This window comes from Schistocerca cancellata, chromosome 6 (genome assembly GCF_023864275.1).
Source record: "Schistocerca cancellata isolate TAMUIC-IGC-003103 chromosome 6, iqSchCanc2.1, whole genome shotgun sequence".
NCBI classification, from domain to species: domain Eukaryota; kingdom Metazoa; phylum Arthropoda; class Insecta; order Orthoptera; family Acrididae; genus Schistocerca; species Schistocerca cancellata.
In genome coordinates, this window is record NC_064631.1 from 306,047,389 (window position 1) to 306,191,567 (window position 144,179).

The 144,179-nt window shown below is 40.4% G+C and overlaps 1 protein-coding gene across 1 annotated transcript; it reads right to left on the reverse strand.

Annotated features, from left to right (window-relative positions):
• Positions 1 to 10,191: 10,191 nt before the first annotated feature.
• Positions 10,192 to 82,018, reverse strand: LOC126190731 (fumarylacetoacetase). The gene is made up of 9 exons (XM_049931218.1): positions 81,689 to 82,018; positions 41,864 to 41,974; positions 38,669 to 38,790; positions 28,762 to 28,902; positions 16,193 to 16,446; positions 15,868 to 16,074; positions 15,638 to 15,783; positions 10,495 to 10,612; positions 10,192 to 10,334 (listed from the first exon to the last, which is right to left on the reverse strand). Exons 1-9 carry the CDS (start codon positions 81,770 to 81,772, stop codon positions 10,255 to 10,257), a joined length of 1,263 nt encoding a protein of 420 aa, XP_049787175.1. The 5' UTR covers positions 81,773 to 82,018; the 3' UTR covers positions 10,192 to 10,254.
• Between the last annotated feature and the right edge of the window lie 62,161 nt (positions 82,019 to 144,179).

Sequence of the window (144,179 nt, forward strand, 5' to 3'; positions counted from 1 at the left end):
TCGACAATGAGGAAATTTCCACAAACGGGCACTTATCTGAATGTGCGCTTCTTCTGGTCTCTGCTCCGAAAGGTCATGACGCCCAATCAGTCACTTTTGCACCCTGCCACATTCGGACTGTGCTCAGCTGCTGTACACATCCACTTTTCACATGAACTGCATAGCTTTTCACCTCTCAGAGTTACCCTCCAAACAACAACGGTTTGATTATACTGACAGTACTTCCCTGCAACTGCATGGCTTTCTGGTCCAGTCTGACCTATTCTTTGTGGAAAGATGTTTCATATATTAACACAGGAACGGGTTTAAAAATGCCTTACTCGGTGCACGTAGCTGTCATGTTTATTCGATAACATTAAATCAGTCATCTTTGGTTTGCGATGGCTCTAGAGTTAACAAATTGTGTGGTATCTTTCTGGAGTTTCTCTGAAAACTGAGTTTTTAAATTTCCTTGCTGCAGTTATGCCCTGAAAATAGCAAGGTGTGCTCCTGTTGAAATATCAGCAGTTGTCAACGACATCACGCGGCTGCATTCCCATAAGTTATTTGAACATTCAATACAGCAGGAGAAGCTCACGTCTAACATTTAATAAGTTTTACACATACGAAAATAAACAGTAACTTTTCACCTGTAGGTGATTAATTGATGGTTTTTATTTTGGATGGAGTCAGGGTCATGGTAAATTTTTTGAATAATGCTGCCACCATTTGATTGTAACAATTTTTATTCCATCAATACACAATCCAGATGTGGGCCATAGACCATTTTCAAGCACAAAACTTATTTGTATGTCAAAAGACATCAGACTGGTAGGAAATACAAGTCATTGTCAGAAAAGCATATCTGGTTATATAGGCCAGATCTGTCATTAATAAAAGTGAGAAATGTCTAAAATGCCTAAATACATTGCAGACCTTCATTTCTGGACCATCTAACACAGTTATATGAAACTCGCACTATTGTGTCTACAACAATAGTGTTTATTGGTTAGCAGTTTCACGTAACACCTGTGCTATAGGATCTATAAATGAAATGCTGCAATATATTTAGGCGTTTTGGACATTTCTCACTTTTACCAATGAGAAATCTGGCCAATGTGATCAGATACACTTTTCTGACAATGACTTGTTTTTCATACCAGTCTGGTGTCTTTTGACATATAAATAAGTTTTCTACTTGAAAATTGCCTAAGACCAACATCTGGATTGTGTAACAATGGAATAAATACTGTTACAGTCAAATGGCAGTAGCATAATTCAACAAAAAAAGGGGGGGGGGGGGTGAGTAACTGATGATGCATACTCACATTTAGCAGATCAGGATCACACTAGCACTCCCATGGCTCTGAAAATTTGGGTGGTCTTATGATCTCTAAAATGGATGTGAAAGGGCAGCTGCCATCCTCCCTTTGAAAAGGTATTGATTAAATATCAAAATTAATTGGCCAACTAAAGATTGTCAGAGCAGCAAGTCATCCCAGTAAAATCTCCTCCATTCCTACTACTGTTAAATGTACTGCAACATTGATAGCATATTTATTTGAGTAAGGAGGTATGTTGCCAATGTTGGCCGTTGGTTGGGAGGAGTCTCTACAGTACTGACATCCTGGCGTTAAGGGCAATGAACACAATGTACCTCTGCTATTTCAGCATCGTGTAACATTTACAGCAAATCACTATCAATCCAAATGTTATTTTGTACAGTAGGTAGCAAGCCTTACTGTTGAGGGAATCTTTTGTGAGGTGGAAGTACACTAGTGGTAAATTAATGAGTCAAAATGTGCCAAGAGACAGCATACTCAGTTCCTATTGACCGAAAAGACCAGGCCCTTATTCGATAGCACTGTATTACCTGGCCCAAACAGTCAAAAGTTTGAGGCAGAAACCCCTGTGTCGTCGCTGGGGAGAGTCAGTTGGCGGCAGCCACAGTATGTGTCACGATTCTAAGGTCATTGTAGAAAAGTTTGCTAAAGGTGTTAATTATTTCATTCAGAGTGTTAATTGAATCATGAGGGAGCATTACTGAAATTGAGTGACTACAGCCAAAGTGAAAACTCATGTACGAGATGATTCTACATGATTGTTAAGAAATGTTATATTATTAGGTCGAGTTCGGTCATATTAAAATACAGTAAATTATTATAAGCATTCTGAAGCTCCATTGCATTTGTGTGGCAACAAATTACAATCACTGTAATCATTTTGTGTGGAAACGGTGCTGTGGCAAGGCTTACAGCCCATGATTTAAAAAAGGCAGCCCTTGAATAACATTGCAGTTCTCTTTACTGTACAGTAGGTCCTCATTCTCCATTAGCCTTAACGTAGCAGTGCCACATTATAAAGAATCAGTGGCAGGGTGCTATCAAAAAAAGTTTTGCATCACCCTGGTTCCCAGAACTCCTGAAGATAGACATTGACTGTGGATATTGTATCACAAACACAGTCCCTCTAAAGAGGACATTGATATCTTTCATTTTTGGAAGATGCCAGGTGAGAACAGAATTATTGCTATGTGTATCTGATGATGTACACCTGCTACTACAGCCCTCATGTGTACAGTCAGTCTGTTGCAAGCAGCTTCTAGGTTCATGTCCTAATGGAGGAGTTTGTAACACCATAGCTCTAATGATCTACTGATTTATTTTGCTTTTGTTTCATTTAATATTACATCGTTAAGCTCCTGTAAATGTTTTTGATTGAATAGATAACACAAAATTGTATACTCTTTTCTTTGTTAAAACTTTGATGTCATGGTTTGTTTCAATGCAAAGTAATGTATCTTTCATTTAAACTCTTTGTCCCATTTGGAGGGAACAAAACTTACTGTATATCATTGTAATTTTGTGTTAATAATTTTTTTGTAGAGATGTCAATATGTGTAAATGTTTTGTTTTATTTAATGCATTTGGTTGCTGTTATGTAAATTGCTGATCCTCACTTAGGGTTCTTAGTTAGTTTGTGTGTAAATGGTGTAGTGGTTCCCCTTGGGAACGGAACTGTGTAGCGCGCACAAATTGTGGTTGGCCTATGTAGAAAAGGTGGAACTGACAGTCAGTCGGGGACGAGCTATGAGTCTGTGCACTGCCATGTAAAAGATGCATATTGTGCTGGTTCCGAGAGAGGCTTTTCCTGCCGCTTTCCAATGCCTCGGAAGAATGGTTAAATAGCTGGAAATATTCTGGGATCGGTATCGATCATCGCCACCAAGAAATGACAGAGTCCAGCAATTCTACCTGCAATTCCACCTAACAACATGCAGTTGCCACCACATTGCGCAATCATTACATCGGAATACTACAATGATGTACAGTGAAGGATCAGCTTAATGGATGTGTTAGTGTGCTCAAATATAAGGTAATTTATATCTGAATTTATGTACCTACCCTGATTTTTCTCCTCATCATAACACCTCTCAGGTTCCTCACCGTTTGAGCTAAAGTGATATCCGAGTGTCCTTACTAAAAGAACATTAAAGTCCAATATTTTGCTCATTAATGCCTCTTCAACATAGTAAAAAGAAAGTTAAAGTTAAGGTGGCAAGAGAGTGAGTTAAAGTAAATGTTGTTTGCTGAAAATATTCCTATTAAAACTACTTATTAAAGTGCTGTTGTTAACTTCAAAATTAAAAGTTCTTAAGACTGAGGCTTATAAAGTAAATGATCACATTGTTGTCTGTAGTAGATTCTAAAAGGTGAGTCAGTTTCTTGCAATTTTGTCAACATTGTGTTTCGCTGTAGTAAAAGTGAGAAAGCTGCAGTTGTGAAACATTATATACTCATGTTTGCTAAGTGTTTGTCTCTCTTGTGTATTAGAAGTGCATATTAATAGTAATGTTATAAAGACCATTCACTTTGTGTAAGCCCTGAAAGTAATAGTGTGTTACGGTATCTGTTATAATTTTGCAAATTGTTTCTACTGCTCTGTTAGTTTCAATCTTACCGTAAACATATGTATGTGTCAGAGTTCACTACACTCGCGTGTGACAAAGTATAGGTTGCGTTGATCCGTTATAGTTACTTATACCTACTTTCTTAAACGAGAACGTTAATCTTTCTCTTGCCTAATTAGGCTGGCGACCGTTTTCCTTATTCTATAAACAGTATAGCTAGGCAAAATTTTGTTTGTTACTGTTCAAATATTTACGTAATTCTGACTTTCACTTCTGATAAGCCACCTCCGTTAGGTACAACACGGTCAACATAACAAAATTCCTCTCAGGGGGTAACACTGCTCTGTTGCTTTATACCATTATTACTCTAACAAAATAATTCTGTTTTGCAAACTGCCTCCAGTTTCGAGGTTATGGTATAGCAGTAGCAGTTAGGGAGTGTTATAAGTTGTAACTACATACACAGCCATGTTTTGCCAACTGTAGAGATCCTCACCATTGGCTTAGACTAGGGAAGAGTTGCAGGCAATTCTTTCAGCTCACCCTCACTCATGTTGTCACTGGAGCCAGGTGGTGGAGGCCTGACCCAGTGGAAATTTGAAAGGTGAGTCTATAAAGCATTCTTTCAAGTGAGATCGGACCTGTTACACATAGAAAATGTAAAAATACTGTACATGGTTCTGGTAGTACAACTATGTACTCTTTGCTAAACTTTGTAATAAATTTCTGATACTTGTTTTTAATGACATTTATCATATTATTGTACTCAGTAATGATGGTAGGAAGGAGTTACCTTACACCTTGCCAAATATTGTCATTATAAAAATAATTACAGGACACAAACCTCTCCTGCAAGTAGGAAAAGAAATTCACAATATTTGTGCAAGGAATGAATTATTTAATCATATATGTTGATTGTGAATTAATTTCACTTGTATGCCTTCTCCAGGTACTAGTCAGCAAATTGAACTGATGGTTCATGTTGAGATGTTACAATTGAGATAAACACAAAGTTTATTGTGAAATGACAAAATTCTTTGCAGATTTTTGTGATGTGTTAGGGTTCTTCATGTATTATGATGACTATATTGACGACTGTGATGGTGTATTGAGGCAGACTGAGAGTTAGTACGGCTAGTATTGAAGAACTGTGAGAATATGATGTAGAAGCATTACCAGCCATGACATGTAGTGGATGATACTCATTGAGTCATGTGGAAAGTAATTGCACAGAAGTACAAGTAACTTACACAAATGACTGCAAATTTGGTCACTGGCAACATGAAATATGATGTGGCATATCTACACACATCAAAAAAAAGTTTTGCATCACCCTGGTTCCCAGAATTCCTGAAGATAGACATTGACTGTGGATATTGTATCACAGAGTCCCTCTGACTGTTCACAGATGTCACTAAACCTGCTCAAAGATGTAAACAACCACGCAGCTCCTATTAGACGGAGGAGGTCTGGCAGCCGATCAGTTCCAGTCATTCCATGCAGGAAGGAGGTACACGGCTCGTGTTGTCTGTAGTTCAACCATGCCTAGACAGTCAATATCACAGTTCGATGATGTCTGCATTGTTACTTTGTGCCAGGAAGGGCTCTCGACAACAGAACTGTCCAGGCATCTTGGAGTGAACAAAAGCGATGTTGTTCAGACATCCAGGAGAGATAGAGAGACAGGAACTGTCAATGACATGCCTCACTCAGGCCACCCAAGGGTTACACAGTTGATGACTGATACCTATGGATTATAGCTCAGAAAAGCCCTGACAGCAACACCACCATGTTGAATAATGCTTTTCCTGCAGCCACAGGACTTTGTGTTACAACTCAAACTGTGCACAATAGGCTGCATGATGCACGATTACACACCTGACGTATATGGCAAGGTCCATATTTGCAACCAGAACATCATGCAGCATGGTACAAATGGGCCCAACAACATGCCGAATGGACCGCTGATGACTTGTATCATGTTCTCTTCACCAATGAGTGTCGCATATGCCTTCAACCAGACAATCGTTTGGAGGCAGCCTGGACGGGCTGAACGCCTTAGACGCACTGTCCAGCAAGTGCAGCAATGTGGAGGTTCCCTGCTGTTTTGAGGTGGCATAATGTTGGGTTGACGTATGTTGCTGGGGTCGTGGAAGGTGCCGCAACGGCTGTATGATGCGTGAATGCCATCCTCCGACCAATAGTGCAACCATATCAGCAGCATATTGGCGAGGCATTTGTCTTCACGGACAACAATTCGCGACATCATCGTGCACATCTCGTGAATGACTTCCATCAGGATAACGACATCGGTCGACTAGAATGGCCAGCATGTTCTCCAGACATGTTCCCTGTCGAACATGCCTTGGATAGATTGAAAAGGGCTGTTTATGGATGACGTGACCCACCAACCATCTGAGGGATCTACGCCAAATTGCCATTGAGGAGTGGACAATCTGGACCAGCAGTGCATTGATGAACTTGTGGATTATATGCCACAATGAATACAGGCATGCATCAATGATAGAGGACATGCTACTGGGTATTAGAGATACCGGTGTGTATAGCAATCTGGACCACCAACTCTGAAGGTATCGTTGTATTGTGGTACAACATGTATAACATGCAATGTGTGGTTTTCATGAGCAATAAAAAGGGTGGAAATGATATTTATGTTGATCTCTATTCCAATTTTCAGTACAAGTTCTGAAACTCTTGGAACTGAAGTGATGCAAAACTTTTTGATGTGTTAGATTTGTTGGTTTTGTGAATGAGAAACATTTGTAATACATGCTTTAGACTGGTAACTTAATAATAATTGCAAGTGTATACAGTTATAAATTAATGATGATTAATTAAATGAATAATTAATGAAGAAATGTTGTTGCTTTCTATATTGATTACTATCTGAAAGTAATGTAGAAACAGGTGCTGCCAGGCTAATAAGTTAACTGTAATGGGAAATTAAGTAAAGGGTTTGATGGGTCAGTACCACTGAAGCAATATGGAAAACTTTTATTTTCACAGAATTTGTGTGTAATGTGTCCAATTTTGTTAATTAGCATTCTTGTAAAGCATTAATTATGTATTTACGTACCATTTCTAGAGTCTTCTTTTTTTAACATAAAAATGATTCACTTGTATGGGGTCCCCATTGACATTGTCGGTGGCCCTCTTCCTCCAAGCCATTCATGATACCATCAATTCTGAGCGCCAAAGCATACGAATAGCCTCGTGCAGCAAATGGAAGCTGTGCATCACAAACCTGCTCGCCATTGCCCTTGTTGTTATGGTGCACACACCATCCAAACCCGCACAGTAACTGCTCCTTTTTTATACACTACTTAGCAAATATCCACTATCACAATCGTCTTTAGGTAGTACAAATATTCATTGTGTATCTAGGTACTTGATCAAATGCCCTGTTACACTACAACAATTGAGTTGTCAGTCACCTCTGTAATTAAGGAAAATGATTTTTTAACACTTTATCTTGCAGCACTGATATGTTGATACAAAACTATATTATTCTAGGAATGTACAAAACATATGAACGGAAGAAAGAATGTAAATTATGAAGTAATGATGTATTAGACGAACACGGATTCCCGAACATTAAAAGCCTGAAAATTGTAGCATTTCAATATGTAAAACATTATCATACAACAAGAGAAGGTATTGTTTTATATCTATGAAAAATTGTTAGCTGAGTTTGTTGAGTATCTAGATGGTGGAAGAATCTCACCCACAACACGTTATGTGTGGAATCCTGGAGCTGTATCGTAATATCTTTAAGGTGTGGGGGTTCAGTCTCTTCATTTTATGTCATGGTGCAGTATGAACAAGTTAAATTTAACATTCTCACACTGAAAATTAAGACAAATCATTAGAAATTTATTTTTGGAGTCATAATTACATAAATAATGATTATGTGTGAGATCCTGTCACATCCAAAAACCAGCTTTAGTGATTTTTTTTTACCTTTTCTAATTAGAGTATAGAATAAAAACATTTCAGAAGAGTCATTTCATTCCAGAAAATCAATTTTTATAATTTCAAATTATTGTACGAAATATGTATGAAAACTTTACAAACAGAAGTTACACTGATGTAAAAAACCTTAAGGATGAAAGTAACTTCCATATGATGTGTCACTGCCAAGTAACCATATACAGAAAAAAATTGCTCCACTTTAGTACAGAACGCAACTGAAAGGGATACACAGTGAGATGAACAGAAATGACACCTCAATTTATTGTGGTCTGTTGACCATTACAAAAGGTGAGACATGTACAGTCTGACCACAAACAGCAATGCATGCTCTGCAATGTGCTCCCATGCTCCCACAAGATGGTAAGAAGTTCTTGAGGTGCGGCTTGCCATTTCTCCAGCAGTGTGGTTGACAACTGCTGGAAGGACATTGGTGCTTGTGGGAATGCTACAATACATTTCCCCAACGCATGTCATACATGCTTGATGGGCTTTAAGCTGGGGAAATTCCAAAGACTCTTCCATCTGTGCTGTTCAGGGTGACCGTGAACTGTCATCCACAAAAATTAAGTCAGGGTCAAATGCACCCATGAAAAGATGCACATGGTCAAGGTGTTACATTGTCACAGTAACATTGAGGGGAAACATGTGAAACAATGCTGAGAGCAGTAAGAAACTCATTATGCTTCCCCTTGTGAAATCATCCAGATGATGTCTCCATAACAGGTATGAATAACAGCATCACAGTGCACTGTAACAAATCACTATTGACACACACTATCTTTTCCCATTCCTTCAACGGCCTCAGGTTGCTGGGCCAGCCCAATTTGGCACTATAAACATGTTGGCCTTACACCTTGTGACATCCAGCTTTCTGTCCACATCTGGAAACTTCTGACAACATGCTGCCACACTTTCATTCATTCCCCCTGAGTTGTTAATATGTTATTTTATCTATCTCATCCTTAGGTTGTATAGAGTATTATACGAGGTGATTTTTTCCACTGTGTACTAACTCTATGAATTTATCAATGAGAGGATACGGAACAAAACAGGTCTAAAGAACTTATGTCTGGAAATGCATGGTTTCCATGCTAGATACTATTTATTCAATCATACTTTGGCACGGAGGCTACAGTGTAATACAAACTGCAACATGCAGCCAGTTACAGTACGCATGGTTTCCTCTGAGAGGATGGTACTATTCCTTATATGTCAAATCCTAGCACCCTCTCCTGCCGGTAAATGTTAATGTTGAGTCTGCTTCATTTCTCATGCTGAGTCTCCTTGTAGTGGATGTGATACAGCATTGTACACAACGGTTCTGTATTTGAATCGAGAGCTTGCCAACATGATTTTCACTTATGGAAAGGCAAATGGCAATGGGTGGCGGTCTGGAAGGTTGTATCAGGAGGACTTTCCCTGCCGACAACAACCATAGCATTCCATATTTGCAACAGTGTTTTGCCATTTGTCTGAGGCAAGATCATTTCAGGAAGCAGGAAATCATGAATGACGTACCTGAAATGTTCGGACACCAGACACGTGTCACCTACAGTGTGTGCAGGGCTTACTAATGAGAGACTTTCCACATCAGGAGCAGTTTTGTCACTAGTTTCTTCACCAGGCAACCTCAATTCTGGAATTTGTGTCATCAATCCTATTCACAGATGAGGCCATCTTTATGTGGAGTGGTATCTTCAACTTTTTTGTTCTGTATCCTCTCATCAATCAATCCCTAGAGTTTATACACAGTGGAAAAAAATCACCCTATATTACAGTAGCTCAAATAAATCTCTGTATTGCATTTTCTATGTACGGAAGAATGTGACTTTGACTTTCTTTATACTGAAGGTTTTTGTGCAAGATATTGTTGAACCCAGTTGTGTGATGAGAGGCAGTGAGTACAGTTTTAGTGTGGCTAGCAATGCATGAATTTTTGGCTGAGCAAACAAAGTTGAAAGGTGTATTTATAATGTTGTGTGAACAAGAAAATCTGAATAAATTGAGGAATTTGGCTGTTGAAATTTGTTCAAAAATCACCAGCATTACATCTCGCACCCAACGTAATAAAAATCTAAGTGAAGGACCATCAACAATCATCAAGAGCATCAAACTGAAAAGTAAGTATAAAGTATGTTTTTTTCAGCTCTTGAACAGTTTTAAATACATTGCAACAAATCTTATTGTGGAGTAAACTGTAAAATACACATAAATTCTGTATAAATTCAGTAATTGACAATAACAAGAGTCAGATCATTAGACATGATATGTATCTGAAAAGATAAAGCGCAAGATGAAAAGAAACGATCTTATCAAAAGTTCAAAAAAACTGTATTTACAGCTTCAGTTATAAAGGTTTTTGTACATCTTAGTTATTGTAAATCCAAGGCTGGCAGGAGTTTTCCAGTGCAAGAGCCAAATCCAACTCTGTACCCTTTACCTTCACAGTGTCCTGCAACACACAGAGCAAGGGACAAAAAATCAAAAGAAAATCCTAGTTTTTATATGTAAGAAATGCTTTGAGTCATGGAAGTGTAAGTGTAATGGATAAGGTACATCACAAAACAGTATACAATCAATAAGGAAACCTGGAGGAAACTTGTGAAAGTTACCTTTCAATGTAACTTCATCCCCGTCCACCAGAAACTTTCGATAGGTTCCACCAGGCAACTCCACAGGATTAGTACCCTTCCAACTAAGTTCAAGCAATGATCCATAAGAATTGGCAACCTGAGAACAAATTTATTCTACTAATGAAACAATAATGACACTTACACTATCACCAATACAAGTTTTTGCGTAGGTCTTTTTATAATTCACAGCACTGCCAAAATAAATAAGAGGACACTTGAGGCAGAAAACTTGTCATAAAGAGAAAGGGAAAAGAAAAGAGCTGTGAATGAAGAGAGACATTACTTGTTTGCAATATAAAATTTAATGTCCACTTCATAATGCATTTTTGATAAGTATTTAATGTGGGTAAGTCATAATCTTAATTGTCCTTTTGGCTTACCAAATACTGTTTCTGCAACTGCTTCCTAGTCTAAGGGGAATGAAACAAAAGAAATGCATTGGCAATCTTAACACTGAAGGTAGTGTAAGGGAAGATGAGGGCCTGAAGCAATGCATCTGACAAGGCATTCAGAATAGTGTTACATTAAAAACTGTGTTCCCATTATATAAGTTTATAGGCTTCCACAGTCAGTATCATTCTGAATAAAACAGTTTTTGAGTATTAGACATGCCATTATAAAACACTAAATCAACTAACTGCCAATGTTTCTACTGACTTTGAAGTGGTCCTATTCAGGGCGGTTAAGTGGTGGATACTAGTGAATGTCTTCCCCTATATACTTCTACTTCAATTATCCAGAGGCTACCGACATCACATATCTGGGATGTAACTGGACAATTTGAAGAGAGGCTGTATGGAAGCAGATGGCTGTATGGTAGACTATTTCCTGTGCTACTCTGGAAGGTGATTGGAAGGCTATTCTAGTAAGTGATTAGTGTGCAACAGTCTACCACACAGCCATCCACCTCCATACCAGCCTCTCTTCAAATTGTCCAATACATCCCAGACACATGACTTTGGTAGCCATCTGATAACCAAAATAAACAGTATATAAGGGATGACTTTCACCAGTATCCAACTGCCCGAAGAGAACCATTGCAAAGTTGGTCAAAACCTCAACTGTTAGTTGCTTTAGCACTTTATAATGATATAGCCTAATACCCAATATTACTTTATTCAAAAGATGCTTTCCTTTGTTCTTAAAACAATATAACAAAATAAGCAAGGAGTTAAGAGCAGGCAATCACAAGAGACACACTTCGCAAACAGCCTTGTGATGTGTAGTGGAGTGGAGCTCTTGTACCATTAGCATTTCCACTCTTTTCTGTTACACTTGCGAACAGTGCACAGGAGGACTATAGTCAAACATAATATGATATGCTATTTCACTTTAGTTAGTGAAGTTACAATCTGATTCCACTCTTTAAATAAAAACAGTGTCAAAGACAACTCTGCCATGAGGGGTCAGCTGTGGTTGATGTGCAAACCAAGTTAAATACACCAACTAAAAGACACATGGAATCACAAATAACATGAATGTGAAGTTTGGGAGAGCAGTAAATGTGACTAATGAGCAACTGAACAAGGAAAACTCAGAAATGAGTTACATAATTTGTAATGTGCTATTAACTATGGCTTCAGAGCAAGTGACATGAACATCTGTGTCGCTCTCTGTCACGTAAATATCGGAGCTGTCAATGTAGCTGCATGCTATATAACCATCAATATTCCTTGAGGTCCAGCTGCAAAACATGCCATGTGAGCTGTTCTCTAAACCCTCACAGATGAAGGCTTTGGTGTCCTGGCTTCCATGCCAAGAAATGGTGATTGTTCATTCATAACAATGACATATTTTACATGTTTTGAATAGTATGATGTCATAGTGATCTAACTGTTAATATAAACTGGTTATCAAAAAGTAGAGGGAACTTTTTTTCCTTTAGGAATCTCTATTTATTCATTGACTTCAACTATGTCCCCTTTGAAGTAATCCCCCTCAGATATAACACACTTGTGATAGCACTTTTTCCAACCTTGGAAGCACCTCTGGAAATCACTTTTTGTTATGGTGTTCTGCTTCTTGAGCAATTCTGTTTTTATCTCATCAATGTTGGCAAAACAATGTCCTTTCATGGTTCTCTTTGGCCTTGGGAATACAAAGAAGTCACAGGGGGCCATGTCATGCTTATTTTGAAGCAACATAGTAGTTTTTCTTTCTTTCTTTCTTTCTTTTGCCAAAAAATCATGAACAAGCATTGAGGTGTGAAAGGGAGCATCAGTTTGAGTGGTTCTGCCACAGTTCTGGTCATTGTCTTTCGACTGCTTCATACAAACAGCAAATAACTTCCAGGTAGTATCCCTTATGACTGTACAATCACAAAGCAGGAGGTCATGATGCACTCTCTCATTGTAATTGAAGAAAACGGTGAGAACAACCTTCACTTGTGATAGAGCTTCTCATATTTTTGGGTCTTGGTGCTTCAGGCAATTTTCATTGGGATGACTGGGCCTCAGTTTCAATGTCATGCCTGTATATCTATATTCTGTCACCTGTTATAACCTTCTTTACAAGTTCTGGATCGCTGTAAATTTTATTCAGCAATTCCTGAGCGATATCTGCTCAAAGTCATTTCTGATCAAAATTCAGCAATTTCAGAAAACTTTGCTGCTACACATTTAATGCCTAAAACATCAAAAAAAATTTGCTTGTCATGAACCAAAGGATATGCCAACATCATCAGCAACCCCTCTGATGGTGATTCACTGATTTTCCAGAACCATTTTCTTTACTTCTTCCACACTGTCATCAGTAATTGATGTCCATGGCAGTTGTCATCTTCAACATCCTCTTGATCCTCTTTGAAATGGTTACACCAGAAGTAAACTCTTGCCTTACTCATAGTAGATTTGCCAAAAGCCACAGTTAACATTTCAAATGGGGTTCTGCACTTTATTCCATTTTTCCAGCCAAAATTTAATGCAAATTCTTTGATCCATATTTTTCAAAAGTAAAAAATTTGCCAAGTGCTTGAAAACAGGTATAATTTTTCCAACCTTCAACAGCAAACTAAATATTCAAAGCAGCTGAAAATGCAAACCTACATCTGGAACATGTGTACCACAAAGATAAAAAAATTTGAAAATCGGATAGACACAGCCCACAAAATTAAATGATTCCCATTACTTTTTTATCATACCATGTGTGTGTGTGTGTGTGTGTGTGTGTGTGTGTGTGTGTGTGTGTGTGTGTGTGTGTGTCCACTACTTCACTCTCCCATTTTAGGAACCGTTAAACCTCTCTTATGCATGGACTGGTGCTGCGTATAAAAACAATGGGAAGAACTTACAACTTTGAAATAAGTTGCACTGTATACAAACATGACAAGGCAAAGTACATTTATGGATGGCTGGTTGTCTCATTCTCAAAGCGCACTTTCCATGCACTGAAGACGAAAACAACCCACAGAGAACAGTAAGTAAAATAAGGACTGGAGGAGACCTTGCAGCAGGAATAACAGTAGTGCAGTAGAACAGGAAACAATTCCTTTTATGATGAAGGCTGTTGGTCTTTTGGAAATTTTAGTATTACTGTATTATTATTATTATTATTATTAACAATACAGTAATACTACAATTTCCAAAAGATCAACACCCTTCATTATAAAAGGAAGTCTTTCCTGTTCCGTAGCACTATTGCTATTCCCATTGCATGGTCTCCTCTAGTCCTTATTTTTCTTACTGTTCTCTGTGGGCTGGTTTGGTCTCCACCTCAAGGAAATTGGGCTATGGGACCCAGGAGACAATCAGCCGTCTCTAAATATGTCAATGTACTTCATCTTATCATCTATGTGTTCATGTGTCTTCTTTCAAAGTTCTAAATTCTTCCCATTGCTTTTAGATATAGCACCGGTGCATGTTTTTTGTTGTTCATAAAAGAGCTTAAACAGTTCATGAAATAGACCTGTGAGAGTGATTATATAAACAAAGACGATGTAACTTACCAAACGAAAGCGCTGGCATGTTGATATACACACAAACAAACACAAACATACACACAAAACTCAAGCTTTCGCAACCAATGGTTGCTTCATCAGGAAAGAGGGAAGGAGAGGGAAAGATGTACAGTTATAGCTTGATGCATGGAAGGAAATAATGAAAAGGTATGGATTAAAAATAAATAGGTAAGAGTGAAGTAATGGTATTTGGAAGAGAGAAAGGGATCAACGGAAATATTACCTTGAATGGAGAACCCCTCACAGTGGTAGAAAGTTTCACTTATTTAGGGAGTGAAATATCTAGGGATAGAAGAATAACTAACAAAATTAATAGGAGGTTATAGAAGGGAGGCAATTTCTACCAAACAATAAAACACCTGATTTGGAATAAGGAAGTTTCAGAAAAAGCAAAACTCCTTATGTTTAAGAATTATTACTTCCCTATTGTCACCTATGGTGGGGAAACATGGACAATGACAGAAAGGGACTGGAGCAGACTGCAATCAGGAGAAATGAAATTTCTCAGAGCAGTTAAGGGAAAAACAAGAATGGACAGAATAAGGAATGTAGAGATTAGAAAGGACCTTAAACAAGAAAGTATGAGAGAAGAAATTGAAAAGAAGAGATTAAGATGGTATGGGCATGTTAAGAGGATGCATGGGCAGAGACTCCCCAAAATTATGGAAGAACTAATAAAGGTGGATGGGAAAAGACCTAGAGGGCGCCCAAGAACACGGAGGAAAATGGGAATGAGAATATCTGTAGAAAGGAGAGGTATGACCTGGCACCAAGTGGAGGAAGAAAAGGGGTGGGAGGACCGAGCCAAATGGAGAGGACTCATCAGCACCCAGGCCCGGCAATAGCTGGAGTGGGATTCGGATATAGATAGATAGAGAAAGCTATGATTTAACTACACAAAAAGAAAAAAAAGAACATTCATTGACAGCTATTTTATATAAAAAGAATAGAAAGAACATAAACAACTCTCAAAAGAGAGAGAGAGAGAGAGAGAGAGAGAGAGAGAGAGAGAGAGAGAGAGAGAGAGAGAGAAACTGGTTAAATAATTTGATAAATTAATAAGAAAGAAAATACTGAAAAAGAAGAGAAAAACAAAATAAAATTCACACACATAATGTATATTCTATTTTTGGAGTAGATTTTACTATTGAGATTCTAGATTCTTACTTTCCCACTAATTGTGCCAGATGCCATAAGGTCGCCTGGGTTAACATTACAGCCAGTAATTGTGTGATGTGCCAGTTGTTGTTTTGCAGTCCAGTACATTTCCTTGTAGTTTGTCTGACTTATTTTGTGAGGAGTAGCACCTTCAGCTGAAGCAAAAAGATTTTGTGTTACTTCAAATGTAAACCTAATAATAAGACTGCAATATATATTAAGTAATATGTATAACTTACGAGTAATGAATATTTCCAGTTTAATATCAAAATTAAACTTATCATTGTGCTGAAGATACGGGAAAGGTTTGGGATCCTGCGGTAAATTATCAACTTTAAATGGCTCCAGTGCCAGTAGAGTTACAACCCATGGACTGATAGTCGTTCCTAAATTCTTTGCTAGGAAAGGCCCAAGGGGCTGATATTCCCACTTCTGAATATCTCGAGCTGTCAATATGTAAGAAAAACCGTAAGATTACAGAAAGTTTTAATGTCCACTGCATAACATGATTTTCAAATATTGTGCAGATTATGAGTTCACACAATGAACAACTGTTCAACATACCACTCCAATCATTCATGAGTACCATTCCAAAGATGTGGTCCTCTGCTTCATTAACTGGAATTGGCTCCCCAAGTTTGGTGGGAGGCCCTCCCACAAAGAAAGCCATCTCTAGCTCAAAATCCATGAGCCGGCAGGGGCCAAACACTGGGGCTGCTCCTTCAACAGGACATGTTTGTCCATTTGGGCGACGAATTGGTGTTCCTGATATTACAATTGATGAAGCACGGCCATGATAGCCAACTGGCAAATGTTTCCTACAACAAAACATGCATAAACAGAACAAGCTTCATTTTTATTATCATTATTATTTAATGCCTTATAAAACACCACATTTATCTCACAAATCTGTATACGAGATTGTCATTACAAGGGATTTTTGGAAAGTAAGGTCCAATTGATTGTGAAATGGAAAACACAATGAAAATCCAATGAATACTTGCACAGATGCATGGGACAGTGTCTCTAGTATGCTCATTGATTGTGTCACGTCACACTTTTCAGTTCTAAGTGGACAGTGAGCACATCACAATGCCTAGAAAATAGTGTCTCCCACCAAATATGAGTGCCTGTGAGAACTTTTCCCTATTTTCATGCCGCTCACATAACATAACTGCCACACATTTCTTTTCTCATGACAATTCTTGGCCCCATACTGCCAAGGGCAGTGACGATGCTCCTGCAGCATTGTCAATAGGAAATGTTAGGTCACCCACCATACAGTCCAGACTTGGCTCCCTCCGATTTTCATCTCTGCTCACATGAACAACTGGCTATGAAGACAACATCCTGGTACAGACAAAGATCAATGTACAAAAGTGGCAGAAAGCACAGGAAACTAACTTCTCTGACAAGGGTACTGGAAATTTGGTACAATGCTATGAGAAATGTCCCAATCAGAGATGCAACTATGTAGAAACATAGCTGGATGATGTAGCTAACTGTTGCAAATAAAATATTTGTTTATTTTCTCTGTGGTTTCCATTTTGCAGCTGATTGGACCTTAATTTCTGAATAGCACTCTTACATTCATACTCTCATGAGTCTGTAACCCATCATTCTGTAAAAATGAGTACATGATGAAGCACTTTTAACTTCTTAACAGCTCCTGCTAACAGGCACTGGTTCCCCTACAGAAAGTTACTGCATTTCCACTTGCCACATGAAATTTGACACATTCATTGTGCTCAGTACATATAGTTTCCATAGTTTAAAATGTTTTAAAGTTTTACATAAACTATTGACACATCACTTAGTATTCTCTTCTTGCTTCTCTGTCTAAGAGCACTTGTCACAAGTTATCTTAAGAGCATAGGTCACTGTTCATACTGATGTAAATCATGTTTAGACTCTTGTCCACTAAATTTTATTCATATCAATAAGTTTTTAAAGACAGATTCATATTTGGTTGTAGGCTGGAGACACTGAGGGGTCATCAGCCTCAAGTGGATATGGTTTTTTTCTTAACACACAATGGCCCTTTTCAGTGCAGTCTACGAGAGTTGTGTCTTAAGTGTATCTGTTGAGTGTAGGTGGATATAATAGATGTGTAAATATAATGTGTTGTCAGGTTTGTGCAAAATTATGATGAAAGGTGGGGGGCGGGGGGGGGGGGGGGGGGAGTAAAACCAGTATTAGCATACAGCACACAGCTCTCAAATAGCACCAGGGGACTGCCAGGCTTGACATCCCCATGCTGCCATTGGATAAGTGGTATATACAGATTGATGAGACATACTATTGATACACCACATTATACCTAAGTAAGGCGGGTTCACTGCAAGCAGTGAGCAGCATAGTATTTCTGACTGACAGGCCACTTGAACCTGTCAACTCACCAATTTAAGGCCAATTGGCTGCAGGTCCATTCTGGCTTCTGCAATACCTAATGTGTTTCTGTCCTCAGCTGACTGAATTACTGACTTTAACTCTGTGGATATCCTTTGGATTGATCATGTTATTTGCTCATTACAATTGGGCTTGCTTGGGATATGCATACAGTGACGTCAGCCTACCACTATTAACTTCTACTTTGGTGAATTGTGATACTGTGTTGGCCAAGTGATTTATTTTAGCCATAACTATGAGTGGTTCCCACCACAATAATTAAAGCTGTGTTAATTTCAGTTGTTTTCATTTGTAGCCCTGGAAAATTCCCAAGATCTGTAATTTTTATGATCCTTGAGTCATTTAGTTTGTGTTTCAATGTATTCAATAAAGTATTAATAAATTACTTTTGTCATCTAAACTGGGAACTGCAAACTGGCAATGAAACGGGTTCCAGTTCAGTTACATAACATAGCTACATGATAGCAAATTTTTCTGACTTGTGGCTACACCAGCTCAATCAATATCAGGAGTTGGTGAAATATTCGACCAGCTCAGCTCAAGCAGCAGCTGCAATCCCTGCCAGCCATTCTGGCTTTCCAGCCATTTAACAGTGTACAATAGGACAGATATTTGTTTGGATGCTTTTGCTATCTACCACTCACCAGTTATATATATTACGTTGTGCAGAAATTGACCCCACTGTCAGGACACTCAGTGTCACCTCTTTTGGTCACTTATGCTTAATTGACACAGCATTTTCCTACAAAAACACATGTGGCTGTGGCCCAATTAAATGTTTGCAACACCATACAACAGACTCAGAACGCAACGCTTGATTGAACACAGATATCCAAGGATTGAAAAGAAAGTGTAAATTTGTGTGCATTTGAGGGCTTATCATACACAAAAATTTAATTAGGGAGTCATGATTTGTCTTGCCACTGATAAAGATATCTGCAAACACTCCTTATGTTAGTTAGAGCTTCATGGCGGATGGAAGTATTGATGATGACTCTGCACAACATTGGTTATATTTGGATTTTCTTTGGAACAATTGTTTATTTGTTCATGGCTAATAGGGCCACTTGGCAACACTGTAAAGTGACATCTGATTACCACTGATAAATCCTACTGTGGTGGAACTGTAATACCTTTTGGGCGAAGTGATTGATTTCTGCCTCATCTATAAGTTGTTCACACCACTATAATTCAAGCTGTGTAGTTTCCATTTATAGTCCTGTAAAATGCACAGGATCAGTTACACTTTGAATCTTGCACAATTTGTTCTGTATTTCAGTTTATTCAATAGTTTTATTAAATGGTTTTGTGATCTTTATTGAGACTACAAAAATCACCATCAACAGTATCATATGTCCTTACCTCTTGAACTTTATGCCACCACTTCATCTTCTGTTGTTGGCCTGATACTGGTGGTCCAAATTTCTTACATAGACAGTATTCAAAGCAGCTGCCTCCAAGACAAGCATCACTCACACAGACATTCATTAGTGACCTCAACTATGGAGGCAGGTACAACAGTCCAATGACTTTTCAGAATGGGGTTTCACAAACGAGTTCCAATGTCATATGGTGACTAAATGCACAATTCACAATTACAGGATACTTCTGTAAGAGGAACTTAACAGGTTTCTGACAGTGACCGGAGAAATAGTTTAGCAAATATAACTTTCTACACAGCACACAGAAATCAAAAAATGGCTCTATCATACCTAGACATTATGGAAATTACACAAATGCAACAGCCTATTTCATAAGGGCAGTGGTTCCCAAGCTTTTGGGAACAATAACCCCTATGTGCAATCAGGTATTTCCTAGTCTCCCCCTCCCCCTCTCCTCTACCATCATCAACATTTGAACCTAACTAAATTTTATATGAAAAAGAATTTTCTTCTAAGACTTATTTTTAAAATGACAAAACATAAATAATATTTAGTTTTTGTACATGTTTTATTAGACAATGAACTAATGGTAAGCGAGATAACTGGTACTACTTATGTCTAATGACCTTTTTTTTACAGAACAATGAAGAAATTCTAAATGCATCACAAGTTCCACATACAACTCTTTCTCAGGAAAGAAAACTAACTATCCACACTGAGGGCAGACGTTTGTACAAAGCATACTTTCTCTTCACCACTCCTTTCACCCACACTCTGCACACTCATTTAAAATCCACAAAGTTAAAATGTGTACACTGTATTTACTGCTCATAGATCAGTTGATTGGTGGATTGCTATAATAATAATAAAATAATAATAAAGCTATAAATACTTATGCTATACCAATATTGACCTACTCATTTGGAGTAGTGAAATGGAGTAACACAGACCTAGAAGCACTCAATACACTTACACGACCACAATTCCACAAATATAGAATACATCACATACATTCAGCAACAGAAAGATTCACATTAAGCAGAAAGGAAGGAGGAAGAGGATTTATCGACATAAAAAACCTACATTCTGGACAGGTAGACAATTTAAGAAAATTCTTTCTAGAACGAGCAGAAACTAGCAAAATACACAAAGCAATCACTCATATAAATACATCGGCTACACCACTGCAATTTCATAACCACTTTTACAACCCTTTAGATCGCATAACATCAACAGATACGAAGAAAGTAAATTGGAAAAAGAAAACACTACATGGCAAGCACCCGTATCATCTAACACAGCCACACATTGATCAAGACGCATCCAACACATGAGACGGAAGGATTCATGATTGCAATACAGGATCAAACAATAAACACCAGATATTACAGCAAGCATATTATTAAAGATCCCAATACCAGAACAGATAAATGCAGACTTTGCAAACAACAAATAGAAACAGTAGATCACATCACAAGCGGATGTACAATACTAGCAAATACAGAATACCCCAGAAGACATAACAATGTAGCAAAAATAATACATCAACAGTTTGCCTTACAACATAAACTTATAAAACAACACATCCCACATACAAGTATGCACCACAAAATGTACTGGAGAATGATGAATACAAATTATACTGGAACAGAACCATTATAACAGATAAAACAACACCACATTACAAATCTGTCATCATACTCACCAATGAAAAGAAGAAATTAACACAACTAATCGAAATATCCATACCCAATACAACAAATATACAAAAGAAAACAGGAGAAAAAAATTGAAAAATACATCCAACTGCATGAGGAAGTCAAGGACATGTGGCATCAGGATAAAGTTGACATTATACCAATTATACTATCAACTACAGGAGTCATACCACACAATATCCACCGGTACATCAACGCAATACAGCTACATCCAAACTTATATATACAACTACAGAAATCCGTAATTATTGACACATGTTCAATTACCTGAAAGTTCCAAAATGCAATATAACATACACCATACAGTTAAAAGGAAGTCACGCTTAATCAAGGTCCGCGTCACTTTCCATTTTTGACCAGACATAACGTCTGAGAAAAGAAAGAAATAATAATAATATAGTGTAGATCCTACTGCAGTGTAGTAGCCATTACATAGTTACTGATGTGTTGTGCTGCAAAACAGTTTGTTTATCTGTTGCAAAGTGAATAATGAAGTGATTTCTGATCCATTGTGGGAACTACATACATCCTGGAGAAGGTATTTTGGTGATATATATATATGCCTCAACTTTACTGTCATAGATGTCTGGTACAGAGTATGTTTGTAGTGGATGGACTATGCAAGGGAGAGAACGTTCATACATCCCTTTCACAAACAGTACCACTCACCACATTATGTACTTGAAAAACTGTAATTATTGGTAACTTACGTAATCAATCTTACAAAAAATGGCAACAGCGATAATCTTACAAAAGTAATTTAGTTTAGTGACCCAAAAAGAATGGAGTCCTTTTCTTGTTTTTTTTTTTTTTTTACTCCTCTGTGGGTAATTACACTCAGATTGGGAACCACTACACTAGGGGAAAGGTAGATATCACCAACAGCAAAATTAAAGAGGTCTTTGGGTAACAGAGAAGCAGCTGTATGAATATCAAGAGCTGAGATGGAAAACGAGTCCTAAACAAACAAGGGAAAGCTGAAAGGTGGAAGAAGTATCTAGAGGGTCTATACAAGGAAGATAAAACTGAAGGCAACATTATAGAAAGGGAACTGGATGTAGATGAAAATGACATGGGAAATACGATACTGTGACAAGAATCTGACAGAGCTCTGAAAGGTCTAAGTTGAAACAAGGCCCTTGGAGTAGACAATATTCTGTCAGTAATACTGATAACCTTGGGAGAGCCAGCCACGACAAAACTCTTCCATCTGGTGTGAAAGATGTAGGAGTCAGGCAAAATACCCTCAGAATTCAAGAAGAATGTAATAATCCCAATTCCGAAGAAAATAGTTGCTGACTGGTGCGAAAATTATTGAACTGTCAGTTTAATAAGTCATGGTTGCAAACTACTAACATGAGTTCTTTTCAGAAGAATGGAAAAAATGGGACAAGTCAATCAGTTTAGACTCCAGAGAAATGTAGGAACATGCAAGTCAATACGGACACTGTGACTTATCTTAGAAGATAGGACAAGGAAACACAAACCTACACTTATAGCTTTTGTAGACTTAGAGAAAGTTTTTGACAATGTTGGCTGGAATACTCTATTTGAAATTCTGATGGTAGCAGGGATAAAATACATGGAGTGAATGGCTATTTACAACTTGTACAGAAACCAGGTGGCAGTTATAAGAGTCAAGGGACACGAAATGGAAGCAGTGGTTGAGAAGGGAATGAAAAAGTGATGTAGCTGATCCCTGATGTTATTCAATCTGTACATTGAACAAGCACAAAGAAACTGAGTAGTTTATGGAGAAGGAATAAACACTTTGGGGTTTGCTGATGACTTTGTAATTCTGTAAAAGACAGCAATGGACTTGGAAGAGCAGTTGGACAGTGTCTTGAAAGGAGGATTTCAGATAAACATCAACAAACAGAAATCAAGTATAATAGAATGTAGCCAAATTAAATCAGGTGATTCTTAGGGAATTAGACTAGGAAATGATACACTACAGTAGTAGATGAATTTTGCTATTTGGGTAGCAAAATAACTGATGGTGGCTGAAGTAGAGAGAATACAAGACTTAGGCTGGCAATGGCAATAAAAGCATTTCTGAAGAAGAGAATTTTTTGTTAAAATAGAATATAGATTTAAGTGTTAGGAAGTCTTTTCTAAAGGTATTTGTCTGGAGTGCAGCCATGTATGGAAGTGAAACATGGACAATAAACAATATAGACAAAAAGATAATAGAAGGTTTCAAACTGTGGTGCTACAGAAGAATGTTGAAGATTAGATATCATGTGAAGATTAAGTGAGTAGGTAACATAACTAATGAGAAGGTACTGAATAGAATTGGGGAGACAAAAATATTTGCAGCACAACTTGTCCAAAAGAAGGGATTAGTTGATACGACACATTCTGAGACATCATGGGATCATCTATTTAGTGTTGGAAGGAAGTGTGAGGGATAAAAATCTTCGGAGACCAAGAGATGAATACAGAAAGCAGCTTCAGAAGGATGTAGTTTGCAGTAGTTATTTGGACATGAAGAGGTTTGCATAGGATACAGTACCATGGAGAGCTGCATCAAACCATTCTTTGGACTGAAGACCATGACAACAACAACAGCAACAGTGAAGAAGGAATGTTAATGATGAAGCAACACGTTTTGTCAATGTGAGAGTGAACAGGCACATCTGAGGTACGGGGAATTGTATCCTTTGCAGGATTTGTCAATTTCAATTGAAGTATTGTGTACTATGCAGCCTCATAGTAGAAGGTATACAGACTTCTACAGTACATATCTATAAATGCTGTATAATTGATATCAAATAAGCTACTGCAACACACACAAGTCATGTAAGTAAAATACAACATATGTAACAAACAGTATTTCTGACTGCTGTGACTGTGAAACTGTTGTTGTTGTTGTTGTTGTTGTGGTCTTCACTCATGAGACTGGTTTGATGCAGCTCTCCATGCTACTCTATCCTGTGCAAGATTCTTCATCTCCCAGTACCTAATGCAACCTACATCCTTCTGAATCTGCTTGGTGTATTCATCTCTTGGTCTCCCTCTACGATTTTACCCTCCACGCTGCCCTCCAATGCTAAATTTGTGATCCCTTCATGCCTCAGAACATGTCCTACCAACCGGTCCCTTCTTCTTGTCAAGCTGCGCCACAAACTCTTCTCCTCCCCAGTTCTATTCAATACCTCCTCATTAGTTATGTGATCTACCCATCTAATCTTCAGCATTCTTCTGTAGCACCACATTTCGAAGGCTTCTATTCTCTTCTTGTCCAAACTAGTTATCGTCCATGTTTCACTTCCATACATGGCTACACTCCATACAAATACTTTCAGAAACAACTTCCTGACACTTAAATCTATACTCGATGTTAACAAATTTCTCTTCTTCAGAAACACTTTCCTTGCCATTGCCAGTCTACATTTGATATCCTCTCTACTTCGACCATCATCAGTTATTTTGCTCCCCAGATAGCAAAACTTTAACCCATTAGCACCGAAACTAATTTTTTCGTAAATTAAAAAAAAAATTGCGTTATTATGTCTGTAAAAGGCATAAATTACACAACAGATTTGTTTCGACGAAAGTCATTACCGCCATTAGCGAGATATTTGATGTTGCCATATGGCAATGCTAGGTGCTTTCACTACCTAAATTTATATGGGTTACAAATTCAAGTAAAATAAGTAGGTTATTGAAATTTCTTATTACATATACAAGTTTTGTGCAACTTTATTATTCAGTCTTCATCGTATAATTGATACTTTATAACACAGTACAATTAATAATCAAAAATCAACCCTTGAACTCAGCATTATTATTACATGAAATGGAATAAAACAGTCAATACACAATCCCACATTACACTTTGAATACATTGTTCTCACAACAGATTTACAGTCCTTGTGTGCACACCTTTTCTTCTTCTTTCCTCCTGTGTGCTGGACGAGGTGGTCAGTCTTATCATACCTAACTGAATCTGATATGCGGCTGTCTAAACATGCCCTTGATGCAGGTCTCCCGGCTCCTTTTGGTAAACCGTGGTGTCTTTGCAAGTACACTGTTGCTACTTCTCTCTTGAAACCAAGCTGATAAATAGTTTGGTTTCTTGCTTTATTATACAAAATCCAACTGTTTTGTATGACGACATCTAACATCCATGTAAAGAAACACCAGTACCATTTCTTGCTTCTTATTGCAATGCGATAGCATGCTAGATTCTGATCCATCTGATCAGTACCTCCCATTATGTACTATATTTGGCTACCAGTTTTGGTCTGGGAATCATTATATTTTGCTTTTTTAGTTCCGAGAATCTCTTGACTTGGCCAACTTCTTGTACACCACATGAAGAAGAGATCATTGTGACAACTAAGTTGTCCAGCCACCACACATACAATAATCCATCATTCTTCTCTATTCGGATCTGGGGGCTCAGGGGCTCAACAAACACATCACCTTCAATATAGTCATTATAAAGAATCTCCAGTGCCTCAGCAAGCAAGAAACCTCTTCTAAAACAAAAAAGAGAAAATTCATCCTTTTACTGAGTACAAGTGCCTAGCATTGCCATATGGCAACACCAACATTCAAACGGCCTAAATGAACGTAATTTATTTCACAGCAAGCAGTAAACTCCAAAGAATATGTATTTGAATATTTAAAGCACAACCATACTATAAAACCAAATTACATATTGTAAGTTACTGTGTAAAACATACTTACTCAAAGTAAGATACTGGCAGAAGTAAAGCTGTGAGGACCGGGCATGAGTCGTGTTTCGGTAGCTCAGATAGTAGAACACTTGCCCGCGAAAGGCAAAGGTCCCGAGTTTGAGTCTCGATCGGGCACACAGTTTTAATCTGCGAGGAAGTTTCATACTTACTCAAACTTATACTCCATTTTTCTTCGTCATTCAGCAAACAATGACTTCCAATACTGCTTACGTTGCAGAATTTAAATGTATTGTTAAAACTGTTGCATTGTAGTGATCTTTACAGTCTTGCGGAACGGAATCCAGTGCTGCCAACACTCTCGCTTCGTTGATGTTGTGGAATCAACGATTTTAAAAAAGTGTTACTAACGTTGCCATATGGCAACGCATGGCGCTAATGGGTTAAGTGACTCATTTCCTAATCTAATTCCCTCAGCATCACCCGACTTAATTCGACTACATTCCATTATTCTCGTTTTGCTTTTGTTGATGGTCATCTTATACCCTCCTTTCATGACACTGTCCATTCCGTTCAACTGCTCTTCCAAGTAATTTGCTGTCTCTGACAGAATTACAATGTCATCGGCGAACCTCAAAGTTTTTATTTCTTCTCCATAGATTTTAATACCTACTCCAAATTTTTCTTTTGTTTCCTTCACTGCTTGCTCAATACACAGATTGAATAACATCGGGGATAGGCCTCAATCCTGTCTCACTTCCTCCCCAACCACTGCTTCCCTTTCATGCCCCTCGACTCTTATAACTGCCATCTGGTTTCTGTACAAATTGTAAATAGCCTTTCGCTCCCTGTATTTTACCTCTGCCAACTTCAGAATTTGAAAGAGAGTATTCCAGTCAACATTGTCAAAAGCTTTCTCTAAGTCTACAAATGCTAGAAACGTAGGTTTGCCTTTCCTTAATCTAGCTTCTAAGATAATACTTACACAATGTCAGCTTTCACAAGAAAGCCTACCATACACCAAGATCACAGTTGTACAATTAGGAATAGAACTTACAAAACATATAGGAAAAAATCTCAATTTTTGGAAAATTACAGTTTTCTTTCCAGAAATTCAGTAACACTAGAGAAAAATTTGTTTCATTTTGTACCTTATTTTGCGTGGACATTTAGATGATTTGATGTCTGCGGGGACATTATTGTATGTTTTTATTGCTATCAAAAGGAAAATTGCCAAAGAAAACTATATAATTATGACAATTTCTGGTCAGTGCCTACCTTCCTAATCTATCAGCAATATTAACATTTCTCCTAAAAGTGTTTTTATTCCTACACATTTAATACCACTTGTGTGCAGTTTTCTGTTGTGTTTCATAATTTGTAATTGCATTTTGTTTCTAATGTCATGGGGGTGGAAATCTCTTTTTTTGTTTACAGATTCTAAGTGTTGTAGTGTAAAATATGTTACATCTATTACCACAATGCAATGGCAATGGCATGATTTATAATTTTTGGGTTTACAGTGTTCATCTTTTCTCTTAGATAACATTATCGTCAGTTCTAATTTATGTAATGAAAATTTTGTGGGGCTCATAAGTATTTTGCCAGAAGATCAAGCCATGAGTAATGAGCGACTCCCATAGTTCATAGTAGGAAAGCTTTGTATCTGTACATTAACAGTACCTCTAATGACCTCTATAAGAATCAGATTTAAATGAACTGCTTTGCTAATACCTCTGAACATGTTACATCAAGGTAGGACTACAGATTCAATATCTGAAGAATCAGAAAGGAGGGGCAACCTGAGCACTTGTACCAAAGCTTTTTGATTTTCTCTGTCTGATTAAAAATATTCATAATATTATGTCAATACACACTGCTACAGATTGTGTGTACATCAGTTACAAATGATGAGAGAGGCTCTGCTCCTCCATACTTATGGTGGCACTCATTTTGGTTTGTAAATTACTCACACATCTGGATAAGATCACCTGGTTTTAATACACAGATAATGCACACTAATATACATTTCAACCAGATAATGACCATGTGGCTAAACCTAGCAAGTTGTGAAAAATAAAGCAATAGTTTATTTCAAGAGCAAAGACTGAAGTTGAGCATCTGGCCGTATTCTCTGTAAAGTTCATAATGGGTACAGAACCTAACAAGAAGAGAATGAAGGAAGAACACTTTTTTTTTTATTTCTCACACGATTGGTGAATGTCTGACAATAATTTATAATAACCCTTTAAGTAGATTAGAGTATAATTCACTACTCATATACACACTGGGGGCACTGGTAACGGAGAAAAGGCAGGTGAGCAGTATACAGGGTTGCAAGATGGAGTTCCAAAGGAGCAGGATAGTACTAAATAATATGGACACAGTAAGGAATGAGATATTGAGAAGAATCGTGAAAGAGAAGCCCATACAAGAGACCAAACATGGTATGGACATGTTAAAAGAATGTCTGTTTGCAGTGTACCCCAACAGGTTCATGAAATTACAGTAGGAGGCAAGAGACCTAGAGAAAGTACAAGAGACAAATGGACTGTTGGAGTGATGGAATGCATGATGACAAGAGGAGAAGGCTGGGGAAGAATGGAGTGGGGAAAATGTTTGGAGGACAGCAAAAAATGGAGAGGCTGGTGTTCCAAGCAGTTCCAGCTGCAAATTATGATGATTATGATGATGATAGAAATCACAGTATCAGTAACAATGTTATAGCACCATATAAACAATACACTAAAAGGAATTAGGCTTCTAAGCATCCCACCACTTGAACAAAATGTTTCACTGTGTTTTGTTATTAACAAATAGTACATCCATATCAAATAAACTGTAATCGTACACTTCATAAATTCTCTCAGGCTTATAACCCTGCAAAAGTTCACAAATGTAATTAAATTCCATATGTGGGTACAGCCATGAATGTCTAAAGTAAAAAAAAAAAAAAAAAAAAAAAAGTTTATTCTCACCAGTTTGGTAGTAATGCATTCTCTCGCCCACGGAACATTATGCCCACATTTGTGGCATGATTTATCGATGAATAAAAATCAGTATAATCTCCAATAATTGCTGGAAGATGCATTTCAGCATCTGACTGTGGCACCAATGCTCTGTAAAAAGATTTAACAGTTCGCTAAGAGTAAATAAATATGTTATTAAAGCAAATACATTAATCAATGCTGAGGGACTTTTTTTGGAATTGGGTGTGAATTTTTGCATGCAAACATGTGCATATGTAAAAATCTGAGATATTCATAAATGAATTTGATCATTATATTATTTGCAAACCAATCTCTATTGTTACATGTGTAGGTAATTATTACTTTTTGATAAATATCAGTGTGGGTACTTAAATAGTGTGCCAGCAATAGAAGGTAAATAGTAGCTAGATAATATAACTGAATAAACAGCAGGTCTCTCTCTCTCTCTCTCTCCCCCCCCTCCCTCCCTCCCTCCCTCCCCCACCCTCCCTTCCCCACCCTCCCCCCTCCACCATCCAAAGTACCACCAGCTTACCTGGTAATTCTTTTTGTTAAAATTTTGGTTATGTAATCTCACTGTAGTAATAGCTTATTGTTAATGCAGGCTTATAAAAGCTGCTTCTGTTTTGTTTATGTATATCTTTACTGACTGATTCACTCATTCATTCACAGACTGTTCTGCAAATTTCATCACAGAGGAGAATGTTGAATAAGTCAAGTTACACATTAACAGGCAGAAGCAATGACTGCTGTTTACTTCTGAAAAGTATACTAACATACAATTATCACTAGTGCTAATCTACTCAAACTGATAGTTATGGCAATTACTTCTAGATCACTTTGCCTATGTATGTTAGAAGAAAAACAACTATTTTGAAAAAAGCCACTACACCTCAGCTACCGTTTTTATCTGATATTCCAAACAAAAGTATTTTTGTAGTTTTACACACACTGTTATCAGTTGCCTCTACATTGGCAAAGTCAGGATCTATCTAATACAAATATTAGTGTTACACAGAATTTACATTCTTGATTGAGTTATTCTGATAAATTGTAGAATGAATGGTTAATGAGGCAGGCCTGCTCTTTTGCTTTACTTTCAAGTATTTGGGACCTTCAAGTTCCCGCCTGATATTTAATGGTAAACTGTTATAGACACTTCCAGCAGAACATGAACGCCATTCCAAACACGAGAGAGGAACACACAGTCTATGTTGATATTATTTCTACTTCTAGTATAATGAATCTGAACTGCTGTGTTTTCCCTAAATTTTCTTCTGTTATTAACCACAAATAGCATTACAGAGTAAATGTATTGGCATTTAAGGTTTATTTTTTATCTATCTATTTATTCATTTTTTAGTTCCATGAACCCTTGATGCAAGTGCAGCGCTAGGATGTAGATGTGATAGATTATTATGGTAATAACCATATGTAAATTGTCATGAGGCTTACAATCTAGATCATATGTAAACAGATACATGATAAACGAGGTCCAAGTTTTCAGACAATAAATCATAATAGCAGTAATAATCATCACACAAACAAATTTTAAGGCTTGCACACAAATTCACATAAAATGCTTTCTGTCAATTAGCGATACAAAGTGTTAGATGGTAACTGCACATAGTAATGCTTAAAATAAAACACAGTTCACAAAGTATTGCATAAACAGCTATCCAAAAGATAAATTTTAGCTGTTCTTTCTAAATTTTGTCATCTGCCCAATGACTAATTAGACTTTAACTGGAAGTTTATCTAATACTTTTATGCTTGAGTAATGTATTCATCCTTATACATGCTGAATTTTTTTATATCTTTGTGAAGATCATGTTTACTTCCTGTACCATATATTATGATATGCCTTGCTTATTTTGTAAATTGTATGATTCTTGTTGACAAAGCACATAAGTGAAGCAATGTATCAGTATTGCATGGTGAGGATCCCCAGCTGTTTGAATAAAATTCTGTAAAGGCATCTAGAGTGAACTCTACTGATTTGATTTGATTTGATTTATTATTGGTCCTGTAGATCATACAATTTGTACAGCAAAGCACACATGACCATCTTCTGTGCAATTAAGGCTTTATTTGCTTGTGACTGGTTTCACCAGAATATTGTGCCATATGTCGTGAATGGAAAAAGTCTAAGTATGCCTATTTGATTGCCTCCAAATCAAAGACAGATGCTATTAAATGAATAGGAAATGCTGCCGAATTCAGTCTTGTACACAGGTCTAGGATCTGAACTGACCAGTTTAGTTTGCATTAATACATTATCCCAAGAATCTGGAACACTCAATTCATAAGAATCCCTACATTCCTGAAGATAATTCTTTAAGTTTTTCTGTTATTGTACTGTGTCTTCTAATATGAGGTACAGAACATGATGGATGGATGGATGGATGGGTGGGTGGGTGGAATGAAAGGCGTAGTTCAAATTTCCATCCTATCCGATGGAGATTCAGAAAGGCAAAAGCAAGTGTTCCAGTGCAAAATGCATTGGCACAAGCTGCACTGAATGGGTATCTGTACTCCCATAAGTCAGAACAATATGGTCAGGAGCAATTAGATCCATAGAGTAACTCTGACAGAACAATTGTTAATTATCAGGTTATATCGACTTACACTTTTTGGGAAAAAAAATTATTTCAAATTTAAAAAAAAAAGTAGATTGTAAACTGCATGTAATTTTAAATATATTATGTACGTGTATATGAGACTTTTTTTATAACCTTCATTCTACAGTAAACCTGGGAAATAATACAAACAAATAACATGTTTCTTGTGGTGGCTGTTTTGCAACAGCAATGTACATTTTATCTTCATTTATAACAGAAGGTCTTTTCTTGTGCTGTGTTAGAGATATTTATCTCCCCATGCTGTCTCTTAATTTCTCCAATCAGAAATGCCTGGCACTGGTTGTAGTGGGCTTAACTATACCACAGCTCACAAAAAGGCAGATTGTTTATTATAGCTGGAAGGAAATTCAAAATGCCATACTTAGCAGACAGTCACTAATTTTTGACATATATTCCCTATAAATGAACACGTAACAAACTGTATATCAAAAGGACAATCGTCTGAGGAGCCAAATATGAAAATTTCAATGCAAACCATGCCTTCAGTAAGTATTCAAAGAATAAAATCATGCTAGTTTCTTTTTAAATTGTAGATTCAAGCACATATAAAAACAATGGTCCAATCATTCTCAGTGTTCTCGTGAAATAATGACATGATGTGTGACCCTATTTTCATAAAATTGAATATGTCAAATTGTTCAAGAAAGTTTCAGCGTTCATGTTTTTTATACAGCTTTGTAATAGGAATCTAAGAGCAAAATAAAATTTAATTGCCTTACAAATACAGGATTTTCTTTTAATTTATAAAATGTTTTCACATTATTTTTGAGCATTTCTGGAACAAACTATATTTCATGTGCAATTTTTAATATATACATCAAAAAAGTTTTGCACCTCGTTTCCGAGAGTTCCAGAACCTGTACAGAAAATTGGAATAGTGATCAACAGAAACATCATTTCCACCCTTTTTATTGATCATGAAAACCACACATTGCATGTTGTACCGCCATACAGCGAGACCTTCAGAGATGGTGGTCCAGATTGCTGTGCACACCGGTACCTCTCATACCCAGTAGCACGTCCTCTTGCATTGATGCATGCCTGTATTCATTACAGCATACTATCCACAAGTTCATCAAGGCACTGTTGGTCCAGATTGTCCCATTCTTCAACGGCGATTCGGTGTAGGTCCCTCAGAGTGAGTCATGTCATCCATAAACAGCACTTTTCAATCTATCCCAGGCATGTTCAATAGGGTTCATGCCCAGAGAACATGCTGGCCACTCTAGTCGTGTGATGTTATTCTGAAGAAAGTCATTCACAAGATGTACATGATGGGGTCATGAATTGTTGTCCATGAAGACGAATGCCTTGCGAATATGCTGCTGAGATGGTTGCACTATCGCTCGGAGGATGGCATTCACGTATCGTACAGCTGTTACGGCACTTTCCACAACAACCAGCAGCATATGTCGGCCTCAAATAATGCCACCCCAAAATAGCAGGGAACCTCCTCTTTGCTGCACTCACTGGACAGTGTGTCTAAGGCATTCAGCTTGTCCGGGTTGCCTCCAAACACATTTCCGACGATTGTCTGGTTGAAGGCATTTGCGACACTCATTGGTGAAGAGAACATGATGCCAATCCTGAGCGGTCCATACGGCATGTTGTTGGGCCCATGTGTATGGTGTTGTGGTTGCAAAGATGGAACTCGCCATGGACGTTGTAAGTGAAGTTTCACATCACGCAGCCTGTTGCACACAGTTTGAGCCAGAACATGATGATGGTGGCATTGCTGTCAGGGCTACTCCGAGCCATAATCCGTAGGTAGCAGTCACCAACTGCAGTAGTAGCCCTTGGGCGGCCTGAGCGATGCATGTTATTGACAATTCCTGTCTCTCTATATCTCCTCCATGTCTGAACAACATCGCTTTGGTTCAGTCCGAGATGCCTGGACACTTCCGTTGTTGAGAGCCCTTCCTGGCACACAGTAAGAATGCAGACATGATCGAACTGCAGTATTGACCATCTAGGCATGGCCCTCCGTCTAATAGGCACTGCTCATGCATGGTTGTTTACATCTTTGGGTGGGTTTAGCAACATCTCTGAACAGTCAAAGGGACTGTGTCTGTGATACAATATCCACAGTCAACGTCTATCTTCAGGAGTTCTGGGAACTGGGGTGACTCAAAACGTTTTTTGATGTGTGTATTTCCAAAACATTTTAGTTCTAGCTTTTAATAAAATCAGTCAAGAGATTTAATTTTTATTTCATTTTAAATATTGTTTGAAGTTCTAAAAATACATTCAAAGACAAAAAGAAACACACCACAAAGAAATTATTTGAATGGGACAGAAATTGGTAGATGTGATGTACACGTACAGACAAAGAAATTATTACCATTTCAGAAAAAAATAGATGATTATTCAAAAGAAACTGCTTTACAAACTGCACAAATCAATAATGTGTTGGTCCATCTCTGGCCCTTATGCAAGCAGTTATTCAGCTTGGCATCGATACAGTTGTTGGATGTCCTCCTGGGGGATGTCATACCAAAAAAGGCAATAAACAACATGTTAACAACTACAGAGGAAATTCTTTGCAACCATTGCATTTAACATATTTTCCAAAATTATGCTAAACAGAGTAGAAACAGTGCTGGAGAGTAATTCAGGCGAATATCGAAGTGGTTTTAGGAAGGGCAGATGTTCTGGATAAATATTTAATTTGGAGTCAATCATTTGACACAGATTACTGGATTCAAAATATGTTTGTTGATTTCCAAAAGGCCGTTGATTCTGCTGACAGAAGCTATTGACAAAATAGAACTACATGAGTGGGAGCAACTTGATACCCCTTTCAAGTACCTGGAATATTTTGCCTGAGTGAGCCATAGCAAAAGATATAATGCTCTCTAAAGATTTAAAAGTAGATTAAGAGGGAGTTTTTGGTACTGGATCACATAACACAATAACCCATTGCTTAGATACATTGGCTGTCAGTTTGTCAACTCAGGTTCAAATCTCATTGCTACCATTTTTTTCCATTTTATTTTATTCCTCACATGTTAAACATTTATTATAAAATTTAAATATAATAAAACAGTTCAATTTATTTATGTAAAATTAATATATTCAATATAGTTACAATTACTACATTTGCAAGTTGAAAGGCTATTAGCCAGCACTTCGTAAAACATAGTTAAAATTTTGCACGAGCTACCAGTGGTATGACAGCAAAGGAATTTAGTGTTATCTTGTATAATGACTTTAAATAAAAATACTTAGAAGTATGGCCTATTTTTGTGAAGCAAAAAGGAAAAAAGATATCATATAAAACTACACACAATAAATACTCATTACTGGTCTTTTGTTGATTCTAAATCTAAATACCAATAAAGTCATTGTAAATGTATTATGCGTGTAAATAATGAAATTTATTTTTTGAAATGACTGACATGTCTGCTTGTGTCTGCTTGTGTCTGTGTATATGGGGATGGATATGTGTGTGTGTGCGCGAGTGTATACCTGTCCTTTTTTCCCCCTAAGGTAAGTCTTTCCGCTCCCGGGATTGGAATGACTCCTTACCCTCTCCCTTAAAACCCATATCCTTTTGTCTTTCCTTCTCCTTCCCTCTTTCCTGACGAGGCAACCGTTGGTTGCGAAAGCTAGAATTTTGTGTGTATGTTTGTGTTTGTTTGTGTGTCTATCGACCTGCCAGCGCTTTTGTTTGGTAAGTCTCATCATCTTTCTTTTTAAATATATTTTTCCCACGTGGAATGTTTCCCTCTATTATATATATATAAGCAGCAAGAGTACACAATGACAGACACAAGCAGACATATTGATATTGACTGCTAAATATTAATTTCTCAAACTAAACAAAGATTTCAACACCTATGTGAGCTTAGTAATATATTCTAAGTGTTACAACCGTTATCATTTCCATATGAAATAACAAAAAAGAAAGCAGGAAAATTGACTGCTAAATACAGTAAAGACATATCATTTGATGTATATGAACAATTAATTTTTTTGAAAAATGTGCTTAAAAACTAAAATTCAGAAAATCAATTCCATTAATAAACTCATAGATTTATTACTGATTAAATTCAGTAGCCTTACATCCAGTTTTCTGGAGGTAATAACAGCATGTTTCCTATTTTTGACCCATCCTGTAACAATGGCTGAAAGAAGTTTTTCAAAATTATAACTATCTTAGGACTTCTGTGAGCCAAGAACGGCTTTCAGACTTGTCAGTGCCATCTATACTGGCAGAACATCTTGAGAAACTAAAATCATTTTCAGCTATGGATGTTCTATTAAGTAAGTTTGCTGAAAAATGGCGAAAAAAGTATATATCTGAATTGTTTGGGTAACTAGGCTCCTAGGAGCATTAATTGTAAATAATTACTTACCTATGTAACATACACTTAACCAATACATATTTATTTCATTCAAAATGACAGTTTTTGTTTCTTTGGAGAAAAATCTTTACCCTCCATTTGATCTTCGCCACAGTCGGGTAAAAGGGCCCCACAACAAATTTTGATACTGGGCCCATCTAAGGCAAGCTAAGCCACTGAAGTTACAGTTCAAAATAACAACATAATTAATTGTTTTCCTAACAAAAGCTGATAAAGGAAAGAGTAACCATGAAGAACCACTTCGACATGAAACTACATAAAATTTAATATCCAACTGATCCTGTTTGAAGGTGAGGCTATTGCCCAAATTTGTCGTTGAGTACAGTTAGTAATCTCATGTTTGACACTCACTTCTTTCTGTGAACACTTGTCATGCACAGCTCACATAACCTGTTTTCACTCTTTGTAGAACAAAGCAACAGTTTTACTGTACATAGAGTACTAAAGGATTTTTGGTTGTGCGTCCTCTTGTCCACCCTTCCCCCCAACCCCCCACCCCCTCCCCCCTATTATGGACACCTATGTCACCCATTATCAAATTCATTGGTGCCGGTGCAGCAGCAATTTATATTTATATTGCAATTTAATACATGTGTAATATTTTAAATTTCTGTTGGTGATTCATTTCAGTGAGTTCAAACAAAAAATTCCCTGGGAGACGCCGGAATGGAGCTCTGTCATGAGCTATGAATACATTAATCTAGACATATTACTGACTGGTCCTAAGGTTCTGCTTCATTTAATTCATTTGTTAGTGATCACTTTCAAGATGAACATTATGATGTGAAAAATGGGTGAGTTAGACCTTTGTAGAAAAAGACAGACTGCTACTTGCCATAAAGAAGACACTTTAAGTTTCAGATAGGCACAATTAAAACACACTTACATTGTGCCTCTCTACAACTTAACATGTCTCATTTACGGTAAGTAGCAATCTCTCTTTTCCTATATTGTTAATATCCCTGACCTGGAATTTCCATTCTTTAAGTTAGATCTTTCTTTACTGAATGATGAAAGCTATTAAAAATAGTTTTATTTATAATCTATAACAATAATGGAAATGCCTAGATAGTAAATTACATAAAATAAGGGGAATGCAACCACTTACCTATAGGGGACTGGTGTGTGGCACATAGAAACAAATAATAGGAAATAGTTAACATTAGCTTTTGTGCTCTTGCTTTTTTTCTAGTAGAAGTACACATGCCCACACCCAAGAGCACATGCGCATGCATGAGGCACGGATGGAGTAGCACGGTAATGCAAGGCATATCTTTTGCCAGATGGTTCAGCAGCTGAACAAGATTGAAGGAGTTCAGACGACAGAGTAATAAGGGATGGAGAGAAGGAAAGGTGGAGGAAGAATCGACAGGATGGCGATAGTGAAGAGGGAGACAGGTAGGGGAGAAAATAAGGGAGAGGGGTGAGAAAAAGGGGCAGAGAGAGAGAGAGAGAGAGAGAGAGAGAGAGAGAGAGAGAGAGAGAGAGAGAGAGTGAGTGGGGGGGGCACATTGGGGGAGGGGGAAGAGGGGTGGAACAAGGCAGTAGATGACCTGGTTAGGGAGGAGTGGTGTGGACAGAAGAGAGAATGGAAAGATAATGTGATGCAGTGGGAAACAAGTTAGTGGAGGCTTGGGACAGGGAGATTGTGAGAGCACTGGATATGCCAGGGACACAATTACCCTCTGCTGGAACTGGCCTGTGTAGTGAAGCAGCAGTTGAAGACATTAGTGTTTGTGGCGTGCACGATGTACGTAGCTGGGTGGTCAAGTTTGTCACAATTTGGCAGTGGCTGTACGTGCAAGTGGACAGTTGGTTACTTGTCATGCCCACATACAATACTGTATACTAATTGCAGTGTAGCAACTATATAACACAGCTGCTTTCACATATGACCCTGTCTTTTACTGGGTAGGAGATGCCTGTGACTGGGCTGCAATATGATGTGGTGGGTGGGTGTATGGGACAGGTCTTGCACCTGGATCAGCCACAAGATGACCCATGGGGTGCAGAACTGGGAAAGGATTGGAGTAGGAATGGACAAGAATATTCTGTAGGTTGGGTGGGTGACTGAACATTACTTTGGGTGATGTGGGTTGGATTTTGGGTAGGATATCCCTCATCCCAGGGTATGATGAGAGGTAGCCAAAAGCCTTGATTGAGCTTTTCAAAGTCAAGGTGATAATGAGTGATTAGAGGAGTGCTGATCAGTGGCTGTTTAAGAGTGTTACTGGTGTTGGGGGAGATGTCACAGAAGATCTGTTTATGAGTGATAAAGGCTCGGTAAGTTTATCAGTATATTTCAACAGTTCCTGCCTTCCACTGCAAATGTGGTGTCTTCAGGTTGTGAGGCTGCATGAAAGACTTTTTGACACAGAAAAAGGCTCACAAATAAGTTGGCACAGGAAGGTGCCACACAAGTACTCATGGCAGTATCATGGATTTGTTTATAGGTTTGAGCCTTGAAAGTGAAATAATTGTGGGTCAGGTTGCAGTTGGCTAGGAGGATTAGAAAAGATGTGGTGGGTTTGCTATCAGGAGGATATCTCGCTGCTACCATGAGTGTGAACGTTTAGTTGTCTGTGAGATTGTGGTCTCTCTCTCTCTCTCTCTCTCTCTCTCTCTCTCTCTCTTTTCAGTAGAAAATGTAACCAAGTAATCAGTAACCAATGTCTGGGAAAGAACCACAAGAAGCTGCCAAGAAGACAAACTGGACTGGAAACCAACCTCTTCAGATCTTGCATAGGTAAAAAGATGTTATATATGAAATTAATCTTCAATCATGGGAAACATGCAAAAAGTGATGTTATATGTAAGAAATAAAAATTATTGAAATTTAGTTATGAACACAAGAAGGCGTGAAGTATATTAAAACCAGCTAGTTACCTATTCCTCAATTCAGCATCATCTTGTAGAACTCTATTTTCAGAGGATAAAAGTGTTTGTATTGCATCACGTGCTTCTTTCCATGCTGCTGGTGACAGTCCCATAAATCTGTTGAGAACAGGCTGGAACAAAAAAATTTAATTAGTTACCCAAATAAGGAAATATCTAATATGATTAAATCTACAGTTGCTACATTTAATCAAATTCTCAGAGGAATTATTATTCCTTCCTCAAGTGGCAAACAGATCACATTATTATGAGTAGCTGAATTCATCAATTCATTTTTTTTAGTTAATGGAGCTACTTCTCCATCAGCTGAAATCTGAATTTGCAAATTTAGGTAGTTTCATAGAATATACCGTAAGCAGATTGGGGCAGCAGTAAGAATTTGGACTGACAATGGAGGCACGCCAGGGTAATGTATGCAGTTGTGCAAACTACTGTGCCAAGATGGCTTAGTAGCGAATGCACCTGCCTAGTACACAGGAGACCTGTCTGATTCCCAGCCTTGGTACAAATTTTTCTCTCACCGCTGCAGTATATATACATAGAGAAAAAAATCGCAATACCAAGAATAAGTTCAGTGACAAACAAAAGTTGGTAGGCGAGTTTCTATAGCTGAAAGATGATGTCTCAAAATCTGATGCCAGTTGGATTGATGCTAATAATGTCACTATGAGGACGCAAATCAGGTTTGCTTTAAATACAAGCTATAATGGTCATGAGTTACCTTTGAAATTGGACATACTGAGTTGCTGTTAGTCAAGAATGCCTTTAAGGTGACAAAGACACCGTTATCAACACCTCACTGAGTCTGAATGAGGTCATGTAATAGGGCTATGAGAATCGTGATGTTCCTTCTGCAATACTGCAGAAAGACTTGGCAGGAATGTAGTCACCTGTACAAGACCGCTGGCAACGGTGGTCACGAGAGTATACGGTCGCTAGAAGACTTGGCTCCAAACGGCCACATGCCACTCCTGAGAGAGAGAAGACCATCGTGTTCAGTGTATAGCCTGGTACATCGTACCGCATCACAATTTGAGCAGCAGTTGGCATGACAGTGATGCAAGGAACTGTTACAAATCAGTTACTTCACAGACTGCTCTGAGTCAGACACACAGTAGAGTGTGTTCCACTGACCACTAACCCCAAAACCACCGCCATCTCTTTCTTCAGTGGTGTCAAGTGAAGGTTCATAAGAGGGCAGGGTGGAAGCTAGTTGTGTTTTCTGATGAAAGCTGGCTCTGCCTCGGTGCCAGTGATGGCCTTGTGTTTCTTAGGAGGAGGCCAGTTGAGGACCTGCAACCTACCTGGCTGCATGCTACACACACTGAAGCCACACCTGGAGTTACAGTCTAAGATTCAATTTCGTATGACAGCAGGAGCACTCTCATGGTTATCCCACGCACCCTGACTGCAAATTTGTATATCAATCTGGTGATTTAATCTGTTGTGCTCCCATTTATGAACAGCATTCCAGGGGGTGTTTTCCAGAAGGATAACAGTTGCCCAGATATTGCTGCTGCAACCCAAAATCCTCCACATAGCGTCAAAATGTTGCTTTGGGCTCCTTGATCAACAGATCTGCCTCCAATTGAGCACATATGGGAAATCATTGGATTAGAACTTCAGTATCACCAACAACTGGCATTCGCCATCCCTGCACTGACCGACCAAGTGCAACAGGCATGGAACTCCATCCCACAAGCAAATCTGGCACCTGTACAACATAATGCATGTATGTTTGCATTCAACACTCCTACGGTTACATCAGTTGTTATTGTACCAGCATTTCACATTTGCAATGGCTTATCTTATGCTTACATTAGCCTGTGATCTTGCAAATGTCAACCACTTAAATATGTTACCAAGACAAATCAATTCTCGAAATTTCATACTCTTATGTTATTTTTTGGTGTTGCAATTTTTTTCTCTATCAATGCATTTTAGCAAATTAATGGAATTTTCCTCATATCAATATTGGAATACAAAAAGATAAAAGGACATCAACAAATATGTTACATTCATTTGAACATCAGATGAAAATCATTGGAAGGAACCATTACATTTAAATGAATAAAAGCTAATATTTTACTGTTGTAGATGCAGTGAATATCAAATTTAGACTGAGTAAGCAAGTGTAGTTGACAACTGGTAAATGATAGTTCATAATCAATGCAACTTCCTGGCACATTAAAACTATGTGCTGGAGCAAGACACACACCTGGAACGTTTGTCTTTAACAGGCAAGTGCTCTACCAGCTGCACTATCCAAGCACAACTCATGACCCACCCTCTCATTTGTACTCCTACCTTCAGAGTAGTTCTCCTACATACCTTGCAGGACTAAAATTCTTGGAAAAAAGGAAATTGTGGAGAAACGGCATAGCCACAGCCTGTGAGCTTGTTTCCAGAATGAATTTTCACTCTGCACGAGAGTGCATGCAGGTATGAAACTTCCTGGCAGATTAAAACTCTGTGCTGAACTGTACTACAAACCCGGGACCTTTACCTTTTGTTCACAAGTACTCTATCCACTGAGCTATCCAGAGTGCAGAGTGAAAGTGCTTCTCCATTTGGCTCAACAAAAATAATTGAACTATCGGCAAAGAGAACTAACTCTGGGTCTTTGATCAGACGGAAGGCAGTTCACTAGAACAGAACATGAAAAGCAAATGGATTGATGATCAAACCCTACAAAATGCCTATTGCAATTCCTCCCCATATAAACGATGTGAAAAATCACTTGAACAGTCTGATGTAATTGAACCCTGTTTCTTTAACAGCAGCTAAACACATCCTGTTTCTTAAATAGTGGCTAAACCTGGCATCCTCCAACAAGTGATTCTGTAGTATTATGGATATTGTTAGATGCAGCAAGTAACTTGGGAACAATGTTACCGTGCTTGGGTAGCTGGTGAAAGTTCTTTCATGGAGTTGTGGAAAATATTCCCACTATCAGCAAGAGCACAGCTGCTGGGGAATTTTTTTTTTTTTTTTTTGGGTGGGGGGGGTCATTTTTCCTAATATCATTCACAATGTTCCATTACATTCAGATCAGAAGCTTGTACAGGTAGCTTTTATGTAATGAACACCTTAAAATTGAAGTTTTAAGAACTGCATATTTATACAAAGGAAAACTAGCTTCAGTAAGAAACAATGGATTGTTTGATAAACTTATAATAGTCATACCTCCTCAAAGACATGTTGCTTGTCCTTCAGATGAGGTCCTGTGAAGAGATGGCGTACGGCCTTGAGATCCAGTATCTGATCTCCAATAGCCACTCCAATGCGATGACTTGGCTGAAATGACATGATGTAATCAGATGTGTCATTCATGGCAACTTCACCTTGTTACATTTTACAAAGTGAATAAAACTGGTTTTATATTTAGTGTGTTTTATTTGTATTACAGTGACATTTATGAAATAACCAAAAATATTATATTTAAGATTTTATGTGAAGGTATTATTGAATGGAATAGAAGAAACTGCCTAATAGAAAGTTATTTACTTCAGTTTGTAGCTCCACCACAGTATCTACATGACATTTACTACACTCTGACAGGTCACTGAATACATGTGTACCCATGTGTCTTGACTCATTTCTGTATCAATGTTAACCCTGTGAATTTTTTGTAGAGATTATTTTTGGTACTAATGTTATGAACTTAGCAGGATGTTGTAGCATTAACACAAAATATAATTTTAATAACATATTTCTGTTGTGTGAAAATACAGTATCTGCAAGATGGTTTCCCCAAAAAGTGACTCTACAGTCCATTAATGAATTAAATGGAAATATGCAAAATAAACTAGTTTCTTCATTTTTTACATCACCTATAGCAGTTATCATGCATAGTGCAAACATATAAAAACGAAAATAATCAATTTTTGATAATATAACGTAACTGTATACAAAGAAAACTGTCTACTCACCAAGCAGTGCCAGAAGAACACACACAAAAAGAGACGTTTATACTTATTCAAGCTTTTGGAGCCAGTGGCTCCTTTTTCCGGTAGAAGGGCTGCAGGGGCAGGAAGAGTCATGAAGGAAAATGACTGGAGAGATTTAGGAAAAGACATAGATTTCAGACAAGTTACCCAAAACCATGGGTCAGGGGAGGCTTCTCATCCTGTCTGGTAAATCTCACCTGACCTGTGATACTGGGTGACTTTTCCAAAATCTACCCCTTTTCCTAAAATTTTCCAGTCCTTTTCCTTCGCCCCTCTTCCTTCTCCTTCAACCCTTCTGCCAAAAGGACGACTCGCTGGCTCTGAAAGCTTGCATAAGTATAATATACTTTTTTAACTGTGTGTTCTCCTGCTGTTGCTTGGTCAGTAGACTTTTTTCCATCTATCTAGTTACATTATGGTGCAAACATAGTTGAACTTAGGTGTTCATTACTTCTAAGCACCAGGCTTTTCAGTTAATGTTGTATTCTATCTGCAGTCACAAAAATTTAACACTTTCTACATTTCTTGTATTTCATTCTTTGGGTACATTGTTTTTAAAGCTTGTGGAGTTCTATGAGAAGTACTCGTACTGAACTGTGTCTACTGAGTTTTGTCAAAATTCAATAATAATCTATTTGCCTCGAACCATTCGCTGATTTTTTTGGATACTGTATTAGTTGATATGTTAAGTTTGGTTTGGTTTTGTTTTGCTTTAGGGTGCAAAAAAGAACTGGGGTCATATGTGCCCAAGTCAAAACTATAGAACACAAAGACAGAGAGGAGTTAAAAAACTACTATATGTCAGTCCCAACTGACATAAGAGAAGACAGCTAAAAACAGGCATACGGAGAAAGGGCTAAAAAAAAAGACACCATACAGAAATGGAGCTCCAAAACTAAAAATTAAATGGCCTTTGCCACATTGCTTTGGCGGATAAAAGTAACACACGTCGACAGCCCACATGTCATTTGCTAAAGCGGCCGATAACTCAGACGGCGAACCCAAGAGGGAACGTAAACAGTTAAAAAAATGGGCATTCTGTCAGGAAGTGGCAGACAGTTAAAACTTGTGCACAATGTGTACAAAGTAGTGGGGTAGCGCCACTTATCAAATTACGATGGCTAAAAAGGCAGTGCCCACTATGCAGCCTAGTTAAAATGACCTCCTCCCAGTGGGAGGGCTGAGACGTCGTCAGCCAAGCCACTGGGAGAGGCTTAAAAAGCCAGAGCTTATTCCCTTGAAGGGAGGACCACTGGTGATGCCAAAGTGACACCATCTCCTGACAGACAGCAACATAGAGATCATCAGAGGGAATATAGGAACTAGCAGGCTGAGGTACAAGGACTGCAGCCTTGGCAGCAGCGTCAGCAGCCACGTACTGCCAGATGTGCTCTGTGGCCTGACACAGGGCAAAGAGCTCAGCTGTAAATACGGAGCAGTGTGCTGGAAGCTGATATCGAAAGACAAGGGTGCCAACGTCGAAGGCACACCCAACCCCACTGTCAGTCCAAGAGACATCAATGTATACAAAGGTACTATCGCGAAGTTCCATGCGAAGGTCATGAAACTGAAGGTATAGAGCGAGGCTGGAGTAGCGACTTTAGGAAGTGAATGAAGTCCAAGGTTAACACGGGGCCACGTCACGAAGCCAAGGCTGTGAAGGGTTCACACCCACTGGGAAAGTTGCAGGTAGAGTGAAGTTAAGCTGCCGTAGCAAGTGCCGAAAGTGGACTCCTGGAGGTAACAGAGAAGACGGATGTGCCCCATGCTGGCAGTCAAAGGAATCATCAAAGAAGGAGGTATAGAATGGGTGGCCACACATGGCAGACAAAGGGTGGGACAGTGGTATTTCAGCAGCTTCAGCATACCAACTCTCAACCAGTGGCCAAACGGATGCCACGATGGTGAGTAATGTTGAGACGGCGTAAGAGGGTTGGACATGCAGACACATAAACAAGGCACCTGTAGTCGAGGTTCGAACGCACAAGGGGCTGGTACAAACGGAGGAAGGTGGTTCATTTGGCACCCCAGGAAGTACCATTGAGGACACATAGGACATTGAGGAACCGCATACAGCAGGCTGCCAGGTAAGAAACATGGGAGGAACAAGAGTGTTTCCTATCGAGCATGAACCCCAGGAATTTCGTAGTTTCAATGAACGGAAGAGCAACAGGTTCAATATGTAAAGATGGTGGGAGAAACCAATTGCATCGCCAGAAATTCATACAGACTGGTTTGGAAGTGGAAAAGCGAAAGCCATTGTCGATGCTCCAGGAGTAAAGACGATCAAGACATCGCTGAAGGCGCCGCACAGTGAGACAGGTCCGTGGAGAACTGCAATAGATGGCAAAATCGTCAACAGAAAGGGGGCCGGAGATGCCTGGTGGGAGACAGGCCATTATAGGGTTAGTGGCGGTAGCAAAGAGGACGACGCTCAGGACGGAACCCTGAGGCACACCGTTTTCCTGGATAAAGGTGTCCGACAAGGCAGAACCCACACGCACCTTGAAAACTCGATCTTGTAAAAATGCCTGAAGGAAACTGGACAGGCGACCACGGAAGCCCCACGTGTAAAGAGTATGGAGGATACCAGTTCTCCAGCAGGCGTCGTAGGCTTTCTCCAAATCGTAAAACACGGCCACAGACTAGGATTTCGGCAGAAAACCATTCATGACATGGATGGACAAAGTAAAAAAAAAAACTACAGAATGCCGCACTCGAAATCCACACTGTGCAATCATCATTAAACTGCGAGGCTCGAGTCACCATACCGGCCGGGCATGAATAATATGTTCCATTCCCTTGCAAATGCAGCTGATGAGAGATGGGTCGGTAGCTAGAAGGAAGGTTTTTGTCCTTACCTGGCTTAGGTACGAGTATGACAGTGGCTTCACGCCAACGTCCTGGAAATGTGCTATGTGCTCTCTGCTCAAATGCGGTTGTATGTAAAAGTGCTTGCCCGGAAGAGAAAGATGCTGCAACATCTGAATGTGGTAATGCCGTCTTGTCCTGGGGCGGGGGATTGGGATGAACTGTGAGCGTGATCTAGCTCCCTCATAGTGCAGGTGGCATTGTAGCACTCACAATTCGGAGAAGAGAAGGGTATCTTCCGAGCGTCCTCCGCTCGTTTCCGATGGAGGAAGGCAGGGTGATAGTGGGAAGAGCTCGAAATGTCTGCAAAATGGCGGCCCAAGGTAGCAATAGGATCCACGATGACATCATCTGCTATTGTCAGGCCTGAAATGGGGCAATGGATGTTGGTCCCAGAGAGCCGTCGGAGGTTGGCCCACGTGACAGAGGGAGGGTTGGAACTGTTAAAAGAACTACTGAATGAAATCTAACCAGCTCTTTTGCTATTCTGACGAACGCAACGGTATTTTGCAAGAATCTGTTTATAATGAGTGCAGTTTTCCATCGTAGGATGCCACTTAAAAACGCGGAGAGCACGTCTCTGTGCATGAATTGCGTCGCTGCATGCCTCAGTCCACCAAGGGACTGGGACACGACGTCGTAAAGAGGAAGTGCGAGGAATGGAACGTTTTGCAGCAGGATAACGTTTGTGAGATGTTCCATCTGGTCATCACAACTGGGGAAATCTTGTTCTTTGAAGGTCGCCAGGGAGCAGTAAAGCTGCCAGTCAGCCTTAGTAATCTGCCAGTAGGGTGTGCACGCAGATGGGGTAGGAGTCAGCAAACTGATAGCACACGGGAAATGGACGATCGAGTAGGTGACAGAGAGAACAGACCGCTCAAGATGATGGGCAAGCTGGGCAATGCAGAAAGATACGTTCAAGTGAGAGAGCAGGTGTGAGAGGAGTCGGAAAGGAAAGTGGGTGCTCCAGTGTTAAGGCAGAACAGGTTAAGTTGGTTAAGAACGTCAGAAAAGAGGGCAAAAAAAATGGTTCAAATGGCTCTGAGCACTATGGGACTTAACATCTGTGGTCATCAGTCCCCTAGAACTTAGAACTACTTAAACCTAACTAACCTAAGGACATCACACACATCCATGCCCGAGGCAGGATTCGAACCTGCGACCGTAGCAGTTCCGCGGTTCCGGACTGCGCGCCTAGAACCGCTAGACCACCGCGGCCGGCAAAAGAGGGCACCTCTCTGACAGGTCCTAGAAGAACCCCAAAGGGGGTAATGCACATTAAAGTCACCGAGCAGCAAAAATGGGGGAGGTAGCTGCCCAATAAGCTGAAAGAAGTCTACCCTAGTGACATCGAATGATGGAGGGACATAAATGGTACAGAGGGAAAAAGTCAGGTGGGGAAGGAAAAGGCGAACTGCAACAATTTGAAGATGGGTAGTCAGGGAGATGGACTGACTATGAATGTCATCCCGTATGAGCAGCATGACACCCCCATGAGATGGAATTCCAACCTCAAAGGGGAGGTCAAAACGATCCAGGAAGAAACATGAAAGCTCAAAGTGGTCGTGAGGGCGCAATGTCGGTTCCTGAAGGCAGAGTACAAGGGGACACTGCAATGCTAAAAGTAGCCCTAATCCTCTTGGTGGGACCCAAGGCCGCGAACGTTCCATTGGAGGAGAGTCATGATTAGGAACAGATGTAGGGGTGTCACCTCGGCAGCTGTGGGCCTGTGAAGAGTCGCTACTAGAGGGCACAGAAGCAGGAGGATCCTGCTCCATGGGGTCCACAGAAGCATTGGCTTGCTTGTGCTGTCAGTCGGTGGAGTCCAGCGCTGAAAAACGGTTGGTGGTGCGCACTAGCGACAGAGGCCAACTGGGCTAAGGTATCACGTGGTGACACCATCGAAGAGGATCTTCAAGTCGGCAAAGGAGAAGACCATTTGCCTTTGGTGGACTTCTTCAAGCCTTTCCGGTTAGAGGAAGACTCAGGTGTTGGCTGGCTGGAGGGACATAGGAAGTCTTCATGGAAGTACTCCTTCTGTCCTGTCCGGCTTACCGGTTGTATAGCTGGTGGCTTCGCCCCTTGAGGCGAGAATTTGATGGCTTGTTGCACAGCTGGACAGGGGGACGGCGATGCTACCTTGACACTGGGCGATTTCAGAACCTCAGATCTGAACTGGAGGTCGCATGCCTGTGTGGCCATGTCCTTCATGGAGCGAGGGGTAACATGAACAGAACTACAGGTGTCAGAATGATGGGTCTGTGACTAGCCAATAACTTGCAAGCGGTGGGGTAAGGCACTTTTTCCTTTATCCGGATCTATTGGACAGTAGGGAGTAGGAGGCAGACAATCGCCCTCATGCGCATCCCTGCCACAGGTTACACATTTGGCTGGGTGTCAACAAGATGTTCTAGTGTGTTGAAACGATGACAATGGTTGCAGCGCATTGGGCTTAGAATGTACAGCCGGAATGTGATAATTTCATAGCCTGTTTTGGACAGAAGCATCACTCTATCAAATGTGAGAAAAAGAGTACGAGTGGGCACTAAGAAGGAATGTACCTTTTTCATTACACGATGGACGGCAATGAGACCCTGATCAGAGAGGTAAGACTGGATTTTTGCCTCAGTTAGACCGTCGAGCAGCCTAGTGTAAATGACACCACGGAAAGAATCCAAAATTCTGTGGGCCTCAACACGAGCAGGGTAGCTATGGAGAAGTGAGGCGGCAAACAGTTGTTGTGCTTGAGAATCAGAAGTAGTCTTCAAAAGCAAAGTGCCATTCTGTAAACGAGAGCAGGAATACACAGGGCCAGCAATCGCATCAGTGCCTTTCTGAATAATAAACGGATTTAAGGCGGCGAAGGGCTGACCGTCTTCAGTATGTGAGACCATGAGGAACCATGGTGCAGCAGGGAGGGTCTTTGAATCATTAGCCTCACTACGCTTACGTTCACAGACGTTGATTGTGAGGGTGATTGAATCATTGTGACAAAATCCCCCATGATTGCCAGTGTCTCCGATTGTGCACTGCTTCCAACTGGGGGCCCCCTTCAGAAGAGGGCGCACCCGCCTTAGGTGATCGTTCACACCTCAGGTCACACCTCCAAAACAACTGATGGAGGGACCAATCGGCAATTTGGGAAGGTTGCAGCTCGGGCAGTCACCCCTCCCTGGGCCTGGCCTGTACCAGGGGGTACGTGCGAACCCTACCTGTCGAGCTGGGGCTGGGAATTACACATTACCCAGTCACCCATTAAGTGTCAGACGCATGGACTGACCTTCAGGAGGGCACAGGAAAGAAGAAGAAGAAGAAGAAGAAAGAGAGGAATCTCAAACGCCGAAGCGGAGGAACGAAAGAAGGGAGGGAAATAAAGGAAAAGAGAGCAAAAAAAATGGTGAGACTGTTCTTACGTCAGTGACAGATAATGCAGAACATTTCCAATAGCACCCCAGACAGGTTCCCCACGGGAGGGGAAAAAGAATACCAAGAGGATAGACATGCAGCAGGGAAGGGAAAAAATGCTGCAAAGCTGGGGTCCCAAGGTGGCCAAGCTCGAACCTGCCAAAGAGTGGCGAGCTCCCTGGGGGGGGGGGGGGTGTCTGGAGAGTTTGGTGGCCATCAGAAGTGTTTAAACTCAGAAGAGTGTTCCCGGAGCCACTCTGTAGCAATTCTGGATGTGTGGGATGTGGCACAGTCCTGCTGGAATTGGCCAAGTCCATCAGAATGGAAAATGGACGTGACTGGATGCAGGTGATCAGACAGGATGCTTACGTAATGTGTCACTTGCCAGAGTCGTATCTAGATGTATCAGGGTCTCATATCAGTCCAACTTCACACGACCCACATCATTACAGAGCTTCCACCAGCTTGAAGAGTCCCCTTCTGACATGCAGGGTCCATGGATTCTTGAGGTTGTCTCCATACCCGTACACGTCCATCCACTCGATATAATGTGAAACTAGACTCGTCCAGCAAGGCAACATGTTTCCAGTCATCAACAGTCCAGTGTCAGTGCTGACATGCCCAGGCGAGGCGTAAAGCTTTGTGTTGTGCAGTTATCAAGGGATGATGTTTCGTTGAACGGTTCGCACGATGAAACTTGTTGATGGCCCAGCACTGAAATCTGCAGCAATTTGCGGAAGGGTGCACTTCTGTCACGTTGAACGATTCTCTTCAGTCGTCAGTGGTCCCATTCTTGCAGGATCTTTTTCCGCCTGTAGCGATGTCGGACATTTGATGTTTTATCGGTTTCCTGATATTCACGGTGCACTCGTGAAAAGGTCGTACGGGAAAATCCCCACTTCATCACTACCTCGGAAATGCCGTGTCCCATCGTTCGTGCACCGACTATAACACCACGTTCAAACTCACCTAAATCTTTATAACCTGCAATCGTAGCAGCAGTAACTGATCCAACAACTGCGCCAGACGCTTGTCTTGTATAGGCGTTGCCGACCTCAGCGCCGTATTCTGCCTGTTTATATATCTCTATATTTGACAAAATGGAGAATTTATTCAAGGGCTACTTCAAAAAGTATTCGTCCATTCATTTTATTTTAATTTACAATCCGAAAATATGATTTCAATTACAAAAATTAATATTTAGTGGCTTTTATTTTGCAGCTATTACTGCTTGTAGTCGTCTGGGCATCGACTTGACCAAGGTTGCCGTCAGAGAGGCTGGAATTCTGTCCCATTCGTCTTGAAGTGCTTCTTTTAGGTATCTATTGTTAGAAATGTGTCTTCTTCTGATACTATCTTCCAGTACTTTCCAAAGGCGTTCAATAGGATTAATGTCTGGTCTCTGAGAAAGGGTGTTGAAAAATGTAATTTTCTTGCAGACCTGGCCGGCCGCGGTGGTCTAGCGGTTCTGGCGCTGCAGTCCGGAACCGCGGGACTGCTACGGTCGCAGGTTCGAATCCTGCCTCGGGCATGGGTGTGTGTGATGTCCTTAGGTTAGTTAGGTTTAAGTAGTTCTAAGTTCTAGGGGACTTATGACCTAAGATGTTGAGTCCCATAGTGCTCAGAGCCATTTGAACCATTTTTTTCTTGCAGACCTAATTTTTCGGCGCTAGGATTCAGACTTTCCTTTAAAATGTTGATATACGTCCATTGTACCTTCTATGAAATGTAATTTTCCAACACCTGCAGCACTCATACATCCCCACACCATCAGGGAGCCGCCACTGTGTTCAACCGTTGGCACAAGACTGCGTGGCAACATCTCCGCATTCTTCTTACGCTACACCACTCACCTGCCACCCGACCCGAATACGTTATATTTACTCTCATCAGAAAATGTTACTCTATTCCAGAAGTCTTCCTTTTTGAATCTATGTTCGATCGCAAAATGATGATGTTTCTTTCGATTCTTTTCACTGACCCAAAATTGTTTGCGCGCTACGCGGTCGTGATACCCGTACCTTTTGAAGGTATTTCTGATTGTGTTGTCACATACCTTCTTTCCCCTAGACTCTAACTCCCCAGCCAACTTAGGAGCGCTGATTTTAGGTTTCTTCTTCATTTCTCTCGTGATAAATCTCACGTCTGCATCAGTGAGAGTGTACGGTACCTGGTTGGTTTCATCGACTGAACCGTCGATCTAGGTCTACCGACTACGTTAGCAATCTCGTAAGAAGGTTTGCACTCATTACGTAAGAGCAGAATAAGTTTCCTTTCGATCAGCGTATACTCACTATCATTACGGCCCGTGGTTCTAATTGCACTGTATCGGCGCCGTTCAAACCACAACAGGCGATAGAGTGGGGCCGCGTACGGTTGACTGCAGTGTGTGCCGTGGGTCAGCGTCCTGCGCGCAGAATTTCGGCATGTTCAGATGGTGGACGAATACTTTATGAACTAGCTCTTGTATTACATATTCTATTTTGTTAACCTCGCTGTCGATTTGGATGTACTTTCTTTCCTTGCTTTTCAACAAAAATGACTTACCGAGATACTTTTTCATGACTGGCTCTTTAGATTTTGTATACATTTCTTTTCATGTTGCACAGATTTCGTTTTCTAAAAGATATGCACCTAGACGAATACTTTTTGGACTCACTGTATGTAAGTGGTGAGGAGGAAGAAATAAAGTAACTATCCAATATGAGATGTTACACCCATTGTAGACAAAATAGATACAAGATTTCTGCATGTAGTATGCGCCATACACATGTTTGTAAAGATTGTGGTCTGGGTTACGACATTTGCTATCTGGGGACGAGAGAGATCATGAAGCGACAGTACCCCTTGTCACATGATTCCACAGCGGTGGTTCTCGATGGACATGCCGCATCATACACAATCTCCGATGGATATCTATCGGTGCAGTTCCTTCGGCAACCAAGAACAGAATTTGATAACGTCGCCATAGTTCATGTTTACGCATTTATCGCACGCAACTTCGGAAAGACACGAATGCCACACTAATCCCTCGTCCACATGTCGGTGCTTATATACTCGCATCGGATTCGCGCTTTGTTGCATATACACTGCAGCAACGCCCTTAAACTGTAACTTTTTGATCGCCCATTACAAAAAGCGTTCGTTCGTATTTCTGATAAATACACGTTGAAGAGGAGTATTCTGGGGCCCTTGATGTGCCGAAGCCGTCCTGCTTGCTTTACGAGCCGTTTTGATTCACACCCATTTGTGTCGACGAGAGCAAATAAAAGAAATTGTGATTACGACTGAAATAGTTGCTCGCACTGTTAACGCCGATGATATTTCACTGACATATATATAAACGGTTATATGTTATCCCGTCAGTGCTTCCTTTCCATATACCTCTACGCCGGCGGGGTGGCCGAGCGGTTCTAGGCGCTTCAGTCTGGAACCGCGTGACCGCTACGGTCGCTGGTTCGAATCCTGTCTCGGGCATGGATGTGTGTGATGTCCTTAGGTTAGTTAGGTTTAAGTATTTCTAAGTTCTAGGAGACTGATGACCTCAGATGTTAAGTCCCATAGTGCTCAGAGTCATTTGAAACTTTTTTTTTTTTGTTAAGTCCCATAGTGCTTAGAGCCATTTTTTATACTTCATTGTTGCATGTTCAGAAATAAACACATTTTCACATGTTGTTGGACTGTTTACTGTAGACGTTAAGAATGAAATAAGTGTTTCATTTTCCAGAGAAAGAAACATTAGGTGGTCATCGATCTAGCTTATTGTAGTTTTCCAAGAATTTCAGCAGAGCCTGCAATACTTCGGTGATGACGTTAGCTTTCGATTTAGGAGAAATCTTCAACTGGAACTACCAAATTGGGTAATCGTCCCAAGCACCAAGAATTCAAAGTGTCCGAACTAACATTTTCACTACTGATATAGCATCTCTGTACTTCGCATTTTTCGTCGGTATCAGTGGCCCAGCAGAACGAAGTATTACTCAGAAATAACGAGTGCAGTTATAGTCATCTAGTCTCTTCCACCCGGATCACACTTGCATTACGCAAAAAGTATTAATTAATCCAGTACTTGCCCTTCTTTCGACGATTTCGGCTTTATCTCAAAATAAAGGCCGGCCTGTGTGGCCGTGCGGTTCTAGGCGCTTCAGTCTGGAACCGCGTGACCGCTACGGTCGCTGGTTCGAATCCTGTCTCGGGCATGGATGTGTGTGATGTCCTTAGGTTAGTTCGGTTTAATTAGTTCCAAGTTCTAGGCGACTGATGACCTCAGAAGTTAAGTCGCATAGTGCTCAGAGCCATTTGAACCAATCAAAATATACCACCTGCAGCGACAGTTGCTGCTGGCAAAGCAGGCATCTCGAACAGTGGAACAGCATGCGTGCTTCAGTCTAGGAGCTTGTGGAGTCACGCATCCCCACATATCGAGAAAGTGGCGTGCACTTACAGGCGTACATTTTCCTGCGTATGAAGAAAATACAGCCGCACGGCGATGGGAAGCAAATACAGCCGCTTGGCGACTAGGCGCGAGGTGCATAGGTGTAATCGCATCTGAACGTGGCTTGTGGAGTATAAGTGTAGATACATGGCGAACCAGAACTCCAGCGTAAAACTACTTTCAGAGGTGGTAGTACGGATCAAAACAAGAAGAAATGTCTAGTAAACATGGGCTCTTTAACGATACCTTACATCGAGGTAAACTATTGACAACAGTCAACATGGATTCAGAAAGCAGCACTCTTGAGAAACGCAGGTATGTCTTTATTCACAAGAAACAATGAGTGCCATCGACAAGGTATCTCAAATTGATTCCATATTTCTAAATTTCTAGGGGGCTTTTGATACCGTTCCTCGCTAGCGACTTCTAATACAACTGCGTGCCTGGACCCTATGGAGTTTTCGTTTCAGTTGTGCGACTGGATACGTGATTTCCTGTCACAAAGGTCACAGTGCGTGGTAATTAAAGAAAAGTCATCGAGTAAAACAGAAGAGATGTCTGGCGTTCCTCAGGAAGTGTTACAGGCCATCTGCTGTTCCTAATCTTGAGTATATAAACGATTTAGGAGACAATCTGTGCAGCCCTCTTAGATTGTTTGCAGATGAGACTGTCGTTTACCGTCTAGTTAAGCCATCAGAAGATCAAGAATTGCACAATGATTTACACAACATATGTGTAAGGTGCTAAATGTAGCAGTTGACTAAGTAAAGAAAAGCGTGGGACTATCTACACGAGTACTAAAAAGAATCTGTTAAATTTCGGTTACACGATAAATCACAAAAATCTAAAAACTGCCAGTTCAACTAAATACTTAGAGATTACAATCACGAACAACTTAGACTGCAACGATCACATAGATAATGTTGTGGGGTAACCTAACCAAGGACTGCGCTTTACAGGTAAAACACTTTGAACATGCAACAGGCCTACTAAAGAGACCGCCTATACTACGCTTGTCCATCCTCTTCTGGAGTACTGCTGCGCGATATGGGATCCGTACCAGATAGGATTGACGGACGACATCGAAAAAGTTCGAAGTAGAGCAGCTCGTTTTGAATTATCGCGAAATGGGGGAGAGAGTGTCAGTATCGTTATATGTGAGTTGGAGTATCAGTCACTAAAACAAAAGCGTTTTTCGTCGCGACTATATCTTCTCACGAAATTTCAATCATCTACTTTCTCCTCCGAATGCGAAAATATTTTGTTCTCGCCAACCTACATAGGGATCAATCTTAATCAACCAGTGCTCGCACGGAAAGATTTGTGTGTTACTTTTTCTACGTGCTATTAGACAGTGGAACGATCGATAAATAGTCCGAATGTCCTATGAACCCTCTGCCAGGCACTTAAGTGTGAACTGCAGATTAGTATATGCAGATGTAGTGCTATGAGAACTTGTTAATCTTCGATACTGTGAAACACATCTCGTTTACTGCAAGCTCTTTGCTTTCCACATTTCTAGAGAAGGAAGTGTGGATTAAAATGCATACCTTGACACTTATGGGCTCTTGTCCAGTAGTAGAGATGTTGTTCACAGTAGCAGAAATGAGCAAGGGCTCATAGCCCTTAAGGTTAGCACTTTAGAGGCCACGTTTACCGGCAAAGTTTGTCGGTGGAATTCTGGTGCAGTCTGCATATGTATTTTGTAAACTAGCCATAGTTATCGCAAGTACATTATTTGTTGCCTGCACCATCACGGTCACCGACAAAGAGAGTTTGGTGAAAACATATTTGAAGAGTCTGCGACGACGACAGGACAGGGGGCCGGGCCCTACGTAGCAACAGCCAACAGCTCCCAGACACTTGTTTACAACTTGCCGGCCGGCGGGACACCGGTCGTCCTTGCGGACTGGCTCAGCTCTGGACGAGTGCCCAGCGCCCTATCGGACCTCCGAGAGCTCACAAGCTCTCTTGTATCTCTGTTAGCAGAGCTGCAGGGCCGCCGTTTCTACATCTACATCCATACTCCGCAAGCCACCTGACGGTGTGTGGCGGAGGTTACTTTGAGTACCTCTATCGGTTCTTCCTTCTGTTCCAGTCTCGCATTGTTCATGGAAAGAAAGATTGTCGGTATGCTTCTGTGTGGGCTCTAATCTCTCTGATTTTATCCTCATAGTCTCTTCGCGAGATATACGTAGGAGGGAGGAATATACTGCTTGACTCCTCGGTGAAGGTATGTTCTCGAAATTTCAACAAAAACCCATACCGAGCTACTGAGGGTCTCTCCTGCAGAGTCTTCCACTGGAGTTTATCTATCATCTCCGTAACGCTTTCGCGATGACTAACTGATCCTGTAACGAAGCGTGCTGCTCTCCGTTGGATCTTCTCCATCTCTTCTATCAACCTTATCTGGTACGGATCCCACACGGGTGAGCAATATTCAAGCAGTGGGCGAACAAGCGTACTGTAACCTACTTCCTTCGTTTTCGGATTGCATTTCCTTAGGATTCTTCCAATGAATCTCAGTCTGGCATCTGCTTTGCCGACGATCAACTTTATATGATCATTCCCATTTAAATCACTCATAATGCCTACTCCCAGATAATTTATGGAATTAACTGCTTCCAGTTCCTGGCCTGCTATATTGTAGCTACATGATAAAGGATCTTTCTTTCTATGTATTCGCAGCACATTACAGTTGTCTACATTGAGATTCAATTGCCATTCCCTGCACCATGCGACAATTCGTTACAGATCCTCCTGCATTTCAGTACAATTTTCCATTGTTACAACCTCTCGATATACTACAGCATCAACAGCATCATCCGCAAAAAGCCTCAGTGAACTTCCGATGTTATCCACAAGGTCATTTATGTATTTTGTGAATAGCAACGGTCCTACTACACCCCCCTGCGGCACACCTGAAATCACTCTTACTTCGGAAGACTTCTCTCGATTGAGAATGACATGCTGCGTTCTGTTATCTAGGAACTCTTCAATCCAATCACACAATTGATCTGATAGTCCATATGCTCTTACTTTGTTCATTGAACGACTGTGGGGAACTGTATCGAACGCCTTGCGGAAGTCAAGAAACACGGCATCTACCTGGGAACCCGTGTCTATGGCCCTCTGAGTCTCGTGGACGAATAGCGCAAGCTGGGTTTCACACGATCGTCTTTTTCGAAACCCGTGCTGATTCCTACAGACAAGACTTCTAGTCTCCAGAAAAGTCATTACACTCGAACATAATACGTGTTCCAAAATTCTACAACTGATCGACTTAAGAGATATACGTCTATAGTTCTGCACATCTGTTCGACGTCCCTTCTGAAAACGGGGATGACCTGTGCTCTTTTCTAACCTTTTGTTGAAAAGAATTCTCCTGTCGCTACTGTATAAGGACGAACGACGACAGAGAGCCTACATTTTATTTCTTCTTGTAAGGACATTTTCGAGGATTACTCAGTATTATCACAGGTCACTACACTACACTTCAGAGAGACACAGATACATGACATTATTTTTCAACATAGAACCAAGTCTCTGTGAACAACGGTCGGATTCTCCTACCAGGCGATAAGTATCCTCTCCTTGGTCGCAGTGTCATTTGAGAACTGTTGTGTGAATGTCCTCGTCGTTGAGAAACCTGCGACTGCTGCATGTAATTGCTCAATTGCCTGGACATTGTCGTCTGTGACCAATGTCGGCGCTGCTTTGGTCAAATTGTTCGCACCATTTCACTAAGGCTAAATGTGACAGTGCGTTTGGTCCACATACCGCCAGAATTTTACGGTGAATCCGCATCCAGTTTAGAGGTTTTGTCCACAAGAATCCATATTGTCCCGAGTACTTCAGCTTTCGAGTATACTTCAGTTGCCGCACCGTTTCACTCCCACACTGCGGTACACCTGTTACCCGTGCCACAGTGGTACTGTCTCCGCAGGAAACCAGAATATGTACTCTCTTCTGACAATGCGACACTCTCGTTGCTCAGCAGTCTTAGCTTGGGACGACACGTGTAACTTGCTTTTTAGAGTCCACTCGTACATGGGAAGTTATCAGGGATACAATATAGGGAACGAAAGGAAATCTGTAGCTTGTACCACGTAGTTTCATGTGCCGCAGGACACTAAAGGGAAGAAGTAGTTGAAAAGAGAGGGCGACATCACCGATGTTGTATGTTATTCAGTCTGTGTACTGAGCAAGCATAAAAGAAAATCAGGAAGAAATTATGAAAAGGAATTAAAGTACCTGGTAAAAAAAAAAAAAAAAAAAAAAAAAAAAAAAAAAAAAAAAAAAAACAACTTTGAGGTTAGCCGATACATTGCAGTGCTGTCAAATAAGGCAAAGGACGTGGAAGGTCCGCCGAACGAAGTGTATTTTGTTCCGAAAAGAGGTTAAAAGATTAATACAGGCAAAATAAGGCTATGGAATCGGATGAAATCAGACGATGCTGAGAGAATTAGGTTAGGAAATAAGCTAAAACCGAGCGAGGTGGCGCACGCAGTGGTTGACACACTGGACTCGCATTCGGGAGGATGACGGTTCAAACCCAAGTCCGGCCGTACTGATTTAGGTGTTCCGTGATATCCCTACATAAAACTAAACTCCGTCCGAACAGGTCTGGGAAGGCCCAACGGTACCGAACGGCTCCTGTGTCATCCTGAGTGTGCAGGCGTCACTGGATGCGGATATGGAGGAGCACGTCGTCAACACACCGCTCTCACGGCCGTATGTCAGTTTACGAGACCGTAGCCGCCAGTCGATGTGGCCGAGCGGTTCTAGGCGCTTCAGCCCGGAACCGCGCTGCTGCTACGGTCGCAAGTTCGAATCCTGCCTCGGGCATGGACGTGTATGATGTCCTTAGGTTGGTTAGGTTTCAGTAGTTCTAAGTCTAGGGGACTGAAGACCTCAGAGGTTAAGTCCCATAGTGCTCAGAGACATTCGAACTATTTGAGACGGTAGCCGCTACTTCTCAATCAAGTCGTTCCGCAGTTTGCCTCACAAGGGCTAAGTCCACCCCGCTTGCCAACAGCGCTCGGCAGACCGGATGGTCACCCATCCAAGTGCTAGCCCAGCCCGATAGCGCTTAACTGATTTCCCTGCATCGCTTCAGGCAAATGCCAGCATGTGTCCTTTGAAAGGGTACGGAAGATTTCCTTCCCCATCCTTCCCCAATCCGATGGGACCGATGATCTCGCTGTTTGGTCCCCTCCCACAAATCAACCAACCAAAATAGTGTACGAGTTTTGCTAAGTTAACAGAAAAATAACTGACAGTGGTCGAAGTAGACGATATGAAAAGCACACTGGCAACAGCAAGAAAAGCGTTACTGTAAAAGAGACATTAGTTTACATAGAATAATACATTGACAAAAAAAATCGCAGCACCAAGGAGGAGTTGTGCGACATAAACGAAAGTTGGTAGGCGTGTTTCTACATCTGAAAGACGATACCTATTCAAACTTCGCGCCAGTCGCTAAGAGCTGATGTTAGACAAGAATCCTTTCAAGGCGACAAAGACGCCACTATCAGCACGTCACAGTTTGAACGAGGTCGTCTAATAGAGCTACGAGAAACTGGATTCCTTTTGCGATATTTCAGAAAAACTTGGTAAGAACATAGCCACTGTACATGAGTGCTGGCAGCAGTGACCACGAGAACCTACCGTCGCAAGAAGACCGGGCTCCGGACGGCCACGTGGCACTACGGATATGAAAGACCGTCTTGTTCGGCGTATGGCTCTGGTGCATCGTACATCTGTCGCAGCAATTTCAGCAGCAGATGGCACCACAATGACACAACGAGCTGTTACGAATCCGGTTACTTCGAGGACAGCTGCTAGGTAGACGCCCTGTAGCGTGTATTCCACCGACCCTAAACCACCGTCATTTGCGACGTCAATGGCGTCAAGCGAGAGCACACTGAAAGACAGGGTGGACGTCTGTTCCATTTTTTGATGAACGGTGGTTCTACCTCGGTGCCAGTGTCGGTTGGAAGAAGCTGTGGCACATACGTCTAGCTTTTGGAGTTATATTATTAATGAATCCGTGGAAATACGACTGTCTGACAGTGAGTCTCTTACTAAAATGTAGACTTTCACGGCCGGAAATATCATGTCCATTATAATTCTCCGGGCTGTTATGCCGTGGTCGGTTGATGAATTCTGTGTCGATTCCCAACGTTTCGTCTCCGACTGCGGGAGACATCTTCAAGGTGGTCTGTAGCTCAATGGTAAGTCCAACACACCCACTGGCTCGCTACTGACTGCCGCTAAATTCCGTGTCCGCGCGCTCCCACACCGCGGCGTGACGTCACGTATTTTGAAAACGTCAGTGCAATTGGCCGCTGTCCGTCGCCGTCGATCGCCGTTGCCATCACCCTGTAGTGGACGCCGTTTGTTAAAAATGTAACGGAAAGAATAGGGAGGATCTTGACGAAGCGGAATATTACCGTAATTTACAAGCCCACCAGGAAGATACAGGAATACCTCAAGCCTGCCAAGGACGCTCGCTAACCACTGGAAAAAGCTGGAGTGTATAGGATCCCATGCAGCTGTGGTGATGTTTATGTGGGTACCACTAAAAGAACTGTTTCTAAATGTTTGGAAGACCATAAGGGAAATTGCAGAAGAGGAGAAATGGAACGATCAGCTGTTGCGGAGCATGCTTTCCAGCCAGGGAACCACAATATTCGTTTCGAGGAGACGCTAGTACTAGCGGCCACAAGCGGATATTACGAAAGGCTCTACAGGGAGACAATAGAAATCGCTAAACACCCAAATAATTTCAACCGTAAGGAGGAGGGTGTGAAATTAAACGGCATATGGATACCGGTGTTAAAGAAGATGTGTATCACCCGCCCACTACTGGGTGATGGCAACGGCGATCGACGGCGACGGACAGAGGCCAATTGCACTGACGTTTTCAAAACACGTGACCTCACGCCGCGGCGTGGGAGCGCGCGGACACGGAATTTAGCGGCAGTCAGTAGCGAGCCAGTGGGTGTGTTGGACCTTCCATTGAGCTACGGACCTCCTTGAAGATGTCTCCCGCAGTCGGAGACGAAACGTTGGGAATCAACACAGAATTCATCAACCGACCACGGCATGGTGGTGGTGGTTAGTGTTTAACGTCCCATCGACAACGAGGTCATTAGAGACGGAGCGCAAGCTCGGGTTAGGGAAGGATTGGGAAGGAAATCGGCCGTGCCCTTTCAAAGGAACCATCCCGGCATTTGCCTGAAACGGTTTAGGAAAATCACGGAAAACCTAAATCAGGATGGCCGGAGACGGGATTGAACCGTCGTCCTCCCGAATGCGAGTCCAGTGTGCTAACCACTGCGCCACCTCGCTCGGTCGACCACGGCATAACAGCCCGGATAATTATAATGGACAGTGACTCTCTTATTAATCGAGTCGGTGGTTTTCAGTTGATTCGGCATGGAATCTAATCATTGAAAAACTTCGTGTCCTCCGTAGCAGGCGTAGTTCTCCGATGGAACCGCGGGAAGACAATCGAATTGATATCGGCGCGGACCAAGGAGGGCGCGCGGCGCAGCAGAATCGAACGCGCTCAAGTACCGCTCGCGCAACAAGTGAACTCACCACGCATGTGCCAACCCGGTCTTAAATACCACAGCTCAGTGCGTTTTCACAGTATCACCTGAAGCTGACCAGAAGACTCTGCGCCGAAATATTGTGGCAGGAAGTTACAAACATCCGGCAGTTCTCTCGAAATTTTGTGGAACAATGTGTATGCCAGGAAAGTTTTAAATCTCACAGGAGGCCAGTTAAGCACCTACAAACAACCTGCATGCTAGACACAATGGACGTTCACCTGGAGTTTTCGTCTGGGATGCGATTTCATTAGACAGTAGGAGCACTCTCGTGATTATCCAAATCTGTACGTCAGTGAGCCGCGTTGTGGCTCGCATTGGAGCCGTTAGAAGGTTGGCATCGTGTAATAGGGATAGTGGCGTCTCGTTTTCTTCTTGTGTTTACTGGCGCCACTACGTTTGCTAGCGCTGTCTGTCCGTGAGTCGCACCATCAGCAGTTATCGATATCGAGTACCGTTGTACTACCTTTGGAAGGACATCAAGTGTTTTCCATGTCGGAGTGTGTCGGAGAGTTCGGTTGGGACGGAACAGCAGTGAGGCCCGGCAACACGCAGGCACTGCTGGATCGAGGGGCTGTGGTTGCGAGGGCCACAACCTCGTTGTCCACCGGACCCAAAACGTTGAGTTGAGTGAACATTGACCCAATAGTGAAACCTCCACTATTTTGAGAAAAAATGGCTCTGAGCACTATGGGACTCAACATCTTAGGTCATAAGTCCCCTAGAACTTAGAACTACTTAAACCTAACTAACCTAAGGACATCACACACACCCATGCCCGAGGCAGGATTCGAACCTGCGATCGTAGCAGTCCCGCGGTTCCGGACTGCAGCGCCAGAACCGCTAGACCACCGGCGGCCGGCCACTATTTTGAGATCACGCCGTTTGTTCACGCGTTGCTGCTCACAGGGTCGCTGAACGAAGAGCAACGAGTGGAGTGTTTGGAGCTGGCGAAATTAATTAGCCATCCTCCACTTCTTATTATTAATCATTGAATTCCTTGTGTTTATTGATGAAGTTCAACCAGCGGTATTTTTCCGCCTAGTGGCCGCTAACGTCCCTGATACCTGCCCTGGGGGTTAGCGTATTTTCGCGGCAGTGTACCTTTCCTCGCCTTGCCGCTGCTGTCCGGTAAGGCGTGTAGTTCGACAGCCTCCTTGATTGTGGTTCGGATATTTTGTTTCTTTTGGACTACTTTGGTCATAGTGGTTCCTTCTGCTTCTGGATGTTCTAAACACCAGATTCTGAAGACGCATTGCTGTCTGCCGGTTCCACCTTCCCTGGGTTATTCCATCGTTGTATTGGTTATCAGATGTTAGGTAGATTTTGCAAGAGTGTTGGTCTGCGTTTAACTGTCACTAGTTTGAGTTGCCATCCGGTTGGCTGCCTGTCTCATCGTTTACGAAGTTGAGCGACTTTCCCAGGTCGATCCTTGGAGCTCTCTCTCTCTCTCTTGATTTGGTCAGATTGTGGTGATTGTTTTTTTAAAAAAATATTTTAATTTTGAATTATTACTATTGGGGCCTTTAGCCGACAAATAATTTGAATTTCTTGTTAATAAAGCCTTCAGCCATAAGTGTAATTTGTCTTAAGAAATTTTAATTAGGCAAATATCTTAACACGGAAACGTTCAAGATTGTTCTTTAAATATCTCTCGAAGAAGTTTAATTACTTCTTAAGAATTTGCTATACAGGCCTTCAGCCGTCAAATTGTTTTTTGAGTTATTACTATTGGTGCCTTCAGCTGACAAATAATTAGAATTTCTGGTCAATAAGGCCTTCAGCCGCGAGTGCAACTAGCTTAAGAATTTTTTTATTACATCGTGTCTTAACAGTCAAATTTAATAATTGTTCCTTATTGTCAACCTTATTTGCAATTGTTTCCGAGTAAAGTGTACGTGATTTTTTTTTTAAAAAAGAAGACTGAGCAACCAACGGTAACTGAGTACGCCCCGTCCCCACCGAATCCTGCCTTTCCCTAAGTCCAAGGTATCAGTCAGTCTGCTGATTCCCCTTGTTGTGCTGCCATTAATGAGCACCATTTCAGGGGGTGTTTCCAACACGACAACACTCGCCCACTTACCACTGTTGTAACCCAACATGCTCTAGAGAGTTTCGACGTGTTGCCTTGGCCTGCTCGATCACGAGAACTGTCTTCAATAGAGCGCATATTGGACATCACCGGACGACAACTCCAGGGTCGTCCACAGACAGCATTAACTGTCGCTGTATTGACCGGCCAAGTGCAACATGCATGAGACTTCATACACCGACTGACATCCGGCACCTGTACAACACAATGCGTGCACGTTTGCATACTTACAGTCAACATTCTAGCGGTTACACTGATTATTAATGTGCCTGCATTCCACACTTACAATGGCTTATTCCGTAGAAATGTTGGAACACGTGAGGCAGTACTGACCTTACGACTTATCTTAGAAAATAGATTAAGGAAAGGCAAACCTACGTATCTAGCATTTGTAGACTTAGAGAAAGCTTTTGGCAATGTTGACTGGAATACTCTCTTTCAAATTCTGAAGGTGGCAGGGGTAAAATACAGGGAGCGAAAGGCTATTTACAATTTTTACAGAAACCAGATGGCAGTTATAAGAGTCGAGGGACATGAAAGGGAAGCAGTGGTTGGGAAGGGAGTGAGACAGGGTTGTAGCCTATCCCCGATGTTATTCAATCTGTATATTGAGCAAGCAGTACAGGAAACAAAAGAAAAATTCGGAGTAGGAATTAGAATCCATGGAGAAGAAATAAAAACTCTGAGGTTCGCCGATGACATTGTAATTCTGTCAGAGACAGCAAAGGACTCGGAAGAGCAGTTGAACGGAATGGACAGTGTCTTGAAAGGAGGATATAAGATGAACATCAACAAAAACAAAACAAGGATAATGGAATGCAGTCGAATTAAGTCGGGTGATGCTGAGGGAATTAGATTAGGAAATGAGACACTTAAAGTAGTAGGGGAGTTTTGCTATTTGGAGAGCAAAATAACTGATGATGGTCGAAGTAGAGAGGATATAAAATGTAGACTGGCAATGGCAAGGATGGCGTTTCTGAAGAAGAGAAATTTGTTAACATCGAGTATAGATTTAAGTGTCAGGAAGTCGTTTCTGAAAGTATTTGTACGGAGTCTAGCAATGTATGGAAATGAAACGTGGACGATAAATAGTTTAGACAGGAAGAGAATAGAAGCTTTCGAAATGTGGTGCTACAGAAGAATGCTAAACATTAGATGGGTAGATCACATAACTAATGAGGAGGTATTGAATAGATTTGGGGAGAAGAGAAATTTGTGGCACAACTTGACTAGAAGAAGGGATAGGTTGGTAGGGCATATTCTGAGACGTCAAGGGATCACCAATTTAGAATTGGAGGGCAGCGTGCAGGGTAAAAATCGTAGAGGGAGACCAAGAGATGAATACACTAAGCAGATTCAGAAGGATGTAGGTTGCAGTAGGTACTGGGAGATGAAGAAGCTTGCACAGGATAGAGTAGCATGGAGAGCTGCATCAAACCAGTCTCTGGACTGAAGACCACAACAACAACAACAACAACATCTCGCGCTTACATTAACCTGTGATTTCGCAACGTTATCCACTCAAATATGTTACCTAGACGAATGTATTCCTGAAATTTCTTTATTACTTATTGGTGCTGCGATTTTTTTCCGTCAATGTATTTAAGTGTTTGGAACTATTTTTCTGAAAGTATTTATTTGGGTTGGAGCATTGTTCGGAAGTGAAACATGGATGATATACAGATACAGAACAGAATCTTTTGAAATGTGGTCCTACAGAAGAATGCTTTAAATCAGATGGATACATCGGATAACTAAAGAAGAGATACTGAATCAAATAGGGAAGAACTTCACTAAAAGAAGGACCTGTCCTGCGCTATCAAGGAATTGCCAATTTAGCAATGGAGGGGAACGCGGGGGATAAAAATTGCAGGGGAAAATCAAGGTCTGACTACAGTAGGCACGCTCCAAAGGATGTAGTTATGCAGAGATGATGACGCTGGCACAAGACGGACTAGCGTAGAGAGCTTCATCAAAGCAGCATTCGGACTGAAGACCACAACAACAACATTAGGAGTGTTGGAAAGAACGTTTTTTACATTGACTTCAAAATCAGATACAAGTATGAGGTAAGCAATAAAATACAAAAAGAAAACTGCTAGTCGCTTTAAGTTAGTCACAGGTGAATCGTAAGTCAAAAATCAAATGGCTCTGAGCACTATGGGGGCTTCAGCCCGGAACCGCGCTGCTGCTACGGTCGCAGGTTCGAATCCTGCCTCGGGCATGGTTCAAATGGCTCTGAGCACTATGGGACTTAACTTCTAAGGTCATCAGTCCCCTAGAACTTAGAACTACTTAAACCTAACTAACCTAAGGACATCACACACATCCATGCCCGAGGCAGAATTCGAACTTGCGACCATAGCGTTCGCGCGGTTCCAGACTGAAACGTCTACAACCGCTCGGCCAAATCGGCCGGTCAATCGAAAGTCGGCGTTTGTCTGTAACGTGAGTGCAACCCCAGGCACTTCGTTCAAATGGGTTGTGTTTCACGAAAGCACCCTTCACACTAGTGGTTCACGCCCTGTGAGTAATCCACATAGAGCCCTCTGTTAACGCTCAAATAATTTGTCAGCCTTCACTAGTACGTCAGTTATTTGCGGAGTGAGGCTTTGTTTGACGTGTTTATCCTAAAGAGACTCTATCAGACGTGTTTAAGAGAAATTTTCACTGACGGCCGATTTGACAAACCGAGGATGTTTAGCGAGATACAGTTTTTATTACGATTTATTTTGCTGTATCGTGAGTTTTCAAAATTGTAGAAACTACGAACAAGGATAAAAACAAAGGAGCAGTGGCCATAAACAAAATTATAGAGGTGTTAAGTCTTTCCCAGTCGTATTTTACGCACAACATACAAGCGGGAGAACAATAAAACAAAAGAATCGAAACTCTCCAGTTCTTACACAGACGATGTATATGTTAGTACTTTGTGGTCTTTTAATGAACTTTCATCAGAGGACCACGTAGAAGAGAATAGATTTTCGCATAGCTATATCTTCTTTTTCAATGTTAGTGTGAGCTAATTCTAACAAGTTATTTATCGTTAGCCTGTCTATTAGGAGAAGGTTGATGTAGTAACCAAGTTCTGAGTGTAATATTTATTTCCTCAGGCAGATTTTCCTGGGTTTATGTAACTCTCAGTTTCAGCCTTTCTCTGGACCAGTGTCCTCCTCCTCCTCCTCCTCCTCCTCCTTCTTCTTCTTCTTCTTCTTCTTCTTCTTCTTCTTCTTCTTTACACAGTGCTAAAGTCAATGTAAGAAATGCTTTGCCTACTTTGGTAGGCATTCCAACGTCAGGTGCTTCGAAAGCGAGATTAAATTTTACAAACTCTGTCGCTACGTCTGTGCGTTTGCTTGACAAACCCTGTGTGTAGGAAGCAGAGAATTTAACAACAAGTTTGACCGTCGTCGGGGTAGGAAGATCAATGGTACGGCACCTACCTGCAAATCGTGAAAATTTTGCCCTACGTGTTTTAACGCTTTAAATGTTTCACTTCGTGCAAAGGTGTATTCTGGATACAACCCCCTAGGTTGTGGCTACGCCATTTCTCTGCAGTATCCTTTCCTTCACGAATGCTAGTCTCGCAAGATTTACAGAAGAACTTGTAGGAAGTTTGCAAGGTAGGAAAGAAGTACTGGTAGTTGGTAAGAGCATCGCCCGCGAAAGACAGGGTTCCGAGTTCGAATCTCGAGCCGACATAATCTGCCACGTAGTTTCATAACATCGCACGCTACCTGGAGTGGAAGAGTGAAAGATTCATTCCAAGTAAATATTTTGTGCTTCTTGTTTGTAGGACGTAGATGAAAAAGCAACTCAGTGTTTGATACGAAGGGAGTGAGAGAAACCGCTACAAATTCTCTCTCAGGCTGTATGGGGTGCAGATTTATTCGCAGTCTGGCTCACCTCTTAAGTCTCGTAAACTAGCGCTCTGCCTTATACAAGAATATCACCCGCCAGACCTTTCCTGCAATAGGTAAGAGACAGCCCTTTCAACCCGCGTCGCAACTTCTGAGGAGATTGTAAACAGGAGTGTGGGGACTCGTTTGACCTTCACTTGCATCACCGCGCGCTTATCACATGTTTACATTCGCACCTACATTTGCATCAGTATCTGCAAATCACGGTGCGCAGCACAGCAAAAAGTACGTTCTTCTTCAACTGATCGCGTCAAAAACTACTGTATCACATATACGCTGGTCTTAAAATTAACATTCTATTGTCTTTTAAGACACATTTGTGTTCAAACTTTGAAGGTAATCGGTAAGAGAAGAAAATGGAACAACTGTTAGTGATCTGTATTAATAATGTACTAGATAACATGGGCAGCTCCGTGAGGTTGCTCGCGGAAGGTGCTGTTGTAAATAGGAAAATCACAAGACCAGAAAATTGTAGGAAAATTCAGGAAGACCTGTACAGTATCGAAGCTTGGCGCAGGGAGTAACGGTTGAGGATCAAACGCAAATTAGTGTAATGTACTGCGCATAAAAAGATGGAAAGACGAAGTATTGTTCGATTACGCGACAGTAGTTACCAAGGGCCGGGTCTGGCTCAGAAACGATCTTATCACATCTGGTGACATATTACTCATCGGTGCCAAGTTACCCACTTCGGTTCTTTGGTGTCCGCACTAGCTCTCTCCTATGGAACTGCCGGTAGCTGATCTAGGTCACCCAGGGGAATCACCCAGGCAATTGTGTCATGTGAAATAAAAATGGTGATAACCCCCTCTCCCTCCAGTCCCCTCAGGGTCAATGAGGATGAACCACCCTCTCCACACTTTCATCTTTTATAACTGGGATATTTGAGTGGGAAGAATTTTCTCTGCAGCTAAGCAGCATAGGGAGAGAATCAGGCTGTGTCTATTTGTTAACAACAAATTACGTTAAGTCACGTCACTTGATTTCTATACGTTAACATCAACTTAATATCACATAATTTGATGTACCAGCAGAGACCATGCCCAGACAGGCATGTAAGCACTCTCATTTTTATGTAGTTTTGCATACTTTTCGTATTTTCCCCAATTTGCGTATTTTTGAGCCATTTTCTCATTTCCACCGAGTTTCCCATAGTTATACGTATTTTGCCGAATTATACAAGATCCACCGCCACCCCCCCTCCCCGACGTCGCGTAGACGTCATGATGCTCACAGACAATTACAATACTGAAAGTGCTCGCATTAATCACTGCTATGAAGCACACCTCCCCCAACTTCATCTTCTATAACTAAGTCAACTGAGTAGACAACACAGAGGTATGTTGTAGGCTGCGTTTATTTGTTAATAACAAATAACATCACTTGAGATCTACAGTATTTGTTAGTAAGCCACGAGCATACACCACATTCAGAGAGATATATAATTGATCTCATTTTTCCATATTTTCCACAATTCTACACATTTTACCCAGTTACGTGAGTTGTGTGTCAACGTCAATATCGCGTAGCGTCATGACATCACGTCACGACATCGCATCGCGACGTCGTGTCTCGTCATCTCGCATCGACGTCATGATGCTCACAACCAAATGCAAAGCAGCGTGGTTCCCATTCATGTAGCATTGGGCTAAGCCGTCACTGCGTTACTATGTGAGTGACGTCACGAACGCATTGGTAGAAATTACGCCCTCATAGCAAATTCTATAAGCACTGCCGATTTCTAACCAAAGATATTGTATAAGAAATACCACGCTAAGATGGATAAACCGCGTACCAAACCACCGTTACGTTACTAGATTGTGTGATATTATACTAAAATTCTGATGCCTTCAACGAAAGACACTTCTCGTAGGTGTTGTAAAGCACTACAAAATAACCTCTGGAGAGGTGGGCAGTATCTACGACAACCTCAGGGAAAAGCACGTCGCCTGCAGTACAGGTCACCCCTCTAACTCCGACGTGTGGGTGTTTATGTTATAGCGGAAGTGGAAGATGGGGGAAGGTAAACGTTCCCTAGTGGATGTACACCGTTACTAAAATTCTCAGTGAGAGCTTACCAGAAACTGAAAAAAACACATCCACTAGTGAAGGTGAACCATCACTGTACTCGGCTAAGGAAAGTGTACAGTAGCATATTATCCACTAGTGAAGGTGTACCCTCGCTGCTCCCACGTTATTAACGGTGCATCCAACAATGCTACCACGCATCAACATGAATGTTATTGCCGTCAGCTCATTATTGTTGCGTTATACAGCAGTGCAGTTATGGTTTACAGCAGTGTTGTTATGGTTGACAGTAGTGCAGTTACGGTTCACTTCAGTGCAGCTATCTACATCTACATCTATACTCCGCGAGCCACCTTACGGTGTGTGGCGGAGGGTACTTATTGTACCACTATCTGATCCCCCCTTCCCTGTTCCATTCACGAATTGTGCGTGGGAAGAACGACTGCTTGTAAGTCTCCGTATTTGCTCTAATTTCTCGGATCTTTTCGTTGTGATCATTACGCGAGATATATGTGGGCTGTAGTAATATGTTGCCCATCTCTTCCCGGAATGTGCTCTCTCGTAATTTCGATAATAAACCTCTCCGTATTGCGTAACGCCTTTCTTGAAGTGTCCGCCACTGGAGCTTGTTCAGCATCTCCGTAACGCTCTCGCGCTGACTAAATGTCCCCATGACGAATCGCGCTGCTTTTCGCTGGATCATGTCTATCTCTTCTATTAATCCAACCTGGTAAGGGTCCCATACTGATGAGCAATACTCAAGAATCGGACGAACAAGCGTTTTGTAAGCTACTTCTTTCGTCGATGAGTCACATTTTCTTAGAATTCTTCCTATGAATCTCAACCTGGCGCCTGCTTTTCCCACTATTTGTTTTATGTGATCATTCCACTTCAGATCGCTCCGGATGGTATGGTTGAATCAGTCACGTTTTACGAACATCAGAGTGGAACGGGGAAATCTCAGTTATAATTCTGTCTTCATGGACAGAGGAAAGTACGAATCACTTATCAGCACGGCTAAATCACTAAAATCTCGACGAAAGAGGGACGGCAACGACTACAAGTTTTTGAAGAGATATGAAGTGCTGGAAGTGAATGGAGCAACCAAATTAATACAACCTGTAACTGAAGAAGTTATATTAAATACTATGTTTATGACGAATTGTATGATATTCTGCATGATACTCATGAGATAAATTCCACATGTCAAGTTGATCTCCCACGATATGCCACTGCAGTTACAACTACAACATTTTGTTTCCGGCCCCAGTTCAGTACTTGCCCTCTAAGAATAATCTCAGAGGAGGAAGTTCCAGCAGAGAAAACTGTTGCCCTGAGGACAGTTGCGACATCTCAGTCGATGGGAAGCGGCCAGGGATTCTTCAAATGCAACTGCCAGCAAAAATGTCAGACTCTGAGATGCTATTGAAAAAACAAAAATGTGTTGTGAAACTTAAAGTGCCATGCTGCACGTCCTTGCTGCAATAAATGAATTTTACCTTATATGACTATGTTTTCAAACTACAGGTGATAAATGTAACTTTCGAAGTACGACTGTTTTGTTATTACAAAATGGTTCAAATGACTCAGAGCACTATACTTCTGAGGTCATCAGTCCCCTAGAACTTAGAACTACTTAAACCTAACTAACCTAAGGACATCACACACATCCATGCCCGAGGCAGGATTCGAACCTGCGACCGTAGCGGTCGCGCGGTTCCAGACTGTAGCGCCTAGAACTGCTCGGACACCCAGGCCTTCTTGTTATTACAGCGATGGTTCACATTCCTTACCTCTTGGCAGTGAAGGTATACATTCACTATTGATAGTGCACTATCCCTAGTCAGTGTGTATTGTTTGCACTGGAATCAGTAGTCCACTTTCACTAAATGGGCCAGTGAAGGTCCACTATCACCAGTGATGGTATACTTTCCCTGAAACTTCCACTTCCTCTATAACGTATACATGTGAATGCTGGTGCGTGGGGTACGATCGTGGACACACTTCCCAGCAATGGCTGAGAAACTGCATTGAAATAGGTGTAATCACCTCCAGCCTGGTAGCTGATACTGCTGCTATACCAGTTCTGGTCGAGGGGTCTCCAGCCAACGGTAATAACGCAAGCAGAGGCCAACACGTTGGTGGAAATACCAAAAGCTGAGCCAAATACACGCCTAGATTACGACGATGTTGTGTATATAGTTCCACGTAGTCAGCGCATACACAACTTTCCCACTAAAGCGCGCCCCGCTAAGCACAACAGCGCAGGCGCAGCACTCGTCCGTCTCTGCACTACGAGATGGCGCTGCCATAGAGACGGACCAAATTCTGCTTCCGCCGATCCGCGTATTAATATGTAACGCAGCCAATGAGATTGCTGCTAACGTAGAACCTTTTCTCCTCGCGCATCACACTCGCGCAGTGATACATGAACGCGCGAGGTATTATAACGAGTGTACAGACCGCTGATTAGTCAGTCTGCATTTGTCTGCACCAGTCTGTATTTGTCTGCAACAGTCTGCATCTGTCTGCAACAGTCTGCATCTGTCTGCAACAGTCTGCATCTGTCTGCAACAGTCTGTACGTGTTCTACATTTGTCTGTACCAGCCTATTGTCAAGTTTCAGTCTGCGCCCAATAAGATTACCATATTCCTGTACATAGCCAAGAAGATAAATGTATAGACACTTTTGTCAAGTATCAGAGATATGGAGAATAAGATTAACGTACCAGTACCAAAGGAACATCAGATTGTCAATTGTAAATAGCATCCAGAACCAAGTTAAGTAATTTTTATGCTTGTTATTATTTTAATAAGTGTGTGTGAAAATTGATCAAGTTCTGTTTAAAGTTGGTCACCGTCAATCTGCTACTCTAAGCGTGCCAGTGGCATTTCTATCGTCTGACCTAACGGCAGAAGATAAACACGCCACGATAAGACCACGAGACATATTGCTGACACTCGCCTACTTCGTTAGAGCGACAAGTCAAATAATCTGATGGTGTGTGTACTGAAGGTCTTACAGTACGCACACCACATTCGAACTCTTCCTACAATTCGCAGGTCGAATGAGTCAAGTGAGACGCTGATAAAGTGTGGAAAACATCGAGCGGCTGCAAATGTCTCCGAATCCATGGCCGCGAACGAGAGATTCCCATACGGCTACCAAACACTAGCCAGTCCACCTCCCTAGACGTGGTAGATAAATTTGCACAATGTGTGCGTAAATCATCCGTGACCTACCAGCTGGCACAAACAGCGCTCAGTCATTCAAGGAGGGGACATCCTCCTGCAGCAAACCTGTGGTAATACACCGACGCCTTTGCAGATAAACGTTGCAAACAATCTTAGCGCCAGGCACTCACCTCCCCTCCACCTTTCTCTCCACACCAATCAGAAACAAGCTCACCCTTATCCCTCCCCAACCACCATCATTTTAAAACCTGCGTGAGTGACTCCATTTTCAGCTAGGTAGCACTCCCAGGTTGGATGAAAATGCGTAATTACGATGTATAAACAAAATAAACCCTGCACTACTATTGGTACATGCGTGATTGCTGTTTCGTATATTAACCACAGGAAAATCCGAGTACAGTCATTGCTATTAATGTAATTTCGACTGGTCCACAGAATTCCAAAGGCGCACGCTGGACAGCCAGCACACTGCAGTGCTTAGAAAATTACTCCTACAAAAATGTATCTGCGTATTAAAAATGAGTACCCTTCAGACATGGGCAGGGATGATGTAACTAACACCCCCCCCCCCCCCCCACCTTTCCAATACACGTGAACCATACCGGGTATATAGGGAAAATCTAGCGACAAAATACAATCCTGGAATCATGTCAACAATGGGCTAGATGTGCCAGTGTTCACAGACAGAATATAAAGACATGTAATTCAGGCAATCGTAGTGTGTGATGTCACTATAAGACGCGCAAACAGATGCTGAAATAAGCCCAAGTATATACGTCCGCGCCACACACATACGAGACTGAGCGAAGACCACAATACAGCAAAAGTACACTCATCCCACACACAAAGTCATAGACTCACTGAGGTCGCGATACCTGTCCCGCTATGCTATACAATAAAAAATGCGACCTTACCGATAGAACACCGTCTGAAACTTCCTGACAGATTAAAACTGTGTGCCGGACCGAGACTCTAACTCGGGACATTTGCCTTTCGCGGGCAAGTGCTCTACCAACGCTTTTTTTTTTTCTTTTTGGAAGGGAGGGCAGATTGGTCAGGGGTCGTAACCCAAGGCCTGGCCACAGTGTCCCCGTCGCCCGTCAAGGTATCAGGGATGGTAAGGTGAAATCTTTTGTGGGAATTTGTTTTTATTTATTTATATATTTTCATTTACTGATTTTAATATATTCGTAATTTGGATTTACTTTATACCACAACAAAAATAAATGTACCTAGCGCCACATCGTGTTCTGAGTAAACAAAACAATATCTCGCACGTTCCTACACCGAGGTAACATATATGGGGAAAAAGAAGAAAAAAAAGTGTTGCGTACATGATGCAGAAGGGTGTGTCGCTACTCTCCTTACGCTTCATCATCGAGGTAGGTTTTCACATATATCGTATATTCCACCCAGAATCGGACGTAGTCTTGTCAGCTCAGTCACTGGATGTCTTTTCCTACCTGTTGATGATCCAGCTTCCAACTGCGTGGAGGGTCGCGTAGGTCACTCCCCAAGTAATTAGAGAAATACTGTCCGTATTTTGGGTTCCGTACGATCTTGCAATGACGTTCTTGTAGGTAGTTCCAAAAGTCGAATACATCTTTAGGTCCATCGTGAAATAAGTAGTGTACCGCATGCCCACGGATCCAAGTGACTGCGTTGGTTTTGGTGCGCGGGAAATACTGTTGATGTGGAAATAGTAGAACCGAGGTGTAATGTGTTGCGGAGTCACTCGTAGAAAATACGACAAAATCTGTCGCGCGAAGCGCCATACGTCTTCTGACGCGCCACATGTGAGACGGTGTTTATCCGTGTCTGGCATTCCACAATCTACACATAGAGGCGATTCCGCCATATTTATCTTGTGAAGGCGTGATCGGGTGATCTGTTTACCGTTGACTGTGATGTACCATGTGGATCGGACGTCTGTATCCAGTGTAATCGCGTGTATCGTCCGTAACCAACTGAGCTATCCAAGCACGACTCACGCCCCGTCCTCACAGCTTTAATTCCGCCAATACCTCGTCTCCTACCTTCCAAACTTCGCAGAAGCTCTCCTGCATACCTTGCATGCATGTCTCCGCAATATCCTTTCTTGCAGGAGTGCTAGTTCAGTAAGGTATGCAGGAGCGCTGCTGCGAAGTTTGGAAGGTAGGAGACGAGGTACTGGCGGAATTAAAGCTGTGAGGACTGGGCGTGAGTCGTGCTTGGGTAGCTCAGTTGGTAGAGCATTTGCCCGCAAAAGGCAAAGGTCCCGAGTTCGAGTCTTGGTCTGGCACACAGTTTTAATTTGTCAGGAAGTTTCATATCAGCGCACACTCCGCTGTAGAGTGAAAATCTCATTCTGAGAATACCGTCTGTCAATAAGCTTATTCTCCAAAGATCAATTAACCTACCACCAGCGTGATTCAAATTGCGAACAACACAGGAACAATGACTGTTGGGGAAAAAGGATACACGTACCTAATAACTGCATAATCATCGCCATATTTTTGGGTAGATACTGTGCGTCTCAGTCGCTGCTACCATCAGAGGACCACGGGCTGTGACTCTTGCGGAAGCCAGATCTGGAATAAAAGCTGACAGCAACGTCCATCACCCTCCCGCTAGTCCCAAAGGAAGAGACATCTCACTGGTTCCGAGAAACCACGGGAAAGTCATTCAAAGCAAACTAACAAATAGGGTTGAATCACCGATCTGTGGATCGGCCAAGTTCAGGGCCTGTCGCTTCTGACAGACGAGAAGGCTGTAGACAGGATATAATTAAGTCTTTTTATCGTTCATTTCTAAGATAGTAAATGTGACAAATCATTTGGGAAATGCCTGTAATCCCTGCATTTGATGTTTTCCTCTTATAGCACTTTGCTGTGTAATTTGTTTAGGGGCCACACGTTTAAGATAGAGTGTGCGATAAGCACATCCCACATATATTAATCCAACATGGTATGGGTCTGAGGCTGACGAACAAATCCCGTGATGTGGTTTTATGAGCCTGGTGGCCACACTTTGTAGCAGTGAATCTTTTGTCGCTGTAACACATCCCTTACGAAGTAGACTTCTCTCATAACCAATAACGCATTGCTAGACTTTTAACCAAGGAGACACTTGGAAACACTATTGCATTTTCTATTGAGAGTCCTACAACTGTAATTAGCTGCTGTAGTCTAAGCGACTGGCTTCTGATCATTCGTCCGAGATGCGTCCAAGTTGAGATACCTCTGGGGGTGGATTTTGTGGTTGTCTAAAGACAGTAGCTCTTTCTCTTGTTTCCGTTTCGTCGTCAGTAGCGGCTGCTGTAGTTTTGAAATGGGTAGATGCATTCTATTTACTTTCGTCAAACTAAGTAAAGGCTTATTAAGTAACTCATCAGATGAATTCGCAATTGCCAATGACTACCATCAGCTGTATAATGGAATGACAACAATGAAAATTTGTGCCGTCCCGGTACTTGAACCCGGATTTCCCGCTTATCGCGAGCGGTCCCTTGCCATTTGGCTATCCGTGCACGACTCACGGCCAGACCCAAACTTCCATATGTCGTCAACCACAATTTTCTTTGTCGCCATTCCGTTCTACAGCTGATGGTAGTCACTATTCGTAATTGCGAATTCATTTGATGTGTTTCGTAACGGTTGTGGTCTCCGCAGTGCGTCATCAGAATAACGCACGCACTGCAATATCGTATAAGTAAACGTTCTGTATGCTTTTGGAAGTATTGAATAGGATTGGGGAGAAGAGAAGTTTGTGGCACAACTTGACCAGAAGAAGGGATCGGTTGGTAGGACATGTTCTGAGGCATCAAGGGATCACCAATTTAGTATTGGAGGGCAGCGTGGAGGGTAAAAATCTTAGGGGGAGACCAAGAGATGAATACACTAAGCAGATTCAGAAGGATGTAGGTTGCAGTAGGTACTCGGAGATGAAGAAGCTTGCACAGGATAGAGTAGCATGGAGAGCTGCATCAAACAAGTCCCGGGACTGAAGACCACAACAACAACAACAACATGCTTTTGGAAACAATTCGGTGTTTTAATTTTTTCTCATTTGCTCAATTTTTTTCGCCCTTTGATTTGAAATTAATTTTTTCCGCCCTGTGCTGCTCCCAAAATTTTGCCACCTTAGGCGGTAGAAACGGCATTGGTGGTCCTCAGCCGCGTTCTCATTGGCGGCCGGGTCGTGACCCGCTCGCGACACTCAGAATATTAACATTTCCGACGCGATCCGGTTGAGCCATGCTTCACTTACACCAATAAACGTATCAGAAGTCTTCCGCCGGTTTTTATCAAGTGTTACTGCACAAGTTATTTTTCATTAGAGAAAGACGTTCCTTCAAATTTCACAATCGGCGGGAAAAAAATAATTGTAAGTGCTGTACTGATACACGCAAAGTTTTATTCTCAGATTTGTTTATAAAATAGGCATTTCTTAGTTTCAGCATTTTTCATAGTTTTGTAGCAATAGAGAATTAAAAAGCCACTTCTTACCTCCTGTAATTATCATCTCAGTAAAAACGATGATATCGAAATGGAAACATCTCAGAAAAAGCTACACAGATGAATTTTTAAAAAAGTTGGCAGAGTCAGATTTGGTGATCCAGGGAAAAGTCCCTCATACCGCAATTCCACTTTGCCTCGGTTTCTTAAACGAGGGGTAGCCGCGCGCTCTAGGGCGTCTTGTCACGGTCCGCGCGGCTACCTCCGTCGGAGGTTCGAGTCCTCCCTCGGGCATGGCTGTGTGTGTTGTCCTTAGCGTAAGTTAGTTTAAGTTATATTAAGCAGTGCGTAAGCTTAGGGACCGATAGCCTCAGCAGTTTGGTCCCATAAGATCTTACCACAAATTTCCAATTTTTCTTAAATGATGTTTTAATTCTAAGACCTGTACTTAGTTCCTTGTCAGTGGAAGCACAACCAATGAGAAAAATGGAATTATCTGAATAAGTTTCGCTTTTCAATCTGTCTGTATCACAAGACGGAGATCATTCTGAAAGGTCCAGAATGAGATTTTCACTCTGCAGCGGAGTGTGCGCTGATATGAAACTTCCTGGCAGATTAAAACTGTGTGCCCGACCGAGACTCGAACTCGGGACCTTTGCCTTTCGCGGGCAAGTGCTCTACCATCTGAGCTATCAAAGCACGAAGTTTGGAAGGTAGGAGACGAGATACTGGCAGAAGTAAAGCTGTGAGTACCTGGCGTGAGTCGTGCCTCGGTAGCTCAGTTGGTAGAGCACTTGCCCGCGAAAGCCAAAGGTCCCGAGTTCGAGTCTCGGTCGGGCACACAGTTTTAATCTGCCAGAAAGTCTCATATTCTGAAAGGTCATTATTAGCTCCAGTCGATGAGCTATCGCCATTGCCAAGTACCGCATAGTTACAAGAAAAAAAATTGACAAAGAATTTTAGCACCTCAAAGACAAATCAGCTTTGATGGAAGCACACCAAGACGTCGCCGAAGATGACGACACTTGTTCTTGCTGAGGAGTCTCAGGAGTTCAATAAACGCCCGTCTTCTATAAATGCACATTTGTAAAGCACGTGCTTCTCTATAATTAATGAGAACAAAGTGAATTCTGTTCAGAGCTTTCTTTCAGAACAATGATTGTGCACTAATTGATCTTACCTTATCGTCATTTACAATTTTCCCTCTGCTCTTACACCCCTAAAAAAATCTGTACTATCTACAATTTTTTTTGAGTGTTCTGCAGCAGATACTGAGTTGTACTACTGTCATTATGTTCGACGAATAACCTTTCTCAAAAAAGTTTTTTAGTTATTCATGTAAATAAAAAATGTTCCTAAATGTTGGCCAGTACTCAAGAGGTGAGTCCATAACCTCCTATTTCTTCTGTGCTTCGAACCTCGACGAGTCACTGTACTGTCAAAACAGTTCCACTAAAACAATGACGTTTCTCTGTAAGATGGCTCAGTCTGGCTGGCGGAGAACAACTGGTGGCTGAGCCTGGGTACCTACAAACTGGTATGTTAGCTGTCGAAGTGTGACAATTCTTTTACCCGCTTGAATCAGCCAGTCAATGAGGGGCAAAAAACACAGATCGAAAACAAAGGCAAGCACTTCCCACAGTTTAAACTGGTTTGAACAGCACGAGGATACAACAGAACACGTCGTAATGCGTTTACCCGGCCTGCACTGTTTGGTGCTAAGCTGACCCCACCCTGCCCATTAGCCTTTCTGTTGTAAAATAGGAAAATCGAGATATAAACATCTTAGAGACAGAGAGCAGAATATGAAAAAATTAGCTAGGTGAGATCAAGTGATCCAAGGGAAAGCCCTTTAAAACTGTGTTACATTTAACCTTGGTTGCGTCATATGATTTTCCTAAAGGAAATATTATTGCTAAGAACTGTGCACAGTTGTTTAAAAGTGGAGATTAGGTGATTACTTACAATTTGTGGTACTGCAATCTCCCAAAAATACGAAAACCTAAACGACAAACAGTTACATTTTCTTTAGTAATTACTTCAAAAAATTTCTGCATCTGCCGTTTTTTATCTCCATTTAGAAAGCAATTACATAGGATGTCACAAGCTTTTATTGTAGTCAACCCACAGCAAAGTTTTGTGTTACATTAATTTAGTCTCCTGTTCTAGCTTCATATACCAAATGTATATTCAGCTTTATTGTAAAATATGAACAATAATTATTCGAGTACCTTTTGTGATGCAGCATGGGGACTACTTAAAATGGCTCTGAGCACTATGGGACTTAACATCTGTGATCATCAGTCCTCTAGAACTTAGAACTACTTAAACCTAACTAACCTAAGGACATCACACACAGCCATGCCCGAGGCGGGATTCGAACCTGCGACCGTAGTAGTCGCGCGGTTCCGGACTGAGCGCCTGAACCGCTAGACCACCGCGGCCGTCATGGAGACTACTGTAAGACCATAATAGATGACTGTCCAGTGTATGCAGCGGTCGTCAAGGGAAAAATTTGGAGTTTTCTGAACATAGACGATTAAAATCACTCGAGGTCCGACACTAGGCCTGTACTGTTCGCTGGTAATTCGCTTTTCAATTCTGCAGTGTTCATGACAATGCGCTAAGCTCACGGGAACTGCGTCGGCTTGCGTTCGCGACATTGTCGCCATTCAATAACTCGCATTTACTTGAGACAGAACTTTTTTGTGCTATTAGCTACATTTCACTTGCAGTAATGTATGGCCTAAAGCGTAGTGAACGGTAAGCTACACGCGCTATCACACTTTTTCAATACAAGACTCATTTCATAATATTACGGATTATGGAAACGAAAATGGTTTATTAAGACGCAAGGATCCCACACTACCACACGCGAAAAAGTCATACTTTTAAACAAGTTATTTTCTTCAAAAACTGATTGAGAAAAATTACGCAACTAAAAAAAAATCACCCGAAATGAAAAGCAGCCGCATTCTTTTCTCACAAGGAAAGTAAAGCTTTTGTTGACAAAAATAAGTTCAAAAAACGATCTAGCATAGCCTTGTATACATTCAAGAATTTTTGCAGAGTGAAAATCGGAAAAGCGATTTCTCCGCCTTCAAGCAGTTGCGCGCGTTCCGGGCGGGCGCCCAATGCGAGTGGGATCACTCTTGAGCACGTGTTGACAAAGAGGCATGCAACTACACGCATGCCTCTACTTGCGTATGGGGCAAGCACAGACGCACGGCGACCAGGCCTAAAACGCACAGGTGTAGGGCACCTTAACCAACCTGACAAGCGAATTTGATAAATCATGAAGAAACTAAATCGCAAGACCTACGGCGATCAGAAGCATCGTCGTCGTGAATGCGAGGTCACTAACAAGTGCGGCACCTCACTCTGTTTCCTAAAACATGCTGTTCCTATATTCAACTGATAGCAGAAAAAATGTGGGAGATTTGCAACTTAAAGTTGTGGAACACGTTTTCTCCTCAACTTGGAGAGCGTCATTATATATTTAAATTACGCGCCATATAACGAACAACGGTTGTCTAACTACAAAGACTCTTTATTGCCATAAAATGTAAGCGTTCCATCCACAGGCGTCCGCAAGGAGGAAAAGGGGGGGGGGGGGGCGTCGGCGGCTGCCCGCCCCCATCCCTCTCTGGTATCTGGTGTACAAAATTCATTCTCACACATCATGGATAACCAATCATCCATTCTCTTGGATATAGGGAGTTTGTGCTATCTGTGGCATGACACGTCTTGAAACTGATTAACTCACTCACATAAAACATAGAGCCTTGCCTCCATTTCCCTCTCACCCTTGATTAATTTCTGCGGACGCCCATGGTTCCCCCAGAGACTGTAGATAGTCTTTGCTACAAAATTGGCATTTATTACGAAAACAGCACACTAAAACTCGAACCTCAGAAATCAGTACGCTAATTAGAAATTACCATATTTAATTTTGAGATTCAAATTTTCGATGGAATAATCCATTGTACGACTCATTTCCTCCGAAAACCCCTTTCAGGCTACTCTTCTTTCGTTTAGCAAATATCTTACAGCAATAAATGTACAAAAATACGCCCAAAACCACATATTTTTAGTGACCATAAAACGTGAGTCGCTAAACTGAGGACATACAACTTGCGTCTGGCTCAAATCGGTCGATTTGGCTGCGGCGACAGATTGAACAGTAGCGTAGCCCGAGGGCTAGGCTAGCCTGAAATGTGGTGACTTGGTTGTGAATTGGCGAAGCCAACGAATGTGAATATCAAATAAAAGTTTGGTAGCAGATTAACCTGTATTTTTAAAGGATGCGGTGGATGCAGATGACCGGAACGCCGTTTTCTCATTATAGTCAGAAGTCCATAAAACTGAGACAATGATACCTTCTTTGATGTATGAAACATGAGCCAACATTTTAGAAATTTCACCGGCCTTTCATTACGTATCGTTTCTCCATCCTCTGGCTGCAATACTTTATTATTTTACTTACGCAAACAAAATATAGCAGGTCGCTATTTAACTATTTATTTTGTATAGTGTACATAGAAATATTAAAGCACGAAGGCTATACCATTTACAAATTACAATAAAAAATTCTGATGGATACAGCCCTTTACTCAGTTCTAAATAGAGATCAAGATTATTTTACGTTGCGCAAACGTTCTCCCGTATTATTTAAAAATGTGTGTGAATTCCTAAGGGACCAAACTGCTGAGGTCAACGGTCCTTAGACTTACACACTGCTTGAACTAACTTCTGCTTGTAAGAACAACACAGCCACCCCTGCCGGAGGGAGAACTAGAACCTCCGGCGGGAGTGCCCGCGCAGTCCGTGACATGGCATCTCAAACCACGCGGTCCGTAGTATTTAAGGTTCTTCTAAGAAGGAAAATGCGTATAGCATCAAGAAATTGGGATTTTTCCTTGAATAAAATTAGCAGCATTAAAACTTTGCTCACAGAGGCTGAAGGCAGTGTCGAAGTACGCGTTTAATCCGTAAGGCTCGAAGGTCGCTTTACATAACACTCATCGAATGCAAAACATAGAAATGAATCATATACTTACATCTTTCTTGGTGGAGAACACGCCATATGGGAGATTTTCGATAGGAAAATCGCTGTCTTCTGGGTAAGGTACGAAGGACTTCATTTCGAAAATTTTATGAGCGCGTTTACTTTGAACAGGTGGTTATATACAGAAAGTTCTACATGTTAGCCAACATTACAACGTACAAACATTGCTTGCTTTTTTAATATGCCGCGCAGATCTATACGGCACGATACAGATTAATGGCAGTAAACAGCTTAAGTGTAACTCAGTATAGTCTTGCTGTTGGCTTGCCGATGAACTATTACTTCATCCACGAACAATTCCTTGTCTTAGTTCCACCGACATCGAACCACAAGTGTGCCAAACGTGGCTCCCGTAAGCACATCTAGTACGCATTAGTTCGAGCAGGTGCCGCCCATGTCAACGTGGTCTGACGAGTGCCAGTAATAATTCTCTGTTTCGGCCGAAAGGGTGCAGCACCTGTAAGGATAGCGTCGTTCACTAAATATCGACAGATCGATTTCACTAAGAAAAAGGAGATCGATCCGCATACACATTCGAGAATATAATTTAATATCCGAACGCTGGCAATAAGAAGAAACAAATTCATTTATCAATTTCAGCAAACAAGTTTGCCAGTATATATTCACCAACTAAAAAATCAATCACTTCGACAAATCGCTAAAAATTGTGAGCAAGGTTCTATAACTGACAACTTAACTACGAAATTGAGTGAAGTATTTTAATGGCAACATTGTTGAAAATTTATACTGACAATTTACAACAAAATCATAAAAATATTCGACGATCCATTTACTCCCAAACATACCGGTACCGCAGTTAGTGAAATATGATTTTTAACTGTTGTTTTCTATAGGGAAATGAAAACCTGATACGTTTACTAGGACGATACCCGCATTGGAAGAACACTGCACGGTCTGTAATGAAAAATATCAACTGTTGCTTGCAGGAATCGTATTCGACGTTCGCTATCGGAATTGCATACAGGCACATCAATCATATCCAATACTTTCCAAATAGAAGAAAAGTTATACGTGGGGTACGTCACATTTCCCAGAACACGCACCAACATTGGAAACGAAACATAATGTACATGGGTGATTTGAGAAATGCATCTCCGATCACTGTCTAGTTTCGGAAGTGGGAACTTATATTAGTCTTGTGGGCCCACTGCAAGTGGAGCACCATTAATCTTAGATAAATATGAGAAAGGGAAATGACCATGACACTTTTGAAGGAACCATTTGGCAGTCACCTGACATAATTTTGGAAAACTTAAAGCAGGATGGCTTAACAGCAACTTGAATTCTGCAACTTTAATGGTCTTTACCGTTTTAAGGTTAGTATAGAACCTAGCAAACTGGTTAGAACACAAAACTCAAATCCAGGAGGAGAAAAGAAAAGTCCCAGCCTTAGTCATTATCATACTGTGAAGTAAAATTCACATTTGCAGAACCCATGACAATTTCTCCAATAAAATGAGATGGCCCAGTTGTCAACATACTATATGCAGATGGAAGGATGATGCTTCAAATCCCTGTGGGACCATCCAGATTAAGATTTTCCAAAGTCTATCAAATTACTTAAGGCAAATGCCAGAATGGTTCCTTTGAAAAGGCCTTGTCAGTTTACTTCCGCATTCTTCTTCAATCTGCTGCATCTGTATTGCCATGAGGTCCCACAACACTCAGCACTGATACATCTCCCACTGATGTATTGCCTGTAGGCTTTCACCTCAGTATCTTTATCTACATTTGTTTCACAATTTTTCTGATGTCTGCAAGCATGAATGGCTGTCATCATCAAAGATTCGCCATCCCATGCTGGTGGCTTTGATCCAGCAGTACATACATATCTACATCCATACTCTGCAAACCAATATGAAGTGCTTGGCAGAGAAAAGCTTCCCATTTGTAACAGTTATTAGGACTTCTCCCCATTCCATTCACATATGGAGTTTCGGAAGAATGACTGTTTAAATGTCTCTGTGTGTGCCATAATAAGTCCTTGCCCTCACGATCCCTACAGAAGCATTATGGAGGGAGTTGCAGTATAATACCAGATCATCATTTAAAGCAGGTCCTTAAAGCTTTCTTAAATTGGCATTCTCAAGACACTTTTCATTTATCTTCAAATGTTTGCCATGAGACACTCTCCCATGGGTCAAACAAATATTTTACCATTCTCGGTATACATTCAATAACCCTTGTTAGTCCTGACCGGTACTGGTCCCACACACTGGAGTAATAACCTAGGATTGGCCACACAAATGTTTTGCAAGCATTCCTGATTTATTGACATTGTAGTCAGGTACACTATGTTATCTTCACTTTGTGAAGTACACAGTTTTACATTACTCAACATTTAAAGCAACTTACCAATCTTTGCATGACTCTGAACTCATATCAAGATACGAATGAACATTTTTGCAGCTTTTTTTAGACAGTACTTCACTCCGGATAACTTCATCTGCCCTAAGTCTGAGGCTGCTATTAATATCATCTGCAAGGTCATTAGTATACGGCACCGAACATTAAGCTTCCCTCGACGCACCTGCATTTATTTATGAGTCCCCATCCAAGATAACATGCTGCATTCTCCCTATCATGAAATCCACAACCCAGTCAATGTATCAAGCCTTAACAATTTTATACGTATCCCTGTCGTCCTAATTGTCAGTGATCTAGCCTTCCAAATACCTCACCTGTGTTTAGCAACAGCTGACATAAATTAGTCTACATCAGTACTTGAATCCTCAAGGCATGTGGCTACTTACATGATCAGTTTCCTGTCTCAATTGTACAACAACGAACTACTGCTCACCTTGAGATCGCTCAAATGTTTTTTTTATCTATCAAAAAATCATTACATATAGTTGGAACCCATAAAAATGAAATACATGAAACTAAATAACTACAGGAAATGACAGAAAATTCCTCAGAGTGAGAATGATAGTAGAGTGCAGTGGGGATACCACAGGAAAACTGTTTAAAAAAACCAAGCTATGTCTGTGTGTTCTGAACCTTCAGCCAATCATGTGGCATTAATTCTCTGGTAGCCACCAGTCATGGACTCACATTTTCAGAATTGCATACAATATCCTATCCTGCTGGTCAAAAGTAAGCAAAATTTTCCAAACCTTAAAACAATGTTACTAAAAAATTTTGAAGAGAGGTTTCTCTATAATTAATCGCTCAATCTACATCCAAAAAATTAAAAACAGTGTAAGTGCTCTGCATTTATGTTTTATTATTAACTAATAATACTCTACATCTACTGCAATAATGTCAGGAGTAACGTGATGTTGTAAAATATTTTCTTTCACAAATCAACTTGCACTTACTATCAAGCCTTTCTATTTTGAATCTGTTTAATGTCCCAATGACAATGAATTTACTGTCTTTAAACCTGCAGAATATTGTACTCAGGAAACAAATGTATGTGGCACCAGTGATACATAATATTGCACATTCCGTACTTTATACTAGTTTTTTTGATAACTGTCTTGCATTTTTCTTATATTATGTATAATTTACACTAAGTGATGCATGGGGCAGTAATAAAACATAAATAAATGATGATCAAACGTCTATAAACGCTAACCATCATTAGAGCTTATTCCATTCCATTATGGGCTGATTGGTACAGCACTGAATTTCATAATTACATAAAGAGACAGTCTCAGTTGCAAAGTTATTTTTATTACAAATAATGCATTCTGCATGGTTGAGGCTTCCTCGATGTTTTCTAAAAGAAAAAGAAAAGGAGGGCTGTAATTATACAAAATTACAAATTCAAGAGTATGGTTCGAAGCTGCGCTAAATTTTTAAAATTTTTTAAAAATGATTTACCCTCATAAAAGGCTGACAAAGCAATGCATATCAGTGGCTGGTTGGGTAGATAGAAACGAAAGGAAGAACTGTTGCAAAAGATACATAGGAGCAAGTGTATAAACTTGAAAGGAGAAGAGCTGGGAAAAAATCTGTGAGGGCAAAAATAAAGGGGGGCAGAGGGCCATAGACAAATAAAGTAATGAACATTATCTTGAAACAGTGATAGCCACCAAATGAAGCGCAGTGTAGAGCCACACTTACATCAACTGAATCTGAAGAGCAAGTGAGTAAATGGTCTAGTAGATGACCACATTGAAACTAGAGTGCAGAGCAACACCATGTTTCCTGCACTAGTAGGGAAGTATGTCAACAGAAGGTGCTAGTGTTGGTAAAAAGGCATAAGACTATAAAAAGTAGCTACAGTCAATAAGTAAAAGTGATTAGGCAGTACCATTCTGAAAATTGTACTGTTACAGTTTTATACTCTTGACTACCTACATGCATCTAGTTGCTTTGGTTATATTTATGTACACTATTTGAAACCTTTTGAGCTCGTTTATTGTTTTTACAGTATTATTTCATTTTATTGTATTTCTTGTTCTTTATATTCTTTTAACTGTTAAGTGTTTTTAATTTTTTTGCTTTATGCTATCATATATTGTTGGATTATTAGAATATTATAAAAATGGAAATGGATGTAGATGTAGATGAGATGGGAGATATGAAGAATTTGACAGAGCTCTGGAAGATCTATGTCAAAACGAGGCCCAGGGGTAGACTAAATTCCATCAAAACAACTTATAGCCTTGGGAGGGCCAGCCATGACAAAACACAATCTGGTGTGCAAGATGTATGAGACAGGTGAAATATCCTCAGACTTCAAAAAAGATGTGGTAATTCCAATTCCAAAGAAAGCAGTTGCTGCTGACAGGTGTGAAAATTACCAAACTACCAGTTTAATAAACCATTGTTGCAAAATATTAGCACAAATTCTTTACATAGAAATGGAAAAACTGGTGGAAGCCAACATCGGGGAAGATCAGTTTGGATTCCAGAGAAATATAGGAACACGCAAGGCAATATTAACCCTACGACTTACTTTAGAAGATAAACTACCAGTTTAATAAACCATTGTTGCAAAATATTAGCACAAATTCTTTACATAGGAATGGAAAAACTGGTGGAAGCTAACATCGGGGAAGATCAGTTTGGATTCCAGAGAAATATAGGAACACACAAGGCAATATTAACCCTACGACTTACTTTAGAAGATAGTTTAAAGAAAGAGAAATCTACATTTTTAGCATTTGTAGACTTAGAGAAAGCTTTTGACAATGTTGCTGGAATACTCTCATTGATATTCTGAAGGTAGCAGTGGTAAAATACAATGAGCAAAAGGCTATTTACAACTTGTACAGAAACTAAATGACTGTTATAAGAGTTGAGATGCATCAAAAGGAAGCAGTGGTTGAGAAGGGAGTGAGCCTATTCCCGATGTTATCCAATGTGTACATTGAGCAGGCAGTAAAGGAAACCAAATAAAAATTTGGAGTAGGAATTAAAGTTCAGGGAAAATAAATAAAAACTTGAAGGTTTGCTGATGACATCGCAATTCCATCAGAGACAGCAGATGACTTGGAAGAGCAGCTGAACAGAATAGACAGTGACTTGAAAGGAAGATATAAGATGAACACCAACAAAAGTAAAACAAGGATAATTGAATGTAGTGGAATTAAATCAGGGGGTGCTAATGAAATTATATTAGGAAACTAGCTATACCTGGTGAACTTCGTTCCACCTCTGAAACTCTTTATATGTTATAGCTGACCTGGCAAATGTTGTTTTGCCATATAAATTATCTCTAATCTATAAGAATAATGTATACGGCTAACACAATGTATACGTGTAACACAAAAGCCATTGTTGATGGGAGCTCATGACACAAACAATAACAATGGCCGAAAACTGTGTACGGAGTGAGAAAAGGCTTAGGGAGAAGTCCGGCAGTATCAGCCACTATTAGTTCTAGCATTTCTATGGTAGATTGTGCAGATTTAACAATTGCAGCTGATACACGGCTCATCCATGAGCATACAAACATAGTGGCAATTTCGTGTCGAAACGTGTTCGCCAGCATTATGAATAACGCCAAACACACACACATCGATTCTTATCGTACGTAAAAATATTGTACTGTTAAATTCTTTTAGAGGAACAAAGGAGAGCATAGGAACTTCTTTGTTCCACTAAAATAATTTGATCGTACGCTATATTTCCATACGCTAAAAATCAATGCGTGTGCACTAGGCCTAAATGTCAGTTTGGCGAATGACGCATGCTACCTAGTTAAACTTCTCAGTCTAGTTACGTCAATTCAAAGAGGGATATTCGAGTTGTTGCTTTTGGTATATTTTCTTCAACTACCTATTTATTGAATAGTGAAAGACTATCGGTGGTAGACACCTGGTGGGGATAACTGATGAAGTGATAATTGATCAGTTATTGACCGGGGTTGAAAATTATTAAATTACTAAAAGCACTATTAAAAAATAGAGGTTGGTAGAAGGGTGAAAATTTAGCATTGTGTGTATTTTTTAATGCCACATCATAAAAAAATAAAAATAAAAAGTTCTGTCCAAAAAATAAGAAAAAAGTTTTTGGGGTGGACCACACTTATCACTTAGGGGTATGAAAAATAGGTTATGACTGATTCTCAGACCTACCAAATATAATGTAAAATTTAATCAGAATCAATCAAGCCGTTTCGGAGGAGTATGGCAACTAACACTTTGACACAAGAATTTTATATATAAGGATGAGACAATTAAATAGTAAAGAGTTTTGCTCTTTGTACAGCAAAATAAATGATGATGGCCGAAGTAGAGAGGATATAAAATGTAGACTGGCAATGGCAAGAAATGCATTTTTGAAGAAGAAAAAAATTTTAACACTGAAAATAGGTTTAAGTGTGAGGAAATCTCTTCTGAAGGTATTTGTATGGAGTGTTGTCATGTGCGGAAGTGAAATATGGGCAATAAACAATTTTGACAAAAAGAGAATAGAAGCTTTCAAAAAGTGGTGCTATAGAAGAATGTTGAAGATCAGATAGGTCAATCATGTAAGTAATGAGGAAGTACTGAAAAGAACTGGAGAGACAAGATATTTGTTGCACAACTTGACCGAAAGAGGATAGGGTAGCACGGAGAGCTGCATCAAACCAGCCTTTGGACTGGCTATGACTATTTCAAGGTGACTGCCATTACTTTATTTGTCTGTGCCCCCTCCCCCTTTCTTTTTGCATTCATAAATTTTCCCCAGTTATTATATTCTTAAGTTTATACACTTGGCAGATCAGAATGTGGAAGGTCAGATCCCTTAATCGGACAGGTAGGTTTGAAAATTTAAAAAGAGAAATGGATAGATTAAAGTTAGATATACTGGGAATTAGTGAAGTTCTGTGGCAGGAGGAACAAGATTTCTAGTCAGGTGAAATGAAAATGAAATGTCGTGTGGCTAGGGCCTCCCATCGGGTAGACCATTCGCCTGGTGCAGGTCTTTCGATTTGATGCCACTTCGGCGACCTGCGTGTTGATGGGGATGAAATGATGATGATTAGGACAACGAATACAGGGTTATGAATACAAAATCAAATAGGGGTAATGCAGGAGTAGGTTTAATAATGAACAAAAAAACAGGAGTGCAGATAAGCTACTACAAACAGCACAGTGAATGCATTAATCTAGCCAAGATAGACACGAAAGCCCACGCCTACCACAGCAGTACAAGTTTATATGCCAACTAGCTCTGCAGATTATGAAGAGATTGAAGAAATGTATCATGAGATAAAAGGAATTATTCAGAAAGAGAAAGGAGATGAAAATTTAATAGTAATGGGAGATAGGAATTTGATGGTAGGAAAAGGAAGAGAAGGAAAAGTAGTAGGTGAATATGGAATGGGGATAAGGAATGAAAGAGGAAGCCGTCTAGTAGAATTTTGCACGGAGCATAACTTAATCATAGCTAACGCTTGGTTTAAGAATCATGAAAGATGGTTGTTTATGTGGAAGAGGCCTGGAGACACTGGAAGGTTTCAAATAGTTTATATAATGGTAAGACAGACATTTAGGAACCAGGTTTTAAATTGTAAGACATTTCTAGGGGCAGATATAGACACTGACCACAATCTATTGATTATGAACTGTAGATTAAAACTGAAGAAACTGAAAAAAAGGCAGGAATTTAAGGAGATGGGACCTGGATTAACTGAAAGAACCAGAGGCTCTAGACAGTTTCAGCGAGAGCATTAGGGAACAATTGACAAGAATGAGGGAAAGAAATATAGTAGATGAATGGACAGCTTTGAGAGACGAAATAGTGAAGGCAGCAGAAGATCAAGTAGGTAAAAAGACAAGGGCTAGTAGAAATCCATGGGTAACAGAAGAAATATTGAATTTAATTGATGAAAGGAGAAAATATAAAAACACATTAAATGAAGCAGGCAAAAAGGAATACAAACGTCTGAAAAATAAAATCGGCCGGAAGTGCAAAAATGGTTAAACAGGGATGTCTAGAGGACAAATGTAAGGATGTAGCAGCATATATCACTAGGGGTAAGATAGCTACTGCCTACAGGTAAATTAAAGAGACCTTCACAGAAAAGAGAACAGCTTGTACAAATATCAAGAGCTCAGGTGGAAAACCAGTTCTAAGCAGAGAAGGGATGGCAGAAAGGTGGAAGGAATATACAGAGAGTCTATACAAGGGCGATGTAATTGAGGGCAATGTTATGGAGATGATAGAAGACTTAGATGAAGATGAAATGGGAGATATGATACCGCATGAAGAGTTTGACAGAGCACTGAAAGACCTAAGTTGAAACAAGGACCTGGGAATAGACAACATTCCAATAGAACTACTGATAGCCTTGGGAGAGCAAGATGTATGAGACAAGTCAAATAACCTCAGACTTCCCAAAGAAATCAGATGCTGACAGGTGTCAAAATTACAGAACTATCAATTTAATAAGTCACGGCTGCAAAATACTAACACAAATTCTTTACAAATGAATGGAAAAACTGGTAGAAGCCGACCTCGCCAAAGATCAGTTTGGATTCTATAGAAATGTTGGAACAATTGAGGCAATACTGACCCTACGACTTATCTTAGAAGATAGATTAAGGAAAGGCAAACCTATGTTTCTATCATTTGTAGACTTAGAGAAAGATTTTGACAATGTTGACTGGAATACTCTCTTTCAAATTTTGAAGAAACCAGAGGCAGTTAGAAGAGTCTAGGGGCATGAAAGGTAAGCAGTGATTGGGAAGGAAGCGAGACAGGGTTGTAGCCTCTCCCCGATGTTATTCAATCCATATACTGAGCAAGCAGTGAAGGAAACAAAAGAAAAATTTGGAGGAGGAATTAAAATTCATAGAGAAAAATAAAAACTCTGAGATTTGCTGACAACATTGTAATTCTGTCAGAGACAGCAAAGGACCTGGAAAAGCAGCTGAACAGAATGGACAGAGTCTTGAAAGGAAGATATAAGATGAACATCAACAAAAACAAAATGAGGATAATGGAATGTAGTCGAATTAAGTCGGATGAAGCTGAGGGAATTAGATTAGGAAATGATACACTTAAAGTATTGCTATTTGGGGAGCAAAATAACTGATGATGGTTGAAGTAGAGAGGAAATAAAATGTAGACTGGCAATGCCAAGGAAACCATTCTGAAGAAGAGAAATTTGTTAACATCGAGTATAGATTTAAGTGTCAGGAAGTCTTTTATGAAAGTACTTGTATGGAGTGTAGCCATGTATAGAAGTGAAATATGAATAATAAATAGTTTAGACAAGAAGAGAATAGAAGCTTTCAAAAATGTGGTGCTACAGAGGAATGCTGAAGATTAGGGTAGATCACATAACTAATGAAGAGGTACTGAACAGAATTGGGGAGAAGATGAATTTGTGGCACAACTTGACTAGAAGAGGGGATCGGTTGGTAGGACATGTTCTGAGGCATCAAGGGATTACCGATTTAGTATTGGAGGGCAGTGTGGAGGGTAAAAATTGTAGAGGGAGACCAAGAGATGAATACACTAAGCAGATTCAGAAGGATGTAGGTTGCAGTAGGCACTTTGAGACGAAGAAGCTTACACAGGAATAGAGTAGAAGGGAGAGCTGCATCAAACCAATCTCTGGACTGAAAACCACCACGACAACAACAACTATTGGTTTTATTACCATGTATGTTGATTCACAGTTCTTCCTTAAGATGCTTGTTATCCTCATTCTTACAAACCCATCTACCAGCCTGTGATGTGCATTGCTTTGATAGTCTTTTGAATGTTAATTTATTTTATAGAATTTTTAAAAATATTTTTCAAAATTTAGTGCAGCCTAGAACCATACTCCTTAATTTGTAATTTTGTATAATTACAACCTTGCTTTTTGTATTCTTTTAGAAAAATCTGAGGAAATCTCAACCAGGTGAAACACATTATTTGTAGTAAAATTAACTTTGAAACTGAGACTGTCTTTTTATCTAAACATCCTTCTTTGCTTCTTGAAGAAAGAATATTCTGTGGCGAACAAACTGTCTCCTCCATTACTGGGATTAAAGTAATAATATATAAATCTGAATTCACAATGTGAGTATGATCAAAATGGCATGAAAAGCAAAATAAATGCATGTTTTTGCATATACAATATTTACCTGAGGTTTGTTTGAAAATTTCTTGTGGCTGTTTCAGAGACATAAAGTTCTGTGAAATAGGCTAACTTATGCTCAAGACCTAGTGTGTTATGGAATATTTACCAGTGTAATGAAGATGACACTCCTGTATAGTCACCAGAATTTATTTCTCCACTCATTAAGGTCTGTAGATCCTATTGTGGATGAAAATGTTAAGTGATGTGAAAGGAATCAAGGTTCCAGTATAGATCCTACAGTAAAAAAGTACTGTAGCTGACATTTGTATGTGTCTGTTTCATTTGAATGAATTCCAAGTGTTGTACTGGTAAGCATGACACAATCACTCCTATTCTACTTGCTCATTATTTTCAAGTGATCACGAATGATCTTTCTGTTGTTGTTAGAACTAAACTTTATTGTGTACTTGTGCCATGAATAAAGTGTTCTTTATTTATATTAGGTGTCTTAATTCCATATTTTGGACAGAATCAGCATCAATATGCAATGCTGGCTCTTTAGAACATTTCTGAAGCTGAGATCAAGATGTCTGGTCTGAAGTGGTGCTATGTGTCTCAGAGAGGGTAGCCTCTGAGTGAGAGTTGTTCTGATCATTACCATACCTAATTTCACTGCGTGGTTGAGATGGATGTCAACAAGATTCATGTGTTGACTATTGGGACACATAGGGGTTCAAATGGCTCTAAGCACTATGGGACTTAACATCTGAGGTCATCAGTCCCCTAGACTTGGAACTACTTAAACCGAACTAACCTAAGGACATAACACACATCCATGCCCGAGGCAGGATTCGAACCTGCAACCGTAGCAGCAGCGCTGTCCCGGACTGAAGTGCATAGAACAGCTCGGCCACAGCGGCCGGCACAAATAGGGGAAAAATACTCAAGCAGAATAAACCAGAGATGTGCTGCTGGTTCTCAAGCTGCTGGCATCAGCTCCCCAAGACACATATGCTAATTTTTGGATTATGTTTGTTCAGCTTTTTACTTTTGCTGAGACATTTTCCAGATGATGTTTGCAGGACAAAATTCAATTGAGCAACACATTTAGATATTTAGGGCGTGATTGTGTCTTAATTTGGTTCCTTCAGAGTATCTTCTCAGTTGAATATGGGCCTGTCTGTTATTCAGGTGGATGTCAGAAACTTCTGTTTTATTCGTATTTGGCTTATATCTCCATTTTCTAAAATATTCATTCATTATTTGGACATCTTGAGTGAATGTGTCCTGTTTGCACTTTGTGTGGCTACAGCTACATCAACTGCATACATGAACTTTCAAGATGTTGTGGCAGGGAGATCCAATGTGTAGATGGGGTATCAGTTGTGTAACTGGATTTGTGATTTCCTGTCAGGAAGGTCGCGGTTCGTAGTAATAGATGGCAAATCATCAAGTAAAACTGAAGGGATATCAGGTGTTCCCCAGGGAAGCGTCCTGGGACCTCTGCTGTTCCTGATCTATATAAATGACCTGGGTGACAATCTGAGCAGTTCTCTTAGGTTGTTCGCAGATGACGCTGTAATTTACCATCTAGTAAGGTCATCTGAAGACCAGTATCAGTTGCAAAGCGATTTAGAAAAGATTGCTGTATGGTGTGACAGGTGGCAGTTGACGCTAAATAATGAAAAGTGTGAGGTGATCCACATGAGTTCCAAAAGAAATCCATTCACGAACAACTTCAATTGGAAAGACCACATAGATAATATTGTGGGGAAGGTGAGCCAAAGGTTGCGTTTCATTGGCAGGACACTTAGAAGATGCAACAAGTCCACTAAAGAGACAGCTTACACTACACCCATTCATCCTCTGTTAGAATATTGCTGCGCAGTGTGGGATCCTTACCAGGTGGGATTGACGGAGGACATCGAAAGGGTGCAAAAAAGGGCAGCTCATTTTGTATTATCATGTAATAGGGGAGAGAGTGTGGCAGATATGATACGCGAGTTGGGATGGAAGTCATTAAAGCAAAGACGTTTTTCGTCGCGGCGAGATCTATTTACGAAATTTCAGTCACCAATTTTCTCTTCCAAATGCGAAAATATTTTGTTGAGCCCAACCTACATAGGTAGGAATGATCATCAAAATAAAATAAGAGAAATAAGAGCTCGAACAGAAAGGTTTAGGTGTTTGTTTTTCCTGCGCGCTGTTCGGGAGTGGAATCGTAGGGAGATAGTATGATTGTGGTTCAATGAACCTTCTGCCAAGCACTTAAATGTGAATTGCAGAGTAATCATGTAGATGTAGATGAAGTGCAACCAGAATGGAGCCCTGAGGAAGACCGTTCTGCAGGCATCAGAATTTGCTTTCCCTTATGTTTAACAATTCTTGAAAGGTTCTGTTACAGTGTTTTTCAGTCATAAGCTGGAAAAATCTTTGCAGAGAGTCAAGTTGTAGGGTTTTACCAACAGATCCTTATCTGTGTCGTACATACAGGTTTAGATCTGTGAAAGCAGTCGCCATCTTGAGCTTTTCTGCAAGTCACTTTTGATGTTAGTTGCCAGACATAGTACTTGGTCACAGCAACTTCTCCCTGGCATAAAGTCATCCTTTTCAATGGGAATGCACTTTTCAACAGCAGGAAGAGCTCATGTAGGCTGTACTTTCCAGTCATCATCATTATCACAGTGTGCATCACTAAAAAACAGAATACTACATTTACTGTAGGTGGTGATTACAGTGGAGACAAGAAGTAAGAAACTGTAACCCCATAAAAGACTTGACAATCAAAGTCACTGGTTTTGACAAGAGTAGAAGGATATGGTGCAACCTCAACAGAATCTGCAATGGATGGAGAATTAATTAAAAGACCTGAGAATCAAAGTCACTCGTTTTGACCAGAGTAGAAGGGTATGGTGCAACCTCAACAGAATCTGCAGTGGATGGAGAATGTACAGTAAATTAAAAAGACTTGACAATCAAAGTCACTCGTTTTGACCAGAGGAGAAGGGTATGGTGCAGCCTCAACAGAATCTGCACTGGATGGAGAATATACAGTAAATTACTGTTTCAATAGAGAATGGCTAAAAATCTTTCATGTGGAAAGTGTGAAAGCAAAGAACAAATAATTTCAGCATATCCATCATCATCCAGTAGGAGGAGACGATCACAACCAATAGAAATACTACAATTTTTAACACTACTGTTAGCTGGAATTTCATCATCATTTTATTGGCAATCAGTTTCGATGATACACTGATGGTGAAGAAGTGTATCATCGAAATGGTTGCCAATAAATTGATAAGGAATTTACAGCTGATGGTAGTGTTGAAAATTGTAATAAAGAACAAATAATCTTCCATATAACCACTGAATGTCCAAGTACTCAGTTTGAAGGTTTGCTACAAGAAAGCCACGATCTTATGCCCGGATTGACTGGAAAACTTTAACCTATATTTGTAGCATATTTGCATTTTTTTTTTAATTTTAAGTTTTTATTTTTATCCTTATTTTACCTTGCTTGTACACTTTCTGTTCATCTGTGTCACCAGTCATTGGCTGGGAAACTGTACCTTGTGTTTATGATATACTTGTATTCATTTTTAAAATTTTAAATTTCTCTTTTTATCCATATTTTCCCATTTGTGTACAATTCCTGTTCACCTACTTGTTATGTATCTGCTACCCATAAAGTAATGTGTAATGTTAATATGAATATAATCACAATAAGTAATAACACCAAGTGAGGAGCAGTGGATCAATCATACCCACGTATGAACTTCTGTCTCTCTTGAGCGAGTCTACTAGCTCTGCATTAGCACATTCTATGGAATGCTTCACCCAAGGCTCACTATACCATTTAAATAGTGATCCTACATTCACACTAATATGATGAGCATTCTCAACTATGTCTGTGTGCTGTTGTTGATGTTATTCTCACCTGAATAGTTTAGGTCTGGGTCCAAACTGTTGTCTGCATCATTCATTTATTCACTCATTCATACCTCAGCTTCCATAAATCCCACCATGAAGGAGAGCCTTCAGGGATACGGAAGGAGGCAAGTCTACAGTAACAGGCAGACCACAGTGACTTCAGTATAGTATATTACCAGCAAATGGTGACTAATGCTAGTATATTCATACAGATAACAAGCAAAATTACTTATAGACTACTGTTACTACACACTAATGAGTTGCTGTTTTCATCTATTACTTCATACTAAGGATTTGGTGACTTATCTGCTTTCATATAGCACTATTCACTGCTTATATACTGAAAGCTAAACACATATTTATTATGAATGTTAGTGTTAACAGAAGCTTACATCCTTGAGTACAATACTCTGATAAATTATAGAAGGAGTCACTTTTACTTTGTTTTTAACTATACAGGGATTTCCAATTTCCTAATTGTAATCTGTCAGTACCCTGCAACCTTTGCATCTGAACATAAAATTCCATTCTGAAACATAGACAATGACACATAGTCTATCTAGAATTTTTGTTAAATTCTATTTTTATGATCATGAAATTAACAGACCATCCAAAATTCACTCTCATTATTACCCACAAATGCCATTAGCGAATAAATGTATTCGCTCATAACCATAAGAATCCCAAATTTCCGAAATAGGTTTTTGCTAGAAGTTCAGTTATAACCTTTGCATAATATTTTTCATTACATACTTCTGTAGAATAAATTTTGGCCTAAGCTGCACTGAAACAGAGGACTAGGCCACAGTGCATTAATATATAAAAATATGCAAGCTATATTAGCAGGACTGCCTGGAAGTAAACACAATTAGAGAGCAGCAGGCAGAACTGAGATATCTATGTCTACATCCATATGAATCAAACACGTTGTATCCTTAGCGTACCACCTGCGAAATAGTGACCAACCACACAGTTGTGCACCACCAGTTGCTGAAGCTCTGGTCCATTATCAATATTCCTCCAGAAACTGAACAAAAACAATCCAATATCAATACGAACATGCTAGGTCATTTTCTGTTGAGCCTCCAGAAGGCACTGCAGCACCATGAGTACCATGTGACACCAGCCTCACCACCAGATGCATAATCATTACTGAAAACAGTACTTCCATCATGACAGTAACTCGCTTCTGCAAATCACATACCCTTGAGTGCCGAGCTAGGGTTCTTCTACCAAAAGGGTAGTTAGGTTGCCACCTGACCACTCTGCAAGCAGTTAACACTCCAGGGTAGCACCAGCTGTGTTTAGTAATGCATCAAATGGAGTTTACAATGCCGAGCCAATGAGGAGTATTTCACTGCAGCATAAATGGACTTCAATCATCGTCGGGTTACTGCTTTGCTCGACATCTTGTCAACCTTGGGCAAAAAGTATTCACTGCTCAAAAGGAAGTGGTTAGAATAATGTGTGGGGCTCACAGTTGCACATCTTGTAGGCATCTCCTTAAAAAATTAGGAATTCTTACAACAGCTGCACAGTACATTTACTCAGTAATGAAAATTGTTCTCAACAACATGGAAAAGTATAAAAACAACAGTGACATTCATGATTATAATATCAGAAGAAAGAAAGACTTACACTATCCTTTACTTAATCTATCTTTGGCACAGAAAGGGGTAAAATATGCTGCTGTAAAACTTTTCAGTAAGTTACCAGATGAAATAAAATGTCCAACAGACAGCAGTAACAGTTTTAAAAACAAATTGAAATCATATCTCCTCGATTACTCCTTTTATAACACAGGCAAATTCTTGACTAGGAATAAATAAATCTATAGGTTTAATATATGCATTTTGTGCCATTTAAGGGAATGGGGTAGGGGTATGTAAAAAAATTAAGCTTTTTAAAATAAATAAAATAAAACTTCATTCATGTGTGAATGCCAGTCGTATGCTCTTTTACTTTGTTTTTCACTATACAGGGATTTCCAATTTCTTAACTGCAGTCTGTCAGTACCTTGCAACTTTTGCATCTGAACATAAAATTCCGTTCTGAAACATAGACAATGACACATAGTCTATCTGGAATTTTTGTTAAATTCTATTTTTATGATTGTGAAATTAACAGATCACCCTAAATTCACTCTCGTTATTATGTAATATTACCAAATACGTTCCACATTATAATGGTTATTGTGAGATTGATCACTGGAACACATAACTAACTAACTAACTAACTAACTAACTAAGCTACCACCTTGCTGAACCTCAACTCAACTCCCCTTGAGCTAAGAGCCACTGCCTTGCTGGATCTCATCTTCACCATACTAAATTTCACAGCCTTGCTTCAGTCTGTCCTCAAGGATTCTACCACTGCCCACCAACCACAACCTAATGGATTTAATTTGTGTAAGATCATACTAGTGCAACATAAGTGAATGATTTTCAGAATAAATCCCTCAGTCACAAACACTACAATGTCAAAGTGGATAATTGGCTTCCAGAACATGTCACAATAGTGACTAGCATGCAAACCATTAGATATTCCATGGTTTCATGCTCGCTTAGTGTAGCCTTCCATTCCTTTACTTCAGGTTGTTGCTGATTTCTTGCTGCAAATGGTTCAAATGGCTCTGAGCACTATGGGACTTAACATCTGAGGTCATCAGTCCCCTAGAACTTAGAACTACTTAAACCTAACTAACCTAAGGATATCACAAGTCCTTGCCCAAGGCAGGATTCGAACCTGCGACCATAGCACTCACGCGGTTCTGGACTGAAGCACCTAGAACCGCTCAGCCACTGCGGCCAGCCTTTCTCACTCTACATGTGTGCCATTGGCACATTCGCCATTGGCACACCCACCATCAGCGCATCTGCCATTGGCACATCCACCACCAACATTTCAACCACCTGCACATTTGCCACTGGCACCAGTGACTGGAACCAGCACCACTGGCACTGGCACCACCAGCACCAAGCCACTAGCACCAGCTCCTCGGCTCCACCAGCCTCCACAGCTCTGCCAATCTCCTCAGCTCCACCAGCCTCCTCATCTCTGTCAGCTTCCTCAGCTTCTCCATCCTACAATCATTCTACTGTCCATCCTCCCAGAAAGGCCATTCACCTCATGCTCTATTAATGTTTTCCAACAGACACCATCACAGGATGCAACACACCATCCAATGCCCTGTGCCACCTCCACTTGGTCATCTCTCCAAGACTGTAAAACAAGTGGTGCCATGTGCGGCTGTAGAGTCCTTTTGCATTGTGCAGGGCCACAGCTGTTCATTGCATGCACACATTCCTCAGGTCACTAGCTGTACTGCCCCCAGCTTCTGGCTATGCACTCTTGGAAATTTTGATGCAAATCCTGGCCACACCAGGTAATGTCTCCATTGCCTCCTTCAGTGGCCAGCTTGACCTTTCCAGACACTGTACAACCCCTTCTTGAGGCCTGATACTACGAATTTTTGTCAAGTCAGACCCATTGGTATCACTCACATCTGAGCCACTTGGCTTCAACCAACACTTCCTGGTTCCAGAAATCCATTCTTGTGAGCATTCATCCCAGTGGCCTTTCTACTCATCCTGGAACATCTATCCCCATCGGCTGCTATGTCATCTCTAAGATGTCTCTACCATCTCCCCCTTAGAAGGTGAGGAGTGCTGTATCCCAGGCTAATGTCTATGACACAGTCACCAACCATACAGACATGTACCACAGTTGCAAAATCTCTGGCTCACTAATGACACTACCTTCGAAGATCGAAAAAAACAATACAACTTCAACACAATCACACCAGGTTGTTTCCAACTAAACTTCCAGCAACTGCCATAGTACTGTGTAGTGTCAACCTTGCTGCCAGAGGCTTAAGTGTCATTGCAAACAGCACAGTCATCATGGCAGTGCATTGCCCCCGTGAATCGTGCACCTTGATCACTAAACCAATATTCTTTCAGCAGACAGGTATCTAGGTTTCCAGCCAATCACTATGCAGCCAGTTCAAACTCTAGGCTTATTCTGGTTGTAACTGGCAGCTCATCAGTCAGAGCCAACAAGTACTTCACCACAGCACACTAGGATCCCAACCACCCTGGAGCTACTGTCTTGCTGGAACTCACCTTAACCATCCTAAAGCTCACCACCTGATTGGCCTCATTTTAATTCCATTCTCAACCAGTCTACCACTTTCCACCAACTGTGGCATAACAGATTCGTTTGTGTAAGAACATTCCAGTGTAATGTAAGTGATTGACTTTCAGTACGAACCAAGTAATACAGACTGATGTCCCAAGGAAATTGAGTTATTGTATTATGTTCCTTAAACTTAATAAACACACAATTTTTCTTTGCTACCTGGGCACCTCAGTCACAATGTTATCTTTCCATCAGTCATAAATGCCACAAAACCAATGAGTAGTGCATGGCAGAGGGTACTCCCTATTGTACCATGTAATAGGATTTCTTTCTGTTCCGTTCTTATATGGAGAACGGGAAGCTTACATGCTTATGTTCATTCTGTAATCACTCTAATTTTGTCCTTTGTGTTCTCTACAGGAGTGACATTCTTAGCATCTTCCTAGATTCCTCGCTTAACACTGGTTCTTGAAATTTTGTAAGTAGGCTTTCACAGTTAGTTGATGTCTATCTTCAAGCATCCACTATTTTAGATGTTTCACCATTTCTGTGAGACTGCCTTGTCAATTGAACAAACATGTGAAAATTCATGTTGTCCTTCTTTCTATATATTCAGTATCCCCCGTCAGTGCTATACACAGTGTATCAGAAGGTAAGGTCAGTACTTGGTGAGATGACAGAGGGCCTTATTTGCAACAAGAAACATTTATACAATTTTTCTATATTCATCACTAATTTGGAGTTACATATGTAACTCCAAAATGGAGAGTTTCTATTTCCCTTGAATGCCAATCTCAGTTAACAAATTTTTATTTTATTCATCTGATTGCTATAATAATTGCATTAATACATATCATTGTCCTTGGTTTGTCTTAGTCCCATTGGAGAGGATACTCAAAAAGCATGAATACAAGCTTCAGCACAGTATCTGGTTTCTTGCTGCAAGTTACCATATCGCTGCTGATGTATCGCCATTTATACCATGTGAATTTGGAATGAACTCTTCTTTGAGGAAACCCCAGAGAAAGAAGTCCGGTGGTAACAGATCTGGGGAGCGTTCTAGCAAGAACCCTTCCAATCCATGTGGCTGGAAAATGGTCATCCAACAATTCTTGTACACATGGTCAGAAATGTGTTGTCTTGTCTGAAGGACATATCATCCAAAATTGTTATAAGCACACCTTCTAAGAAACACAGGTAATCAGCACTCTTCCCCCTCCTCCTGCCAATTCTGTCCTCCTGCATGAATGAGCTGACCAGTGTACTGTCGAAGATACCTGCCAATATGTTAACGCTGAATCTCATGTGGAATGAGTTACATGATGATTCTTGTCAGCATTGATCTGTAAGTTGTGTCTGTTTATAACACCATCTCTTGTGAATGCTGACTCAGCAGTCCATAAGATGTGGTTCACAAAATCTGGTTGGTCATTAATCATTTGTAACAACCACTGACAGTATGTGAGACAATATCCATGGTCTTGTAGTTTTAATTCTTGTACAGAGTTCAGACAGTACAGATAAAGACCTTGTCAATAAAATAGTCACCAAACAAATGAGTGAGGGAGTCCAACACGTTGCCCAAGATGTCTTGCATTGATAGTTGGCCCAGTATTCCTTATTAGTAAACATTGGGACGTTCATACACAGATATCACCTTTGCAGCTGATCACTTCAGCCATTATGACTTGGAGCCCACAAGGCTAAACAAAAGAAACACAATACCAGTAATACTGAATATTGTACTTTGTTACAGAATCATATACAAATGGCAGCTAATGAAATTCACACAATGTTTGGCAACATGTGACGTTCAATACAATTATGCTGTGCAAACACTCCTCTTTTTGGACTACAGAAACAAATACAGAAAGATGGTATTCACATTTTATCTTGCCAATGAAGTTGTCTATAATCTCCCCAAGGATTGACCTTATCTTTGGATACACCCTATGTAGTATGGGTCCCACACATGTGAGCAGTACTCTAGGATGGGTCGTAGGAATGTTTTGTAACCAATTTCCTTTGAACACTGACTGTATTTTTTAGCACTATACCAATAAATCAATAAAATCTGTTTTAACCTACAATAGAACCAGGTATTTGTATAAATTGATCAATTCCAATTGTGATTCAATGGTATATTGTAGATTTTCATTTTTTGAAGTGTACTGAGCATTTAAAGTAAGTTGCCAATCCTTCAACCACAATGAAATCCTTTCAAGACCTGATTGGATATTTGTGCAGGTTTTTCAGATAGTGCTTAATTACAGTTAACAGTATCTTCTGCAAATAGTCTGAGGTTACTATTAATATTGTCTGTTATATCATTATTATAAAGCATGAAAAGAAATGTTCTCATCATATTTCCCTGGGACATACCTCAAGTTACTTCTACACCTAATGGTTACTCTCCATCCAAGATAATAAGCTGTGTTCTCCCTAACAAGAAAGCCTCAAACCAGTCACAAAATTAATAAAAAAGAGCTTTTCATGACCCTACAGGAAACTGAAAGGATGGACAGACTTTCAAAACACTCATCGTTTATAACAGAACATCAGATGGAAATCACCAAATATGAACAGACTAATCTTGATGAATACTATCTAATACTGTGCTACTGTAGAACCAATAAGAAGAAAGGAGGAATGAAGACATACACAAAAACTAGAGTTAAGTCCCAGGCACTTCAGATTAATAAATATTGTGTTGAGTAACTCTTTGAATGATGTGTCACAGTAGTGGATCAGGAAACAAACAAACTAGCACCACTGATGGTTTACAGGCCATAGAAGAAAGCATATTAAGCTTCTTAAAATAGTTAGAATGAGCATTAATAAGGCTATGAATATAATAGAGGGAAACATTCCACGTGGGAAAAATATATCTAAAAACAAAGATACTGTAACTTACCAAACGAAAGCATTGGTACGTTGATAGAGACAATAACAAACGAAAACACACACACAAATTTCAAGCTTTCGCAACCCACGGTTGCTTCATCAGGAAAGAGGGAAGGAGAGGGAAAGACAAAAGGATGTGGGTTTTAAGGGAGAGGGTAAGGAGTCATTCCAATCCCGGGAGCGGAAGGACTTACCTTTGGGGGAAAAAGGGACAGGTATACACTTGCACACACACACACATATCCATCCGCACATATACAGACTGTATGCAGATAGTTACTTTCAAATAATGATATGAATTTATCACAAAATAGACTTTTTAAAATATCAGTATAATCAACTAAATATTAAACAAAGGAAAATACAGGATGGAATGAAACAATATTAGAGAAGGAATGCTGCTACTCACCATATAGCGGAGATGCTGTCATAGGTAGGCATAACAAAAAGATTCTCACGATTATAGCTTTCGGCCATAAAGGCCTTTGTCAACAGTAGACACACACACACACACACACACACACACACACACACACAGGCAAACACAACTGGCATACATGACTGCAATCTCAGGGAACTGAAACCACACTGCAGCCAAGTGATACAGCAAATATGTTGAACGGGTACTTCAGTGGAATAGCTGAAAATGAATAGCTGAAAATTTAATAAAAACTAATTCAGTGGGAAATCAGCAGCCAGTGGAAAAGGCTGTTACATGTCTAAAAACAACAGCAAGAACTGATGGTATATCCAGCAGAATCTTACAACCATCCCTCCAAAATATAATGGAACCCTCACTCATATATGTAACTGCTCATTAGAGATGGGCATTTTTCCTGATCAGTTAAAAACATCCACAGTTATTTCTATATTCAAAGCTTGTGATAAAGTGATAAACTGTTGCCCCAATACAATAACATCATGTTTTTCAAAAGTATTGAAAAAATAATGTATAGTAAGTAAATAAAGTTTATCAACAACATGGGGTATTGGTCTCTCAATACGGTCCCCAAAGTAAGAAATCAACTGAGAACTATGAACACATAACCACTGTTTTAGAATCCATTGATGAAAAACAGCAAACAACAGATACATTTTTTGATTTAACTTTAGCTTTTGAAATGGTACATCAACAGCCCATCTAAACAAGCTTGGTTAGACTAACATTAGGGGATTCACGAATGAATGGATTCGTTCATTTCTCAGTATCCATAAGCAAAAAGTGTGCTTTAGACATGTAGATGAAAAAGCACAAATAGTGTCACAATACCTGTCAAAAACTGCCCAGTCACCTATAAGGTACCTTAGGGATCAACAATGGGTCCACTCCTTTTTCTGATACATATCGATGATCTAGATGCGCATGTTGAATCACACAAAATAATTCTGTTTGCTAATGATACAACAATGTTAGCAAAAAAAATTCAACTCCATTAAAAATCAACTATATAAATGGTCAGCAATGAATCAGGTTACTGCCAACCAACAACCCATTATGAACAAAGAGGTGACAAAGTTTCTTGACATTCGAATTCAAAATTATCTACACTGGGACAAACATATTGAACACATTAGTGCCAAGCTGAGTGTAGGTAGCTATTCTTAAGGGCTCTAAATGGATGCATAAATGCACAGGCATGAAACATCGGTCTATTAATCATACTTTGATGCACATATTCCGGGAAATTCACCAGCAGCTCTGGGGACCTCCAAACCAAAAAAAAGAGGCATTAAGATTATTACAGGAAGCAGAGCTAGACAGTCATGTGAACCAAATTTAGTCGTTTTCAACAATGTCTCATACTGTTTCTGGCAAAATAACGGTTTATTAAACTTTTCTTAACGTCCGCTCGCTGTGTTTTGTAGAGTTGTTTGTGTGCTGAAGTCATTTATTACATTTAGTATGGTAGTTTTCACCTGATGTTTCTTGTTGTTTATAGTGAAATATTTCAGTAAAAGTGTATTATTTTCATTCAGTGTTCCTACGGTTGCTTGAATTTTTCATTTTAGATAAGAACTTGAGTGAAGTTTTTATGGTATTGGTGTTAGTTGTGGTTAAGTAGTATTAATAAAAGTATTTGCTTTTTTAGTAGAGAGCAAAATTCAAGATCACTGTAGTTACTTCTTTAAATAGTTCTAAATTGTAATTGAACTTAGGTAACATAGACATTTAGTTTTTTCAGTATGTATTAACATTTTACCATGAGTGAGAAGTGTGGGCTTTGTCGTAGGATTAAGGTAGTGGGTTATAGTGTGAGATTTTTCCAAAGTATTTTCATTGGAGGGGATACAGCAGGGAGGTAAGTGGGCATTTTAGCAAGATGATCTCCTGGAAGTACAGAATTTGTAGCAGAAGTAAGGTGACAGAAGAGCAGGAGCATAATAAGATCTGTGCCCTTCAGGTGCAGTTACAAAATGCAAAGGAGGAACCATATAGGTTGAGGCCAGTGTAGGGTGCCGGGGAATGGGAACTGGCAGTTGGTAAGAAGGCAGCTAGGAGGAGGAGATATTCAGATAGTTGTACATTCTGTATAACCAATAGATTTGGCCAACTGTCAGAATTGAGTGGAGAGGAGCCTGTTATATCTGTAGGAGTAGGAAACATGCAGCAGTCCTCAGCAGTTAGTAAGCTGAAGTCAGTTGCAAATTCTAACAAAAAGAAGAGTGTTCTGCTTCTCGGTAGCACGCTTAGCAGAGGTGCAGGCCAGCAGTTGCAAGAAGTGCTGGGGGATGAGTAACAGGTCACCAGCATTGTGAAGCCTAGTGCAGGGTTGGCTCCAGTTACTGTTAATGTAGGGGAGTTATGTAGGAATTTTACAAAAGATAATCAGGTGGTGATGGTGGGTAGAGTTGGGAATAGTCTTGATAGGAATGTTGAGTATGATGTAGGTGGTGACTTGGTAAAGATAGCTACTCAAACCGGTGGCACTAAAGAGCACTTCGCGCAACTGTTTCAGCATCATGATCGGCCTCATCTTAATGCTGCTGTTAGGCATGTTAACGTGGGGCATGGGAAGGCACTGTTGGTGAAGGGCATGACTTGCATTGCAGTGGTGCCTGTTGAGTCTATCAATAGATCGAGTTCACTAGGCATGGCCCACACCTCAATAGTATGGGAAGGGGAGGCTGGCAAAGCTTATAGGTGACAGTGTAGTGGGTGGGGGATCACTCATAGGAAAATTCCTGTAGTTGTTTGTGTTCGAGCTGCATCTTTTTTAGACTGAAGTCAGCTGGTAAGCATCCCTGCTTAAAGGAAGTCCCTCTAACAAAGCAATCACCTTCAAAGGAGGTCAGATATCCAAGTAGTGAAGGAATTAGTATATTTCATCAAAATATAAGAGGTATTAGAGATAAAGTTAGTGAACTGCTTATAAATGTTGACTGTGACGTTGTTGGTATATCAGAGCACCACTTAAACAATCTGACAGTTCGGAAGTTTCCTTCACCAGGATACAGATTAGCTGACTGTTTTTCAAGGAGTTCTTTGTGGAGTGGGGGAGTGGCCATGAACATACAAAACAGTATTCCATTTGAGTCCACAGATGTCTCATGGCATTGCATATAGGCACTTGAATTTAGTGAAACTAAACTTCTAATTGTTTTTGTTTATAGGTCTCCCAACTCTGACTTCAGAGCATTTCTGCTCAAGCTATAGAGTGTTCTTGGTTCACTTTATAGGAAGTACCAAAAGTTAGTTATATATGGTGACTTCAATATTAATTTTGTATGTGATTGTACAAGAAAAAGGATGTCAGAAAATCTCCTAAATTCATGTGAGCTGATGCAAACTGTGTTTTTTCCAACCAGAGTGCAGGGGAACAGTAGCACAGCCATAGACAATATTTTTATTCATTCTTCATTACTAGGTTGGCTTTCTGTTAGTTTTGATGCACAAATTTTAACACTAAAAGGTTTTTGTATTCAAACAATGTTACATATAATTACAAACTATGTAGAAAAGCTAATCTAACAGCAAAATAGAGTTTTTTAACCCCCATTAAGGAACAAGAGCAGCAAGATGTTTATAGTGCAGGTAACATAGAAGACAAGTATAATGCTTTTCTTACCACATTTCTCATGTTCTTTGAAAGTTGCTTTCCATTGGAACGTTCTAAACAGGGTACTAGCAGTAGGAAACCTAGGTGGCTAACTAGTGGGATAAGGATATCATGTAGAACAAAGTGGGAATTATATCAAAATGTTAGAAGTAGTCACAATCGGGCTACAGTGGCCCATTACAACCAGTATTATAAGGTGCTTAAAATGTTATTACAAAGGCAAAGAGTATGTGGTACACAAATAGAATAGCTAATTCACAGGATAAAATTAAAACCATATAGTCAGTCATGAAGGAAGTGTCTGGTCAGCAGCACAAGGTCGACAACATAAAACCAGTTCATAGTAAAAATATTTCTGTTATTGATAAGTCAGATATATGTACAGTCTTTAATAATCACTTTCTGAGCATTGCTGGTGAATTAAATAGAAACTTAGTTTCTACAGGGAACCATATAACTCTCTTGGAAAATAACTTTCCGAAACTGATGTCTGAAATACTACTCTGTGATACTGACAAGGGGGAGACTGAGTCTGTAATTAAATCACTAAAGACTAAGGACTCTCATGGATCTGATGGAGTGCCAAACAGAATATTAGAGTGCAATACTGCACATGTTAGCCCTGTACTTAGTCATACTTGTAATTTTTACTTTAAGAATGGTCAGTTTCCTGAATGATTAAAGTACTCACAGTAGTAAAACCGCTTTATAAAAAGGGAGTAAGAGATAATGTAGACAATTTTAAACCTATTTCTATGCCATCAGTGTTTGCTAAAGTTATTGAAAAGGCTGTGTATGTAAGGATAATTGTCATTTTGTTACACTTAATTTGGGTTTTAGAAGTGATTTACCAACTGAAAATGCTATGCTCCCTTTTCTCTGTGTGGTACTAGATGGATTAAACAAAAGGTTTTGAATGCTAGGCATCTTTTTTGATTTAACTAAGGCATTTGATTGTGTTGATCACAAAATATTTCTCCAAAAGTTGGTTCATTATGGAATACAGGGAGTAGGACACAATTGGTTCAGCTCTTACTTTAACAACAGATAGCAAAAGGTGATTATTCACAGTGTTCAGAATGGCTATGTTGTGGGGTCTGAGTGGGGAATTGGGGTGCCCCAGGGATCAGTGCTGGGGCCACTCCTATTCCTTATTTATACAAATGATGCGCCCTCTAGTATTACCGGTGATTTTAAAATATTCCTGTTTGCTAATGACACTAGCTTTGTGGTAAAGGATGTTGTGTGCAATGGTGGCACAGTTTCAAACAGTGCAGTTCATGGTATAAGTTCATGGTTTGTAGAATATAAACTAATGCTAAATCACAATAGAACTCAGTTTTTACAGTTTCTAAGACACAATTCAACAAAACCTGACGTTTTAATTTGACAGAATGGGAATATGATTAGTGAAACTCAACAGTTCATATTTCTAGGTATCAGACAGGTAGTAAACTGTCGTGGAAAGCCTATGTTGAGGATCCTGTTCAAAGATCAATGCTGCCATTTTTACTATTCGAATGGTATCTGAAGTAAGTGATAGTTTGACACAAAAAGTAGTCTACTTTGTTTATTGTCATTCGCTTATGATGTATGGTATTATATTTTGGGGTAAGTCTTCCCATTCTCAAAGGATATTTTTGGCTCAGAAATGGGTGGTTCGCAGCTTTCACTCAGTTAATACTAAGCAGAAATCCAGTCTGCATTTGGATCGCATGTCCTTGACTCTTGTGCAGAAAGGTGAGCAGTATACTGCTGCATCCATTTTCAATAAGCTACCACAAGAATTCAAAAATCTTAGTAGTAATCCACATGCTTTGTTGAGAGTTCCTTAAAAAATTAAGCTTATTCCAGTGTTATATTGCTGATTGAATTTATGTAAACCTACAGCTTGTCTTTTTTTGAGTTCATAAACATTTTATTTTATCTGTTATTACTTTTATGTTGTAATTTCATATACTGACACGTCCCATAACCTTGCAGATTTGCCCCTCAATTTGGTCCTATGGAACTAGATGTACAAAATAAAAAGAAGTTTTAAATTTCAAAAATATACCCATAGCACTGAAAGTGCTACCACATGTTTATTCTTGACCCACTAATGTATATTTAAAAAATGTAATTTGAAATGATAATAGAATGTTTCATAATTTTGACTTACATGATTATAACACTAGATTAAAAGGTAACTTATGCTTACTTCCAGCCAGTACAAGTTTGTATCAGAAAGGTACAAACTATATGCCTAATGATATAAAATATATACTAAATATTAATGCTTTTGAAAGATCTATCGTATCACTACTTCTATTCAGTAACTGAATATTTGAACTGTAATACGCATGTAGATCAGTAATTTTTGTAACTTGTATCATGTGGAAATACATATAATCTTGAAAATTGTTCACCATAATGAATAGAGTTAAAGTCCAATGTCATCTTGTACTTCAACTACAAATGATCAAGTGACTAAATAAATAAACATGTAGAATGAAGCCCTCAAGAATTCAAACTGAGCTCACAAGATGGTCCTTCTTAACCCTTGATGCCAGTTTCCTAAGGAGAATTATTCATCAAATGTTTGAAATGTCAACTATTAACACATCTTAAATTTACCATAAATTTATTCATGTGCAGGTGTAACTTCATTTTATTATCCATCTGGAGACCTAGGAATAATAATTTTGTTTTCAAGATATTTCTTCAAAAGATCTAAACCACAGGTGACATCACTGAATCCTGGTTTTTCTTAAACAAATTAGCTACCTGATAATCATGTTCCAAAGAGTTCTCTACCACCTGTAACTTGCCTCTTCTATGACTATTGCTTAGCAATAAGATATTCTTGACCATATTAAAGTTTTGCTTACTAGTCCTAGCTCACACATTGTGATCTCTACTTCAACCTGACTGTGAACTCTTGTGGCTGACTTTATGCTTTTGCCCAAAGTCTCCAGAGCAATCAAGCTTCTAGTGATGGTTAGATTGCAGCTGCTGGCTTGAAACATCTTGAAGCATCTAGAAACATCTCTTGGGCCTTTCCATTCTGAAGGCTTGACAGTATTCTGAATGGATTCTGATCTACCTCCACAAATTACATTTGCCATTTGAAGCTCACCATCATCCAGTTGCTTGTTGTGCCACTGCTACATCAGCTTGACATTTCAAGATTAACTGCTATTTTCTAGTACTCTGTGCCACTGTAGATGAAGCTGGAACTATTTCAGACTTGTGTCTCTATGAATATCACTGTACCTATTTTGTGTGAAGGAAAATATGTTCTGAATTCTCTACAGGTTGTTCACTAGTTTATTCAATCATTGTTACTGTTGTTGTCTTCAGTCCAAAGACTGGTTTGATGCAGCTCTCCAACCTACTCTATCCTGCATGAGTCTCTTCGTCTCTGAGTAACTACTGCAACCCACATCCTTCTGAATCTGCTTACTGTCTTCATCTCTTGGTCTCCCTCTATGATTTTTACTGCCCCCCTCCCCTCTTACACACACAAACACTTCCCTCCAGTACAAAATTGATGATCCCTTAATGTCTCAGAATGTGTCCTGTCAACCGATCCGTACTTTTGGTCAAGTTCTACCACAAATTTCTTGTCTCCCAAATTCTATTCACTACCTTCTCATTAGTCACTTGATCTACGCATCCAATCTCAACATTCTTCAGTAACACCACATTTCAGATACTTCTATTCTCTTTTTGTCTAAATTGTTTATATCAGTGTTTCACTTCCATACTTGGCTACACTCCTGACAACTAGTTTCAGAGAAGAATTTTAACACTTGAATCTGTATTCAGTGTTAACAAATTTCTCTTCCACAGAAACGCTTTTCTTGCCATTGTCTGTCAGCATTTTATATCCTCTCTAGTTTGGCTATCATCAGTTATTTTGCTGCCCAGATAGCAAAACTTATCTACTACTTTAAGTGTCTCACTTTCTAATCTATGTCCCTTAGCATCATCTGATTTAATTCAGCCATATTCCATTATCCTTATTTTGCTTTTGCCAATCTTCATCTTACATTCTTCTTTTAAGACAATGATCACTGTGTTCAACTACGCTTCCAATTCCTTTGTTGTCTCTAATAGAATTACAATGTCATCAGCAAACCTCAAAATTTTTATTTCTTTTCGCTGTACTTTAATTCCAACTCCAAATTTTTCTTTGGTTTCCTTTACTTCTTGTTCAGTGTACAGATTGAATGACATCAGGGATAGGCTACAACCTGGTCTCACTCTCTTCTCAACCACTGCTCCGCTTTCATGCCCCTCGACTACTATCTGGTTTCTGTAGAAGTTATAAATAGCCTTCTGCTCCCTGTATTTTACCTCTGCTGCCTTCAGAATTTCAAAGACAGTATTCCAGTCAACATTGTGTGTGTGTGTGTGTGTGTGTGGTTTGAGGTTTTCGGGCGCTAAACAGCGTGGTCATCAGCGCCCAAATGCATAGAAACAGGAACACATGCAGTGAAGGGACGAAGACGGACAGCCAACAAGGAGAACGGCTAAAAGGCACAGACCTGACACAGTTCCAAATCCTCACATACAGAGGCAAAACAAGAGGAGAAGAAACGCACTAAAAGAGGAAAGGAAACACAAGGAAAAGAGAACAGAAATCGAAGTGAAACAAGTAGGTAATCGTGACTGGCGGACCTCTTACCTAAAGCCTGGGTGAGCCAGTCACCCAGCAGCACATTAAAATCCTCTCCCTAAAATCCAAGGCAACAAATTGGACAGGACACAAAACCGTAAGACCTTAACCACAGTCGTTGCATCGTCTTGCAAAATAGAGGGCAAATCCGGTGGCAAGGAAACCACCGCCCTCTGGTCAGAGAATAAAGGACAGTCAAGTAAAATGTGGCGGACCGTAATCTGTACGCCACAAGCACTGCAGATTGGGGGGTCCTCCCGCCGGAGTAAAAAACCGTGCGTTAAGGGACTGTGCCCGATGAGGAGGCAAGTGAGGAGAACCTCATCCCGCCTGCGTGACTGGTAGTACGTACGCCATGGCCGCGTGGTGGCCTTGACCAGACGCAGCTTATTTTCACCGACTGCCAGCCACTCCTCTTCCCATTGACGCATAACACGAAAACACAAAAGGGAGGTAACAGCATGGAGGGGGACGGCACATTCAACAACGTGAGGGAGGGAACATGCATCTTTGGCAGCCACATCCGCCAGTTCGTTTCCCCTAATACCCATGTGCCCCGGCACCCAGCAGAAAGAAAACTCCTTCCCCTGCCGTTGCAGGTGGAGTAGGGCATCGTGGATGTTCTGGACAACCATATCCGCTGGGTACAAGTGTTGCATGGTCTGAAGGGCACTCAGGGAGTCAGAACAGATGAGAAACTTAAGACTGGGAACACATCTCATCTGCTCCAATGCCCGCAAGATCGGCATCAAAGATGGTAAACGCTGCAGGAAGCCGTAACTTGACGACTCGATCAGGGAAAACAACAGCACAACCAACAGAGTCCCCCTGTTTAGAGCCATCCGTAAATACTGGTACATGGTCGGGATGCTGGTTTAAAATATCATAAAAACAAACGCAGGAGTGCAGCTTCTCCGGTACTCTGACAAGTCTAAAAGGACGCTGGGCCTCTGGAGCAACCAGGATGGCGGGATGCATTCGGTCTTTTCCCGGTTTGAGGAGGGGAATCAAAATCGCCTCCCTCCACGAGTCAGGGAACGTGCCGGATGACCATATCATATTAAAACAATTCAGGAGAACTTCCTTGGATGGCAGCAACAAGTGCTGCAGCATGCTGTACAGGATTTGATCATCACCTGGCGCAGTATCATGAGCCACAGACAGCGCCGAATCCAGTTCCCACATTGTGAAGTGGCAGTTGTAGGGTTCAGAATTTGGAGACCGGAAGTCCAAGTGATCCCTCTCGATGGCAGTGCGGTAGCGGCAGAAATCTGGATCACAGTTAATAGTGGCAGTAGATTCGGCAAAATACATGGCCAGTGTCTGGGCAATGTCTCTCGGCTCCGTGAGTAGACAACCCTGATGCAGCAATGCCGTGACAGGTAGTTGGCTGCGTTTCCCGGAAATCCTCCCGATGGCTTCCCATGCTTTTGTAGAACTAGTGGAGCGGGAGATGGAGTTCAGGAACGATAGCCATGACCGTTGTTTACTCTCTTTAATCACTCGCCGCGCTTTGGCTCTTGCCACCCGAAAGGCCGCAAGATTGTCAGCTGAGGGACGGCACTTGAAGCGGCGCAGAGCTGCACGGCGGGCTCGGATGGCTGAGTGGCACTCAGTGTTCCACCAAAGGACAGGGCGCCTCTTGGGATGACTTAAGGACCGTGGGATCGACAATTCAGCAGCATGGGAGATCACGGCTGTAACATGGTTGACCCATTCTTGGACGCTGGCACGGTGTTCCAAAACAGCTAAATCGCTGAAAAGTGTCCAGTCAGCTCTGCAGAGGTGCCACCTGGGTGGCACTGGTAATGCCACAGTCTCATCCAGGAGGCGAATCCAAAGGGGGAAGTGGTCACTAGAATGGAGGTCAGCAGCAACCTCCCACAGAGCAGAATCCGCGAGTGCTGGAGAGCAAAAGGAAAGGTCAATAGCTGACGACGACCCAGAAGCAGTACAGAAATGAGTGGGAGCACCAGAGTTGAGGATGCACAGTTCTTCGGATGCCATGAGGCTTTCCAGAATGCGACCCCTGGGGCAAGTAGTCGTAGAGCCCCATAAGACATTATGAGCATTGAAGTCCCCCAGAAGGAGAAATGGGCGGGGGAGTTGGGTAATAAGGTCTGTGAGAGCCTCAGAGTCTATTGCATCCTGAGGTGGTAAGTAAATGGAACAGATTGTGAGCCTCCGCCCCACAAGAAGGTCAACTGCAACTGCTTGCAAGTCCGTAACGAGAGGGAGCTCAGATGAGTGGTGCATGTCATGGACAAAAACTGCAACACCACCCTTTGCCCTTTCCCCCATCAGATCATCTTTTCGATACATGGTATAGCCCCGTAAAGAAAGAGTATCAGTGGCCCGGAAATGTGTCTCTTGGAGACATAAGCACAAGGGGCGCTCTTGTACAAGGAGTTGTAATTCGGCCACATGCTTCCTGAACCCATTCAGGTTCCACTGTAATATGGGATCCAGTGATCAGGGTGCCTGAATTTTCACCCTGCCCCTATGCTTTGGAGGAGAGCCCGTACTGGCCGGAGATTTATTCCTGGGGCGATAATATCACCCCCGGTCGACATCAATGTCCATCAGCTCTGATGGCGACCCAAGGGAGATGTCAGATAGTACGATGGCATCGTCATCGGACTGACCCTGACTAGTCTCCTCAGGTGGCAAAACCTTCACCTTCGGCATCTTCATCTTGGGGGGCTTAGAATGCAGAACCTTGTCAACAGTTGGAGCTTTACTCGCCTGGGCAGAAGGTGCCATATAGGGAGGGGCAGGAAGTGCCCCAATGTCAGCAACCACGGCCTTGTCCGACGTTGTGGGGAGAGCTGCAGGTTGCAAAACAACCACAGCAGCACAAGTGCACTGGCAAACGCAGGTATTAGTGCTGACACTAGCAACCTCCATTTGTGTAGCAACAGTGGCCAACTGTACCGGTTTCTGCAGAGTGGAAGCGAAAGATGTTGTAAATACAGGAGGCTGCATGGCCTTAAAGAGCTTCTTGGCCTCACCATAGGGGATGCGCTTAGTTGTTTTGATCTCCTGTATCTTCCGTTCCTCGAGATAGATGGGGCAGACCCGGCTCCAGACAGGGTGACTCCCAGAGCAATTCACGCACTTCACAGGCGATGAACAATCGGCTCCTTCATGGGCAGGCTGACCACATTTACCACAAGTGGCTATCCTATTGCACCCCAACGTAGTAGGCCCATAATGCTGACATTTAAAACAGCACATTGGGTTGGGGAAATATGGCCATACTGGCAAACGTAAGAAACCCACTTTAACATGCTCTGGGAGTCTCGGGCAATTGAACGTGAGAATAAACGAGTCGGATTTGACTAGGTCACCATCGACTCGTTTCATAATATGCTGCACGTCGACAATACCTTTGTCAGCCCACTCAGATTTCAATTCGTCCTTGGGGATATCCACCAAGTCCCTACATGTCACAACACCCTTACTATAGTTCAAAGTGGAGTGGAGCTCGGTCTCGATAGCGTACTCTCCGAGACAGGTTGCTTTCCTAAGAGAAGTGACTTGATGGGAACTAGAAGTTTCAACTAACAGAGTCCCATTGCGCAGACGCTTCACAGATTTCAGTGTTCCTGCAATTCCCTCAAGACCCTTGTGGATGTAAAAGGGAGAAACTCTCTCAAAGCTACCTTCCTTCTGTTTGACAATCAAAAACACATTCTGATTATCAGCATGTGCTCTGTTACGACAGTCTGATAAATCTCTAGTAACACCAGGTGCTGGAGGACTCCCAGCACGAAGTCGCTTTTTCGATTGGGTGTGTTTTCCTACCAGTGGCCCACCCAATCCACTGGTAGGGGGAAACGTAGAGGTCAAAGGGTCCATTGTGGTCCCACGAGCAGCTAGGGAACCAAAGGTCTGCTCAGACAGAGCCCCGCGTGCCTGAGTAAGCCTTATACAACTGGGGTGCGGCAGGTGCCCCAGAGGTTGCCCGCTTGCGACTGTTCCACCCCAACAGCCATGCATCTTATAGGCGCGCAGCACACCGTAAGATTGAGGGGTTTTTATAGAGGTTTACCTTCCTCGCAATCCAGGCGGTCAAGCCAAGATTACCATTCCCCGCAGCAAACAACATTCCACCGCCGCGCCATGCGGTGTTCGCTGAAGTATGTCCGGGGTTTACGGTGACAGGAGACTGGCGGCGCTGACCAGTCCCCAGCTCAGGACCCTGGGGTCGCCAAGCCTGTACTCAGCAAATGAATGCTGAGCCCCTGGGGGGGTCAACATTGTCAAAAGCTTTCTCTAAGTCTACAAATGCTATAAATGTAGGTTCATCTTTCATCAACCTATGCTCTAAGATAATCACAGAGTCTGTATTGCCTCACATATTCCTACATTGCTGCAGAATCCAAACTGATGTTCCCCAAGTTTGACTTCTACCAGTTTTTCCATTCTTCTATAAAGAATTCTTTGTAGTATTTTGCAAGTATGACTTATTTAAGTGATATTTTGGTGATTTTCACACAGGTCAGCTACTGCTTTCTTTGGAATTGGAAATGGAATTATTATGTAGTCTCACATTCTTCTTAAAGTTTATTTCGCCTGTCACATATATCATGCACACCATCTTGCTGGCTCTCCTGAGGCTATCAGTAGTTATGACAAATATCATCTTCTCCTGGGGCCTTGTTTCAACTTCAATCTCTCAGAACTCTGTCAAATTCTTCTCTCAGTATCATATCTCCCATCTCATCTTCGTCTATGTCCACTTCCCTTTCTATAATATTGCTTTCAAGTTTATCTCTCTTGTGGACCCTCCATATACTCCTTCAGTCATTATGTTCCACACATCTTAACATAAAGCAAAATATTCACAAATGTGAAGACTAACAGGGAAGTGCAGTCAGTCGACAAAGAAGATTGCTTACAAATCACTTGTGTGAATCATCTTACAATATTGTTCAAGTGTGTGGAACTCATACCAAAAGGATGAACAGAGAATATTTAACACGTATATAGAAGAGCAACACAAGTGGTCACAAGTTTATTTGACTAATGAGAGAGTATCACAGAGATGCTGAAGAAACTGGATTGGTGGACACTTGAAGGTAAAAGCAAACTATTCAAAGAATGCCTATTTATAAAGGTACAAGAACACACTTTAAATGACAAATTAGGATTATACTACATATTGCTCCCCCAGAGATCATGAGGACAAGATTTGATTAATTACAGTGTGCACAAAGGCATTTAAGAGCAATCATTTGCCCTCTCCCTCCCACCCATCCCCACCCCCACCCCCAAAGATAAGTAAAATGTTTTTCTTTTGTACATCTTACGCCTCTTGAAGCTTTCAAAATTTTTGCAGAGACAGAGAATTTTAACAATGGGAGGGTAAGATTACTGAGGCCACACAAATGTCTGGTTTCTGAAGATGCATAGCAGCCTTTTCAGTCATTGCAGCGGCAACAGTCTGGATGACTGACTGATCTGGCTTTGTAACATCAGTCAGCACGACCTTGGTGTGCTGGTAATGTGAATGGCTGAAAGTAAGGAGCAACTATAGCCATTATTTTTCCCAAGGGGATGTAGCTCACTGTACAATTATATGATGGTGGCATCCTCTTGCATAATATATTCCAGACATAAAATTGTCCCCCATTCAGATCTCTGGGTAGGGACTACTCAGGAGGATGCCTTTTTCAGGAAAAGCAAAACTGGCAGTCTGGGACCGGAGCGTAAAATGTTACCTTCCTTACCTGGGCAGGTAGGTTAGAAAATTTAAAAAGGGATATGGCTAGGTTGAGTTTAGGTATAGTGAGGATTAGTGAAGTTCACTGGCAGTTTGGACAGGATTTCTGGTCAGGTAAGTACAGGGCTACAAATACAAAATCAAATAGGGGTAACGCATGAATAAGTCTAAGAATGATTAAGATAATAAAGATGCACATAAGTTATTACCAGCAGCATAGTGGATGACAGACACAAAGCTATGAGTAAAATCCACCACAGCAGTACAAGTTTATATGGCAACTAGCTCTACAGATGCTTGAAAGAATGTACGATGAGATAAGAGAAATTATACACGTAGTTAAGTGAACAGAAAATTTAATTGTGATGGGGGACTGGAGTTTATTAATAGGAAGAAGAAGAGAAGAAAAATAGTAGGCAAATATGGACTGTGGGAAAGAAGAAGCCATCTGGCAGAATTCTGCACAGAGCATAATTCAGTCACTGCTAGCATTTGGTTTAAGAATTATGAAAGAAGGGTGCATACATGGAAGAGACCCAGGGATACCAGAAGGTTTCAGATTGATTATATAATGGTAAGACAGAGATTTTGGAACCAGACTTTAAACTGTAGGACATTTCCAGGGGCAGATATGAACTCTGACCAAATTTATTGCCTATGAACTGTGAATTAAAACTAAAAAAATTCCAAAAAGATAGGAAATTAAATAGATGGGACCTGGATAATTTGAAAGAACCAAAGATTAAGAGGGTTTCAGAGGGGGAATTAGGCAACAATTGACTGAAACAGGGGAAATAAATACAATAGAAGATATATGTGTAGCTTCGAGCTATGAAATACTGAATGCAGCAGAGGATAAAATATTTTAAACGACAAGGCCTAATAGAAATCCTTGGATATCACACGATATATTGAATTTAACCAATGATTGAAGAAAATTTAAAAACTGCATCAAATGATGCAGGCAAAAGGGAATACAAATGTCTAAAAACAGATATTGACAGGAAGTGCAAAATGGCTAAGCAAGAATGGCTAGAGGAAAAATGTAAGGCTATAGAAGCATATATTACCAGGGGAAACATAGATACCTCCTATAGGAAAATTCAGGAGATCTTTGGAGAAAAAAGAAGGACCGGTATGAATATCAATAGTTCAGATGGAAAATCAGTGCTAAGCATAGAAGGGAAAGTTGAAATATGTGAGGCAATACTGATACTATAACTTACCTTAGTAGATAGGTTTAGGAAAGGCAAACCAGGTTTTGTAGATTTGCAGCAAGCTTTTAACAATGTTGACTGGAATACACTCTTTGAAATTCTGAAGGTAGCAGAGATAAAATACAGGAAGCAAAAAGCTATAAGCAAGTTGTGCAGAAACCAGACAGCAGTTATAATAGTCACTGGGCATGAAAGGGCAGCAGTGACTGAAAAGGGAGTGAGACAGGGTTGTAGTGTATCCCCAGCGTTATTCAATCTGTACACTGAGCAAGCTGTACAGGAAACCAAAGAAAAATTTGGAGGAGGAATTAACATTCAGCAAGAAGAGATAAAAGCTTTGAGATATGTTGATAACATTGTAATTCTGTCAGAGACAGCAAAGGACTTGGAAGAGCAGTTGTATCGAATGGACAGTGTCTTGAAAGGAGGATATAAGTTGAACATTAACAAAATCAAAACAAGAGTTGTTGAATTAAATCTGGTGATGCTGAGAGAATTAGATTAAGAAGTGAGACACTAACACTAGTATATGAGTTTTGCTATTTGGGCAGTAAAATAACTGATGATGGCTGAAGTAGAAAGGATATAAAATGGAGAATGACATTGACAAGAAAAGCATGTCTGAAAGAGATAAATTTGTTAATGTCAAACATAGATTTAAGTGTTTGGAAGTCTTTTCTGAAAGTATTTGTCTTGAGTGTAGCCTTGAATGGAAGTGAAACATGGGCAACACGCAGTTCAAACATGAAGTGAATACAAGCCTTTGAAACATATAAAATGTAAAAGTCAGCCAATTGGTTGCACGGAACTTTTTTTACAAACACATTAACCAGATTTTGATAACTCCAAGACTATCTTTATCAGAACGGTAAAAGTTACCAGAACTCACATGACAACTTTTAAATTTTCAGCAACAGTGCTATCGTCAAATGACATGGTTTTATTCCATGAGTCAAGAATATAGGTCATAATAAAAAAAAAACAGAGTAATACAATCATAATTGGAAGCAGTGGCACAAGTTAACTGCTATAGCCGGCTAAACCTAGGTATATCCTCCAATCAATGAGGAGGTACTGAACAGGATTGGGAAGCAAAGAAATTTGTGGCATAACTCAACTAAAGGAAGGGATTGGTGGATAGGGCACATTCTGGGACATCCATCGCGGGATCACCCATTTAATACTGGATGGAAGTGTGTTTTTTTTTTTTGGGGGGGGGGGGGAGGTGGGGGGTAAACATTGTAGAGGGAGATGAAGAGATGAATACAGAAAGCTGGTTCAAACAGACCTAGGTTCCCAAGGAGTTTTACTGATATGAAGAGGTTTGCACAGGATAGAGTAGCATGGAGAGCTGCATCAAACCACTCTTCAGGCTGAAGACCACAACAACAACAATTATGTATTTTTATACTATAAAAATTTTCAACAAGTTCGATCAGTTCAGAGGTACAGAAGAATCAATTTAAAACAGATCTATTCTTGCACTCTGCTGGAAGTCAAAAATCACAGAAGTCCACCAAAAGTACTTGGGAATTACAAATAGCAATGTTTTAAGCAGTGGCGTGACAAGTGCAAATTTGTGTCAACTGAAATGGATCCATTATCAAGGTGATCATCATCAGTATTTGAACATATCTGAAAAGCGCAAATTTATAGCACCAGTATCATTTCTTTTATGACTGATCACATACATAACATTACCTAGCACAAAGCAAAAATGCACATCTAGTAAACTACTTCTCCACTGTTACTGAGTGGAGCAAGCAAGTTGAAACTCATTACAGTGTTAAGACACATCCAAAATTCGTAAAACAGTTACTCGTCCTTGCGTTATGGCATTTAGTTCTGTAGTCACATAAACAGTCTTTTTTCAAACAATGGAAAATCCAGGATGGAAGAATGACAATATTAGAAAAGGACAGATTGCTACTCACCATATAGTGGAGGTGTTGAGTCTGAGACAGGCACAACAAAAATACTACTAAATACCTAAGCTTTCGGCCAGAAGGCCTTCTTCTAAAATAGGCAACATACACACACATTCATACACATACAAACACAGGTCTCTCTCTCTCTCACACACACACACACACACACACACACACACGATCACTGTCTCTGGCTGCCGAGTCCAGAGTCTTTTTTATGTGATACCTAAAATAACAGCTATGAGGCTACAAGGTAAACGCAGCAAAGTAAAAGTCACTCATAACACTGAAAGGGTATAAAACAATGACAAATTTAACATTTTTAGTTGTGCAATGATGGAACAATGGATTTTCACATACTACACTGACAAATGTGGAATTTACTGGAAAGTATAGTTATTAAGAATGGAATGATTAAATAACTAAAATGAAATTAAATATGCTGTGCTTTTCATAGAATGCTTAGTGCAAAGTAGGCAATTTAACTGTTGCATGAGAAGTACCATTCAGTGTTTCACAGCATTACCCTCCATGTTGAAGATTTTGATGCAAATAAGGAAATAAAAAGTGTCACAGAAGCATCTGCATCTTTGCCCTGCAAATCAGTGTACAGGCACATAGTGTACCAGTGTCAGTGTAATTAAAGCTATTCTGTACCCTTTGTGAGTGGTGGCTGAGAGCAATAACTATTCAAGATTCTATCTCGATAAGAACTCCATATAGCTTAAACATACACAAGAATCAAGTAAGGAAAGTTCTGGTAGAATATAAATAACTTAAGGGTAAAGGACACCACTCACCGAATAGTAGAGGTGTTGAATCACTGACATGCACACCAAAAAGAGTGAATACTTTGCTAGCTTTCAGAAGACATCCTTTGACAAGCTAGAGTGTGTGTCAAGCTGGCACAAGAGGTGTGTGTGTGTGTGTGTGTGTGTGTGTGTGTGTGTGTGTGTGTGTGTGTGTGTGTGGTTGTGAGTGTGGGTGTGGGCATGCACGTGTGCATGTGTGGTGCTTCCTTGGTTAGCTTTCAAAGAAAATAGTTGACTACATTTGTAGCAACTGAAGCCTGTTTGCAACACACTCCTACTTGTCATGCAGTTTAAAATGAATGCTATGCAGCTAACAGGGGTTCTCTAGTCCTTGAAACTACTTAACCATATAACATGTAGAATGGTTGACTAATGATGTAGTTTCTAGCTGATGATGTATGTTTTAACTTTCTTTTGAACTGTTAATGATTCCCAATTCCCTGCTGTGTGTTGAATGGGAAATAGTTGAATACCTCCAACCAGAATACATACTCCACTCTCAACCATACTCAAGGAAGCAAAGTCTACATGAAAATTGTTTTTGTGCCCTATACTGTTATTGTAAAAATCATAGTTCAGTTACAACAGACTTTTATTATGAGCAGTAGCAGTAACTTAAATGCACTACGAAGTGTGAGTAAGAGTTCCAAAATCCTTAAACAGACATCTGCAAATTGTATTTTTATTGACTTTATACAATATTCTTGTGGCTTGCTTCTGTTGAATAAATACTTTGCTTATTTCGGTTCACCACCCCAGAAGGTTCTGAGATACTGTGGTTTACATAGACTTTCATCATTTAGTACACAGGAATACAACCGGATAAATATATCTAAACCAGCCAGTATTTTACAGGTAGCTCCCAGTATATTGTGGCCTTTTTTTATTTTTTTCTCCCCCATGAAAAGGTAGGTGGTGGCAGCCAAAAAGCTGTTGATCAAATGACATTAAAATTACACAGGTATATTTTTCATGTTAAAATGATTAAAATAATAAGATTAAAATACAATAAAAATAATCTCTTTTCATGATTTGACCTAAAAACACACTCAGTGAGGGCATGTCACTTGTTAAATTGATGATGATACTGCTGTTTTCTGGCAAGTCTTTCGATGCTAGCTCCCAGTAAATTCTACGAAGGTAGAAAGGGAAGATGGGATGATTTTTCTTTATACAAAACTCAATGGTTATTAAGAAGAAAGACTATGCACTGCTGGTAAAGGTGTTTTATCAGAATGGCAGCAATAGCAACACTGCATTGTGGGAATATCGCTGACAGAAATAGCCTGATGTCAATAAGCAGGATAAAGAATATGATCAAGAAATTTGAAGGAACAAGATAATTAGATGGTGCAGCAGAGAGAAGGAGGCAGCCCATTCCCATGGTAGTCATTGGTGAAGTTGCTGTAGCTGTAGCTAACCATGCAGCATATGCCTCAAATTCTGTGGCCACTGCTCAAACTGTGTCACAGGAATTTTCTCTATCCTGGTCAACAGTTCAAAAGTTTTGTGGCACATTTTGCACTGGTATTCCTACAGGATTCAGAATGTGCACCAGATAAAGACCCAGTATAGGCCACAATGACTTTGTCCTTCGCTTTTGGGATACCTGGAAATGGATGGCAAATTCATTAGGAAATTCTCTTGAATTTCTAGCAATCATTGTGTTGTTACTCCACTAAACTGCAGATTTAACTCTGTCAACCAAGACAAAATATACTGCAGCTTTTGCAATGACTATATAGCTTGGGTTTTCTTAGAAGTGACTTTGTCCATGGGAAATTTTGCTGATTCCTTGATACAGCTGCAGTTTTGGTGCTTATCTCAGTCAAGATGGACACAAATCTTTACAGAACTGTGCCAAAATAATATCTTCAGAGATGCGGACTTGCCAGAATAAAATGGGGTGGGGAGTACTGTGTTGTCAGCAGAGAAGCAGTAACAGCAGAATGGTTTCATCAGGAGAGCTCAATGTGTTTGAAGTGAAATAGTCATTTGATGTCACCTGAGTAACAAATCCACCAGCCACATTTCATTGCTTATAAAGATGCCCAAGTCGACTGTTGGTGATGTGATTGTGAAATGGAAATGTGAAGGACAACCACAACTAAACCAAGACCAGACAGAACTCATGTAGTGACAGCAGGGAACTGTCAAGTAGTGTGTTCTGAAGTGCTACCAGAAATCCTGCTAGTACAATGACTATGTGTAGGGAGTTAAAAAGATCTGGTCAAGCAGCTCCCTCTCATAAGCCACACATTTCTGTAGTCAGTGCTACGCAATGCTTGAGATGCTATAAAGGGTGACACCACTGGACAGTAGATAACTGGAAGCAAGTGGTTTGGCTTAATTAATTATGCTATACCCTGTGGCAATCTGATAGAAAGGTTTGGTCTTAGTGAAAGGTTGCAGAATGTTACCTGTGCAGTGCCATGAGTGAAGTACAGAGGAGGTGGAGGTATGGTATTGGGATGTTTCTCATGGTCACGTGTGATTCCCTTATTGAGCTTAATGAAATGCTAAATACGGAAGAATATGAGCACATTATAAAGCATTGTGTTTGGTGCACAGTGGAGGGACAGTTTGGAAATGACTATTTCTGTCAGCATGACGTACCATGTCATAAAGCATCATGTATGAGGCAATGGTTTGTGGACAATAGCATTTCTCTAATGGGCTGACCTGAACCCAATGAAGCACTTTTGGGTGAGTTATAATGTCAACTTCACTTCAGACTCCAGCGTACATCATTTCCTCTTCTGTTTCACCTCTTGAGGAAGAATGGACTGCTGTTCCTCCACAGACATGCAGACATCTCGTTAAAGTGTCCCTGGCAGAGCTCAGGCCAGCACAAAGGTGAACCATGGATGCATCCCATACTAGAGTCCAGCAATAGCTGTCTGGATACTTTTGATCAGTTAGTGTATTGTACATCTACAGGTAGATGGAACTGTGGAACTGTTTAAGATTAAATCTTAGTTGTAAAATATTGACAACCATTTCAACAACTGTTGCCTAATGATTAAATGAAGGTATTCTTTTTTACTCATCTGATAGAATGAGTGCTTATGAAGTCAAGCAAGTGGTATTCTGAATGTGTGGTTGTTGTTGTTGTTGTTGTCTTCAGTCCTGAGACTGGTTTGATGCAGCTCTCCATGCTACTCTATCCTGTGCAAGCTTCATCTCCCAGTACTTACTGCAACCTACATCCTTCTGAATCTGCTTAGTGTATTCATCTCTTGGTCTCCCTCTATGATTTTTACTCTCCACGCTGCCCTCCAATGCTAAATTTGTGATCCCTTGATGCCTCAGAACATGTCCTACTAACCGGACCCTTCTTTTTGTCAAGTTGTGCCACAAACTCCTCTTCTCCCCAGTTCTACTCAATACCTCCTCATTAGTTATGTGATCTACCCATCTAATCTTCAGCATTCTTCTGTAGCACCACATTTCGAAAGATTCTATTCTCTTCTTGTCCAAACTATTTATTGTCCATGTTTCACTTCCATACTTTCCATACATGGCTACACTCCATACAAATACTTTCAGAAACGACTTCCTGACACTTAAATCTATACTCGATGTTAACAAATTTCTCTTCTTCAGAAATGCTTTCCTTGCCATTGCCAGTCTACATTTTATATCCTCTCTACTTCGACCATCATCAGTTATTTTGCTCCCCAAATAGCAAAACTCCTTTACTACTTTAAGTGTCTCATTTCCTAATCTAATTCCCTCAGCATCACCTGACTTAATTCGACTACATTCCATTATCCTCGTTTTGCTTTTATTGATGTTCATCTTATATCCTCCTTTCAAGACACTGTCCATTCTGTTCAACTGCTCTTCCAAGTCCTTTGCTGTCTCTGACAGAATTACAATGTCATCGGCGAACCTTAAAGTTTTTATTTCTTCTCTATGGACTTTAATACCTACTCCAAATTTTTCTTTTGTTTCCTTTACTACTTGCTCAATATGCAGATTGAATAACATCAGGGACAGGCTACAACCCTGTCTCCCTCCCTACCCAGTCGCTGCTTCCCTTTCATGTCCCTCGACTCTTATAACTGCCATATGGTTTCTGTACAGATTGTAAATAGCCTTTCGCTCCCTGTATTTTACCCCTGCCACCTATAGAATTTGAAAGAGAGTATTCCAGTTAACATTGTCAAAAGCTTTCTCTAAGTCTACAAATGCTAGAAATGTAGGTTTGTCTTTCCTTTACCCTCTAAGATAAATCGTAGAGTCAGTATTGCCAAACATGTTCCAATATTTCTATGGAATCCAAACTGATCTTCCCCAAGGTCGGCTTCTACCAGTTTTTCCATTCCTCTGTAAAGAATTTGTGTTAGTATTTTTCAACTGTGACTTATTAAACTGATAGATCGGTAATTGTCACATCTGTCAACACCTGCGTTCTTTAGTATTTGATTTATTGTGTTCTTCTTGAAGTCTGTGGGTATTGCACATGTCTCATACATCTTGTTCACCATATGGTAGAGTTTTGTCAGGGCTGGCTCTCCCAAGGCTATCAGTAGTTTTAATGGAACGTTGTCTACTCCCGAGGCCTTGTTTTGACTTAGGTCTTTCAGTGCTCTGTCAAACTCTTCACGCAGCATCATATCTCCCATTTCATCTTCATCTACATCCTCTTCGATTTCCATAATATTGTCCTCAAGTACATCGCCCTTTTATAGACCCTCTATATACTCCTTCCACCTTTCTGCTTTCCCTTCTTTGCTTAGAACTGGGTTTCCATCTGAGCTCTTGATATTCATACAAGTGGCTCTCTTTTCTCCAAAGGTCTCTTTAATTTTCCTGTAGGCAGTATCTATCTTACCCCTAGTGAGATAAGCCTCTACATCCTTACATTTGTCCTCTAGCCATCCCTGCTTAGCCATTTTGCACTTCCTGTCGATCTGATTTTTGAGATGTTTGTATTCCCTTTTGCCTACTTCATTTACTGCGTTTTTATATTTTCTCCTTTCATCAATTAAATTCAATATTTCTTCTGTTACCCAAGGATTTCTACTAGCCCTCATCTTTTTACCTACTTGATCCTCTGCTGCCTTCACTACTTCATCCCTCAGAGCTACCCATTCTTCTTCTACTGTAATTTCTTTCCCCCATTCCTGTCAATTGTTCCCTTATGCTCTCCCTGAAACTCTGTACAACCTCTGGTTTAGCCAGTTTATCCAGGTCCCATCTCCTTAAATTCCCACCTTTTTGAAGTTTCTTCAGTTTTAATCTACAGTTCATAACCAACAGATTGTGGTCAGAGTCCACATCTGCCCCTGGAAATGTCTTACAATTTAAAACCTGGTTCCCAAATCTCTGTCTTACCATTATATAATCTATCTGATACCCTCTAGTATCTCCAGGATTCTTCCATGTATACAACATTCTTTTATCATTCTTGAACCAAGTGTTAGCTATGATTAAGTGTGGTATATCTACAAAACTGATTGCAACCTTCAAAAAAATTTCAAGATGGAGATAATCTACACTGCTTCATTTGGGAGGCCTCTGGTCCTGTGGCGGGCCGCTAAATTTCAAAGGTCTTGATTGAGATTTAGAGGCCCTGCCACCCCCCCCCCCCCCCCCTTCCCAGACCTGACCATTTTTAAACAAATCCCAAACAAGGCCAAACTATGTTCAATAAATAAGAGGCAGCTTGCAGTCAGAGGCCCCAAACATATGGAAAGTACTAACACAGGTTACTTACCTATAATTAGCCATGGCAACTGTCAGTGGGTGTGTTCAGAATGTTCAGAATTTTCATATAACATTGCATGAAACTTAAAAACTGTAGAATGATTACCAGTTTCCTGCTAGACACAGGGGTCATCCATGTCAAAGGGACCAATATTAAAACATGCCCCCATACGACCATCTCAAAAGCTAATGAAATATAGTCTTTGATGGTTATAAACCAAATTGCAGTCCAGTATTTTCAGTGGTTGAATTTTTAGGGGCTTTTAAAGAGAGGCTACACATCTTCTCATCACTATGAAGGCGCAAATGTGCCAAGTTTGCTATGCATTTTTAAAAGTTCTAGCAAACATTTGGTCATTTGATTTAATATACATAGGCAACTTTTTATGCTGAATCACACCATGGCAAAAATTTGGTATTTAGCCACACCTAAATACAGATACAAGCCTCCAAAGTGGCTAAAAAATTTGGCATGCTATTCTGAGAGCCAAGGTTTGACTGACCACTGCTACTTTTCATATGAACCAAACACACCAAAACTTCAGAGAGTTATTCCTACCTATGATGTCTATACATGGATCAAATTTAATTAACATTGGAAGCCCAGATGCAAAGATATGCATCTGCAAAATTGGCCAAAATTTTCTACATGCAAATTTTAGGGCAATATCTCAACTGTGTCTTGTTCAATCCTTTTTTACTTACCACAGCTGAAAAGAGCATGCTTTAAGCTTTCAAAGCTATATTGTTTAATTTCTGGATCTTGTATATTGATGGGTAAGAATAGCTATCAAATTTAGGGAAAATGGATTATTGATAAATACAAAAAAATTTATAAAATTTGAAGTTGTAAATCAAAAAATGTGGAATTGTAGTGTCTTTCAATAGTATAAGATTTCCCTGAAGTTTAGGGAATGTAGCTATGCTAATAACAAGTGTTTTTACTTTATTTTACAGTGTAGAATATAAATATAATAAAACCTCATAAAATGCCCTTGAGGTTATAAAATCTAGAAGATCATAAGGAAATGCTATGCTGCTTCAGAATATTTTAAACCTGCAATCCATGGTGGTGCAAATATGCATTGTCACTCAGTTTCCATCAGCATCATAAAGCAGCAATAGTTTTTTAAGACTATCCTACATTGCTGAATCACCACGCTTTCATTATTGGCAATTTTCCAAGTGTTAGTCTTCCATCCAGTGTAATCTTTGGTGTTGACATTGTACAATCCTAGTTCTCAACTACTTAGTGTTTGAGTAATCAACAGTCACTGTTATAGCTGAAGGTAAGCACTAAAGCAATGTGTTTTGATGGCCTAAATTGTATATTTTATATACAAACAAAACTGAATCTTCCATACTTCAAACCCAGATGTTCATTAGCTTTCAAAACTTCTTGTAATAAGTTAATAAACTATTGTATAAAATGAACCAAGAGACCTTTACACCCAGCTACTTTGGTGGATCAAACGGAGCTGATTATCATAAGTCATCACCATTCTATTATGACAAAAGTCAACTACAATCAGTCAAGGAAATGTCACCAATGGACAAGGAGCTTCTATGACATAGGTCTGGGCTTCATTTTACTGAAGATGCCCAAATTTTTTCATACCATAATGTATTGTTGATGACAAAATTTCTGTTCTTACAGAGATTTGCTGCAACCCATTCGGTAAAGAAAAACACATAACCAAGAAGGCTTTAACAGTGGTAACCACTGCAATATCTAATAGATTGAAGTTACTGACTAATGAAGTTTTTAAACCTAGCCAGAAAATTTGTACCAAATGTAGACACGAAGTGGCCCAAAAAGAATCGTCCCACCACAATAAGCAAGAATCACCAACTACTGAAAACATGGTTGTTGTCTATGCTTGCTTCACTGCTAATACTTCATTATCATCATGTGGAGAGTCACCATTAAAGCTTCAACAGATCAGCAAAAGAGATTCAATTGGATTCATAAAGTGCAAAGTTCTGAAAGCCCAAGGCAGCATTACTAGGGTAATTGCCATAGCCACTGGTGTGAGCCAAGTAGCTATCACTCAAATGCAATTGGAAGAGTGCCAGAAACATAAAGATATGGATATCTTAATTGAAGAACTTATGATACACTTCAGGCTTCAATAAATTGAAGTAAATTTTGACCCTGGCCCCAAATAGCTGGACTATTGAAGAAACGGCTAAGAAATTTGCTGTATGGTGGAGAAGTCTAGCAAACTAAAGATGGAAGATGGAATTTTGGCAACACCTGCAAACCAAAAAGGGAAAAAGCTCAATGATGAAGTAAAAAAAATGTTCTCACTCGTTTTGGAGATGATGAGTTTTCTCATTTATGCCCAGACTAAAAGAATGTGGGAAAAAATTCACAAGCAGGAACACCTGCTTCTTTGTAACCTGAAAGAAATATTCATTGTTTAGTGTAAGCAACATGGAAATCAATGGAGATTTTCAAAATTTTGTGAGCTTAGGTGGAAATGGTGCCCTGTAGTTGGTGCTTCTGGATCACATTCTGTATGTGTATGTGCAGTTAATCAAAATGTCTAATTAATGATGGCTTCAGAAACATCCATCCAACAGGAGTGCAAGATTTTGAGAAATAAAATTGTATGCAGTTTGGACTCAAAAGATTGTATGTCACAACATTGTGAGGAATGTCCAGAAAAAATACAACTTGAAGCTTTTCTCAAAGACACTCTTAGAGACTACGACCCTGAAGAAGTAATGTAATACAAGCAATGGGTCCATACTGACAGATACACATTGGAGACGTGTCAGAGCATTGTTGAAGATTTCGTGGAAACACTGATATTGAAAATTACTGGTTTAAGAAGCCATCACTTTGTACCAAAACCCTCAAGTTTATACCTTAAGCAGCTAAAATATTGATGGATTTTGCTGAGAATTATTCATTTGTTGTTCACAATGCTGTTCAAGGATTTCATTGGGAGCATAATCAGACCACATTACATCCATTTGTTATCTATTTTGGCAGCAAAGAATGTCAGACTATTAGCATTTGTACGATCAGTAAATGTCTCTATTATAACCTTTGTTGTCCTTGCCTTTCAAATAAAGCTAATAGCATATTCAAAGATAAAGATTGAAAACATTAAAAACATTTATTTCTTTAGTGATGGTTCAGCTGATCAGTATACGAATTTCAAGAGTTTCATCAGTTTATGTTTGCATGAAAAGGATTTTGCGATCACTGCCAAATAGAATTATTTTGGGACAATCCATGGTAAATCACCTTGTGCTGGCATTGGGGGAACAACACAAAGAAGCCATGCCCATGCTTCTTTGTAGAGGCCTCAAATATTGACTCCAAATGATTCATTCAAATTCTGTGATGATGATATTCCAGACATAAAGTTGTTTTATGTACCAAAAGAAGATTTTGAAAACGTTCAGCCTGATCAAGAAACAAAGTTTAACATGGGACACACAGTATCTGGAACATGAAAAGATCATCAGTTTAATCCAATTAATTGTAATCAGTTCAGAGTAAGCCAGTTTCCAATAATGCTACAGCAAGCACAGTTAATACCTCTGAAGCAGATGAAGAAATTCCAGCAATCTCAATTGCAAGTTTACAACCAGGACAATAACTTGCATGTATGTATGACAATTTTTGGTGGGTTGGAGAAGTTTGTGAAGTTTCATATGAACAAAAAGATGTCCTCATCAGCTTTATGCACCCACATCGTTCTGCTTGTTCCTTCCACTGGCCAACTGCTAAAGACACCTGCTGGCTTCCTGTGTGTCATGATTTTAGAAGCACCTTCAACATCATCATCAGGAAGACAAAACAGTTTTCTTCATCTGTCCTTGACAAAGGTGTAGAACTATTTAACCAAAAATGGAACTGCCTCCTTAGTGTTTTTGTTTTGCAAATTTTCTGTGTTGTGTATTATGCTTGTTTTATGGCATATGTTAAATTAGTGTTTGAAACTGATTTATATACTGAAATAAAAAAATTAATTATGGGACTTAATCAGAAAAATATTTCATTTTTCAATCTTCTCAAAGTGCTAAAATAATAACTTTTGAAATATATTCTTATTCATCAAAATGCAAGATCCAGAAATTAAACAATATTGCTTTGAAAGCTTAAAGCATGCTCTTTCCAGCCGTGATAAGAAAAAAGGATTGAGCACAACACAGTTGAGATATTATACCCTAAAATTTGAATGTAGTAAATTTTGGCCAACTTTGCAGATGCGTATCTTTGCATCTAGGCTTCCAATGTTAATTAAATTTGATCCATGTATAGACATCATAGGTAAGAATAACCCTCTGAAGTTTTGGTGTGTTTGGTTCATATGGAAAGTAGCAGTGGTCAGTCAAACCTTGGCTCTCAGAATAGCATGCCAAATTTTTTAGCCACTTTGGAGGCTTGTATCTGTAGTTAGGTGTGGCTAAATACCAAATTTTTGCCATGGTGTGATTCGGCATAAAAGTTGCCTACGTATGTTAAAGCAAATGACCAAATGTTTGCCAGAACTTTCAAAAAAGCGTAGCAAACTTGGCACATTTGCGCCTTCATATGTAATGCGAAGATGTGTAGCCTCTCTTTAAAAGCCCCTAAAAATTCAACCACTGAATATATTGGACTGCAATTTGGTTTATAACTATCAAAGACCATATAGGACCTTCACACAAAATTTCGTTAGATTTGGAGATAGTCGAGCGGGGACTCCTGGCCCCTTGACGTGAAATGACCCGCAGTTATTCCACAGGAAACACTGTGGCTGTAGCACTGGAGACTATGGTAGAAATTTATGAATAGTTTGATAAAGAGCAAGTGCTGCAGAAAATAAAAAGGTGTCATAGGCATCTACATGCAACAGATACAAGTATGGACATTGCTGCTAGATGGACAGCACAAGAAAGCCTTCAGTTTATAATTAAATGGAACTACAGTGAATCATTAGCCTGTAAATTACTTATAATCCAACATTTCTTGATCATTTGTGTCTCAGTTGCATCATGCAACAGTTTTTTAACTGAAACTAACAAAAAAAGTTATCTTTGCTCTATGTTAAATCAAGAACAACTGCCAAGTCTGTCTATTTTATCAACTGAAAAAAAATTTTTTCAAGTAAAATAAATGTCAGTGACATTACTGTAAATTTTCATAGAATAAAGGCATGTAAATGTGTACTGTAATAATACCAGCAATAACTACTATCTCATACTGCAGTTATGAAAATAACTGATATCATTATTGTACAAGCTTTGGTTCTAGACATATAAAATAAAAAGTAATTTCCTACTGTTTGTTATTTCTTTACACATTACCTGATGACTGATCTACTAAATGCTGATCCATTTTCTAAGTTTCTTACCTGTATCTTCATAGGCCTATATTACAATGATTAGAAAGCAGAGTTTCACATTATAAATAAACTTGACTTTTTAGTCAGCCATTCTGGTTTCTGTACTATTGTAAATAAGCTTTCACTCCCTGTATTCTATGATTAACTTCAGAATTTCAAAGACTGAATTCCACTCAATAGTCTCTTTATCCACTAATGATATTGAGTTTATGAATCGTTGACAATAAAAGCGCAGTTAATATTTCCCTGACATAATAAATATGTGTAATTGCTCACATTTAAATACTTGCTGTTTCTATGAAATTGTGAAACGGTGTTAATGTAAGAATGTAAATAATCTTTGATGTGAGAATCACTAGCTTTTTTTTTTTTTTTTTTGTACGTTGTTATCCTACTTGTATATTTTCATGTTAATGTTCTAAAAGTTCTATTAAAATTGTAACGTCTAAGTGACAAGTAAATTCAATTACAAATTTTCATGTATATGTATTTTAAATTGTAATGTTTATTGACAAGTCCTATGTCATTTCGATGATGTACTACAAGGACGCTAATAAATTGAATTGAATTGAAATATAAACATAGATTTTCCTTTCTTTAACCTATTTCCTAAGATAAGTCGTAAGGTCAGTGGGGCCTTTTCTTGCATGTTCTACATTCCTCTGGGACTGAAAATGATTTTCCTCAAGATTAGGTTCTACTAGATTTTCCATTCTACTGCAAATAATTCATGTCAGTATTTTGCAACCATGGCTTATTGAACAGATACTTCAGTAACATTCAAATGTCAGCATCTGCCTTCTTTGGAATTGAAATTATTACATAGTTCTTGAAGTCTGAATGCATCTCACCTGTCTTATGTATCTTGCACACCAGGTGGAACAGTTTTTTCATGAGTGGCTCTCCCTGTGATCTCAAAAATTCTGAGGAAGTGTCGTCTATTCCAAGAGCCTTGTTTTCACTGAGGTCTTCCAGTGCTCTATAAAATGCTTCTCACAGTATCATTCCCCTTGTATAGATCATCTGTATATCCTTCCACCTTTCAGCTCTCCTTTCTTTGCTTAGTACTGGCTTGCCATCTGAGCTCTTGATTTTTGTACTGTTGCTTCTCTTTTCAACCAAAAAAAGGTCTCTCTAATTTTCCTGTAGGCAGCATCTGTCTTTTTCCTTTTTCTTTTTATGGAAGCTTCTACAACCTTGCATTTCTCCTCCAGACATTCCTGCTTAGCCATTTTCCACCTTCTATTACCCTTATTTTTTAGACACCTGCATATTCTTTCACCTAGGCTACATCATTTGGTGCATTATTATATTTCTCCTTTCATCAGTTACAGTCAGCATCTCCTGAGTTACCCAGGAATTTCAACTATGCCTTGTCTTTTATCTATTTCATCTTCTGCTGCCTTTCACATTTCATCTCTCAAAGCTACCCATTCATCTTCTTTACTTTGTTGTATTCCTTTCCCCTGCTTCATTCAATCATTGCCTAATGCTCCCTCTGAAACTCTCACCAAACTCTAGTTTCTTCAATTTGTCCAGACCCCATCTCATTACTTACCTGCCTATTTGCTGTTTCTCCAGTTTCAATCTGTAGTTGAGAACCAATAAATTATGGTCAGAGTCCACATCTGTCCCTGACAACTCTTACAGTTTGAAATATGGTTTCAAAATCACTTATCATTATAGAATCAATCCAAAGTCTTCCAGTATACACCAGGCACTACTGCGGATATACACTTCTTTTATGGTTCTTAAACCAAGTTTTAGTGATGATTGAATTATCCTCAGTGCAAAATTCTATCAAGCATCTACCCCTTCATTCCTTATCCCTCTCCTGGTCCAAGTTCTCCAACCAGTTTTCCTTCTCTTCCTTTTCCTACTATTGAATTAATATCACCTATTGTATTCAAATTTTCATCTCACTAAACAATCTGAATAATTTATTTTATCTCATCATACATTCATTCAGTCTCTTCATCATCTTCGGAACTAGCTGATGTATAAACTTGTGCTACTCCATTAGGTGTTGGCTTTGTGTCAGTCTCGCACTTTCTTATTCATTATGAGACCTACTCCTAAATAATCCCTATTACTGTAATCTATCTACCACATTAAGGGATCTAACATTCCACACTCCTATCTGTAGATTGCCAGTTTTGTTTCTCCTGACGGCAAGATCCTCCTGAGTAGTCTTGGCCTGTGTATCCCAACGGGGATCTCTTTTACCCATGAAATATTTTACCCAAGAGGATGCTGTTATCATTAACCGTACAGTACAGCTGCATCCCATGGGGAAAATAACAGCTGTAGCGTTCCATTGCTTTCAGCCATTCGCAGTACCAGCACAGCATTAAGGCCATGTAAAGACAAAATGTCACAGGAGAAAGAAATTTTCAAATGCCGTTTCTCACGGACTCTTAGGTAAGCTAAGGTCCTTTCCTTCTTCCAGCATATCGTTGAACAAATGGCATGAGTTCTAGTGAACAATGATGGTGAAACTGGATTTTGCTTGAGATAACTAAAGCTTGCTTTGTTCCACATGGTTATTTACATGAGAGAGATGGTCACCAACTTGAGGACTAATTTACTGTGAAAGAACCTAAGTTTTCCACAAATCTGGAGGAAAAAGAATGTGTCAGCAGCAAGAAACAGAGATGCATTGTGTCATATATGCGCAGACTAAGTTGATACTCCGCACAGCAGCTGATAGTAGCGACCATAATGGCATTTTCCGTTTGCAGTCGCTCCCATCAGTCGCCCTGCCGAGAGTCTACTTAGTTTGCACGTATTTTTTTTTAATAATTATTTTGAAAACGAAGCTGAGAAAGTATCTTGGCAGGATAGCCAAATCCGTGGTGTAACATAAAGCAGGAAATGAATTGTCATACTTTCTCAAATACATATGCAATTTTTTCATTTGATTGTTCTGTCTGGTTGGTTGCTGGTTGAATGATTAAAGGGACCAAACTGTTCTATCCGAATTGTTAGTTGTGCCTGTTAATTCTGAAACATAATACGACAGATTAATCTGCTGCTGTTGACTTTCGCTCTATCCACAAATTCGTTTTGCTGTAGTGTTTACGGAACATGATTTGTTTAACGTTCTGTATTTATGAATATCAGTATCACTCTTTGCGTTAACGTAATTGTCTAGGTGATCATGTGGCTTAATTCATGTGATGCAAAGGAACTGGAACTGATGTCATTACTACTGATTCTCCTGTTGTCACACCTCGTAAGAAATCGTAATGCGTTCTGCAATCGCTGCCTCATTCTTGAACGGCGTACATTGCATTTGTTGCGCATATTTACGGCGCCGGTAGAGAAAAAAACAATGAGTAGGTAGTTTTTTTCTATAGCCAACCATCTATCAACCTCGGCGGGACTACCACAGAAATCACATCACTGAGAATTTACGTAAACATTTGATATCTTGTCCTTCATTGCTCATTTAACAAAAAAAAACTCGTTATCCGATCCCATCAGAATTGCAACTGAATTTATGAGTTTGTAATGGGCAGTTGTGTAAATCCTGCTACATTGTGCCAGAAGAAGCAAGATAAAATTTGTCAACAATAGGAGAAATGTGGGATTTTCTCGATACTCGTCCTCTCATATTGCATTCAGTTACGAACATTTATTTGAAGTATTATTATTTTAAGAATTATTATTAGGGCAATAGGAGGTTTAAATCAAACATCATTATGGCAACTTCCAGCACATTCATCAATGCCGATTCTGTGAAAAAGATGAATGCGTACGCTTTTGGGGAAAATCAGCTGCTAATCTGTTCCGACTTACGGTATCCTGTAACCCAGAGTATAGTTAATATCGACGAGATAAGAAACGCCTTACCAGCAGACTTTCCCTGTATTTGAATAATTTGCAGCAAATGTCACGCGACGCTTTTTTTTTCTATCCCTGTACTGTTCTGTCTGTAGGTCCCAATTCGAGTACAAGCCTTTTCTCTGCCTCTGTTTTTAAGATTTCCGTGTCAATACTCTGTACATGTAGGAAACACATTATGTAACACACTCGTTGATCAAACACAGATCGGAGAGTGTAACTGCTGTCAGCTGGTTACTCCATTCCCAGGTTTCAGCATACACTGCCGTCAGCTGGTTCCTCTTACACTTAGCGCACCTGCTGCTTGATTTCCGCTGTAATATGGGTGTTAAGGCCAGCAAGGGGTAACATCTCTTCAACCGCAGACGTTCCGGCTAATGTTCCTTTCCGTTTCAGATAGTGCCAATACCTCACAAACAGCTGAAACGTCTACTACTTTTGCTTTACGCTAACATATTTTGGAGATGAAAACGTCAAAAAGTTGACTTACTTGCCCTGTTTTCATTCACTAATGTAGTCTGTCGTCACTGAGGGCAATAGGCAATAATGTCTTCTGGCTTCACTGAAGAATAAATGTTGCACAGAAACGTGTAATCAGGCTAATAATGTGGTGTTCGCTTTAGAGCCTATTGTAGACATCTCTTTAAACGGTTGGGCTTTATTACAGCAGTCTCACCATAGATTTACTCTCGTATGAAGTTTGTTGTCAACAATCACAGTTGGAAAACAACACTTAACGTTCATAAACGTAATACTAGAAGAAGAAATGTCTTACTCTGTTCTTCACTCGGTCATAATGTGGCACAGATAGAAGCGATGTATTCAGCCAAAAAATTCGCTTAAAGGAACTAGAAGTCGTGCATTGTTTCATCGATCTTGGGTCAGCCATTAGCGACACGGGAAGCTGTGAATACGAGATAAAAAGACGGATCACTCTAGGGCGAGTGACTATGAAGAAGCTCATAGAGATCTGGCAGGACAGAGCACTAACGACCACTACAAAGGTCCGGCTTGTTGAAACACTCCTGTTTTCCGTCTTTTTTATGGCTGCGAGACACGGACCCCTGAAGCCAGAGACAAACAGCACATCGATGCATTCGAGTACTGCTGGCAAAGGATGCTTGGTAAAAATGGACTCAAAGAAGAACAATGTGTCCATTACTGAGAAACTCAATATCTCCACGCGCCTTTCTTCATGTGTCAACCAAAAAATTCTCCAGTCCTTTGGCTATACAGTATTGTGAGAAGAAATGGAGAAAACCTGGGGAAAATAATCATGGAGGGAAAGTTCGGGGGCGAGAGGAAGACTGATAAAATCGAGAAGATCTTGGATCTACCTCTTCAGCAGGTTCTAAGAGAAGATGGTAACCGTCCGGAATGGAGACGCTTCATTCATGAAGTCAAAGACGCTCAACAATGAACACTTGTGATGATGTAAATTGAAGGTGGGGTGTGGGGGGGGGGGGGTGAGATAGGAAAGGAAAGGCATTCTACATCTACATCTACATTTATACTCCGCAAGCCACCCAACGGTGTGTGGCGGAGGGCACTTTACGTGCCATTGTCATTACCTCCCTTTCCTGTTCCAGTCGCGTATGGTTCGCGGGAAGAACGACTGTCTGAAAGCCTCCGTGCGCGCTCTAATCTCTCTAATTTTACATTCGTGATCTCCTCGGGAGGTATAAGTAGGGGGAAGCAATATATTCGATACCTCATCCAGAAACTCACCCTCTCGAAACCTGGCGAGCAAGCTACACCGCGATGCAGAGCGCCTCTCTTGCAGAGTCTGCCACTTGAGTTTGTTAAACATCTCCGTAACGCTATCACGGTTAACAAGTAACCCTGTGACGAAACGCGCCGCTCTTCTTTGGATCTTCTCTATCTCCTCCGTCAACCCGATCTGGTACGGATCCCACACTGATGCGCAATACTCAAGTATAGGTCGAACGAGTGTTTTGTAAGCCACCTCTTTTGTTGATGGACTACATTTTCTAAGGACTCTCCCAATGAATCTCAACCTGGTACCCGCCTTACCAATAATTAATTTTATATGATCATTCCACTTCAAATCGTTCCGCACGCATACTCCCAGATATTTTACAGAAGTAACTGCTACCAGTGTTTGTTCTGCTATCATATAATCATACAATAAAGGATCCTTCTGTCTATGTATTCGCAATACATTACATTTGTCCATGTTAAGGGTCAGTTGCCACTCCCTGCACCAAGTGCCTATCCGCTGCAGATCTTCCTGCATTTCGCTACAATTTTCTAATGCTGCGACTTCTCTGTATATTACAGCATCATCCGCGAAAAGCCGCATGGAACTTCCGACACTATCTACTAGGTCATTTATATATATGGTGAAAAGCAATGGTCCCATAACACTCCCCTGTGGCACGCCAGAAGTTACTTTAACGTCTGTAGACGTCTCTCCATTGATAACAACATGCTGTGTTCTGTTTGCTAAAAACTCTTCAATCCAGCCACACAGCTGGTCTGATATTCCGTAGGCTCTTACTTTGTTTATCATGCGACAGTGCGGAACTGTATCGAACGCCTTCCGGAAGTCAAGGAAAATAGCATCTACCTGGGAGCCTGTATCTAATATTTTCTGGGTCTCATGAACAAATAAAGCGAGTTGGGTCTCACACGATCGCTGTTTCCGGAATCCATGTTGATTCCTACATAGTAGATTCTGGGTTTCCAAAAACGACATCATACTCGAGCAAAAATCATGTTCTAAAATTCTACAACAGATCGACGTCAGAGATATAGGCCTATAGTTTTGCGCATCTGCTCGACGACCCTTCTTGAAGACTGGGACTACCTGTGCTCTTTTCCAATCATTTGGAACCTTCCGTTCCTCTAGAGACTAGCATTGCTAATGTCAGCTGCGTCGTGACTTTATGCAGAATCAGAAACGACGAGTGAAAATGTGTACCAGACCTGGATTCAAACCCAGGATCTCCGGCTTACTAAGCAGTTGCGTTCACCAGTGCGGCACCGGCACACAGTGTTCATCGTAATTGCTTGGACTGAGACAGTCTACGAAACTGCCTCTCGGCCGACCCACATTCCCATCTAGCGTCACTGATACATAGTCACCGTCCATGTCCTTCATGCTCGCTACTTTGTGGTCAAACGAAGTTATGCTTCCGCACTGAAACTGGTGGATTCATTGCTCATCGAGGCAAATCAGTAATATGAATGCATGGTGCTAGGTAGAAATGTCGGTCGACCGAGAGGCATGCAAAGATAGACCGCGCAGCTGCAATAAACATTGTGTTCAGGTGGCGCATTGGTTCACGTAACTGCTTAGTAAGCAGGAGATCCCGGCTTCGAATCTTGGTCCGGCACACATTTTCACTCGTCGTTGCTGATTCTGCATGAAGTCCCGATGCAGCTGACATCAATAGTCCCTTTCCTTAACTTTCTCCCCCCTTCATCTTCAGTTTACACAATATGTATCACAGCTGCAGATTCCTAGTGGTGTCTTTCCGAAAGAACAGACACCACACATTCATATAAATAAATTCTCTGATCGTATACCCAATGAAGTAAACAATTTAGTATATTCTGTGACCATGTTATAGAATACAGACCATTTTTTTGTTTTAAATTCTGAGGAAGACACTCCTAGCAGTGTTGAAACCAGGTTAATTTGTTAAAAATAGTGACCGAGGGCTGTTTATCTTTCAATTGTAACTATTCACGGTCTCTGAACGTGCAGACATGTACAAAATTTTGCAATTTAGTATATAATGAAAACGACTTCAAACAGAAGTCGTGATGTTTGACAACGTATTCTATCTACTTCCTACGATGATTTATGAATGTGTAATAACATGGACCCACCATGAACAATGGATCTTGCCGAGGCGGGGTGGCTTGCGGGCCTCAACGATAGAGATAGCCGTACTTTGGGTGCAACCAGAACCGAAGTGTGTGTGTGTGGAGTGCTGGCGGACAAGCGGAAGGGGGGGGGGGGGGGGAGAGGAGGAAATCAGTGCTGGACTAGGGGGGGGGGGAGGGGGAGAGGTGGAGTGGGCGTACCCGGGCCTCCGATACTGGGAAGCCTACAAATCATGAGGCCCCCAGGACGATACTATCTTTAGTCAAATGATGCCTAACAAGGTCGAAATATGTTCAATAAATAGACAGTTTTGATGGAGGACCCATCAGATGGTATTTGCCAATTGGTGTGTTCAGAATTTTTAGATTTTTCTGTAAAACGTTGCGTGAAACTTACAAACTGTAGAATGATAATCATTTGAAGGTGACTGCCGAATGAGTCTACTGCCGCCAACATACATTTCGCGTAAGGACCACGAAGATCAGAGAAATTACGGCTCGTACGGAGCATACAGATAGTCGTTTTTCCTTCCCTATATTCGTTTTTTGAAACATTTATCATCTACACAGGTCCGCTATAAGTACAGTTACATCAGTGTACAACATTGTGGAGAATCCTTAACCCTCCGTTACTAACGCGAAAATTCGTGACATCGTCACTCGCGCGGATGACTAGTGTCATCCACAAAGCAATCGGTCTATTTGTATAATTTGAACGGTTTTTATGACTGGTTTTATGATTTTTTATTAAATCTAAATATAACAGATTTAATATTTGTACACAGTATAATATATTCTAACGTTTGAAACAGTTTGACCTTTCGAAGAACAATATCTTCAGCTGGATTACTGGCATTGTTGCTTACCGACGTACGGTTCTAAATTCAAAGTGTAAGCTGTTTTTACATCAACCAAAGCAAACGCTTTTAACCCATACTTTGCTGGTTTGCTACGAATATATTGCCTGAACGGGCAGTTTCCTCTAAATGCCAAAAGCTGTTCGTCAACAGTAAGATATTCAGTAGGTGAAAAACATTTTTGGCAATCGTTCGTGAATAGATCAAGAAACTCTCTGATAGTTTTGAGGGCAGCCAACTTGTCAGTCTCTCTGCGAACATCTCTATCTTGGATATTATCAAACCTCAGACATGTCAACAGAAACCTAAATCGGTTTTCATTTATGCATAAATAACATGATTCAAGTTCGTTTCCCTTTGAGTTATCCCACAATCTCGATATACTCTTCCTAGAACAACTCAAAGATCCACATAGATGTAACAAACCAATGAAAGCTCTTATCTCTATTGCATCTGTTTCTTTAGCATCCCTTTCCCTAGAGAAGTTACCACGAACTTAATTGATGTACATATTAGTGCATGTTACGATAATGCTTATTACGTTTACATCCAAGAACAAATTCAGAATTTCTATATCTGTGTTTTTTATACGAGCTTGATTTTTTGGTCCAGGCGAATGCGTAATAAAATTACGAGATATGCTTCTAACACTGGTAGGATATTTATTTTTCCTCCGTTTAGTTATTCCATCTTTCCCTACGAAAATGCGTCCTCTTGGGTTACTTCTTCCTGTGATTCATATTCGTCATTTTCTGACACTTCTTGTTCTGTTCCTGAATCATGACCGCTTTCATGAACAGAATCCTCAGTCCCTGAGTCAACACTATCACTGTAAGCATCTTCTTCACTCAGCTCATTGAACTATTCCAGCCATACATTAGGATCTCTACTGAACTCTGTCCGAGGTTTTTTGCCTTTGACATTTCTCCCACAATTTAGAAATGAAGAGAATGCTAGGTAACATGGAACATAACTGCAATCAGTTTAGCCGGCCGTTGTGGTCGTGCGGTTCTAAGTGCGTCAGTTTGGAACCGCGTGACCGCTACGGTCGCAGGTTCGAATCCTGCCTCGGGCATGGATGTGTGTGATGTCCTTAGGTTAGTTAGGTTTAAGTAGTTCTAAGTTCTAGGGGACTGATGACCTCAGTAGTTAAGTCCCATAGTGCTCAGAGCCATGCAATCAGTTTCAATACGTCTAAATTTACGCACATGAAAGATCGATTGACTTTAGGAAAGCAATAAAGTAATACAGATTTACTTTGTTTCAGATTGTGGCAGCAGAGCTCGGGCGGATGACAAGTGTCCTCCAGACTATAATAATGTTTCATAAACAAAGTATCTTTCGTAACTGAAAGCCAACAATGATTGGAGCTAACAGCCGCAGAGTTGACAGAAAGGTACTGAAAATGGCGCGAACTCAATCCAGCCCTGTCAGACAAAATTGAGCGGGAAAGTCATGTGGATGACGAATGTCATCCGCGCGAGCAACGGAGGGTTAAGCCGCGCAAACCAGGAAAAGACGGATGGCGCAGCGCGCTGCAGCCTGTGTGGACGTGAAACAGCGCCGCGCTGCACACCAACTGTACTCCGTACCTCCATTCATCATAAGAATAAACATGATGTAAACATTGCACTATGTATTTTTCCGTGTTTCCTGGAATCTCATTTGATTTCTGTTTCACGTGGGACTGAAGCCAAGCTGTTTCGAGTACTGTCAAGTACGATAATAAGAATAGTTTCAAGCTGTGCATTATGCGCACATCGACTCAACGATAACACAACAGTTTTACCGGCGCGTTTAACTTGGACAGTACTGCCCGGTCAGCTGGTACAGCTAACCTACAGCGACTTGACCAGCTGCAAAATGGTTCAAATGGCTCTGAGCACTATGGGACTTAACATCTGAGGTCATCAGTCCCCTTGAACTTGTTGTAGTGGTCTTCAGTCCTGAGACTAGTTTGATGCAGCTCTCCATGCTACTCATTCCTGTGCAAGCTTCTTCATCTCCCAGTAATTACTGCAACCTACATCCTTCAGAATCTGCTTAGTGTATTCATCTCTTGGTCTCCCTCTACGATTTTTACCCTCCACGCCGCCCCCCAATGCTAAATTTGTGATCCCTTGATGCCTCAGAACATGCCCTACCAACCGGTCCCTTCTTCTTGTCGAGTTGTGCCACAAACTCCTCTTCTCCCCAATTCTATTCAATACCTCATCATTAGTTATGTGATCTACCCATCTAATCTTCAGCATTCTTCTGTAGCACCACATTTCGAAAGCTTCTATTCTCTTCTTGTCCAAATTATTTATCGTCCATGTTTCACTTCCATACATGGCTACACTCCATACAAATACTTTCAGAAACGACTTCCTGACACTTAAATCTATACTCGATGTTAACAAATTTCTCTTCTTCAGAAACGCTTTCCTTGCCATTGCCAGTTTACATTTTATATCTTCTCTACTTCTTCCATCATCAGTTATTTTCGTCCTCAAATAGCAAAACTCATCTACTACTTTAAGTGTCTCATTTCCTAATCTAATTCCCTCAGCATCACCCGACTTACTTCGACTACATTCCATTACCCTCGTTTTGCTTTTGTTGATGTTCATCTTATATCCTCCTTTCAAGACACTGTCCATTCCGTTCGACCGCTCTTCCAAGTCCTTTGTTGCCTCTAACAGAATTACAATGTCATCGGCGAACCTCGAAGTTTTTATTTCTTCTCCATGGATTTTAATACCTAGTTCGAATTTTTCTTTTGTTTCCTTTACTCCTTGCTCAATATACAGATTGAATAACATCGGGGAGAGGCTACAACCCTGTCTCACTCCCTTCCCAACCACTGCTTCCCTTTCATGCCCCTCGACTCTTATAACTGCTTAAGGACATCACAAACATCCAAGTCCGAGGCAGGATTCGAACCTGCGACCGTAGCGATCGCGCGGTTCCAGACTGAAGCGCCTAGAACCGCTCGGTCACATCGCCCGGCAGCCAGCTGC

Bases quoted from the DNA above. Each gene is read 5' to 3' on its own strand.
- LOC126190731 (XM_049931218.1), bottom strand. From the start codon at position 81,772: ATGAAGTCCTTCGTACCTTACCCAGAAGACAGCGATTTTCCTATCGAA. The intron at 28,903-38,668 runs GTAACTAGCTGG...ATCTTTTTACAG, and splicing joins GATGCTGAATTGAGGAATAG to AGCATTGGTGCCACAGTCAG. The intron at 15,784-15,867 runs GTAAGTTATACA...TTTTTGCTTCAG, and splicing joins ACTGGAAATATTCATTACTC to CTGAAGGTGCTACTCCTCAC.